This window comes from Eumetopias jubatus, unplaced genomic scaffold (assembly GCF_037043125.1).
Source record: "Eumetopias jubatus isolate StellerSeaLion01/CBP00866 unplaced genomic scaffold, mEumJub1_p1.0 scaffold_9, whole genome shotgun sequence".
Taxonomy (NCBI): domain Eukaryota; kingdom Metazoa; phylum Chordata; class Mammalia; order Carnivora; family Otariidae; genus Eumetopias; species Eumetopias jubatus.
This window is the reverse complement of record NW_028274815.1, coordinates 118134372-118275694: the sequence shown is the minus strand read 5'-3', so window position 1 is coordinate 118275694 and position 141323 is coordinate 118134372. Positions and strand designations below refer to the sequence as shown.

Below are 141323 nucleotides of genomic sequence, written 5' to 3'. Positions count from 1 at the left end.
CAGGAAATCACCACTTTATATGGAAAAAAGAACAAGTGGAAATAGACTAAAATGTTTTTTTTTTAAGATTTTATTTATTTATTTGAGAGAGAGAATGAGAGATAGAGAGCACGAGAGGGAAGAGGGTCAGAGGGAGAAGCAGACTCCCCGCTGAGCAGGGAGCCCGATGTGGGACTCGATCCCGGGACTCCAGGATCATGACCTGAGCCGAAGGCAGTCGCTTAACCAACTGAGCCACCCAGGCGCCCTAGACTAAAATGTTAACAGTGGTTGTCTTTAGATGGAAGGACTGTGAGTAAAATATCTTTTCATTATTCTGTGATTTCACATTTTCTTTTTTTTATAAGAGACTTTTTTTTAAAAAAAGATTTTATTTGTTTGTTTGACAGAGAGAGAGCACAAGCAGGGGGAGCGGCAGGCAGAGGGAGAGGGAGAAGCAGGCTCCCCACCAAGTAGGGCGCCCGATGACCTGAGCGGAAGGTAGACGCCCAACCAACTGAGCCACCCAGGTGCCCCTCATTTCACTTTTTCTAAAGTGAACACGTACTATCTTTATAATAGGAAAAAGGAGCCTCTGAGTGGGGCTCTGAACTCATCATGAAGTCTGCTTGAGATTCCCTTTACCTCTCCCTGCCCTTACTGCTTGTGCACACGCTTTCCCTCTCTCTCTCTCAAAATAAATAAATAAATCTTTAAAAATAAAAATACACAACGAGTATAGATCCCAGTTAGGCCAATATTTTGGGTTAATTGGGTCAAAGTGGTATTGTAAAAGAGAATTGCAAATGCCAGCTGAGATTTGTGATGAAAGATTCAAGCCACCTCATCCCCTTATGAAGTGTACATGGTAGGGGTGCTTGGGTGGCTCAGTTGGTTAAGTGTCTGCCTTCAGCTCAGGTCATGGTCCCAGGGTCCTGGGATCGAGCCCTGTGGCCTCCTTGCTCAGCAGGGAGCCTGCTTCTCCCTCTGCCTGCTGCTCCCCCTGCTTGTGCTCTTGCTCTCTGTCAAGTAAATAAATAAAATCTTTTTTTAAAAAAAGAAATTACGTGGTATAAAAACAAAACAAAAATTCAGCTTTTGGTCATTCAGTAGCTCAATTAAGTTTATAGGTTGCCTGGGAACTGAGAAAAAGAACCATGTTCTTTTGGAGGTTAAATATCACCAGGCTTGTGCTCTATTAAGTGGCACAGATGTGGGCGCCTGGGTGGCTCAGTCGGTTAAGCGGCTGCCTTCGGCTCAGGTCATGATCCCAGGGTCCTGGGATCAAGCCCCACGTCCGGCTCCCTGCTTGGCGGAGAGCCTGCTTCTCCCTCTCCCTCTGCCTGCCACTCTGCCTGCTTGTGCTGTCTATCTGTGGAATAAATAAATAAAATCTTTAAAAAAAAAAAAGTGGCACAGATGTTTGGGGTGCTTGTGATTGGCCTGTGGGGTCCATAGTTTGAGGAATGTTCCTGACTGGTATCCTCTGGGTTCTTAGAAGGAATGCTAAAAGGGCCTTTGTCAGTCTGTTCTAAAGTAGTCACAGTTGGAAGCAGAATTTATTTTGATGTATTGGTCAGTAATAGCTAAAAGGTAGCCTAGACTCCATACCCTCTCCATAGCTAAGTAAATCAAAGCCATGTAATCCTATGTCTGGAGGGAAAAACAGAAAAATAAATTAATATAGTAGACTAATATTTTATGAAGGCTTTTGTGGTTCTCACAAGCAAAAGTAATTGTTCCTTCTTTGAACTATTATGCCCCTTCTTTTTACTTCTCATTTTGTAGTTTTATAGATAGCTGTCATCTCTAGTAAGCTCCTGGAAAGCAGGGACCTTTTTTTATCTTCCATAATGCTTTGCACACTGGGTACTCATTTAGTGGTAATAACTACATCCCCAACTCACTGAATTAGCATTTTTCCAGACTGATGAGTTCATGGCCAAGGCAGAGGGGAGGAAACCTGGGGCTTTAAAGTCTGGATGGGAATCACTTGTCTGCAATATCCGTATTTGCAGCCCCTCCCCATGACTCCCTGTCCAGGGGGATGGAGTAAAGATTTATGACTCATTACCCTGTCTCCTCCTCTCTAACTACTTTCTTCTCCTAGAAGTGTTTTCCTGTCTTCTCTGTCTCTGTGTTAGTTATCTTTTGCTATATAACAAATCACTCCAAAACAGAATAATTGTTACTCTTCATACTTTCCGTGAGTCAGGAATTCAGGTGGTGGCTTGGTAGGGTGGTTCAGGCTTAAGGTCTCCAATGTGGTTGCAGTCAGATATCTCTGGGGCTGCAGTCATCTGAAATCTTGACTGGGGCTGGAAGATCCACGTGCAAGGTAGCTCACTCACATGGCTCGCAGGTTGGTACTGGCAAGATGGTTCCTCTTGGCATGGGCCTCCCCAGAGGACTGTGTGAATGTCCTCACAATACCATAGCTGGCTTCCCCCAGAACTAATGAATGAAGACTATAATGTCTTGAAGCAGAAGCTGTGCCATTTATGATGCAGCCTCAGAAGTCATATATTGCTGCCTCTGCCATATTTTATTGTTACACACCATCCCTGATTTATTTGGATTGGAGACTACATGACTGCAAATATCAGGAGTCAAGGATCATTGGGTTGTTTGGAGGCCATCTTGGAAGCTGGCTCTCATACTCTCCATCCACTGTTGTGATTCCCTGAGTGAAGGCTGATGAGTGTAGCCTTGGTTCATCTGCCCCCTTAATTCTCATTCCTTAGTCAGGGCCTCATCCTAGCATTAGCCTTCAATTTTTATTTCCCTCTTAATCCATCCCCCAAACTGTTGCTTCCTGAAGCATAGCATTGAGCATGTTGTTCTCTTAGTTATACATCTTCAGTAACTAAACTGGACACTCTAGAAGGGCAAAGACTATTATGTTAATTACCTGTTGCTACAAAGAAAAAAAAATACTACCACAAACTTACTGACTTAAAACAACACACAGCACACATTTATTATCTGACAATATCTGGGGGTTGGGAATCTGGCATGGGTTGACCCGGGTGCTCTGCAAGTCTGCAGTGAAGGTGTTGGTCAGGGCTCTTTTCTCATCTGAGGTTTGATTGGGGAATGATCCACTTCCAGGCTCATGTGGTTGTTGGCAGCAATCAGTTTTTACAAGTTAGACTGAGGGTCTTAGTTTCTTAACTCTTTTGGTTGGAAGCTGTCCTCAGTTCCTTGCCATGTGGCCCTCTCCCAACATGCCAGCTTCTTCAAAGCTAGCAAAGGAAAGTGTTTTTCAGCAAGACAGATGTTAAAATATTATATAATATCATGTACAGGTACTCCTGTACATTCCATTACTTGCCATTTTGGTTACAAGCAAGCCAGGGGTCTCGCCCACCCTCAGTGGTGGGGAGGGGGATTATTCAAGGGTGTGAATAGGAGGCAGAGATCATTTTTAAAGTCTGTCTGCTATGACTGTTTAATTTCCTTTGTCTTCAGCATCCTGAGCAGTGCATGGCACGTACTAAGCTCTAGTATTTGAATGAATGGACATAGTGTGACTATTATGTTTTCAACTTCTAGTTTAAGCCTCTTTCTTGGGGCACCTGGGTGGCTCAGTTGGTTGAGCAGCTGCCTTCGGCTCGGGTCATGATCCTGGGGCCCTGGGATCGAGCCCCACATTGGGCTCCCTGCTCAGTGGGGAGCCTGCTTCTCCCTCTCCCTCTGCCTGCCACTCCCCCTGCTGGTGCTCTCTCTCTGTCAGATAAGTAAAATCTTTAAAAAAAAAAAATAAGCCTCTTTCTTTACTTCCTTTTCTTCTGTTTCAGAGTTACTGATTTATTCTCGAGAATCCTCTACTCTCATCAATCCTCATGGATGAACTTCAGGATGTTCAACTCACAGAGATCAAGCCACTTCTAAATGATAAGGTAAAGACTACACTGTTTTCACTAAACTATATATGTCTTTTTTTCTGTGATTAATTCATTTTTATATTTTCTGAGTAGTAACTAATTCAAAACATACTCAGCTTTTCTGTGGAGGAAATACTTTAAAAAATGTTTCTTAACACTCTTTTTTATGTCTTTCCTTCCTTTTTTCTTTCCTCCTCCTTTGTTTCCATGGGCCAGGTTCAGTCAAGTTATTCTTGAGATTTTTACCTGTTTTACTGATAGAGACGTTAAAGGAAAAAATAATATGACAGAGTTAGGCAGAAAGTATGAGAGAAAGGTTTCACTTAGAACCCAAGTGTCTTGACTTTCTATTTCTATAAGGAGAATGAACATCCACGGCTGGTGATGTATATAGGCTGCAACACTTTCCCTAAAGTTTGTCAAGTCTGTGATGTGACCTTTCTGTCAGCTTTGAGGTTTTCATCGGGATGTGTGGATATCGATAATACGCCCCATTTTTATGTTGGTGTTAGAGAACAGTGAACCGCATAGTTCACAGCCACCAGGATTCAGGGAGTAGAGAGTGGTGTGATGGTAGGAGTTACCAAAAAGCTAAGACCTCTCCCCTGTCCCTCCCCATTCAGTAAATGTGCCTGAAATTCCCTCTTTGCTACCCTGTGCTTTTCGTTTATTGTCATTGCCCCTATTAAAATAATCTTGCAGCTTGGTGTGAATGAGCCTGTGGCATTCTTCCCTGAGAAAAGTATTGATAAAAAGTCAGAGTAAAGATGGATGAGGTTGGGATGGGGGTGCTACACCAGAAGATACTGTTGCCCTTATCTTTTTTTGCCCAAAGGCCCATCTATAACTTTTGGGGCTTTTGACTTACTATGTATTTATTAATTTGCTATTGAATCCTGCCAGTCCTGTTTTCATGACCTGAGCCGAAGGCAGTCGCTTAACCAACTGAGCCACACAGGCGCCCTGCCAGTCCTGTTTTCATTCCTGTGACCTCATCTCCCTACCTACATTCCCACCCTTTCCCTTTATCTTGCACTAGTTTTTGCTTTCTCCCTCGTCAAGCTGCACACACTTTTTTAAGCCCCCATTTGGTTTTTCCTGCTGCTTTCCCTCATGTTTTCAGAAAACCTTCTCCTTCTTTATTGTCTTTGGTGCATGTGAAGGGCTGTCCCCAAAATGATGTGCCACAAGGAGGAGGAAGGAAATAAAATCTGCATCTGTACAGCTTATGTATAGCCACAGAAATGAATAGTTACAGGTGGGAGTAGGCAGTTTAGCTTCAGGAAGGTAGTAATCCATCCTAAACCTGGCTGATCATCAGAATCAGCTGGGTAATTATTTAAACATACAGACTATTGGGTCCCACTGTAGACCAACTAAATTGGAATGTGAGGGGCGGGGGCAGGACACATACCTTTCTGTGATCAGTGGTCTTCAACTTTAGCTGCTCTTTGGAATTACTTGGGGAGATTTAAAAATCACCAGCGATTTTTTGGTAGAGATTCTCCACAAAGATTCTGACTAAACTGGTCTGGGGTATGGTTGAGCTTTCTTAAAAAATCCCGAAGTGGAGAACCATGCCTCAAGTGACTGGTTAGTCATTGTTGGAAACCCATGACCTGGTATTTATATTACCTCCTATTTGTGGTAGGTAATATAAATAGGAGGAGGATCCTTCCTAGACCCTGGAAATTCACAGGATGCCCGAGTAGGCCTACACGAAAGAGCTGCAGGAGTTAATTGACCGCAGATCTCATAGAAAAGACAGCCGGAAAAGGAAAGATTGAGTGAATGTGACCATAGAAAAGCAGTGAATTGGGCGCCTGGGTGGCTCAGTTGGTTAAGCGACTGCCTTCGGCTCAGGTCATGTTCCTGGAGTCCCGGGATCGAGTCCTGCATCAGGCTCCCTGCTCAGCGGGGGGTCTGCTTCTCCCTCTGACCTTCCCCCCCCCCTCATGTGCTTTCTCTCTCTCATTCTCTCTCTCAAATAAATAAATAAAATCTTTAAAAAAAAAAAAAAGCAGTGAATTAACTCCTGGGTCCTCCTTTCTGCGGCCATAGTGATGCTTTGTCTGCGTCTGAAGTGTGCCCAAGTGCTGTGGATGGAATTTGTGCACCTCTCCTCTCCCCAAACGCACATGTTGAAGCCCTCACCCTCTATGTGACTATATTGGAGATAGGGCCCTTAGGAGGTGACTAAGGTTAAATTAAGTCTTAGGGTGGAATTGGAGTGTGAATCCAATAGAATTGGTGACCTCGTAAGAGGAAGAGAGCTCTCACCAGAAACCAAACCCTGCTGGAATCTTGATCTTGGACTTCCAGCCTCCAGAACTGTCGGAAAATAAATTTCTCTTGTTTAAGCCCCTCAGGCATCCCAGGCAGTCTAAGACACCACGCAATCAGTGTCTCACTTCCTAACATCTGTTAGCTCCTCTTTGATAGGCCTGTGCTGTTCCTGCCCACTTCCCATGCTCCCTCTCTCTCCCTGAGACATGTTCCTATCCCCTCACTATTCATGAGAGCTCCCCTGCTCCAGCCCAGCTTTGTAGAAGATTGGCAAGAGGCCCTCTTTGGATGGTGGCATTCCCAAACAAAGAGTTCCACCCCCTATAGTCCCCCTGCCACAGTACATGAGTGTTTCTGTCTTTGCCCAGCAAGTGTGTGCTTCTGCATTCATTGTGAAAGGTACGATGGTAATGCCCTTCATCAGTTATTTTATTTGATCCCCCCAGTACCCCGGTGGTAATAGGAGCACAGATCAGTCTGTTCCCATACTGCTGGTGAGAAAACTAAGGATGAGAAAGGTGAAGTAGCTTACTCAGATTGAGTACCAAAGAATGCTTGCTGTGGGGCAGGACGTCTCAGTCTTGGCACTGTTAATGTTTTGGGCCAGATGGTTGTTGTTGGGGGACCGTTGTGCATGTTGTAGGATGTTTAGGAGCATCCTGGGTCTCTATCCACTAGATGCCAGCATCTCCCAGTAGTGACAACCAAAAATGTCTCCAGACATGGTCAAATGCCCCCTGGGGGCAGAGTCTCCCATTTGAGAACCACTACTATAGGGGATAGGCCTCCAGATTTGAATAGTAGAAGTGTTGAGGTTTTTTGTTTGGGAGGAGTTCTTTGGCCTAGCCTACTTTTATTTATATTTATTAAGCACTCTTATGTGCCAGGTGTTACCTTCTCTCTTTTAAATCAAAAGAGTATCCCTTTGAAGTACATAGTATTATTTCTCACTTAGATGATGAAAATCTGACTGAAAAACTGACTTGCCCAGTCAGTATGTGGCAGAGTCAGGGCTGAAACCAGGTCTGTCCTACCCTAATCCCTTAGGCCTTTGCACTATACTGACCCCATCACCTCTGTGGCTTGCCCTGTCTCTTTAAGGAAAAGTCTAGAAACGTGCATCAGTTCACTTCTTTTTGTCCATTCTTATAGATATACTCTTATCCAGAAGGCATCACCATACCCTTCCAGACTTCAGGGAGCTGGAGGAAGTCTAGACCCAACCTGTTATGGAGAGATTTGTCCTGAGATGACTATAAGGAAGCATTCTCAAAATAGCTTTAAGCAAGGCTTATGTTAACTCATCTCTTGTCATTTGTTGGTACTTTTCCCATTTAATTTTAGTGTGCTTGTAATTTTGTCTGTGGCTCAGATTTGTGAAGAAGTGGGTAATCTTGCCGTGCTTCTTTTGGCTCCAGTGATGAAAAGATGCAACTGCCAGCACTTATCTTTGTTTTGGGGGCCAGAAATTGTACAGACATATGAACTGATTTTTTTAAAAATAACATTTAGGTATTTTTAGTGCATTTTCACAAGTATTATATTCTCCTTAAATCTCCCAACCTCCTATGGAATAAGTAGTTAAAGGTTTTAACTACTTAAAATGGAATTATCTTAACTCCATTTTACAGGTACGGCTGAGAGAAGGTTATATGACTTACCCAAAGTTAGTGCCCAGTAAGGTGGTGAAGCCAAGACTAGTACCCACATCTGTTTACTTCCACTCAGATCAGAGGGTTTAGGCCTCTTCCCACCCTCTGCCGCCTCTTGGAGCTGGTTACTCCAGCTTCCTCAACCAGCGGACCTTGTAATAAGCAGGAGAGTTGACCAGTGAGTGCTTCCTTTTCCCTGACCTCAGCTACCTTAAAATATGTGCCAGAAAAGACTAGCAGAAAAATACAAAACATTAACAATAGCAGCTATTTGTCAATAGAGAGATGACGGATGATTATAATTTTCCTTATATTTCTCTACAATGAGCATGTACCTTCCTTTTTGTAATTAGAAAACCAGCAAAAGGAGCTCCTTGGTGGCTCTAGTCAGTTAAGCTTCTGTCTTCGGCTCAGGTCATGATCCCGGTCCTGGGATCAAGCCCCACATACGGCTCCCTCTCCCTGTGGCTCTGCCTGCTTGTGCTCTCTCTCTGTCAAATAAAATCTTTAAAAAAAAAAAAAAAAAAAAAGAGAAAAAAGAAAACCAGAAAGAAAGGATTTGGTATGGTACAAAAATACTGAGCCTAGTGAAAGCCAAAGGGCGGTCTTGAGGAAATAAGTAGAAGGCTCCCATTGGCTTCTACAGAATTGAGGAAATATCAAGGAGGGGAGTAACTGTTTAGTGGGGAGAATAGAAGCAAGTTATTTACTTCTTTCTGGTTGTTAAAATAGAAAGTGAGATAGACCCTACTGCAGTTTTAAGTTTTCCATCTCTACTAGTGACTGGAAATGTAAGCAGAGGAGAGTGGAGGGAGAAGCCATGCATTTTTATAACTTTCAGGACAGCAGAGACAGCCAAAGGGATTAGTGCCAAGGATTTTTTTTTTTTTTAATTTTAAAAAGTTATTGAGGGGTGCCTGGGTGGCTCATTCGTTAAGCGTCTGCCTTTGGCTCAGGTCATGGTCCCAGGGTCCTGGGATCGAGCTCTGCATCAGGCTCCCTGCTCCACAGGAAGCCTGCTTCTCCCTCTCCCACTCCCCCTGCTTGTGTTCCCTCTCTCGCTGTCTCTCTGTCAAATAAATAAAATCTTTAAAAAAAATAAAATAAAAATAAAAAGTTATTGACATTTTCATTAAAGAATATTATTTTTGAAGTGCTGCATCTACTATGCACTGGAGGGTGGGTGTCCCTTAATGTGCTAAGAAGTAATTGTCAGATGTTGTAAGAAATGACCCAGATGGGACTGGAGCAGTAAATGAGTTCCTGAGCAAGTAATGGTGCCACTGTGACAGAACACTGTCAACCAGCTATAAGATCAGCAGGAGATAGTGGAAGAAGCCTTAGCCACAGGATGCCTAAGGAGTTTTTAGTGCAGGGGGTCAAGTGACACATGTTATTAGCCTGATAGTATGTTACTTTAGAGGAGAAGTTATTTTGGAGTTGAAATTGTACCTTTTCAGCAGTCTGCAGATGATTATCTGATTGTCGATAGTTTTATCCAAGTATCTGACCTTTTTACAAATTTCCTTATGAAGTCTTTCTTAATTAGTATTTTTTGAAGGTAATAATATAGATGCTTTAAATATATATATATACATATGCCCACATAAACACTCACATATATATAATTTTTAATTTGGATTATCAGCTTGAACAGATTTCTACTTTTTTTTTAAATATTTTATTTATTTATTTGACAGAGAAAGACACAGTGAGAGAGGGAACACAAGCAGGGGGAGTGGGAGAGGGAGAAGCAGGCTTCCCATTGAGCAGGAAGGCTGATGCAGGGCTGGATCCCAGGACCCTGGGACCATGACCTGAGCCGAAGGCAGACGCTTAACGACTGAGCCACCCAGGCGCCCCTTGAACAGATTTCTACTTAAAAAGTTTATTGATGATTGTAAAACATTGATTTATTAATCTGTGTTAATTGATTATATTAATCTTTATTAACAAAGAAAAACTATTTTCTAGGCTTACCTAATCTTTCTGCTTATACAGTTCATCTTTCCACTTTCTGTTGGTAAAGATTATTGTCTTTTGTTACTAAAAATGTCATATTTTATTCTCTTTGACATTTTTTTTTTCAAATCAGCTTGTTTCTAAAATTTTTACTCTTTTAACAACTCTTTCTCTCCACTTTAGTTCCTAGCATATCAATTGCATGTCGCTTTGGTATTCATTTCTTAACTCAAATTGAGTATCTCTATTTTGAGATGCTTATAACCTTTATAAAATGATGTTTACTGCATTTACTAAGTACCAGGACTGGGAATAGAGTGATAAATCAGACACAGGGCCCCAACCCCACTTCAGGTTCACAGAAGAGGTAGATTTGCCCCAGATCTCTTCCTTTTGGTAGTTGATTCTGAGGTCTTACACATCTTGCCCTTCTTTATATCTGTTGTTTTCTGTCTTTTGAAACTATATATGCCTCTTGACTAGATCTCATGTTGAGAAACTACATTTCTCTTCTCCCTAGCAATTACTTATTTTTTATGTCCCCCCTACCCCCTTCTTTTCATACTTCTCTTCATTCATTGATCTATTCTTAGTTGCTTCTTGCTTATTCTCCAGTCTTGTATTTGAGAGAATGACTTTTTAACTTACCTTCTTGAGCTGCTTCATTTACCTTCTACATTTGGCTCTGAGGCTACACCAGGAAATACTCCCCTTGGCTGGCTTCTACCTTAACTGTAACTTAACAGTAATAATACATCTTTTTTCTTGACTTATTCTTTTTTCTGTCTTTCCCCAAATTACTCTATTATTTTAATTTCTTTCTTGAATCTCTTTCTGCTAATTAAGTCTGCTTAGTGCAAGAATCTCTCTGAACATGGAATTACTGGTATCTTCAAAATGGACAGAAAGAGAAAAGAAAACACCCAGAACTTGAAACTTCTAGAAGTTTTGTTAGAGCGTAACCATGTACCTCAAATATCAAAGATAGATAAGTCCCCAGGGAATTCTTTCTCCTTCTAGGATACACCCAGTAAGTAGTATTGAATTTTTAATGAGTTCAGAGAATATGGCTTCAGTTTACCACAGTTGAGTGGGGACCAGCTAATGATCTCCATTCAGACACTCTGGATGCCAAATATTGTCAGACAGACCTGATCATATCCTTTCTCTAAGATGATCACTCAGGAGACTTGAAGCCATTCTCTAAGACCCAGTCTGGCATGTCTTTAAAACAACAACAGCAAGGGCGCCTGGGTGGCTCAGTTGGTTAAGCATCCAGCTCTTGATCTCAGCTCAGGGCTTGGTGTCAGGGTTGTGAGTTCAAGTCCTGCATTGGGTTCCACGCTGGGTGTGGAACCTACTTAAAAAAAACAAAATTAAAACAACAATAAGTGTTACACTGAGGAATGTATAGAATTGTTGAATTACTACATTGTACACCTGAAGCTAATAAAACACTACATTAATTATACTAGAATTAAAGTAAACAAGTGTTAGATAGTCTTCATCCAGTTATTAGTACCTTTTTTCTGGGAATCTAGCTGTGTATGTATGATAAAGAACATATAGTTGTTTTTTGCTAGAAGCTTAACAAAGCAGAGTGGCTTTAATTTCTGGAGAGAATTGCCTCTTTCTGCTTTTGGTGCTTCAGAGGCTTTGTGCTCATCTCAGCCTTTAGGAACTCACAGAATGCCTCATGACTGTGATCATGTGGTTGTGAGGAAGGGGAACTCATGCATATACTGACAGCCGCTTCTCAAATAGCTCATCAGAATTTGTGTCTCTGTGTTCCATGACCAAGATTTTACTTCAGTCTTAGAGTGATTTTCTCTCATCTTTCTAAATAATCTCTAAAGGAACCTCTGGGAACCCTGTAAAATCAAAGTCCTAATATGATCTGTTTTTACATCATTATACATTATTTCCTCAAAAGATTAAGTGAATCTTTAAATCTTATATTCCAAAATAACAAGTTACATATTTTTGTACCATACCAGATCTTTTTTTTCTAGTTTTCTAGTTACAAAAATGGAAGTACTTGCTCATTGTAGAGAAGTATAAGGAAAATTATAATCATCCATCATCTCTCTATTGAGAAATAGCTGCTATTGTTAATGTTTTGGTATTTTTCTGCTAGTCTTTGTGGTGTATATTCACGTTGTTGAGGTCAAAGTGTAAAGATTATTTGTATCCTAATTTATTTTCACTAAATGACCATATCCTACTGAAACCATCTACCCTAGTCCTTAAGAGGGCCCTTCTTTTTGCTTCTCATAATCTAACTAGAAATTAAACGCAGTGACTTCTCTGAAAGAGTTCTTGGTTATTGTGTGAGACTAGTGGGAGATGTGGAACACGATGATCCTTTTGCCAATGGCAGCATTCTTTGGAGATGTGCTGCATGGTCCCATCTGCATGGTGTCTTGTCTTTCCATGCTATGACTGCATCAGACTTTATTTTGTGAACTTGGTTTCATGCCAGGAATAATACTTCAGACTAACAGTCTCTACGACTCTTTCCTGTTCTCAGTGCCACCTCTTCCCTCTGTGATTGGTAATCTATTGTGGCTTGACTGCCACTTTTAGAGAAACAAGGATGTGCTCATCCATAGCCTTATTCTTTCAGAATCTTTCTGTATCTGCACTGCCCAATAATACAGTAGCTACTAACCACATGTGTCTATTGAGCACTTGAAATGTGAGTAATGTGACTGAGAAACTGGATTTTTTTTTTTTAAGACTTTATTTATTTGCCAGCGAGAGAGAGAGAGAGAACACAAGCATGGGGAGCGACAGGCAGAGGGAGAAGCAGGCTCCCAAGGAGCCTGATGTAGGACTCGATCCCAGGACTCTGAGTTCATGACCTGAGCCGAAGGCAGACACTTAACCATCTGAGCCACCCAGGCGCCCCTGGATTTTTTGTTTTAATAAATTTTAGTTGACACATGTGGCTAAATGGCTACCATAGTGGATAGTGCCACTCTATCATCTCAGCTGGTTCTGCTAGTTACTCTTACGGAGAGGACAGCTTATATCTTTGGGGTGTGTGTGTGTGTGTGTGTGTTTTACACCCTGGGCTGTGTTTTTTTAACCTCTCTGTTTTGTCCTGCCAGGAGTGTAGTGGATGGACACAGAACTGTTTCTTTCTTTCCTTTCTTCTTCTTCTTCTTTTTTTTTTAAGATTTATTTATTTATCCTAGATGCGGGGAGGGGCAGAGGAAAAGGGAGAGCCTTAAGCAGACTCCACCCTGAGCACGGAGCCCAACACAGAGCTTGATATCATAACCCCAAGATCATGACTTGAGGTGAAGCCAAGAGTCGACTGCCCAATCAGTTGCGCCATCCAGGCTCCCGGATACAGAACTGTTTCTAAGAGGATCTTCTTGAAGGGATATGGGACTGCTTCGCACTCCTTTGGGATCAGATATCTAGATCCTGTCTGGAGGGGCAGTTTTTGGGAAGGTGCTTAGTAGCAGTTCTACTGGAAGCCATTCTAGACAGAATAGAATATGTTTGATAATACGGTTTCTAAATAATGAAAAGTTTTTTTCCAGGGGAGGGGCATTTACTTTATGAAAGATCAAGGCAGAATGGTTTTTTTTTGCTCTAAAGCACATTATTCATTATTCTTTTTATATACTCTTAGGTCATATTTTTTGCAACTCTGGCATCTGAAGTGCTACAAAAATGCCTCTGAGTCATTGCATTGATTTTTTTTTTTTTCAGTCAAACATTACTATGATATAATCTCTTTTTAGAAGCTTGGTGAATTCTTCTTGGATCTTTTGACTACGTTCTACTTTTTAAATGACTCAATGACTTGTCCTTTTTCCTATCAGCAATTTCACAGGATGCAACAGATATGCCAGTGCATTAGGAATCTGGTTTTGTCTGTCTTTCCCTCTTTCAGTGACAATACCTTTTTCCCTTGTTCAATTTATGACTCTTCCGGGCACCTGGGTGACTCAGTCGGTTAAACGTCTGCCTTCGGCTCAGGTCATGGTCCCAGGGTCCTGGGATCGAGTCCCGCATCGGGCTCCCTGCTCAGCGGGAAGCCTGCTTCTCCCTTTGCCGGCCACTCCCCCTACCTGTGCTCTCTCTCTCTCTGACAAATAAATTTTAAAAATCTTAAAAAAAAATTTTTTACACGTCTTCCGTTTCTTGTCCATCTATATCTTTGTTCTCCTCTTGATCCTTTAATTCCTGGTTCTGGGCACCCTGGCTCCTGCCCTCCTTTGCTCTTTTGAGGGTTGGCCTTCAACCCTGTTTTTTTCCAGGTACTTCCTAGGTGGGTTGTGAGTGTGCTCTAAGACTCTGATCCATGTTTTACCCTCTTTCTGCAAGTTCTCATTGCTCTCTTTAGGTAGGGAAGCAGGAAGTACAAACTTTACTGGGCAACCGGGCTCCTTTCCTTTATGGTCACACAAACCCCGCCAAAGTGTAATCTCACCTTTTACTAACATATGTTAGGAGCCCACCCTGCCTCTGAAGCCTTTTGATGAGAACCATTTTAGTTTTATGGCAACCAAGAGGCTGCACGTGCACTGCTTGCACTGTGAACTGAATTTGCTGCACATTTGGGGAAGCCACGTGGGGAAACTGACTGTGTTTTCTGCCTTCTGTTGACAGACTGGTACACGAAACTTCCAGGACTTTGACTGTCAGGTAAGGACTGTACAAGCACCAAAGGGGGCCTATGTACAGGATCTCTGCATTGCTTCCCTCCCTGTCCCGATGGCCTGTAAAAGTGGATCTGTCTTCATAGCTAATCATAACACTTCATGTTCTTTTGGTCATTGGATCAAGTTTATTTAAAATGATTTGCTGTCATGTTCAAAAATTGCCTGCCAGGTGCCTGTTCTATGGTTGTAGGTTACTGGGTTGAACTGTCACTTTGTGATTAAGATCTCCTCTCCTCAAATGATATCGGTAACCTCAGTCACAGGTGTTAAATGGAGGGTTGTCACTTTGCGGCAGAGGAGGTGGGGGAGGGGCAGTTTGGAGGGGAGACTTATCAACAAAATCTTTTTCTTACCTTTTTTTTAAGTTTTATTTATTTAGGTAATCTCTACACCCAATGTGGGGCTCAAACTCATGACCCCAAGATCAAGAGTCGCATACTCCTTTGATTGAGCCAGTCAGGTGTCCCAACAAAATCTTTTTCTAAAAGAAAAAGACAAATTAAGCATTATTAATACAAAATGCAGATTTCCTTTGGGTTTACGCTTGGAGATGCAAAATTCAATTTGACTCATTAGTATTTAATTAAATGATATTGTTCTTCCTAGTTGCTTTTGCCTTTATCTCTGTTGCCAATTTGAAAATCAGTAAAATGAACCAGCATCTCTCCATCTACCTACTTTATCTATTGACTGGCCCCGAAAGAAACGGGAGGAAGGAGTGAGTACATGGAAATGAGAACCTTATAAGCCTATGCAGCCTGAATGTCCTACTTTGGGGGTAGATGTCATAGTAGTGGCTATTAGAAGCAACATGAAGTAGAGTACTAGGCAGGGAAGGAAGGTGCTGGAAAACCAACTTCCTTGCTTCCAGGATTCAGCCAACCTGTACACGCATATGCAGGTAGTTATTTTTATTTTATTTTTAAGATTTTATTTATTTATTTATTTGAGAGAAAGCATGAGGAGAGGGAGAGGGAGAGGGAGAAGTAGATTCCCTGAGCAGGGAGCCTGATGAGGGGCTCTGTCCCAGGACCCCGGGATCATGACCCCCCAACCAAAGGCAGAGCTCAACCGACTGAGCCACCCAGACACCCGCAGGCAGATAGTTATTTTTATTTTATTTATTTATTTGACAGAGAGGGAACACAAGCAGGCAGAGCAGCAGGCAGAGGGAGAGGGAGAAACAGGCTCCCTGCTGAGCAGAGAGCCCAACGTGGGACTCGATCCCAGGACCTTGGGATCATGATCTAAGCCAAAAGCAGACGCTTAACTGACTGAGCCACCCAGGCATCCCCAGATAGTTATTTTTAGATAAGCATTTTTATATTAAGTACAGTGGTGTCTCTCTATAGCATTAGCATTGAAAGGAAGAACTAAACCAGTTATATCATCATAATGTATTAGGTACCTGCTACAGATAGTAAGCATACATCATCTCCAGTTCTTGGAGCACTATCATAAGGTGGTTTTTATTTTCCTTGTTTTACAGATGAGGAAATTGAGAATCAGGTTTCATAACTTGCCATTGGGTAGAATTACAGTTGCAAAACCCCACTCTTCCTAGATCCGTAGCCTATTCTTTCCAACCTGGAAATGTCTAGAACTGAGAAGTTTTTAAAGAGTTGTTCTTAAAGCTGAAGTTCTTTAACAGAACAGGTGTAACTTATTTTGTAAGGGGCAGGTTCATAGCATCGTTACAGATTTCTGAATCCCAGTGTCAAACACCTCTTGGTGTGACTATTTGGTACTTTATATATACAAGAGAATCAACCTAGTGATGTTAAAGAATCAACTTGCTGTAGGTCCTTTACTCAAAAAAATAAGTCATTTTTGGATAAGTAGTGGCAGTCAAGTTTGGGTTTACTTGTTTTTAATTTTTTTTTTTAAGATTTTATTTATTTGACAGAGACACAGCGAGAGGGAGAACACAAGCAGGGGAAGTGGGAGAGGGAGAAGCAGGCCTCCCGCGGAGCAGGAGCCCGATGCGGGGCTCGATCCCAGGACCCTGGGATCATGACCTGAGCCGAAGGCAGATGCTTCACAACTGAGCCACCTAGGCGTCCCTGTTTTTAATTTGATCTAACTTCAGTTATGGTTTGGATCTAAGTTGAACCAGTTTAATTTGACTGTTGTTAATATCTGATATAATTTACCTAGAAGGAGGTCATTTGAGAGAGTATGACAGTAAAATTCAAGGTGAAGAATTCCAGAAATAGAATACTGCTACTTAAAAGTATAGAAATGGGGTGCCTCAGTGGTTCATTCGGTTAAGTGTCTGTCTTCAGCTCAGGTCATGATTCCAGGGTCCTGGGATCAAGTCCCACATTACGCTCCCTGCTTGGTGGGGAATCTGGTGGGGAATCTGCTTCTCCCTCTCCCCCTCCCCCCACTCATGCGTGCATGCTGTCTCTCTCTCACAAAAATAAATAAAATCTTTAAAAAAAAAGTATAGAAGCATTGATTTTCACCAAATTGAGTACCTCCACCCCCGCCCAAATTAAATATAAAAAAATTACAAGCTCAGGTGCCTGGGTGGCTCAGTCGATTGGGCATCTGACTTTTGATTTCAGCTGAGGCTGTGATCTCAGGGTCCTTGGATCAAGCCCTACGTCAGCCTCCATGCTCAGTGGGGAGTCTGCTTGGGATTCTCTCTCTCTCCCTTTGCCCCTCCCCCCTGCACCCACTCTGTTTCTCTCCCTCTAAAATAAATAAATAAATCTTTTTAAAAAATATACACACTAAAAAATAGATAAGAAAAAAACAAAAAGTAAATCAAAATTACTTATTTCACTAGTGTTGCTATTTGGTTTATATCCTTTATGATTTTTTACACATAAATATACTTAGATATAAATGAAATTGAGCTTTAGAAATATAATTATGAATCAGTTTTTTTTTATTTTTTTAAAGATTTTATTTATTTATTTGACAGAGAGAGACAAAGCAAGAGAAGGAACACAAGCAGGGGGAATGGGAGAGGGAGAAGCAGGCTTCCTGCTGAGCAGGGAGCCCTATGTGGGGCTCGATCCCAGGACCCCGGGATTACGACCTGAGCCGAAGGCAGACGCTTAACAGCTGAGCCACCCAGGCGCCCCATGAATCAGTTTTTTTAAATTGAGGCTTAAAAATATTCTGGCAGGGGCGCCTGGCTGCCTCAGTCAGAAGAGCGTGTGACTCTTGATCCTCAGGGTCATGAGTTCAAGCTCCATATTGGGTGTAGATTACGTAGATAAATAAATATTTTTTAAAAAACAATCTGACAAAAACTTGGTATTTTTGGTGAAGCCTTAATATAGTAACATGTTCTGGCCTTGTGAAATCTAAGTTTTAGTTCAATCCTGATAAATAGAACAGTGGTGACTGTTTGTCACTGTCTGTCACATGTCTGTCACTGGTTTTAAATGTACAGGCGCTTTGTGCTCTAAAGAAGAAAAAAACATAGGCCCTTCTTTTTCTCTCCTCTCGGCACCTACAAATGCTCTTCTACCACCGTTCTTGTCTGTCTCTTTGTTAAAGGCTTATGTGGTGTTCTGGAGACTGAGACCCCTGGGTCAGGAGTCTAGCAACAGGTTGATAGAAGGCCCAAGAGCTAGGAAGTGTGGTGTGAGAAGTCTAGAGTGGCCTGGTTTGCCTGCAGGCGTCCCAGAAACTATTGGGCATTCTTAGGAGACAAAACAGACCAGATCCAAAGCCAGCATTGTCACTAAATGGAAAAGCATCAGCATTGGTGTTGACCATTAGCATAACTGTGGCACCATATTACCTGAAGCCATTTAATCAGGGCTTCCTTCTGATTTCTGTCTGCCTCAGAAAAATCTTTAAGGCATATTTGATGATGTCCCTGGGAAGTTATCTTAAAGTCGTCAACCAAGCTCACAGCTTCAGTCCAAACCACCTTTCCCTCTGTTTTCTTTACCAGTCAACTACATGCTTTCCGCCCCCCCCCCCCATAATTGAAACTATAATCAGAAGTTTACCATTTCTCAGGGCACTTGCTGGCTCAGTCGGTAGAGCATGTGACTCTTGATCTCAAGGTTTGAGTTCAAGCTCTACGTTGGGCCTAGCGCTTACTTAAAAAAAAAAAAAATGGCTTACCATTTCTCTTGGTTCTTTGATCATCCTAAGTGACTTCATTGATATTTAGCTCCCCTGAGGCAAATGGCAGTTATATTTGGATGTAAGATGATGTGGGAAGGGGTGGTTAGAGGTGACATGCTTAGGATTGATGAGAAGGGAGAAAAGAGCCTGCTGCCAGTTGAAACAGTGGATCAGCAAGTTTATTGTCCATTTATCTACGTCAGTGCTGCTTAATTCTCCTCTCCTTGTGAGACTGTTTAAAGGTTTAGAATTAGAGCTGAGATAGATGCTACAGCAGTATATATGATATATTGCTTTCAAAAATAACACTTATCTTGGGGCACCTGCCTGGCTCAGTCGGGAGAGCATGTGACTCTTGATCTTGGGGTTGTGAGTTCAAGCCCCACCTTGGGTGTAAAGATTACTTAAAAATAAAATCTTAAAAAATAAAAAAAACACTTATATATCATCAGAAACAAATTTAGAAAATTCAGAAAAGTATAAAAATACAGGTTGCCTGTCATCCTACCTAGCGATAACCATATTTTATTATATTTCCAGTTTTTACTTTTATGTTCTGGTTATTGAAAGAGTACATGCTCATAGTTGAATATTTGGAAAACACATTGAATTATAAAGAACTAGGAAAAAAACTCATAATCCTATAATTCAGGGACAACTATATTAATGTTTAGTGTTACGTAGATTTATGTGTGTGTGTATATATATATATATATATAATTTTTATAAAAGTGATTTTTAAGTTTATATGGTTGTCAAGCTGGATATACCCTTGTGTCCCCTTTTCTGACATAATATTAGAACACAATCTCATTTCTATATCATTTTTTTCTATATCATTTTAAAACACTCATAAACAAAATTTCTGATGGATGCCTATTATTTCCTCATTTGGCTATACCATAACTTAACTATTTCATTATTTTTGGAAATTAGATCACTTATAATATGTTCAGTTCACTGAACATTGTCATGCATAAATTTTGTCCACACTTCAGAATATTTCCTTAGGTGGATTCTTGGAATGAGCATATTTAGGGCTCTTGGCATATCTTATCAAATTGTCTTCCACTTCTACCAGAGGGGTACTCAATAAATATTAATGGAGAGTGAAAGCTGCTGTCTGCCAGGATATATCATTCTTGTAGAAGAGGCTAATAATATAGTAAACTCATAAGAATGGAGTTCTTGCAACTAGAATAATCCAGGCATGGCCAAGAGCTGAGTAATTTCATGCTAGCTGTTTAATTGCAGTAGCTGTTTAGAGGACTGATTTATAGGACCCAACTGTGAGGATTGGTATTTAGTACTGCATTTCAAATGTATATATGTGACTCCCTCTTCTAAAGGGGTTTAAACAGCTTTGAACTCTTTCCTTTTGAAAAGTTAAAAGTTCCTTAAGTTTTTATTCCTGGTACCACTACTACAATTTACTGGGCAACATACCTGATGTCATGAAAAGCAAAAGTTACAACAGATAAAAAGACCTCAGGAACGTCCATCTAATTGACACTGCATTGCATTAATCATTAATAACAACTTTAATCTCCTGCAGATCACTTGTTGAATGGGCATTGTTACAAAATAAGAATTACGGGAAATGAGTATCCTGAATGTTCTTTCCACAGAAAAGAGGTGTTTGGAGAGAGCTGGGATTCAGTTGGCTGCTATGTTCTTGTTAGAAAGTTTGACCAGCTCCGTGTTCTTCCCTGGCCTTGAAGGATGTGAATGTGGCCCCACTGCTTCCTTTATGTATATGTTTATATACACTCCTCACCCTCAGGAAAGCTAGAATTATAGCTGGCCTACTCCACTTCTGCCTTGTGCTTTTCCTTTCTGGTGGCCTTTGTTCACATTTCCTCCCCTTGAGATGCCCCACCTTTTTTGGTTTGATTTCATTGTGGGCATGGGCAAGGGGGAGGTGGATTTAAGTAAGTTATAAGGATACAGGTGACTTTATTCTCATTGGGGGGAAAAAGAATCTTACAGGAAAAACAGAGGTCCTTTTTATCAGCACCCCATTCTCATTTCCCTTTCCCCCTGTCACTAGAAGATTTTATTTCCCTGACGAGCTCTGTCATGTCACGGGCACAATGGCTGGCAACTTCCCCAAACCCACATTCTTCAGTTTAGCAGCCTCATTACTTAGGAGAAGATCTTTACCTGTAACTCTAGGGAAAAGTCCAGGGGTGGATTCTTGTTGGCTTAGTATGGGTCATGTGTACATTTTTGGACCACTCACTGTGGCCAGAGGGTAGGGTGTTTGAATTGGCCAGACCTGGACCCCCTCCTACCTGGGCTTTCCTACTTAAGAGAGTTCTGGACTGTTGCAAGTGGGTTAAATAACCATTCACTCTTTTTCTTCTCATTGTTAACTAAGAGTATGTGAGGAAGATATTGGAGTTGGTTTTGAAGGAAGAAAAGATATGTGCTGACACATTGTAAAAGAGGCTTTCAGATTCAGAGCATGATTTGTGAGAAGTCCGAGATTTGTGGGTGTTTGAAAAGTTAACAGTAGAAACAGTCTGCAAGAGCGTTGACTGAACTAGGCTGAAAGGTTAAGAGGTAGGAGGGAGAGAGCTGAACCTGGAGTCAGGTAAAGATGTCATGGAACTTTAAAAAGGAAAAGATGATCTGTTGATAGGCAGAAAGCTGAGTAATCCTGGAGGCAGATTCGTTTACTATGGGAGTAAATGAGATTATGCAAATGAACCTTATACCACTACACGGAGGTAAGGTAGTAGAGGTATTATATCAAAAATTCCTGTATAATAAAAACTGTACCCAAGGCTTACAAGTAGTCTGCTTATTAGTAACAGAATAAAATTTCATGCTAACAAAAATGTTAACATTTTCAAATATGTTGTTAGAGAACTATGTCAGACTGACCAGGGCATGAAGTAATAAAAAATTAACTGAGTTCAGAGAGATAAGACAAGTCAGGTTGTGTAATTCTGGTAACAGCACATTTAGCTGAGGGAAGAGGACTTAGAAAAAAAGATGAAAATTTATTATAAAATAAATAGTCACTCAAACACCCAACTCTTGGTTTTGTCTCAGGTCGTGATCTCAGGGTAGTGAGATCAGGAGAGTCGGGCCGGGCGCTCAGCGCAGAGTCGGCTCAAGATTCTATGTGTGCCTCTCCCTCTGTCCCTCCCCCCCCTTCTCTCAAATAAATAAATCTTTTAAAAAAATAATGGCAATATCCTAAACTCTTAAGTTCTTTTTTTTTTTTAGGTTTTTAACTCCAGTTAACACAGTGTTATATTAGTTTCAGGTGTACAATAAAGTGATTCAGCAATTCCATACATCACTGGGTGCTCATTACAAGTGCATTACCTTTCTGCATTTCTACTTAGCGTTATAGGAGCCTGTGACTTAATCCCCATCACCTTTTTAACCCATCCCCCACACACCCCCACATCCCCATAAACTCTTAAACTCTTTAAAAGGCTTTCTGATTGAAAGTTACATCTTTGATTAAGAGGGAGAGGCAGTCCAGGATGAACAGGGGACCAATATGATTTCAGGTCATTTTATAGCCCGAGGATAAAGAGATCATGTTCAAGAAGTATGTAGCCTTGGAGATGTAAATAATCAGAGTGCTGGGAAAGATCTGTGACTAGAGCCTGTTGTTAGACACTACATGGGATTTTGAGCACAGGCTCTCATTGTGTAGTCACACACTCTAGAATGCTGGGGCGAAGGGTGAAGTAATTGGAAAAACAGCCTGTGAAACAAAATATCATTCACTAAAGCAGAAAGGTGGCAGCAGCATCACCCCTGCAATAGCCTGACCATAGCCAGGGTCTCTGCACACTCATCTCCAGATGGAGAGTTGTTCCAGCTATTCAAACACAGAGTCACAAAGGATATATTTACGAGTCCACGTGGAGGTGAGTGTCTCCTTTCTTTTCATATTTTTTATTCTACTAAGAACATTTACATTCACATACTTTGAAAATGAAGAGAAACTATATGAGACTGACAAACAAGTGTTGCTCCAAATAGGGCAACCAGATTGACAAAGAGGGCCCAGGACTCTTGGCCCATGAATACTTTGGTCGTTATACAATTTGAGGGCTTATAGTGGGAGGTAGGGGCTGAGATCTCCCTAAAAAGGTTGAAATCTTATAGGGATCCAGTTTTAACTATGAATTTCTCCAGATTATGAGATGATGACAGAGTAGTTACTTTGCCTTGTTCCCTCATCTACTTATAGTGTTGGTTTTTTTTAACCCCCATTTGTTATATCGCCCTTCTCCTGAACTTCCCTGACAGCTAACTACCCCCCACCCCATCCACCCCCTCTACATGCTCTCTTCATAAATTACCTGGCCTTGGGAGATCCTGCTAGCCTTAGGGCCAAGCGTTAACTCTATTTCCCCCTCCATCCTCAGTAGCAGAGCTAAGGCCAAGCTGGAGTATTTTAGTAAAATTCTACTGAAGGTTTGTATATGACAGAACGAAGGCTTCGGCAACCTGATTGTGAAGCTGACAAATTGTTGCACATTCTCTTCAACTTGGGTTCTGTTGTAGTGTCACCCATCTGGCAGAAGCCAGCTTCTCCCTCTTTATTCCTTTTCTCTCTCAAGAAGTGAAACATGGAGGAAGGGGGGGGATGGTGATAAAACATGAGAGAGATCAAAGCCTCCTTGAGTTCCCTTTCTGAATCTGTCACCTCCCAAAAGGAAACAAAATCTCAGAGTTAGGGTACATTCCTTCTCCCAAGTTTTTATACTTTAAATCTATGTATGTAAACATACAATCTATATTATATAGTGTTGCTTTTTTAAAAATCTGCATTGGGGCGCCTGGGTGGCTCAGTCATTTAAGCGTCTGCCTTTGGCTCAGGTCATGATCCCAGGGTCCTGGGATTGAGTGCCGCCCCCCCCAAATCAGGCTCTTTGCAGGAAGCCTGCTTCTCCCGCTTTCATTCCCCTTCTTGAGTTCCTTCTCTTGCTGTCTCTCTCTGTCAAATAAATAAATAAAATCTTCAAAAATAAATAAATAAATAATCTGCGTTAAGTGGTATATACATACCTTTCTGTATTTCTACTTAGCATTATGTTTTCAAGATTTTCTATGTATTAATGCTTCTAGTTCATTGATTTTAATCTGTATATCATTATATGAATATGTCATAATTTATCAGTTTTTCAACTGATGAATATTTAGGGTATTTCCAATTTTTTTGACATTATAAATAAGGCTGCAATGTACCCTTTTGTGTATATCTTTTTGTGTGTATGACCATGTTTGAGAATATCTTTAGCTTACACCTAAAAGTAAAACTGCTATAGGGTAGACACCTCTTAACTCTCTTAACTTTACTAGATATTACAGAATTATTCTCCAGAGTAATTGCCCCAGTTTGCATGCCTGCCAACAGTGTATGAGAGTTCTTACTTCTCTGTGTATCGGTCAACACTTGGTGTTATCTGACTTTAAAAGTTTTGCCATTCTGACGTATGTGAAATGGCATCTCATTAAATTTAATTTGCACTTTCCTGACTACTAATAGAGTTAATGTCTTTCTCCTCAATTTTCTATCACAGTTCCCTATTTCTTTCATAGCACTTACCACATGGTATTATTATGGATTGGTTGATTTGTGTGTTCATTGCCTGCCATCCTGTCTAGAACATGATCTCTGTGAGAACAGGGATCACAACTCTCCTGTTCACTGTTTTATCCCCAGACCTCAATCCAGGGTCTGGTAGTAGGGATTCAATAAATAGTTGTTTAATGAAGGAACCTGCTAGTGGGAGGGGCAGGGGTGTTCCTTGGTAAGTCTGCTAGTACTACAAGAGAAATGCTTGTACAGTAACTGGAATTTATTTCTTTATATTCCTCCCATCCAAACACTATACTTTATTTCATAGCCAGTTCAAAGTATCTGGTTCTTTCCTTCATTTCTTATATCCCCTTTCCAAGCCTTTTGTATAGTCTTGAATAGAAGGTAGCAGAAATAGAGAATCATAGAAATAGCCACTGATGGTTTGATTTCATAGAGATTACATGCTCCAGCCTGGGGCCTATGATTTGAAATATACTGATATTGAATTAGCCTATGATTATTTTGTGCCCCACATCAGAGAAGAAACCAAAGTTCTGATGAGGTTCATTATTAGATAGGAAATTAAATTGGAAGCCCTTTGCCTTTGTTGGGATTCTTACTGAAAGAATTAATCTTATCCTAACTACTATCAGACTCTCTGAGATAGGCAGGACTTCATCAGCAGAGATTGACTAGGCTAGGCATGGTAATTTTTTATTTTTGAGAAACATAGACGTCGAAGAAGACTAGAATAAATCTCAGTGACTTTTCTACAGTTCCCTTTTTTCCTACTCAGTCACTCTTAGTGTTGGTACCAGCAGCTCCGATTGCATCTTGTTCCAACTTTATTTAGTTCCTGAGTTCTGTTCTGACTACATCTTAAACTACTCATTGCCTTGATTAGGGTTCTTTGGGGGTGCAGGGAACAAGCCCACCCAAGCTAACTTAAACCAGACACAGTCCAGGAATGTCTCAGAAATTAAAACCACAGACAGCTAGAACCAAGAATTAGAGCAGTGGAAATATCTACTAAAAGCTCCCAAGTGGAGTGCCTGGGTGGCTCAGTTGGTTAAGCATCCAACTCTTGATCTCAACTCAGGTCTTGATCTCAGGGTTGTGAGTTCAAGCTGCTTCCACACCCAATGTGGAGCGTACTTAAAAATTAAAAATAAAAATAAAATAAATAAAAGCTCCCAAGTTTGCTTCTCTTTTCAAGAGAAAACCAAGCCAAGGATAAAATCTTAGTCCCAATTACAAATTCTCAGGGAAGGATGCATGCTCAGCATGGACCAGATACCTGCCTGTCTCCAAAAAGCCATGACCATAAAGTTACTTCTACAAGCATGGCAGCCAAGAGCCACTCCTGTAATGTGTGGATGACACAAGAGGGCAGCTGTCAGAGGGGAAGAGATGTTAGGCAGAGGCACCCATAGATGTCTACTGAATTTATCAGTTGCTGGACATTTAGTTTAGAGGCTCTGAAACCTAGCAACTCCTTCATATCTTCTGCTTCCTTAACTTTTCTTGCCCCAAGTCTTACCTGGCTCCTTACCCAGCTTACTGTTCTCGTTTTCATAGCCACTTGCAAGTGTATTCTTAACAGATACCTGACTGCTCTCACTTAACAGATGAACTTTGCAGATGAGAAGGTACATTTTTTGCCTCGTTTGTTTATCTGGAAGGAATTAGAAAGTGGGAATATTCTGTATACTATAACATCTCTCTGGTATGGCTTACAGTCCACTGATGTGTCCCGTCCCAGCAAGTGGGAAATAGCAGTAATTAGGTATTATGGAACTTAAGCCACCTGGGAAGTCCATTCTGCCTTTGCTGAGACCATACATTCTCTTGTTACAGGAACATGACATAGAAACAACTCACGGTGTGGTCCATGTCACCATCAGAGGCCTACCAAAGGGAAACAGACCAGTTATTCTGACATACCATGACATTGGCCTCAATCGTATGTATTTGATTTTGATTTTATACTTTCCCTTTTTATTTTAATACATGATCTTTGTGTATTTATTTTTAAAAAGAAGAAATCCCAGTATTCTAACAGCACAGGTTTTTTCCTCTCTGTCTTACCCTGACCCACCTCATTGCTACACGTGTTAATGGCAGGATTAAGGTGTCTGGGAACTGTTCAGGAGAATATGTTTGGGGGATACTGGAATTATATCTCATTACATCTCATGTCTTAACTGCTAAAGGATGAACTGGTTAAGAGAGCAGAACTGAGGGGCACCTGGCTGGCTGATCGGCAGAACATGCAACTCTTGATCTTGGGGTCATGAGTTTGAGCCTCACATTAGAGATTACTTAAAAAATAAAGTTTGTCTCTTTAAAAAAAAAAAGAGTAGAACTGAAATCGGTTGTTTATTTTGTTTAAATCTCTGCTTCTTTGGTGTTTTTCATATTTCATATTTCATTTTTTCACATTTCATACTCATTTTTCATATTTCAAGTTAGAAAATCCAGAGTTAACTTTGTTGTGAGCTCTTCAATGAATTAGTAAAAGTATTCTTGCTATGGCCTGTCATCAGTGATTTTAAGTGGACTTTTCTAGATGGTAGTATAAGATTCTGGCCCTAGTCCCAGGCTAAGAGTCTATACTTGTGTTTTGTCCCATGCTTCTCCAGCTTTCAAAGCTGGCCTACATTTGAGGCTACAGTCTAGTGCTGGAGCTTTTGTAGCCTCTTTTGCATGATAAGTGATTTAAGCAGTTACACTAATAGGGTAGAAATTGAAGCAGCAGCCCCTCTCTACACCCCAGCAATTTTGCCAAAAGACAGTCTTCACATGGTGAATCTAAGCAGCCCAGGTTATTTATTCTCGCCAGGTTCTTGGAATATAGTCAGCATCTCTGTGTCAGATGGAGGAATAAGGTACATGAGAAATGATAGCATTAGGAGTGCAAGATTATTTCGTGCAATACCAGAATTGGTTTCCATTTTGTAGACATTGTGTAGAATCGAAAATTCATTGTTGTTTTCAGGTTATTGAGATGTCTGGTATTCAGCCTTTAGGGCAGCTTAAATCACATTGTTCAGACACCTCATTTTAGTGGAACAGTGATTAAAAGGGAGTTAAAAGCTGGGGAAAGGGAGTGAAAGAGGATGAATTAATTGAGTCAAGGAAAACTGGAGAGAAATGGAGAGGACTTTTATGTACAGTCTGTTGAAAATTGGGGAGAGACAGAGAACCTGTGACTTAGGAGTATTTTTACTCTTACAGATAAATCCTGTTTCAATGCATTCTTTAACTTTGAAGATATGCAAGAGATCACTCAGCACTTTGCTGTCTGTCACGTGGATGCCCCAGGCCAGCAGGAAGGTGCACCCTCTTTCCCAACAGGGTAAGGCCACTAGCAAGATCTTCTGGAAGGCATGCATTCAGAAGAGCAAATGATTGAGCTCCAGTGGGAGAAGTAGCATTGATTTTAGCATAGCCTAGGGGTTATACCTATCAACCAACTATCCTCCCTATTTCTCTCCTTGCTCTGAGAGGACTCTCATGTACATGTACAGTCTGTTGAGGAAAACTGCATGTTTTCCTATATCCAGGAATGGTTCTCCATAGACGGGACTCTGTCTCCCTGCAATTGCAAGGCTTAAGTGTCTGAAACACCCACTTCTCACTGTCTTTTATCTGTCTCCTTCATCATCTTTTTAAAATCTGTCATTTCTGTGTCCCTCCCTGAAACTTCCAACTACCTAGGTCCAAACTCCAATCCCTCTGAGCTTCCTGAGAGCACCTCCCCAACCTTACCTCCCAATCTGGTGACAGGAATTTGAATATTTTGTAACCATTTATTCTGAGAAGCTGCCCTGTTAGCTAGAGATGCATTTTGAGTGGACTTGGAGCTCTTGGCCTCATCCTAAACCTGCTTTGCATGGTGGAGCCACAGTCTCCCTCACTCTTCCCTGGACATTGTAAGCACAAGCTGTGGAATGCTGGTTTTTTTCCCCCTTTCCCTTGGCTCCTCTCCAGAGCTGCCTCTGCCAGTGACTGTTGTGAAATAGACCATTGCAGATGAATAAGAGCTAACACTTACATGGGACTTGAATAACATTCCTCACACTGCTTTAAATGCTTCACATTTATTAAGTCATTTAACCCTCACAGACTTATGGGACAGGTTTACTATTAATTCCTATTTTACAAGTGAGGAAACTGAGGCCCAGAGATGATTAAGTCATTTGGCCAAGATGACATAACAAATAAGTAGCAGAGCTGGAATTTTTAACTTAGGCAGTCTGGCTCCAGAAGCCATGTTATTGACTATGTCCAGGCTGTTCTGTCTCTCAGATGCAAATTGGCCAGTGACCAGCATATAGCCACCAAGATTTAGATTCAGTTCCTTTTTTCTGTTTTGTGCACAAATGGCTCAAGAGCACTCCATTGCTTAAAAAATGTTTCAAGCAGAGGCAGGCTGACTCCCCTGTCAGAGTAAATCCTGCCTCATATATAGGAGATTGTCTTAAGATCTCTTTCCGTCTCGTATGTTGACTAACATAACATAATAAAATAAAAGATCTCTTTCCATCTCTGCTTCTGTAATCTCTGTGGATGCTCCCTTCTTTTCTTGGATTCCTAGTCTGAATCAGTTCCTGGGCTTGCTTGACCATCTTAGGATCCAATGGTTCATATCATACACCAGATTCAAAAGCAATAAGGTAACTGTGTTATTTTATGCTTGAGTAAAGCAGATCAGCACTCATGATGAGTAGTCCAGGATCTGTGACTAGGTGGCTAGGCCCAGTAAGGCTTTGTTTATTCTTGCCTTTAGCTGCCTGAATATAAGCCGCAGACTGAGAGCCACTTCTTCAGTTGACTTACTGCTGGAAGTTTACAGAGCCTCAATCCCATTTAAAGTGATTAGTAGGGATTTGGAAATACCCTGGGAAAGAGCCATATTACCTTTTCTTTTCAAATGGCTTCCTCTAGTCCCAGAAACTGCCCTTTAGAATATGGAGACGCGTGGATTCTTCTCCTAGCATGGAAGTCGTAGAGAGTTGCACAGCTTGTCCCAGTCATTTCCACACATTATCTCCTTTCAGCCTTTGGTAAAAGAGAATGCTTTTATCTAAGAATCCCATACTCTTCTAGCTATTCTTGTGACTGGGAAATGTGGGTGCTTTCTAAGTCAGGAGATATCCTTCTGAATTTCAGGTACCAGTACCCCACAATGGATGAGTTGGCTGAAATGCTGCCTCCTGTTCTTACCCACTTAAGGTAGGTTCATTCTTTTATTGACTTTCTACCATTTGTTTGATCTAGGGACTATGCTGGTGAGCAAACGGAATAGTCACTGTGGAATAGTCACTATCCTCGTGGAGCTTACATCTTGGAGGAATAATTAACAACAAATAAGAAAACAATCACAACTAAAGTGCTATAAGAGAAGTCAGTGAGGGTGATGTTAGAGAAGGGTCAGGTTCACAGAGATAAGGCTAGCTGGGCAGTGCCTCTCTAAGAAGTTGTCATCTAGGCTGAGACCTAGACAGAGAGCTAGGGCAAGATGGTTCCAGACAAAAGGAATAATATTTCCAGAAGTCCTAGACCAAATGAGCAAGTAGGAGGAAGGCACAGAGTGAAATTTGAGAAACAGGCAAGGACCAGATTACATAGTCTCACAGATCAGGTAAGAATTTAAGATTTTATTCAAAAGATATAGATATATAGAAGGGTTTTAAGCAGGGAATTGATATCCAGTTTCGTCTTTTATTTATTTATTTATTTGCTTATTTATTTATTTTAGTTTCAGGTGTAGAATTTAAAAATGGGTTGGATAAGAATGTGCATTAATTTTACTTTTTTTTTTAATTTAGTCTTTTAAAATTATCACTCTGAGTATAAAAGTTGCCTTTCAGTAAAGCCTGTTTACTTTTTTAGTTTATTTTTTATTTTTTTAAAGATCTGTTTATTTATTTTGGGGGGAGCAGAGGGAGAGGGAGAGAGAATCCACAAGCAGACTCCCTGGCAGAGCATGGAGCCAGAAGCAGGACTCGATCCCAAGACCCTGAGATTACTACCTGAGCCTGAACCGAGAGTCAGACACTTAACTGACTGTGCCACCCAGGCGCCCTAAACTTTACATTCTTAAAAAGGATCACTCTAGCTATGGAGAGAATGGGTTGGAGAGGAGTATAAGAGAAAAAGCAGGGAGACCTTTAAACTATTACAGCGGTCAGGCAAGAGGTAATGCTAGCCTGGGAACTGGATGCCTTCAGGAGAATGCAATGAAGTAGATGGAGATAGGAAGGAAATATTTTGGAGGTAGACTCTATAGGACTTGCTGTTGGGTTGGACATGGAGGTGTTAGGAGAGGGAACTGTTAGAATGACTCCCAGGTTTTAGTCCTATTTCATTTAATCCTTAAAATCAACTTCAAAGTAGGGGCCCCTGTGTGGCTCAGTCAGTTAAACATCTGCCTTTGGCTCAGGTCATGATCTCAGGGTCCTGGGGTCGAGCCCCAAGTTGGGCTGCCTGCTCAGCGGGGAGCCTGTTTCTCCCTCTCCTCCCCACACATGCTCTCTGTCGCTATCTCTGACTCTCTCCCTCAAATAAATAAAATAAAAATCTTAAAAAAAAAATCAACTTAGAAGTAAGGAGTTGTATCCTTTTGTAGATCGGGAACTGAGGTTCAAAATTAGAGAAACTTGACCAAGTTCCAGAATCCAGTAAGCATCAGAGCCAGATTTGGGAACCCAGTTGTATTTTTTCCATAATGCTATGTCACCTCCAAATGAGTTAACCTTACCTGTTTTGTTTATATCCCCTTTCATAGTCTGAAAAGCATCATTGGGATTGGAGTTGGAGCTGGAGCTTACATCCTCAGCAGATTTGCAGTAAGTACATAGAAGATTAGTCTCAATACCCTTGAGGCACTGCCTAGGTCACAGCTCTACTTCTCTGTTAGTTACAGGGTACCACTATGTGTCTTATTTTAAGTTTTTCTAGAAGTTCTGTGAACAGCAGATAGAGGTTTATATGTAAAGCCCAGTTTTGTATTTATAGTACCTGAAAAATCACAAATGAGGGCAGTACATCAATAAAAGGTAATTCTTAGAGAGGACTTATGGAATTTTGTGCAGCCATTAAAATTTTGTAGGAAGAGCTTATAATGATATGTGATTCACGTATACTATAATGTTAAACAAAAAAGTTAGAATACAGATCCACATAGTTTGTCATAGGCATAGGAAAGGACTGGAAGGAAATATACCAAAATATTAGCAGGGATTGATGTTGTGTGGTTAGTTAATATGAGGTTTTATTTCCTAATTTTTATAATTTCTATTTATCAGATTTTCTATAGTGAGTATAGTTAATCAGAGGGAAGGAAAGTAAACTAGAGAGTTTTGAGTGTACATAGAAATGTTTGTATTGATTTCTATTTAGAAATTAAGAAATTTTTTCAGATGCCTCCTGAGTGATAGACAGTTTTCTGGGGTGGGGTGGTATCACCCATTCAGTGGTTTCTGAAAAAAAATATTAAGAAGCTCCTTTTGGGGACAAGGGCATAGGAGTGTGAAATTCACTAGTCTAAGCCTCAGCAGCCCCTTATGCCACGTACTTACAAGGGTACTTTCCCAGCAGGAAAGACCCACCATGAGCTAAACTGCAGAGAAGCCAGGTTCCTTCCTCTGCTGCAGAAATAAATACCGTCTCCTCCCAGATCCTTGCAAGGCAAGATCATTTGATAGCACTTTAAGGAACTGGTTTTCCAGTTGCTAAGTCAGTCTTAAAGAGCAATTTTTCCAAATATTCTTCCTAGCACCTCTCTGAAGTGTTACTTTCAAATCTGAGGTATTAATCTGAGTGATTAACCATGCTCCAGTTTTTTTAAAAGAATGCTGGGAGTGGAACTTTAAAACGTTGTCTTTGTCTCCTATTTCAGCTCAATCATCCAGAGCTCGTGGAAGGCCTTGTGCTCATTAATGTTGACCCTTGTGCTAAAGGCTGGATTGACTGGGCAGCTTCCAAAGTAAGCACCAAATGTTATTCATTGGCTCATCTTGGTCCCTTCTCAAAATGTCCTACTTTTATTTTTATTTTTGCATTGAAGTATATCCAGTTAAAGGCAAAAACTTCTAAGTATACAGCTTGATGAATGTAATTACGTATGTAATTGCCACTCAGTCAATATATAGAATATTTCCACCTCCGAGGATTCCCTTGGGCCTTTTCTTTAATTAATACTTCCTCTCCTTCCCAGATAGAACTGTTACTCTGATGTCTGTCACCATAGATAGGTTTTCTGTATTCTTAAACTTCATATAATTAGAACGATAGAATATATATTCTTTTGTATCTGGCTTCTTTCATCCATTGTTGTCAGTGATCCACCTTCATGTTAGGTGTAGTGGTAGTTCTTTTTATTTTTTTATTGTTATTTATTTATTTGGGGGGGCAGAGGGAGAAGGGGAGAGAGAATCTTAGACTCCACGCGCAGGACAGAGCCCAATGTGGGGCTCGATCTCACAACCCTAAGATCATGACTTGAGCCAAAATTAAGAGTCGGACGCTCAACTGACTAAGCCACCCGGGTGCTCCTCAGCATGTTTTTAATTCTATGGTGTGAATAGACAAAATGAGTTGTTTTGTTATTTGCTTGTTATGAATAAAGTTCCTGTGCACATTCTTTTACACGTCTCTCAGTAGACCTACACATTTGTTTCTCTTCGCTCTGTACCTAGAAGTGGAATTGCTGGGTCATAGGGCAGTTGTATGTTTCACTTTGGTAGCTACAGACAATGTTCCAAAGTGTTGGGCCAGCTTACACACCAGCGATGTGTGGAAGTCCCAGCTGTTCCACATCCTCACCAACATTTGATAGTCATTTTAATTTTTGTAAAACAGGAGCAGTTTTATTTGTAATAATTTGTTTATTTCTATATGGTACCCATCACCAAAATAGCTTTAGTTATTAAAAAACAATTTTTGGGGGTGCCCGGGTGGCTTAGTCGGTTGAGCGTCCAACTCTTGATCTCATCTTAGGTCTTGGTCTCGCATTGCCCATCTCAGTAGCTCAGCATGGAGCCTACTTTAAAAAAAAAAAAAGGTAAAAGGAAAAAACCCCTAATTTTTAATTATACCATCTTTTTTATTTTAAACGATACTTATCGGTAAATAATGCTTGGTTTTAATTTGTATTTCCGTAAGGGCCCATGATGTCTGAGCACCTTTTTTGAAACTTACTGGCCATTTCAGTATCCAGGTCCTTTGCCTTTTTTTCCTTAATTGGATTGCCAGTCTTCTTCTTACTGATCTGTAAACCTTCTTTACATATTTTGCATATAAATCCTTCGGTGAGTACATGTAAATATCTTCTGGCAATCTGTGGTTTGCATTTTCACCTTTTTTTTTTAAGATTTTATATATTCATTTGACAGAGAAAGTACAAGCAGGGGGAGCAGCAAGCAGTGGGAGAGGGAGAAGCAGGCTCCCCGCTGAGCAGGGAGCCTGATGGGGGGCGCCATCCCAGGACCCTGGGATCATGACCTGAGCTGAAGGCAGACGCTTAATCAACGGAGCCACCCAGGCACCCCACATTTTCACTCTTTTAATCAATGAAATGAATGAATGAATCACTCTCTTCACTGTACCCCAAATAACTTGTTTGTGCTACTGCACCAAAAGATGGGTAGAATTGAAGATGTTTGCTATCTGAAAAATGAAGATACTTGCTATCTACATAGAATTTACTATTTAGATAGAATGTTATCTACAGTCTGTTCAAGGAGATAGGAAACTACAGGAGTATATTCTAACTGATGGAGGATCGTAGAGCCCAACGGTCAAGAAAGAATTCTTGAGATGTTTACTGTACAAAAAGGTGTATTTATTATAGCAAGGGGACAGGACCCATGGGCAGAAAGATACACTGGGACTTTGAGGAGCTATTGATGATATACTTTTAAGTTTGGGGACTGAGGAGGGTAGAGATAACCTAAGTCTCTAAAAGGAGTTGTTAAAAAAGAGTATAGGATCCTGGAGGTCTGGCTATTGTCAAGATAAGGTGGTTTTTAGGCTCTAGCAAAACATTAAGGCAGCCATGAGTTCCTTGAGGAATGTCACACATATCCCACCTCTGGAGAGTGTTAGCTTGTGCTTTGCCCTCAGTTTACCTTTTGCTCCCTCATCGTAATGACTTTACAAATATAAACAATCCCAGCAACAACCAGAGTGAAAAGAGGGAATAAGGGTAAAAGCATAGTATTATATAACTTTTGCATTGAACTGACCTGTGCTAAATAAGTCATTCACTGTTTTTAGATTGGAAAAGGAATTACTTTTGAAACCTTTTTCTGTGTTAACATACTAATGTTATTTGTATGTTATTTTAATCTGAAACTGTGAGGTTGAGATTAAAGCAGTGATGTTATAAAGTTTTTCAGAGAATAACCCAAGCTTTCATTACCTGCTAAAAGATGCCTAATGTAGTAATCTCATTTTTAAACAAATACCTACTTCTAAGTATTTTTAAGTTGCCATAAGTGTTTATTCTAATACACCACTGGATATAGTCTCCAAAATACCACTACCCAGCTTGTCATATGTATCAAGAATCTTTAGTGATATTCAGCCATGAGATTCAGTAATTCAATATTTAGGAACTTACCTGAAGGATAAATAGTGATACTTACAAAGACTTAAATAGAAGGATAATAATTTTAAGAATCTAATACCTGTCTAGTATTTGCTGATGTGATTTTTTGGGGGGGTCCAAGAGTGAATGGTCAAGAAAGAATTCTTGAGGGCGCCTGAGTGGCTCAGTTGGTTAAGCGACTGCCTTTGGCTCAGGTCATGATCCTGGAGTCCCGGGATCAAGTCCCACATCGGGCTCCCTGCTCAGCAGGGAGTCTGCTTCTCCCTCCGACCCTCCTACCTCTCATGCTCTCTGTCTCTCATTCTTTCTCTCTCGAATAAATAAATAAAATCTTAAAAAAAAAAAAAATTCTTGAAACAAAAGTTTTTGGTGCAAAAAGGTCATTTTATTAAAGCACAACGACAGGACCCAGGGGCACAGATAGCTGTATTAGGATTACGAGGAGCCATTGATTATATACGTTCAAGTTGGGAGGGGTGGAAGGAAGTTTCCAAAAGGATTTTCATTTGTTAAAGAAGACTTAAAGCATCCTCGAGGCCAAGCTAAGGTGATTTTTTCCTCTAGCAAAGTATTAACATTAAAATTGGGAGTTCCTGGAGGAATGTCACCCTCTACCTGTCCCAAATATCTGTCAGTGGGCTAGAGTTTTATCTACCTTTCCTTTTGCCTTTGTCCTCCACATCATTTGCTATGTACCAGGCACTGTTTCTAAATGTTTTATGTATGTTCAAACTTTTCATTCTCAGGACAACCTAGTGAAATTATTACTATTACTATTAGTAATATTACTATATACTATTACTATTAGTAATTACTAATTAGTAGTAATAATAATAGTATATAGTAATATTACTATTATCCCACAGAGAAATTAAATCATTTGCTTAAGGTCACACAGCTAGGAAGTCAAAGAGCCAAAATACTCACTAAAGCCTTGTTTTTAGGGCTAAAAGATGGAAACAGTGTAGGTGCCAATACTACAGAGCAACAAAATTTGATACAACCATAGAGTGGAATACCCTGCAACCAAAAATTTGTTATTTGGTTATTTAAAGAAATGAGAAAATTCTCATGTTTAAAAAATAGAAAAAACTATATATGTCCCAATTTTGTTAAATAGATATGCATAAGAAAAGAGGGAAAATAATTTGGGCAGGCTCAGTCTGATGCAGAAAATGTTGGGGTTCGGATCCAACAAGCCAAGAAATAACTCTTGGCGATGTCTTCAGTGAAAAAAGGTGGTTTTATTGAAGCACAGGACAGGATCTGTGGCCAAAAAGAGCTGCCCTGGGGTTGGGATGGGTGACTGATTATATACTTTCAAGTTGGGAGAGGGTTAGGGATAGTTGTAAATCTCTAAGGAATTTTAGGAGCAAGGTTTCCAGGACCTTGAGGGGGCTAGCGATTGTTAGGAAAAGGTCGTTACCATCTAGTAGTAAAACCCTGGTCATGAAACCCTTCAGTTGTAGATCAGTGAGCCATAAGCTTGGAGGATGATTGCTAATGTGTATCTTGGGGGGTAGAGATAAAGGGAGTTTCCAAAGGAATTTTTTTTGGGGGGGAGGTGGGGAGGGGCAGAAGGAGAGGGCGGGAAAGAATCCCAAGCCAGCCCCACACCCAGCACAGGGGGGCTTGATCTCACAAACCTGAGATCATGACCTGAGCCAAAATCAAGAATCAGACACTTAACCTACTGAGCCACATCAGGCGTTCCTCCAAAGGAATTTTTATATGTTAAAGAAAACTTAGAGGATCTTTGGATGCCAGGATAATGGTAAGCTAAGATTGCCTTTTGCCCTTAGCAGAGTATCAACATGGAGGCAGCTGAGCTCCCAGAGGAAGGTCACTCTATTTTGAGGACTTGTCAATGGGCTATGGCCAGTAAGGAAATTTAATTTTTTCATTTGCCTTTGTTTCCCACATAAAATAAAACATCCAACTCTTCACTTCAGGGTTATGAGTTGAAGTCCCACATTGGGTGTAGAGATTACATAAAAAAAATAAAATCAGGGAGCCTGGGTGGCTCAGTTGGTTAAGTGACTGCCTTCGGCTCAGGTCATGATCCTGGAGACCCAGGATCCTGGCTCAGCGGGGAGTCTGCTTCTCCCTCTGACCCTCCCCCCTCTCATGCTCTCTCTCAAATAAATAAATAAAATCTTTAAAAAAACTTAAAAAAAATCAATAAAAATGCTGGTCTTACCCACTATATTTAAAAAAAAGGAAAAAGGGAAAAGAATTTGTTACTAGTAGGTATATCTTTGGCCGGTAGCATTACAGATTATTTTTATTTTCTTTTTCATATTCTATGTTTTCCTAATTTTCTCTGATAAGCATGAATTGCTTTTAAATTACTTTAAAATATTAAAATATTCCACCCACTAGAATTTTCAGAAACAAACGAACAAAGGCAGGAAAAAAAGAGACAAACCAAAAAACAGACTGTTAACTGGAGAACAGATGGTCACCAGAGGGGAGGTGGGTGGGGGGAGGGGTGAAACAGGTGAAGAGGGTTAAGAGTACACTTCCTTTGATGAGCACTTGTAATATATGTAATTGTTGAACCACTATATTATACACCTGAAACTAAGATAACATACTGTATGTTAAGTACACTAAAATTAAAAAAAATAAAACTCCACCTACCAGTAGACTAGATTCTAAAAAATTTATACATTTCTCCCCACATTAAGTTCTAGAGAAATATGCATACTCTAGCTTTGGGTGAAATATATTAATGATGCTATTGCCAGATACTGTGGAAGTTCTTTCTTATAATTGGACTTATTTAAAATTTGTTCTAATGTGGTTGTGTTAAAATTTACCTGAACATTCAGTAATGTATAATAAATTATGTGTAGGGGCTCCTGGGTGGCTCAGTCAGTTGAGCGTCTGCCTTCAGCTCAGGTCATGATCTCAGGGTCCTGGGATCGAGCCCCACATCAGGCTCCCTGCTCTGCGGGGAGTCTGCTTCTCCATCTCCCTCTGTAGTTCCCCCTGCTTGTGCCCTCTCACATTCTGTCAGATAAATAAAATCTTTAAAAAAATATGTGTAATAACCTAATAAAATTGTTATGAAACTTGAGAATGACCTTATGAGTATTAAACATGAATTGTTATTAATTCTAATTATCTTTAATTTATGATGGTTTGATCATTGGTAACCCCTCTGAAGATTTCTGGGCTTCTTTCTTCCTTAATCTTTCTGGGACCATGTGATCCCGCTCTGCCCATATCCATGTCTGTCTCCTCATCTCCTCCTCTCCATCTGCACTCCCAGTTCAGCACTTCACCTCTCATCCAAGCCAGCAGTAGGAATTAAGCATAAAACCAAGGAAGAAGGCTACAGGGAATCAGCAACATAATTTGAGTTGGAAATTTTTCTGAAAATAGACTAGCAGTCTGCAGATTTGCACAGATTGCTGCATTTATTAGACTGTGATATGCATCATTTTGAAATGGAAAAAATTATGAGAAAAATGTTCAAAACGCAAGAACATTGGGTAAACATAGCAGTTTCCTCCCACTCCCTGAAACGAAGATAGCAAAAACTGGAGGAAAGAAAAAAATCATTTTGTCTCTTGGATGGCTTGGGAGTAGTCTTAAGTCAATCCTTACTAGCCATGAATCCAGTGTAAATGCAGAAATATAGGCAGGAACGAAGTAGCTAATAGCCAAGAGTTCTAGGTCTTGAGTTTTCAAAGAAGGAATGACCATTTCTTCTAGCCACCTTTTTTTTTTTAAGGGGTGCCTGGGTGGCTCAGTCAGTTAAGTGTCTGCCTTCGGCTCAGGTCGTGATCCCAGGGTCCTGGGATTGGCTGCATTTGGCTCCTTGCTTGGTGGGGAGCCTGCTTCTCCCTCTCCTTTTCCCTCTGCCTGCCGCTCCACCCGCTTGTGCTCTCTCTGTCAGATAAGTAAAATCTTTTTTTAAAAAAGATTTTTTTTAAAATTTATTTGCGAGAGAGAGAGAGAACATGGTGGGGGGAGGGGCTGAGGGGGAGATCATGACCTGAGCCAAAGGCAGACACTTAACCAACTGAGCCACCGAGGCGCCCCTCCAGCCACCTATTTCAAAGCAGGTGATACTATTTCCCTGGAAGGGAGACTGTTGTTTTCTGACTTGTTTCTTGTTCTCAGGTATCTTGAAACCACCATCTCATGAAAATGTGTGACACTGAGTTGTGCTTTTGTTTGTTGAGGGATAACATATGTACAATAAAGTGCACTAATCATAAGTGGACAACTTGGTAAATATGTATGCTTAACTCCCTTGACACAAAGCTTTTATCTTTTCAGCTCTCAGGCTTGACAACCAATATTGTGGACATTATTTTGGCTCATCACTTCGGTCAGGTAAGTGCCTGTTCCAACCAGAACAGCTGTTTGTTGGCTTGCAGTAAAACCTTATTTACCTCAGGAAAGAGAGGGTACCTTAGAATTCACCTGATCCTCGTGGGTGCCACTTCCAGTGCAGAGTGTGATGCATGTGGCCCAGCGAAGGCCAATCTTAGGGGAGAGGCATTAACTCATTGCCACATGGCTCTTGGCATTTGAAGAGATGAGGGAAGACAGAATCCCCTCCCCCACCACCTGTTTCCTGTCAGCAGCTTGCCGTCTGTTAATGTTTGACAACATCACGTGCCTCACCAAACATTTTCGGAGCCATAATGAAGTCTGGGAAAGGCTTCACAGAAATAGAAATTTCAGAGAAAAAAGAAGCCAAAAGAAACAAAATATCAATGCTTAAAGAACCTTAGAGGTTATTTTGTTCATTCCCATGTTTTACTGGTAAGGAAACTGAAGTCTATAGAGGAAATGACAGGTACAGATAATTGCTGGGTGGGAGAGGAAACCCCAGTCCTCTTTTCAGAGGGAAGAGTGAGTTGGATAGTAAGATTCTGAATGAGCTGATAAGTATCATTTTTTGTAAGAGTTGGGGAAGGATTGCTGTCGATTCTTCTTTAAATGTTTGGTAGAATACACAGTGACACCATCTGGGCCAAAGCTTTTCTTTGTGGATTTTTTTTATGTTACTAATTTAATGTCTTTACTTATTAAAGATCTATTCAAATTTTTCTATTTCTTGAGATGCTTTAGGTGGTTTGTATCTTTCTAGAAATTTGTCCATTTCATCTCAGTTACCCAGTTTGTTGGCATAAATTATTCATAATACTCCTTTATAATTCTTTATATTTTTGTAAAATTGAAAATAATGTCTTCTCTTTCCTCCGTTTTTAGTAATATGAATCTTACCTCTTTTTCTTTGGAAGTCTAGCTAACCAATTGTTGGTTTTATTAGGGCTTTTTTCCTGTTCTTTTTAAATCCTCTATTTTAGGGGTGCCTGGGTGGCTCAGTCATTAAGTGTCCGCCTTCAGCTCAGGTCATGATCTCAGGGTCCTGGGATTGAGCCCTGTGTCAGGCTCCCTGCTCCGCGGGAAGCCTGGCTTCTCCCTCTCGCACTTCCTCTGCTTGTGTTCCCTTTCTCACTGTCTCTCTCTGTCAAATAAATAAATAAAAATCTTAAAAAATAAAATAAATTCTCTATTTCATTTATTTCCACTCTAATTGTTATTATTCCCCTCCTTCTGCTTGCTTTAAGTTTCGTCTTGTTTTTCTAGTTTCTTTCTTTTATTTAAGCAGGCTCCACCACGCCCAGCACAGAGCCCAAAGTAGGGCTCTAACTCATGACCCTGATACGAAGACGTGAGCCGAGATCAAGAGTCAGGTGCTGGGGCGCCTGGGTGGCTCAGATGGTTGGGCGTCTGCCTTCGGCTCAGGTCATGGTCCTGGGGTCCCGGGATCAAGCCCCACATGGGGCTCCTGGCTCAGCGGGGAGTCTGCTTCTCCCTCTCCCTCTCCCCCTGCTCATTCTCTCTCTGTCTCTGTGTCTCAAATGAATAAATAAAATCTTAAAAAAAAAAAGAGGTGCTCAAACAACTGAGCCACCCAGGTACCCCTTCTTTTTCTGGTTTCTTAAGGTGGAAGGTTAGATGTGAATTTGAGATCTTCTTTTTTTCATATAGGCATTTATAGCTATAAATTTCCCTCTCAATACCACATTAGCTGCAGCGCATAAGTTCTGACAGTTTCATTTATCTCAAAAGTATTTTCTAATTTCCTTGTGATTCCTTAACCCATTAGTTACTTAGGAGTATTTTATTCAGTTTCCCAGATTTCCTTCTGTTATTGATTTCTAATTTCATTCCATTTTGATCAGAGGATATACTTAACATTTCATTCCTTTTTGAATGTATTAAGATTTACTTTATGTCCTAGCATATGGTGCTAACGTGGCCTCTCTGTTCTATGTACGCATGAGAAGGATGTGTATTCATTCTACAGCCATTAGGTGGAGTATCCTGTGGATGTCTTGTCAGGTCTTGTGGTTTACAGTGTTCAGTTCTTATCTTTCCTTGTGATCTTCTTCCTCATTATTCATACATAAATGAAAGTGAGGTATTAAAGTTACCAACTATCATTGTTGCATTTTCTAATTTCTCCTTTCAATTATTTGTTTTTGCTTTGTGTATTATGATTGTCTTCCTGATGTTACATTTTTACTTAACAGAACTTGAAACTAACCTTTTTTTCTTAGCCCCATCTTTACCCTCTGCTTGCAGAGAGAACTGGTGCCTAAAAATCTCGAGCCTTTCCAGGCTACCTGGTACATGTTCACGGATTTCTTTCACCCTCTCCACTGCCAGCCTAGCATAGCAGCCTTACTGAATCTGCTAAGTGAATGATTATAGTCTTTCTTCTGCTTTCCCACTTTCAAAATGTTATTGCTGGTTGTTACTTTTCCTGTTGCCTTTGTCCTTATGAATTTATGACTTAAAAGAAAAATTTTTGCTGTTATTTTTATGATTTTTCTGGAAGGAGTTAAAGTTGTGTTTTAATCCATCATTTTTAATTGAAAGTCTCAAAGACTGTTATCTTTTCACGTGTGCTGGGAAGAGTGGGTACTCTCCTAAAGACATAGCATGCTTGGTTTTGACTGTAGACTTTAAAAACTAGTTCACAAAATTTATAGAATTCCATGCTAAATGCTGTGGAAGAGACAAAAATATATAAGATACAGCCCTATTCTCTGGGAGTTCACTCTGTAGGGAGATATGCTATACAGAAATAACTATTGTAGCACAAGTAAAAAGGGATAAGTAATAAGAACTGCCTTTCATTGAACACCTACAAATTTCAGACAGAGGTTTTATGTATATTAATCTAATAATCTCATAATAGGAATTGTATTATTCCCACTTTACAGATGAAGAATGAATTTGTTTCCAGCTAATAACATATCGAGGGAAGAGATTTGAAGCCACATTTGTGCCTAAATCTGAAGCTTTCCTCTTTCTACCATGGCAGGGTGCCTTAGGGCAGACACCATGAGGGGCCTAGAGGAATTCAAAGGCCGGAGAGATTTACTTCTGGTTTGGGGATCAGGGAAGGGCTTCAGTGTAGAGGAGGTATCCCAGCTGGGCCTTGAAGGAGAAATAAAATTGGACATTTTACATTTGGGGAGGAATGAGGAGTAGTTTGCTCAAAAACAAAGAAAGCCTTGCTTTCCATTTTGTTGTCAACTTAGAACTACTCTTAAAAAATAAAGCTTTGGGGCTCCTGGCTGACTCAGTCGAACTATACAACTCTTGATCTCAGGGTCGTGAGTTTGAGCCCCACATTGGATATAGAGATCACTTAAATAAATAAACTTTTAGAAAAATAAAATTTAAGCAAGCAAATGTGTATATTGCTTCTAATATTTTGAAATGGAAACAAATAAGGTTCTGAAATATGAATCATCTTCACCAATAAGAAAAAACCATAGCGATATCCTCTTTTTTATCAAATTTGCAAAAATTAAAAAGAATGGCCATTTGTATTAATAAGTTTGTGGAGAAACAAGTAGTATAAAAAAGAAGGCAGCTCCATATTTCCTGATAAGGAATGATCTCTAATACTTTTAAGGGGAGAAGCAAAGTGTAGAACAGTATGTCTAGCAGACCACAATTTGTGTTTGTTTTTTATTTTTTATTTTTTTTAAAGATTTATTTATTTATTTGAGAGAGAGAGAGAATGAGAGAGAGAGAGAGAGAGTACATGAGAGGGGGGAGGGTCAGAGGGAGAAGCAGGCTCCTTTGCTGAGCAGGGAGCCTGATGTGGGACTCGATCCCGGGACTCCAGGATCATGACCTGAGCCAAAGGCAGTCGCTTAATCAACTGAGCCACCCAGGCGCCCCTGTGTTTGTTTTTTAAAGATTTTATTTTTTTATTTGACAGAGCACAAGTATGCAGAGGGGCAGGCAGAGGGAGAGGGAGAAGCAGGTTCTCCACGGAGCAGGGAGCCCAATGCGGGGCTCGATCCCAGGACTCTGGGATCATGACCTGAGCCAAAAGCAGACGCTTAACTGACTGAGCCACCCAGGCACCCCAACAATTTGTGTTTTTTATTTTTTCTAAGATTTTATTTGAGATAGAGAGCCTGAGCAGGGGGGCAGAGGGAGAGGGAGAAGCAGACTCCCCACTTAGCAGGGAGCCCGATGTGGGGCTCGATCCCAGGACCCTGGGTTCATGACCTGAACTGAAAGGCAGATGCTTAACCTACTGAGCCACCCAGGCGCCCCAATTTGTGTTTAAAAAAAAAGGTGGGGCATGGGAAGGCAATTTATACATAACAGCTTTACCTAAGAAGTTCCATTAGCACTTAAGCCAGTTTTACCCCTTTTGTACCATTATCATTTCTTCCCTCCTTTGTCTCAGACTTTGCTGCTCAGGTTCCTCTCCAGACTTTGATGGGAGAGCTGGCTACATATTTCATCTCTGATTACTGTCTGCTTCGTTTGTTTACGTCTTTTTTTTAATAAAGGTTTTTTTATTTATTTTTTTGACAGAGACACAGCTAGAGAAGGAACACAAGCAGGGGAGTGGGAGAGGGAGAAGCAGGCTCCCTGTGGAGCAGGGAGCCCGATATAGGGCTCAATCCCAGCACCCTGGGATCACCACCTGAGCTGAAGGCAGATGCTTAACGACTGAGACACCCAGGCACCCCTGTTGTTTACTTTTCTTATTATAATTTCTTTCGCATTTACCATATTTCCTCAGAGTGATTGTAGTGTCCTTAGTTTCAGGTAGACTGTGATCCAATTGGTCAGTTTCCAACTGTATTCTTGGCTCACTTTACTTACATGGTAGTAAGAATGCAAACAGATATTCTCCTTATCTATTTTTCTCTATGAGGTTTGATGGTAACCTTTACACACTGCCTTGGATTAACTGGCTCTCTTACTATCCCTGATCCATTTCTTTCCTCCAAAGCAAACATTTTCCCTTCTGCTTAAAACTGCTTGCTGGGTGTGTGTGCGCTTGTGTACATGTGTACACGTATGTACATACATGTTTATGTACACAAGAACCTGGCAACTGTTCTGATGACCTGAGAAGGCCAGCAAGAGAGGGACCATTGGACAATGGGTGGTGGGGGAGGAAGACTCAACTTCACTGTATAAACCGTTTGTTTCTCTCGTATTTTATGCCTTTAATAGTAATAGCAGTAAGATTAAATAAATGATAAATTGACTTAATAAAATATAATGGAATGTAATCTATAATTTATAGCTATTATTAAGTGATAATATATAAATAAGTGATATACTGATTATATTATATCAGTACAGATAATTTAATTATATAGATTTATGGCTATTAAGAAAAATTTTTTTTTGAAAAAAAATTTTTTGCCTTTTTTTGAAATTTTAGAATTTTTAAAGTAGTCTCTATACCCAGCGTGGGGATTGAACTCACAACCCTGAGATCAAGAGTTGTTCACTGTACCTACTGAACCAGACTGGTGCCCCGCCTTCCATTTATTTTCCACTTTACAGTTCATATAACTTTTCTTATCTAATCTTTAAGACAGCCTTGTCGGGGGCACTTGGCTGGTTCAGTCTGTAGAGCATGCGACTCTTGATCTCAGGGTTGTGAATTCAAGCTCCACATTCGGCATAGACCCTACTTTAAAAATAAATAAATAAAACAGCCTTGTCAGGTATCTGGTTATTATCTTCATGTTTTATGAGTAATGGCAGAACATGCAAGAAACAGAGAAACTAGGGTTCTGAATAGTTAGGTGACCTGAGTTCTACAGCTAGTGCTTGAATCCACAAGTCCAGTGCAGTTTCTGGGTGCTACCACGTAAGAAGGAAGTTCAGAGAAATCTCCAAGTTTTTACATTTGGCCTGGAGTTGGTGACCAGCCTTTGCCATAATAGATTCTTTGCGCCCTCATCCGACACAGAACTTGGCACTGAACCAGTCTACTGCAGATAAAGACTTTACCCATTCAGCCTACCAGTACAAGGGTGGGCCCCAGGCTCCGCCCCATTTCCCATCTTGAGCAGAGAGATTTAGCTTTGGGCATTGAGAATGCAAACCAAACAACATAGACTTGTACTGTAGCTCAGATGTTTACCTTGTGTCTCTTTTCAATTGTTCTAGGAAGAGTTGCAGGCCAACTTGGACCTGATTCAAACCTACAGGCTGCATATTGCCCAAGATATCAATCAAGAAAACCTACAGCTCTTCCTGGGTTCTTATAACGGGTACAGTTGTTTCCTATTCCTTCACCTAAATGTAAACTAGGTCCAAAAAGATAACGGACATTTGAGGGAAGAGGGGCAGGGAAAATAAACTACTTCTTTCAGTGCTGTGTCATGAGATTGCTTTCATGCTGTTCACCACAGTAAAGGAAGAAGGGCTGTCAGACAGATAGGAAGACAGGTTTCAGGGAAAATGAATGGGGGCACCTGCCTGGCTCAATTGGTAGAGTGTGCGACTTGATTTTGGGGTCATGAGTTCAAGTTCCATGTTGGGTGTAGAGATTACTTAAAAAAAAAAAATGAACTGAACGCTGTTTGGGGCACATTCAAATACCATTTGTAGTTTTTCTTTTTTTTTTTTTAAAGATTTTATTTATTTGAGAGAGAGAGAGAATGAGAGATAGAAAGCACGAGACGGAAGAGGGTCAGAGGGAGAAGCAGACTCCCTGCTGAGCAGGAAGCCCGATGTGGGACTCGATCCCGGGACTCCAGGATCATGACCTGAGCCGAAGGCAGTCGCTTCACCAACTGAGCCACCCAGGCGCCCGAAATACCATTTGTAGTTTTAAGATGTTTTGAGATTAAAAAAATACCTACGTTACGTAGACACACACAACATCCATGTAATGTGAGGCAGGACAGAAAAATACATGGAGAAGAGGCAAAGAAAAGAAGTCTTAGGCCTCGATTCAGTCTCTCTTCACTGACATCTTGTCATCAGGCAGAAGTAACACATGGACACTAGTAAATTCTCTTTTATTTGTGTACATTCCAAAACCTGTCATGTCTCCCTCAGTCACTGAGAGAGTTGGATTCTTATCTTGGGACCAGTTTTTCCAAGGTTAAACATATTCACTCCTTCTAGCTTTCTGAGTACATGGGAAAAGATTGAAAAAATGGATCAGCTATAACTTACGTAAACTCACCCAGAGAGTTTGAACCTGGTCTCTCCAACTCCTTTCTCTGTATAACAGAGCCTGCTTATTTTCAGTTGAAATCAGAAAGGTTTATTAAGTCCTGCACTAAACTATGTTAGTTATAAGTTTTCCCCCAAAAAAGTTCCCCTTCTCTTAAGGAATTTATTCCTATAAACTAGTTGGAAAATTAAACACAACTTGAGGATTTCAGTAGCATTGCTGTTGAGTTTTGAAGTTGCTTCTAAACTTCTGGCATCCCATTGTGCCCCTCAAGGTTGAGCCAGAAACCTTGTTCCTGCTCTGTACCACTCAGGATGCTACTAAAATGGCTTCTCATGAATGAAGTGCACAAGGCCCCTTCCCTCATCAGGTGTGAAGGAAAGATAGTTTCAAATTCCTTGATACATTTTGGTCTTCATAACCAGGAAATCATCTGAGTTGCCATGATTTTACCTGAAAGGGGTATTGATTGCTTCCTTTGTTTTTCTAGACGCAGAGACCTAGAGATTGAAAGACCCTTGCTGGGCCAAAACGATAACAAATCGAAGACATTAAAGTAAGTCCCTCAGTTTCCCTAGTAAGTTACTAAATATCTTTGCCTTTCATAAATTAATGCAGTATTCAGGGGAATATAGGTGCTGTTTGCAGAATGTCACCTCTTAATTTTGCCTTTCCCCAGGTGTTCTACTCTATTGGTGGTAGGGGACAGTTCACCTGCAGTTGAGGCTGTGGTAAGTATGTCCTGATGTTGTGAAGATAAATGAGATTAAATGCAATAAAATGTATACAGCACGGGGCGCCTGGGTGACTCAGTCATTGAGCATTTGCCTTCGGCTCAGGTCATGATCTCAGGGTCCTGGGATGGAGCCCTGCATCGGACTCCCTGCTCAGCAGGAAGCCTGCTTCTCCCTCTCCCACTCCCCCTGCTTGTGTTCCCTCTCTCGCTGTGTCTCTCTGTCAAATAAATAAAATCTTTAAAAAAAGAAAAAAGAAAAAAATGTATACAGCACACTGCTGGCACACTAGGAACAGTTGGTAAATAGTCGTCTTTGTTATTTCTGATTACACCTATCAGGGTTTGCTCCTTATTACCCAGTTTGGAAAATGAATTCCTCATCAACCACTAGATTTTATCAGAAGGGATCAGTATTACCTTTGATTGCTTTATATGGTGCAGTTCACTTTGTGGCAAGTAGTATAACTAAACACCATTTGCTTATTGTCACATTTCTGACAGCTCTTCAGCCTTCTGCAGCCACCATACATCTGGAACTGTATCAGGCTGGAAGGCTGCTGAGAGCCTATATGCTTTTCTCTGCCTCTTCCTCAAGTATATAATACACTGGTAAAAATAATCATGCTCATTGTAGAAAATATGAAAAAATTAAAAAATAGAAGGACAAGGAAACATTACAATCCCATTACCCAAAGGTAAATAAACTATTATCTTTTCCTCTAACATACCCCGGGTGATACTAAACATAAAAGATTTGGAGACCTGATTACTGATAGCATTTTTTTTTTTAAAGATTTTATTTATTTATTTGACAAAGAGACACACAGCAAGAGAGAACACAAGCAGGGGGAGTGGGGGAGGGAGAAGCAGGCTTCCCGCAGAGCAGGGAGCCCGATGCGGCGCCTGATCCCAGGACCCTGGGATCATGACCTAAGCCGAAGGCAGACGCTTAATGACTGAGCCACCCAGGCGCCCTGACTGATAGCATTTTTGATAGCCTTTTTCCATATTATGAAGTCAGTACATCTGTATACTATTTAGTCTTGTAAATGTGCCTTTGTTTAACCTCATTCTCCAGTTGATGATACCAGATTCTGCACCATTGATAATGTAGCTGTTGAACATCCGTATTGAATTTTTTGTCATTTCCCTGGGATAGATTTCTAGAAGTGGAATTAATGTGTCAAAAATCATAAACCTTTGCAAAATTTTTTATAACATTTGCCAGATTCCTTTCCAGAAAGGACATAGTAGTGTGTTGGCACCAGCAGTGTATGAGAGTGCCTGTTTCACAGCATCTTGTCCAGCATTGGATTTTTAAATTTTATTAATAATTTAATAGATTAAAAATGGTGTGCCACTGTTTTAATGTGCATTTTTTTTATTACAAATGAAGTTGACAGTTTTTCACTTATCTGTTAGGGTTTACTTGTCTTTCCCACAGTATATGTAATATAAGAGGTATCTGTGTGAGATTACCTGGTTTTCTTTGGCAGCCTTCGCTTCTGCTCTGTTTAGAGAAAAACATTAGGGAGTAAGGCTTTTTTCAGAAAGGGATTCTAGTAGTTAATCAGGGGTGTAGACATAGGTGAGAAAGTTAATGGGGCAGGGTAAGTGTAAGGTGAGGTAGATGTGATGATATATTTGTACCTCCCTGTATCATCCTGTAAGACATTCTGTGTCTGTTATAAAATACATGGCATGGCTTTAGCACAGAGGTAAATGACCCTTGAGTCCAAAAAAAAAAAAAAAAAATTCCCCAAAGGTGATAAAGTTATAGTGATGATCCCAATTCATCATGAAGGAGATTTATAGAGGTCAGTCTTTTCTGGCTAAAAAGGTGGAGATACATGCTACAAAAATACTTATCAAAAACATTTCTTCAGGGGTGCCTGACTGGCTCAGTTGGTGGAACATGTGACCCTTCATCTTGGGGTCATGAGTTTGAGCCCCACACTGGGTGTAGATACTACTTAAAAAATTTTTTTCTATAAACATGTGACCTAAAATAAGAAAACAGTGTTATTTTTAGAAAATACCCTTCATCAGAATTTTCTGATAAACTGAGTTATTTTTTTAACCTTGCATGGACTTAAAGCAACATTTCCAATTATTTTTCATGACTAGATAGATTGGCCAAGGTCTTGTTTTCTGATTTCCTCATCTTAAGCATTTATAGGTAAGAACCTCAGGAGCTCTGTTGTATCACAAAGTAGATGCTTTTCCAGACAGATTCTAGCTTGTGAGAGCTAGCATTTTATCCCACATATTGGTAGGGATTAGAGGACTATCCATGCCTGGAAGAGCAGGAAGGAGCTCCTTAAGTTTTGGTCGTTTTTGCTATTCTTGCTCACTTATTCAGCCTCATTTTTTGAGCTTTTCCCTGTTTGCTCGATGCTATGGGGAATACAAAAATGAATAAGATGGAGTCTCTGCATTTGGTGAGCTAGGGAGAGAGTAGACATGTCAAAAAAACCACCATTGCATTTGGCTTACCAGATATGGAGACTTCGTACAGTTACAGAAGTTACACAGTGGTAAACCAAGGAAAGCATGATTTATTAAATTAAATCCAGATGTGGGGAGTTCATTTTTCCAGAAAATATTTATTTCATATCTACTATGTTCTAAGCACTGTGCTTGGTAGTTCGGGATCCAGTTTTTAAATTCTACAGTTTAGAGTTAATGATATTCTGTAGTACACTGGTGCATTTGCTTATCACTGCCTGCATTGTCATTTGTGTAGAGCAAAAACTGGTTTGGTGATCCTGGTTTTTAGATCATCCCCTGGTTATAGAAGAGTTTTGTATACCTGCCCATCAGCAGTCCCCAGAGTTCAGCTGGATTACTGGTTCTTGCCTAGGTAATTTTAATAACTCCCTAACTGGCTCATTGCCTCTGTAGTCTGTCATACAGGCCACTGCTGGTTACTTTACTAAAACAAATCCTTTTACCTCAGAAACCTTCCGTGGCTCCTTGCCTTCCATGGTCAACTCCAGTCTGCCTCCCAGACTTGCCTTGTAGTGCATCTTCACAGCACACCTCTGTAACCCCACACGTGCCCTGTACATCCACTTCACATCTCCTGGTTCTTTGCTTATGCTTTCCCCCCTGACTCTGGAAGCCTTCAAACACCCACCCCTTCTTTTTACTGTGTCTCTTGAAATTCTACTCGTCCTTCTATACTCAGCTCAGTTGTGAAATTTTGAAGTGATGTCGTTCAGCCTTGTACTGTATGTTTTCACCCTAGTGGATTCCAGACTCTTAGCAGTGTTTTGTATGTATATGCTTGGCAAGCATGTGTAAAAGGAGAGATTTTGTTGATTAAATTAGCCATAAAACATTGCTGAACCTAGAGGTTAAAGCTTTTCTTTGAGGTCTCTGCCTTCATGGGTATAAGAGTGTAGGATACCAAACATGTAAACACAAAGGTTGTAATTCTTAATTATGATAACTGCTGTGAGAGAGAAAATCATAGAGTAGTCAGTATTTAGTTGGAATAGTGAAAGACCTTGAGTCAGAAAAGAGGGTGTGCAGAATGGCAAACCCAAGGTACAGGGAAGGTATAAGGGGGGTGGGGATTGGGCTTGGTCAGGGCCATTTGTGCTGGGAAGCCATCAGGACCTCAGTAGGTGAGGGCTATGATCCAGTTCACATTTTAAAATAGATAATTAGCCCCCAAGTTCTCCTAGCCAGTAGGAGAAATTAGATTCAACATATAGTTCTTTAAATACTTGCAACAGATTCAGAAAATGAAATTAGCCAGACTTTTCGATTTACTCAGAAATAATCAGATACCAAGTACATCACATATCTCTTACTTTGTATTTTGATAATTTCTTTGACTGATTCAGCCATGTCCAAACCGAGCTGTTGATCTTGGAAGATCATTCTCATGTCAAGCTATTTCTTATTTTTCTAGCGGTTCATAAAATTGTTTTATCTTTTTTTCTTTTTTTAAGGTTGAATGCAACTCTCGCCTGAACCCTATAAATACAACTTTGCTAAAGGTAAGGTGCTTTCTTTCCTCATTGCCAGTAGATTTATGAGTAAATTATACATGGCTCAAAATACTCTATTTCTGGAATAGTTGCCCAAAAAGAAGGAAAGCTTCTCTCTCTCTCTCTGATTCTTTTTTTTTATTTATTTATTTTTCCTGAATATATTCTCAATGTAGAATATTGGAAAATAGAGAAAAGTAAAGGATAGAAATCAATAAAAATTACTCATAATCCTACCACCCAAAATTCCCCTCTGCTAAAAATACTGATGTCTTAGGGTGCCTGGGTGGCTCAGTCAGTTAAGCATCCAACTCTTGATTTTTGCTCAGGTCACAATCTCAGGGTCATGAACTCAAGCCTCACCTTGGGATCTGTGCTGGGTGTGGAGCCTGCTTAAGATTCTCTCTATCCCTCTGCCCCTCTCCCCGCCCAACCCCTGTGCTCGCTCTCCAAAAGAAAAAAAAATTGGGGTCTTTTTCCTGTACGCTTTTTTTTTTTTTTTAAAGATTTTATTTATTTATTTGACAGAGAGAGACACAGTGAGAGAGGGAACACAAGCAGGGGGAGTGGGAGAGGGAGAAGCAGACTCCCCGCCGAGCAGGGAGCCCGATGTGGGGCTCAATCCTAGGACCCTGGGATCATGACCTGAGCCGAAAGCAGATGCTCAATGACTGAGCCACCCAGGCGCCCCTCCTGTACACTTTTATATCATTAAGGTCAGGATATTTACAGCCCTGTGTCTGGGTTTTGTTTTTTGTTTTTTTTAAGACTTAATTATTTATTTGTCAGAGAGAGAGAACAGGCAGAGGAAGAAGCAGGCTCCCCTCTGAGCAGGGACCCCATGCGGGACATGGGATCCCAGGACACTGGGATCATGACCTGAGCCAAAGGCAGACGTTTAACTGACTGAGCCACCCAGGTGTCCCTCCTCAACTTTTTGATATCAGTATCTAAGCATGTCATTAAAAAGTTCATAAGCATTATTTAATTTTGTGAGAATTAGGATGAATGGAAATTATTTACATGCTATGTCCCATTGTATTGTGTAGGAAGCTTCTGGTAACATTCTGATATGAGGGTGGGTGCATTTTCTTTCTCTTAGGGCAAATAGAGAACAACTCTTCTACTGAATTTCTAGTTAGTGTCAGATTTCTCTCCCTTTTCATTGTACCCCAGGCAAGAGTGTCAACCTTGTTTTTTTCTACAGCCTGTAGTAAAATGTTCAGGGGCCTGACATCCTGATTTGAATATGGATTACTGTATTTAAGTGCTGATCTTACATTGCTTACTGCTACTTTCTCAGCCTGAAAGACCTCTGCTTTCTTCCCTTTCTCTTTGAAGTGGCTTGAAAGGGAAGTGCTGTCACCAGAAGCAGGCCATCGTTCCTGGAAATAGAACATGAGGTTAATGCTCTGAGGTGACAGAATGCAGAATGTGGTGAGGTCCAGGTGGTTGATGAACTGGTCCAAAATAGGGATGTTATTTTAAAAGTATATGGTTTCAAGTAGTTTTTCAGTACAGGTTTGAATCAGTATTTTGAAAGCACAAAACTGAACTCTGTAGTAGCTATAGATGTAGTTTTTTCTGGGCAAAAATGCCCACTGCAGCAGCATAATTGAACTGGCTCTCCAGCTACCTGATAGGCATCAAGCTTGGAAATAGTCTCTTCTAATATTCTCTCTCTGCATGTGCTAATTGTTTTATGTCAGATTTTGACTCCTAAACTTCATGAAAATACAGCCTCTGCCAGTTAGGTGTATATTTAATCAGGGTAAATGTTTGTCCCTGATATTATTTGTAGAATTTTAAGGGATTGTCCCATTAACCTCAAATTCCTGCGCCTTCTGTGACATTCCCATCTGCTAAATAACAGTCCCCACCTCAAAGAAAGTGTTCATGCTAGTGAATAGAAACGATGGTTTATTTTTTTGAGAGAGAGAGTGTGAGCAGGGGAGGGGCAGAGGGCAAGGGAGAGGGAGAATCTTAAGCAGACTCCACACTCTGGGCAGGGCTCAATCTCACAACCCTGAGATTATAACTTGAGCTGAAACCAAAAGTTGGATGTTCAACTGACTGAGCCACCAGGTGCCCCTATCGCTCTCCTTTTTTTTTTTTAAGTTCCAGTCAGCCTGAATAGGATATACTGTGTACAGAATAAGTAATAGCTGGAAGGAAGAGGGTGGGTCCATGGTTGGTCATGCCTTAGAAAGTGTTTTCTGCAGATTGGCAGAATCTGCTTCACCTAGGAGCTTGTTAGAAATGCAAGTGCCTGGGGCGCCTAGGTGGCACAGTCAGTTAAGTGTCCTACTCTGGCTCACATCATGATCTTGGGGTCATGGGATCTAGCCCCCTCATCAGGCTCTGAACTCAGCACGGAGTCTGCTTGCAACTCTCTCTGCCTCTCCCTCTCTAAAATAAATAAAGCTTTAGGGTGCCTGGGTGGCTCAGTTGGTTGGGTGTCTGCCTTTGGCTTGGGTCGTGGTCCCAGGGCCCTGCGATCGAGCCCTGCGTCGGGCTCCCTGCCCTGCAGCGGGGGGGGAGCCTGTTTCTCCCTCTCCCTCTGCCTGCCACTCCCCCTGCTTGTGCTCTCTTTCTCTCTCTCTCCGTCACATAAGTGGAACTTTAAAAAATAAATAAATCTTTTTAAAAAAGGGAAAAAAAGCAAGTTCTTGGGGTACCTGGGTGGCTCAGTCAGTTAAGCATCCAACTCTTGATTTCGGCTCAGGTCATGATCTCAGGGTCATGAGATATGGAGCCCTGCCCTAGGTGTAGAGTCTGCTTAAGATTCTCTCTCTCCCTCTTCCCCTACCGCCCGCCGCCCCACACACACGCTCTCTCTTTTTTTTTTTTTTTTTAAGATCTTATTTATTTATTTGACAGAGAGAGACACAGTGAGAGAGTGAACACAAGCAGGGTGAGTGAGAGAGGGAGAAGCAGGCTTCCCACTGAGCAGGGAGCCCGATGTGGGGCTCAATCCCAGGACCCCGGGATCATGACCTGAGCCGAAGGCAGACGCTTAATGACTGAGCCACCCAGGCGCCCCCATGCTCTCTCTTTAAAAAAAAGAAAAGGAAAGAAATCAAGTTTTCGAGCTCCACCCCCAGGCCTATTAAATCAGTATCTCTAGAGCAGAAACCCAAGAATCTGAGTTTTAATGAGTCTTCTAGGTAATTCCAATGTGTGCTAACAAAACCCTACTCTAGAAATCCTTGCACAAGTGAGAATAACCAGGGGTGCCTGGGTGGCTCAGTCGTTAAGCACCTGCCTTCGGCTCAGGTCATGATCCCAGGGTCCTGAGATCAAGACTTGCATTGGACTCATTGCTCGGCAGGAAGCCTGCTTCTCCCTCTCCCACTCCCCCTGCTTATGTTCCCTCTCTTGCTCTCTCTCTATATATATCAAATAAATAAATAAAATCTTAAAAGAAAACAAAACAAGTGAGAATAACCAGCTGTAAATATTTATGAAGTGAGAGACAGCCTCACCAAGTCCAGCTTTGAGAGGAAAGTGGCTGACCAAGTGAGTTCACCAAATTCAACATCACCATCTCATTGGAGAAATCCCCTTAGTTGTAGAATGAAAATAATATTGGGCTGAGAGGGAATTTAGGAAGCATGGTACCCTGAGAAGTTAGGTTCATGCTGTTTGAGGACTCTGAAAGTAACATTCTTCAGGTGGAGGCAGAACCATAGTTGAAGACAGTGGTTAATTTCACTGTCACCCCTAAAGGGTGACAGAATTTCCCTAAAGGGAAATTCTCAACCTGGGCCTGAATTCTCAACCTAAAGGCCAGGCTCTACATCTTACTGATGAATAAGTATTAAATAATCTTTTCAGATTTATATCCAAGGTTATTTCTAGGATGTAAGTCTTCATATAAGAGTGCATTGAGGACAGTCACCTGGGTGGGTGGCTCAGTCGGTTGAGCGTCTGCCTTCTGCTCAGGTCGTGATCTCAGGATCCTGGGATCGAGTCCTGCATGGGGCTCCCTGCTCAGCAGGGAGTCTGCTTCTCTCTCTCTGCCCCTCCCCAGTGCTCGAGCTCTCTCGCTCTCTCTCTCTCAAATAAATAAATAAATAAAAATCTTAAAAAAAAAACAACAACAACCCAAAACCCAAACTGTTAAAAAAAAAAGAGTGCATTGAGGAAACCTACACTTGGTTGCAGTTAAACATTAAGTTAAGGAACCTAAAATTCAATCCTGTCCTGTTTGAAAGACCTTAGGGATTTTCAGAGCATGTCCCCTAAGTATAAGTACCAGCTGACTTACGTATTTTTCCTCTTTTAGATGGCAGACTGTGGTGGACTGCCCCAAGTAGTACAGGTAAGGAGGGGCTTTGTTGTTGTTGTTCTTGCCTTTTTCTAAAGCACTCATTTGATTCTGCCTCTCTGTGTGTGCAAAGATTAATACCTTCTTATTTTGTCTCCCAGCCTGGAAAGCTCACCGAGGCCTTCAAATACTTTTTGCAGGGAATGGGCTACAGTGAGTAGCATAAAACTTCCTTTCTAGCAAAAATTTAATGATAATGGGGTCATTTTGACGTCTGGGGAGCACACATTTCTCAGGGCATAATGCCTGTGCTAGCCAGCCTGCAGTCAAGTAGAAACCAGAATGTTCATGGAGCATTCATCTGTGCGTATACAATAAGGTGAGCTGACACTTACTAAGCACTTACCTTGTGCTGGGCATTCAGTGTTTATAACCTTAAGAGGTAAGTTCTGTTTTAGTCCTATTTTATAGAAGAAGAAACTGAGGTTCAAAGAGGCTAAACACATTTCCCAGGGTAACAGTTCACCTGCAGAACCCTAGCAGTCTGACTCCAGAGCCCATGTTTTCAATCACTGAGGCTTAGGCTTTCCTAAGCTTGTGAATCTGAAATTAATGATTTGCATTTGAACTCAGCTGGTAATGACTCCTGGCCTAGAGAAACAAAGTGGAGACTTCAGAAGAAAACGGTAGTGTCCTCAGTTACATTCGCCCCACCACAGGAAATGAACTTGTACAGTAGTTTAGAGTGAGTCCAAGGATGTGTCCATATCGTGTGCCACTGTCCTGGTCTCTTGTATTGTGAGACCCCTGAGCTTTCTCATTTGTCACAGACTATCCACACTTGCTCCTTTCTTGGAATTTTTAAGGAGAAAAACTCTTCAACCCAGGTACAGAGCTGTTTACCCAGGAGAGTGATTTTTTTTCCCTGTCTTTGGTTTAAGTGTGGAAAATGGCCATTGAACAGCTGCCTGGGCAGCAGCTGACCCCTGGGTATAGCCCTGTGCCTGGCAGGCAGACTGTGTATGTTTCGTCTAGAGTGGCTGTGTCATCCCCGTCTGTGAGCCACTACCAACCGAGCCCACACCCACATCTCTCTGGCTCACTGGGAGGAGAAGTCCCTCTCCTAGCCAGTTCTCATCCCTTTCCTAGGAAATAGCTCATCTTCCAGCGCATTTCTGATCCAAAACAGATGGCTGTTTATAGTGGAGGGGAAAACAGTTGCCCTCGACTAGTTGAGAGAAGTAACATCTGAGATGCTTAATAAAACATGAGTCAGCCTCAACTCTTCTCTGAGACCTTAAAATAAAACTTCATCCCCAGCTTAGAATATTCTGTCAGTGTTACTAGGCAGCCAAGGTTGCCACTTGGCACTCTTGGGTCACTAACGTGCCTTTTCCTGTGTCCATCCTGCTTCCAGTCCCGTATGTGCAGCTCAGTCACCTGAGCACCGAGTCAGGTACCTTCCTCCATGCTGGCCCCGCCCCTGCCTCCCAGTCACGCTCTCCTGGCTGCATTGGCTGCCTGCAGCATGTCCGCGGTTTTCCTGTGCAGTGAGAGCCCGATAGAACGGGGCTCGTTGTGCCCTAAGAGGGTTAGCCTACAGGTCCAGCCCTGATTCCCCAGAAGAAAGGAGCGGGTTGTAATAATCAGGCTTCCTCTTACCCAAATCCAGGGTCACAGCAGTAGCTGAAACTGTAGGCACAACCCCTCTTCCACCACCACCTACTCATCTTTGCATGAACCCCAGACACAGGAATTGAAGGGCAGCTTTGATTCTAAATAGGAGTGCCAGAGCCTGTGTCTGGAAAACTCTATGCAATATATAGTCTGAAAAGCCCCTTGCAGGTGATGGCATCTTTTGACCCCAGCATTGAACTGACAGCTGGGGGAGTGGCTGGTGCCTCAGGAAGATAGGTAGGGAGGTTATGCCGGGTAAGGCCGTGTCCCAGCCGAGCTGGAAAGACCTTAGGATCAAAGCAGCAGTAGAACAGTGGTCAGTGAAACACCCACTCCCAGAGCCCTTCCCTTGCAGGCATCCTTTACCTTGCAGCCTGCATAGAGGTCAGTGCCAGGCCCACCTGCCCTCTCCTACGCCCACACCTTCGTACATGTCTCCTCCCCAGGTAGCAAGGGTAGCCTGTGGACACGGATGGTAGTCTTGTTGTATCGGGCTTGCACTGTGTTTGTGAAACACCTTCATACTTGTGTGGTTTGTCTTTCTTTTGGTTTAGTCTTGCATGCACTGCAGGGTTTGGTTACCTATTTGGGTTCCCAAAGCCTCTTTCCTAATCACTGTATGAATGGCGTGGGCATAGCTAAGAGGCTATACTCTGGACTTAGGTTTCCCCATGTTCTTCTGTGGACTAGAATCAGCCAAGATTCCAACCAGATTCACCTAAGCAAATAATGCAAAATGGAGATGGCTGTGTCTTGTCCTGGGTCTCACCTTAAATGTGTTGGGAAAGCTAAACAAAGCCTTTGGTGAAGTTTCTGGATTAGCTAAGCTTAGCCAGGGTACTATCTTCTAGTCCCCTTGGTTCTTTCTTACAGTACCATCTGCCAGCATGACCCGGCTCGCCCGATCACGAACCCACTCAACCTCGAGTAGCATCGGCTCTGGAGAAAGTGCCTTCAGCCGATCTGTCACCAGCAATCAGTCAGATGGAACTCAAGAATCCTCTGAATCCCCTGATGTTGTGGACAGACACCAGACCATGGAGGTGTCCTGCTAAGCAGATACTCCTCCCCTGGACCATGCAAGTCCACCCTCCTTCAAACAACCACTCCATAATGTAACATTTCATCCAGCAAACTGGCATCTGTCTTTAACTCCTGCATGGCCACTGACACTCTCTGGTATCTTGGATTTATCATTCTCTCTGCCTGCCCGCCCTCCTTTTTGTATGTACCAAGAATCACTTCCTTGCCATTACTGTAACATTCCAGCATCTTTAGCTGATCAAATTTCCATATCTTCTCTTGCCAGCTTTTCCTCGTGCTTTCCCAACTACGTATCTGACAAGATTCTTTGATCCTGATGTATGTATGTGAGCACGCGTGTCTATGTTTGTGTGTGCATAGTTCTGTGATTTTAGATATGCTTTCTTGTAGAGCTTCTGCACAAAAAACAAAGGGGACCTTTTTTTCATTTTCAACGGTGTTTTTAAGGGAAATAAACAGAACAGGTTTCTAGGTTGGGTAGGCCACTGCATTCTGTTGGTTCCGAGTTGGTCAACGCGATTTGCAAAATGACTTCAGCAGCTCTGTGGAATGTGGAACCGATTGTGCTTACTGTTGACTGTGACCAATAGAAGGGAGCCTGTTACACAGAGAGGCAGGCAGCGTGGCCAGCCACCTCCTTCTGTCCAAATGCATTCACGTATGTTATTCTGTAACTAAAAGGGAGGGATATATTCTTTTAGAAGCCCATGAATGATGAGGTTCTGGTGCAACATGGAGTTTTTCCTGAGAAGTGAGTGTGGCATCATTACTGCACTCTCTTAGCACCAGAAGGTGGAAAGCAACATGCCAGGCCTCTGCTCTGCCAGAGCAGAGCTGCTGTCTCCGCAATGTCTGATACCACTTACCAGATATCCACAAGAAGTGCCTCCTGGGTCTGGGATGAAGAGTGTTTCTCCACCCCTCACTGCTCTGAAAAAGGAGAGGTATGGCCTGAAAATTATGTAGATGGTGAGGAATCAGCTGGGCGAAAAGGCACAGACCTCAGCGGACTATCATGCGTCACAGGCGCAGCCTTGACTTCAGCTGACTTAGTGGAAGCGAAGTGAAATTGGTACAGAACCCATTTCTCAGAAAGATTCTTGACAGATAACTCTCAAAGAAGAGAGGGAAGGGGCCAGTCTCTAAGGGCAGCCTGCGCAGGTACAGTTGTGCCTAGTGGACTGCTGTGTGAGGGCCACAGCCAGCCACAGTACTGCTGGGAGGAGGCCGAAACCACCTGCCACAGAGCAAGGGCCCTGCTCTTGTGGGCATCAGATGTAAGCTCAGGGTTACACAGTTCTGAGTCTTAGGAGGGGGCTTTTCAGACATAGTGTTCGCTTTCTGCTAAGATAGGGAATGCGTCACTCTGCCAGAGTACAACTTTTTACAGATTATTAAATAAAGCTGTATATGTCTCATTGTTACCCGATTGCTGGTGTTATTTCTCTCAATCCACGCACTGGGGCTCGGGGTGGAACCAAGTCACTATATATGGGCTTTGTGCTGGGCATTTTCACATACTTGATCATTATTTCACCCAAGAAGAAATTAAGACTCGATAAATAATTTGCCCAAGGTCATACCAGTAAACCCATCCAGGATTGAACTCCAAGCCCATCTGACACACCTCTGTTCCTGTCAAACCAAAAATTGTGAGAAGCGTGATCATGCGGTTTATGGAGGAGGGGAGCTAAGGTCTCAGAAAGGCGTTCCACATTTCACCCCTGCCATCTATGTGGGGTTGCTGAGTCCCACCCCAATTTAGTAATCTGCAACCACTTGCCTGGGTTCCTCAAAAAGGCCAGACTGTATTTCTCCAGAAATGGCTGTCTTTGTACCCACCAGTGATATCAGGTGGCCACCACCTTGGATCAGTCTTAAATGACCTAGGGGCTGCTGCTACCTATATAGTACATCAAGGTTGCTGTGTCTGTGGGAGATACTTGTAAAATGACATAGAACCTGCTCGTTCTGGGAGAGGAGACGAAGCAAATACACGTGGACAGATACAGGTCACCAATCTGAGTTCCTGACAATACAGGATAACAGTTTTTGGGCTGGAGGTGGTCTCATGGTCACAGTTGCTTTTAAAACCCATATCACTCCAGCCTTCATAAATTTACCTGACAGGTCACCTGCTTTCCCACCTTAGCTCTGTGCTGGGAGTCAGGCCCCAACTGACTACACTTGACTGATCCATACTGTACTTTTTCCTCTCTTCATTTTCATTTCCTTGCTCCCTGTTCAGTCCAAAACACTCGGGTGCCAGCCTTGTGAGAGTCAAGGAAGTGGCCAGGTAGACTATACAAGATGATTGTGTAAAGCTCTTCCATGTAACTCATCTTACCCAGTTCTCACGGCACCCCTGCAAAGTGGTCAGGTCTGTTGTACAGACAAGAAATGGCTGAGGAGAGTTGAGTATTTTGGTCAAGGTCACCTAGCCTGAAAAATTTCCCAGTTCTTCCAAATCGATGCATTTTCATATTCAGCCTTTATTGAGCATCTGCTGTAGGCTGGGGCCCTTTGCACCTTCCTATATGTTTCCTAATAATGGTCCGGTGAGGTACATGCTAGTCCCATTTTATGGATGAGAAACCGGCCTAGAGGTAACTACAGATGGTCACACAACTAATAAGCAGCAAATCTGGGAGTTTAATTCTCAGTGGCTTCTTGGACCTCACCTTGAGGCCAGTCTGAAAGTCCTTCCTGTCTGATAAAAGACATCAGAATGGTATGCAGACAGGAGCAGGAGGGTGGGCCTGTGCTCAGTCCCCTCCCTGCCATGGGTCACATCCTTGAGTGGCCATCACCCATTCTAACATCCTTACACAGGATGTGTCTCCATTCTGGCTTCTTCAGCTCTTCACACCAAGTACCCGTGGAGTTAAGTCTCAAACCAGCCTTCCCTGGGAGAAAGGGAGAACCTGAGCTGGAGTGTGCCCTAGCTGGCAGGGTCCCAGTAAAGGCTTCATAGTCTGAGCTGGAGTCAGGAGCTATTTCGGGGCCATTTTGTGTTTAAAAGCATATCTAGGGGGGGAGGGGAGGCTCAGTCTGTTAAGTATCTGCTTTGCTCTCAGGTCATGATCCCACAGTCCTGGAATCAGCCCTGAGTCAGGCTCCCTGCTCAGCAGGGGAGTCTGCTTCTCCCTCTCCCTCTGCCCCTCCCCCTGCTTGTGCTCGCTCGCTCCCTCATTCACTCTTTCAAATAAAATCTTTTTTTTTTAAGATTTTATTTTTTTATTTTTATTTTTTTTAAGGTTTTATTTATTAGAGAGAGAGAGAGAGCACAAGTAGGCAGGCAGGCAGGCAGAGGGAGAAGCAGGCTCCCCGCTGAGCAGGGAGCCCGATGTGGGGCTCGATCCCAGGACCCTGGGATCATGACCTGAGCCGAAGGCAGACGCTTAACCGACTGAGCCACCCAGGCGCCCCCTTTTTTTAAGATTTTATTTATTTAGTTGACAGAGACAGCGAGAGTGGGAACACAAGCAAGGGGAGTGGGAGAGGGAGAACAGGCTTCCCGTGGAGCAGGGAGCCTGATGCAGAACTCGATCCCAGGACCCGGGGATCATGACCTGAGTCGAAGGCAGACACTTAAAAGACTGAGCCACCCAGGCGCCCCTCAAATAAAATCTTTAAGAAAAAAAAAATCATGTCTCCAGGAATACTAACCCCTAATGGAAAGGCAGCAGTAGGTTATTTAGATATTAATGAACTGGGGACTTTATTTCAATTTTAATGACTGAAGGTAACACACCAAAGGCAATTCTGTCAGAAATTTCTTTATCCTAGCTGAGTGACACTCAGATTTGGGCTGTGCATCAGAACACCTGGAAGGTGGAGGGCTTGTGGAAAGCAATTGCTGGCCCCACCTAATGGAGTTTCTGATCTAGTAGATCTGAGATGGGGCCCGAGAATTTGCATGTCTAACAAATTCACAGAGGATGCTGAGAATGCTGGCCTAGGACCACACTTGGAGAACCACTATCCAGGTCTTGTTACTCAGAGTGTGGCTCATGGACCAGCAATATGGGTATTGCCTGGGAGTTGTTAGCAATGCAGTCTTCAATCTCACCCCAGGCCCACTGAACTAGAATCTGTGATTTAACAAGATCCCCAAGGGATACCTATCCACATTAAAGGGTAGGACACATCCCTCCAAGGCAGTGCCTCCCCCAAAGCCAGTTGAGGGCGTCTCTTGGAGTATATACAATTCAGATTCCTAGGCTATCTGGTGACTTGGATTCAGAAGATGGAGGAGGAGCCCAGGAATCTGATACCGACAAGAACTTCAGATGATTATAATGGTCAGCTAAGAATGGGAAACTCATTTACCTCAGTTCTGTGTTCCTCAGGCAAGACCAAGGCACAAAATCAGAGAAAAACCTCTCCCTCTGGGATCATGACAAGGCAGCTGCTTGAAACAGGAACTCGGGGAAGGTGGCTCCTTGATGGTCTGTGATGCCGTCAGAGGAAATGGGTGGTTGTGAGAACCACAGAGGCTGCAGATGTTAGCTGGGAGCCCCAAGGACCCTATGACAAAGCTCAAAGAGCCCTGGGCCTTCTTCCCTGGACTGGCTGTGCTTGGGAGGGCTGTCCGGGGGGGGGGTCCCTAAGAAGCACCAGTCCCCTGTCCCATCCCAGGTCTACACACTGCTGACCACAGCAGATGCAGAGCCACACAAAGGGATACCAAGAACATCTCCCTGAAGAGTCTCCCAGGCTGAGAGGATTCTGGGTGTCCTAGGACGAAGGACTTCGGCAGATGTTCCGAAGGGCCTTCCAAAGCCCTAACCTCTCCAGCCAAAGCATGCATCTAAGCTGAGCCCCCGCCCCAAGCTTTGATGACAGGAAACCAAGTAAGTACATTTGCTTTTGTTTTCTGATGGCCCCGGGACTGTGAGGAAGGATGGTCCCCTCAGAGGGTGGGAGTGGGCTTACAGTGGGGGGACAAGTTCCAGGAAAATAAGTTGTTCTGTTGACAATGTAAGGGGGTAGTTTTGAGGGTCCCCGAAGGAACCCAGGCTCCCCCATTCCGCCTTTGCCCCCCCACCCCAAGAACTACATTATGCCTGCCAGCTTGTCTTCATGCCTGTTCTGGTCCCATCTCGGTCACCAGCATGCTTGTGGGACTTTGGGGCCCCCTCTGGGCTCCAGCCTTCCAACATCAGTGAAGGAGAGGAGTCTGAATTATAATCTCTGAAGGCATTTTCGGCTTAGAGTCTACAGTTCTTCTCAGAAGGGTGATGTTTCTCAGTTGAGAGAGAGGTCTCCCTTTAGCTCAACCCAAATTCATCGCTCTTACTTTCACCTCTAAAAAATAGCTTCAGAAGCACAAAAACACAAAAGACGTGGATTTGTAGACCCAGCTCTGCACTAACCAGCTGCGTGAGAGTGAGCACGAGGTTGCCCTCTCTGAGCCCTGATCATTGTATGTGAATGGGTTTCAAAGCTGCCAGGCTCTCACAGGATACAGTGAAAAGATCAAAAAACAGCAGGCAGTGTGCTGGTCTCAGCGGCCTTTACTCTTTCCTTCTACCCACTAGCCTGGGCCCCCAAGAAAGTGCCTGGCACACAGTAAATTGTTCAAATACGTGTGCAATTAATAATTAGATTCTTTCTAAAGTTTTGACCAACACAACCTCCCAGGCCTGCATGCCCCGTGGTCTTCATTTCACCCCAGGAAGCTGCCTGGCCCTGACCAGGACAGGTGAAGGGAGCTGGCAGAGGTCAGGGAAGGGGGATGCTTCCAGCCTGAGTGTGGCTCTCCTACCTCTCTTGGGTCCATCTCCCAGCTCCACCTGCTATAGGAAGAAGTCTTTGGGTTTAGTGCAGTTGGTGATTGTGGTGACTTTGTCTTGCTGAAGGAGGGGAAGGAAACTAACCTTTACTGAGCACCCACTCTATGTCAGCTCCCCGAATTTTCCCCACAGCCCAGTGGAGTTGGTACTATCCCCAATTCAAAGACGAGACAGAGGCTATGTGCTTTGTGTGAGGAGGTCACACAGCTGGAGGCTGGTTGGTCTGAATGAATCACTCATGCTACCCAGGAGAGATCTCTCCCTGATGTTTTCTGGACTCATGTCTGCACAGTTAAGCATAGAGCTTGTATCTGATACCCCAGGGGAAAGGAAAGGCTGGGGAGCAGCAGGGATGTTGAAAACCTAATGTGAAGGGGAGCCCTAGCAGTGAGGGCATTAGAGATCTCCTAAGGAAGCAGCAATACTGTCTTGGCCTGCCAAGGCTTCAGGATCCTAAAGTCTGAGCAGGAAGTGGCTGCCAGGAGCCATTTCCTAAAGATGGGCCCGTTTTGTATTAAGGAGCTCCATCCCTATGAGTACAGAACTCTCCATGATAATGACAGAAACCCATCCTTACCCATGCATGGTGAAGGGTTCAAAGGCAAGGCCAGAGCCTGCTATGTCCCTGTGCCATTCTGTGAGCTCCTCCAGGGAACCAAGCTGGTATAATTATTCCTCGTCTCCATGAAAAGGATGAAACCATCTGAAAGAATGAAACCACCTCCCTGAAACACTTTAATAAAATGTTTGAAAAAATTATCATTACTCTGGAAATTAAAATTATTTTAAGGATAAGACACCTGTCCAAAGAGCTAATAATCACTTTGTCCATTCAGTTAATGTGTGTTGAGTGCCTTTTATGGGCCAGGTGCCTCATGAATTGTTGAGGAAACAGGCAAACAAAAATAGGTCTTTGTCCTCATTGAGCTATGGAATAATGGCAAATTAAACAAGTAAACACTCTAATAAATGAATAATTAAAACTTGGGAAGGCGGGCATGCTGGCTCAGTCAGTAGAGCATGTGACTCTGGATCTCAGGGTTGTGAGTTCGAGCCCTATGTTGGGTGTAGAGATTACAAAATAAAATCTTAAAAAAAAAAAAAAGCAACCACAACCTTGGGAAGGCATGCAACAGAGAGCTGAGAAAAAGAAAAAAGGGCAAGTCTCCCAGGAGTGGCCTCTAGTGAAGCGACATTCAGAGCACAATAAAGAAAAAATGTGCCCTGACCAAGCTTCTCACGTGCCTTATCTTTTGGACCCAAATGTTGGGTATTGGTATCCCCATTTTTCAGATGAGGAAATGGAGGCAAAGAGCAGGGAAGTGGCTCGACAGCCAATCCCTCCAAAGCCTTGCAAGTCATCACTGTGGTGTACAGTCTCCCAGTCATCTTACTTTGCCCTGTGACACCGATAACAGTGTGCTCAGTGTCACCTTAGCTTGTAAGGACACCAGCTCCCAAGCCTCCTTAGATCCCCCTTGCCCACCTCTAACCCTAGTCATGGACCCTCTCATTGTCCCCTGCCAGTGTGATCCCAGGTCAGGAAATGGTTCTGAGTAGATTATAGGAATGATGGCTGGGGGATTCAGAGAAATCTTCCCAGGGAAGGGTGGGATCCAGACAGGCCCCCAGGGGAAAGGGCAGTCCAGCCAGTGGAAGGGGCCCCACACAGGTAAAGGCCCAGAAACAAAGAACAGAGCATGGCTGCAGCGTGGAAAAGTAGACCCACCAGCGGAAACAGGGTCCAGCTTCAGAGAAGAGAGCCTCCAGAGTCTGGTGGAGGGGCTGGAGCCTAGTCCTGCTGGGAAGGGGATCATTCCCTCTTGTCAGCAGGGCTGAGCTGGGGAGGGAGAGGGTGTCTGGGGACCAGAGCCTCTGTGTCCATTGCAGCATCTCTTTCAGATTTCTCTTGGCCATGTACTTCTGAGTGTTCTGCTGAGGAACGATGGGAGGTCAGCCCAGCAGAGGGAAAACCCAGCCAAGCTCAAGCTCGAGCCCCTCTGTCCAAGAACCGGGCCCTGTGCCCATGCAAGCAGGTAGGCTTCCCAGACACAGTAAGGCTTCACGGCCCCAGACATTGCTGCCTCTGTGAGCCTTCCTGACCAGCCACTCCAGCACAGCTTCAAGTTTCAATGAGCGCCTGCTATATTCCAGGCCCTTCCCCGTGAACCATACAGGCAGGGTCCCTCCTCTGGAGGAGCTTACATTTCAGCAGTCAGAACACTGATAAGCTAGAAAATGTGGGAGAGTGACAGGTGCTGACCAGGAGGGCTTCCCTCCTCCTCAGTTTATTAGGAAATTGAGCTGGCAACTCTTAAGACCAACCCCAGTTCGGTAGCTCTCCAAAGCTGTGCTGTCCGTTATAATAGCCTCTAGCCATCTGTGGCCATTTAAATTCAAAGTAAAATTCATTAAAATGAAATTAAGTTAAATTTGTAGCTCCTCAGTCACACCAGCCGCATTTTGAGTGCTCAGTAGCCATATGTGGCTAGTAGCTACCTATTGGACAGCACAGTTATAGAACATTTCCTTCATCATAGAAAGTTCTACTGGATAGTGTGGCTCCAAAGTATGTCTTCTTATCCTGTGAAATACTGGAAGCCAAATTAGAACTATGGCAGTTGGAAAAAATTGGGACCTATAATGCCTATGCTGAGCCTACAACTGTGATTTTCAAGATAGTCCTAACTAAAAAATGCCAGTTTTTAAGACAATGAGAAAATCAAAATATCCTAGAAATTCTATTATTTTGATATCGAAACTATAGGCCCAGTTTGTTTGTTGTTCCCCCAAACGACCCACAAATCCTTTCTCAAATCATATCCTGATTTGGGGTTTTGATGATGTATTCATCAGGGTTCTCTGGAGAAACAGAACCAATAGGGTATGTGTACATGGGTGTGTGTGTGTGTGTGTAGACACAGAATTTATTTTAAGAAATTGGTTCATGCAACTGTGGGGGTTGGCAAGGCTAAAATCTGCTGGGCAGGCTGGCAGGCCAGAGGCCCAAGGAAGAGTTAATGCTGCAGAATTCCAGAGTCAAGTCTGGAAATCCCTCTTCCTTGCAGGACCTCAGTCTTTTTCTCTTAAGATCTTCCACTGACTGGATGAGGCCCACCCACATTATGGAGGGTAATTAGCTTTATTCAAAGTCTACTGACTTAAATTGTTATCTCATCTTAAAAAACATCTTCACAGCAACATCTAGACTTCTAGACTGGTGTTTGACCCAGTATCTGGGTCCTGTGGGCTAGCCATGTTGACACACAAAATTAACCATCACAGATAACAAATCACTCTAAACCAAGCAGCACTTTTAGGAGGAAGGACATGGACACACACTTAAACAGAACCAGGAGACTGTAGAGCCAAATATCTGGATGTCTGTGTTTGGGCAGAAGCTCTCCCCAGTCTGGAAACTCCCCTGCAATGGCTGGGGCCTCCTCGCCTACCTCGGCCCTGCCCCTAATACATTCCTCTCTCTAATGCCAGCCTCCCACAGGCATTAACACCCTGGGCACTGTCATTCTCTTGGTGGGGAAGCAGCTGCCTCCTTTTAGTCACTCAGTCTGCCGGGAGCCGGGGGCCCACCAGGCCCTGCAGGAAGAGACCTGGAAACCACACAGACCTCCCCCTTATTTCCTCTGAATCTAGTCACAGGCTGCGGCCCCAAGACTGCTCTGAGTCATGGCCAGAGTGCTCTGGGGGCTCTCCCTGCCTGTGAGACCTGAGGGGAACTGCGTTTCCCTCTCTGACAGGGTCTGCAGGGGGAAGGAAGGGCCTGTCTCTTGGTATGTCAACCCCTGAGCCCAGCAGGAACACAGATTTGGGGCAGCCCCTTCCATGAGTCATTTTTCTATCAGCCTTGCATCCATCCAAAATCTACTAAGGCTCTACCCCATACCAGGCCTTGTGCCAGGACCAGGGGGACATAGCAATGGACAAGATAGGCACAGTCCTTGCCTTCAGGGACAGTCAAGCCCCAGATACAGGCTCTGTTACAATTGTGTTCAATTTTGGTGACAGTGCATTTTAAGGGACTCTGATTAAGAGTGTATGCTGAGGGACTCATCAGGAAGGCTTCACCAAGGAAGGGACGTTTTATCTAGGGCGTGAAATGTGCAGGCGAGTCGGCCAGGCAGATGGGTCAATCAGGGACAGCATATGCAGCCCAGTGGCAACCAGGGGCACAATGCCAGGGCTTCCAGGAAGGGAAGGGGTGGTTCCAGGAGGGGAAGGGGTCCTTCCAGGCCACTTGGTTTCACCCTTGTTGGAGGACGCTTTCCACAAGACTTGCTTGCATTGTTTATTCAGGCATCAGGCATTTCCCGGCACTGTGGGATGGCCAGGCCCTGTGCTGCTGACGGCTCTGAGGAGCTCCAGTCCAGGGTCACCATGTAGATCTGCACATGTGTCTGGGAGGACACATAGGAACCAGTCCCTTTCCAGGATCACAGCCTCATTCTTCCCATGTCCACCTGGAATATAGGCCCTTATACCACACAGTGTCCAGCTCCGGGTCTGCCCCATCGATGCCCCATCCCCTTGGGCCTTGTCTGTCCATCTGCTCTCTCTCCCCTATCTCTGGGAACATCTGTCTAGAGGGTATCACAGAACCCTCTGAGGCCTTGGCTCCTGCAGGAGCATCTATGAGACATAAACTTTTCATGCTGACCTTGACTGCTTTCCATAGCTTGATGCACTGATGTGCTGACAAGTGTGTCTCTTTTCCCTGTGTTTCAGAGACCCCTACTGAAAAGGGATGAAGAGGAAGGAGAGGGAGGGGCACTGGGATGTGGGTGAAGTGGATCTCAGCAGCCTACGGAGGGCAGGTTTTTTAGGATGAGAAGGCCCAGACAGGTATCAGGAGGTCTAGCTAGGCTAGGTGGGCTGATCCCTGAGGTAGATGAGGGCATGAGCATCCTGTGCTGAGGGAGCTGCTTGCCACCTACCATCCAACCTCAAATTGTCCTCATGGCCGCCATGTCCTTGGGACCAATCCTGGTGTGATGGTGTGGGGGAGAGGGGAAGCTTGGCATCCTCTGGCTCCGTGACTCCCTCTCTGAATGTCAGCATCCCAGGACCTGGGGCTTTTTGGAGAGGTGCTACTGCTGTCTAGCCAAGTCCCCCCCAACCTGGGCCCATGAGTAGCCACAATGGTCACCCACCCCAACAGTGCCCCATGGGCAGAGGGATAGGGAATGGCATAGGAGCCACTCCTGGCACAGTGCCCTGTCTCACCTCAGTTGCCTCGCTGTGTGATGGGGCTGACCAGAGAGGACTACCTCAGGGGCTTGTGAGGGCCGGAGTGACACACCCAGTCAGGCCCTGACACTCAGCAGTTGCTCAGTAAAGGATGGCAGGCATGTGGCCAGGACAGGACACTTGACTGGGCCACATGTACCTGTTGGGTGTCTGCTCTGAGCCAGGCCTGGCACAGTGGGCCCCTGGGACCCCACCTTTTCTTGGGGCAGCACGGACCTATACCTGTCGTTCTGGACAAAAGCCACGAGAGAGCCATGCTACCCACATGCATGGCACTCTAGAGTTACAAAGCCTGTCCACATCTGTGATGTCACTGGCCCTTCCCAGCCCTCTTCTTCCCATGCGTACCCCGGACCTCAGCCCTAAAGGTTAGTCCATTCGGTACCCACATCATTAGAACTTCCAGAAACTGCCTTCTAGAAACTGAGCTCCGAGATCTGTGCTGATACCTGCTTAGAGCTATAGTTTTTAAGTTTGCTGAGCAGCAGAATCCTTTTATCAAGATCTTGAACATCTCCATATAAAAAGCGATTGTAGCCAGGAGCCCCACTCCTTTTTTTTTTTAAGATTTTATTTATTTATTTGAGAGAGAGAATGAGATAGAGAGACCATGAGGGGGGGAGGGTCAGAGGGAGAAGCAGACTCCCCGCCGAGCAGGGAGCCCGATGTGGGACTCGATCCCAGGACTCCAGGATCATGACCTGAGCCGAAGGCAGTCACTTAACCAACTGAGCCACCCAGGCGCCCCAAGCCCCACTCCTCTTGCCACACCAACCCTTTCCCTGAATGACCCCAAAAGATGTCTGGGCATCTGTAGGGCTCTGCAGAGGCCACTGGAAAAGCTTCAGATTCCAGAGTAGCCCTCCTGGAATCCCAGCAGACATGCTCCCCAGGGTGTTCATGGAGGGGTTGATGGTAGAAAGCCCAGACTCCACTAGACTTCACATGTGGAGAGAAGACTAGCCAAGAGGGTGACCATCTCTGTCCCTCCCTCCAGAGAGAAGCAGGGCCACAGCCGTGGCCCTGGGCAGTTTCCCGGTCGGCGAGCACACAGAGCTGTCACTGAGACTGGGGGATCCGTTGACCATCATCTCTGAGTAAGTCCTGTCCTAATGGGGGGGAAGGGTGGGGAATTCTGCTTCCTCCCCCTGGCACCTGAAGATGCACTCATGAGAGAAGGGGCCCCTCCCTCCGGGAGTAAAGAGCATAGCCTTTGGCGCTGAGCTCACACATGGCCCTAATCGTGGGATTTAGGAAGCCTGACACAGCTGTAGGGAGAAGGCTTGGATAGGCAGAGCCTTGCAGGGGGCCCTGAATCGTGCCGTTTCCCGCCCAGGAGGTAGCAGCACTGGCCGGTGCAGGCGGAAGGAGCCAGCCTGCCAGGTCCTTAGGAATCCTAAATGAGCAGTTCCCCTCTCCTTTCTCTCCCCAGAGATGGAGACTGGTGGACGGTGATGTCAGAAGTTTCAGGCACAGAATACAGCATCCCCAGCAGTCATGTGGCCAAAATCTCCCACAGGTGAGTTCACACCCCAGGCCCTGCCTTAGGGTAACTTCCTGCTTTCTCTTCCCATGAGCGTGGTTCTTTATGGCCAGTCCTGTGCTGAGCAAAACGGGACAGGGGAGAATCAGGCCTGGGCCCTGCCCTCAGGAAGAGTGAACAGCTAGCCTGAGCTCTCAGGTCGGCCTGCGAAACTCAGGAGCCCAGAAGAGGGGGCTCAGGAAGGCCCCACAGAGATGTCCTCTGGGCTTTGGAGGGTGTCCGGGAGTCAGTGGAGGAGAATGCTGAAAGGGAGCAGCTGCATACGTGTCCTAAATGTCCTGAGGCAAGAAAATGGAGGGGTGGCGCCCCATATCTTGGCAAGTCTGCCCTTCTAAGAGGGGCCTCACAGTGGGCAGGACACGGGGGATGCCATCGCTAGCCATGAATGAGTGACAAAAGAAACCAACTCCAGAGCAAATTCTATGTCATGAGAGAGAAAGGAAGGGAACTGCCTTTCGGTGGGATTAAACCGCATAACACAGAGTCAGGAGGTACGCTGTGTGTGCTCTGCTGGCCGCTCTTCTGTTCTGAGAGAAAGTACGACTCTGGCACTGGGTGGCCTTCCTTCTCTGAGGTGCGCGGGATGTCTGGCTCTGGTGAAAGTAGTGCAGGGCTCCCAAGACGTGCGGACACCTCGCAGAATCAGCTTGCATAGAGGTTGTTGGCACCCATGTGTTGCCGGCTGGCCTGGCCCTGCTGGCCAGAGGTTTTGCATCCCCAGTGTGGCACTGAAGTTTCAGCCAAGGAGACACTGGCCACCTCTAAGAGTCCCCTTCCCTTGCCACTCCGTCTGCTTCCTCCATGTTTGTAAGTCATATGAATGACTTGTTTTATTTACTATAAAACTAGGCTAAGTTTGCTGCTGGCACCAAGCGGGTCACAGCTTCTCTGATTTATCTCCTTGAAATGGACTCAACCCTGACTCTGGATTTGACTGTGGAATTTCACACAATGACAGGGAGGCAGCCATTTCCATCAAGTTGGCTTCTGTAGGTTTTCCTGGGGACCATAAGACATGACTCCGGGGACATTAGAAGGCTGATGGACTAGTAAGCCAAAAAATTCCTGCAAAACCACCCTGAACTTTCCATTGCAGTTAAGTCCTTCATGGACATATAGGTGAAGGATTAAATGAAAGGAGAAAGGAAAATAGGGGGCCAGGGTAATAAAAAATCCAGCAGTGAGAGGCCCCAAGGAATAGGTCATGAAGATCTGTGCTTTGGGAGGCACATACGGTGATCGATATCTTGCATGATTATTTCCAAGATTTTAGAATGTCTTGAACATTCTAGTTCCAACATTTCTACCCACAAATAAGCTCCAATGGGAGTTAGATTTCATTGCTAATGAATACATGTTCACCCGCATGCCTTTTGGCTGCAAAGTTAAACTTTAAAATGTTCAAAGAAAATATTTACTACAATTAAACACACACACACATAGGCAATTCTCGGAAAGGTGAGTGGCTAGCATAGGGGTGCTAGAGGAGCTGGGCAGTGATAGGAGTCTGTGATCACCCCACCTTCCCCCAGCCTCCTGGCCACACTTGGGAATGAGGTCTCCAGGCACGAAAGGCTGGGGCTGACCACATGAGGTTGTCCTCTGCGGCCTCTGGAACCAGGACCGAGACAAAGCTGGGGGGCCCTTAAAGACCAAGGTACAGCTGGAACTCTGAGGCCCAGAGAGGGAGGAGGGGTTTGAGTAGAGTCTTGGCTCACCCATGCCCAGGTTGACCTCTCTCTGTCCCTCCCACAGGTGGCTGTATGAGGGCCTGAGCCGGGAGAAAGCTGAAGAACTGCTGTTGCTGCCTGGAAACTCTGGAGGGGCCTTCCTCATCCGGGAGAGCCAGACCAGGAAAGGTGGGTAAGCTGAGCCCTGGCTTGTCCCTCAAATGCCAAGAGGTGACTTGGGGGTATAGGTAGGAGGTCAAAAGTGAAGGGCTGGAGTGCCTGGCCTTGGAGTCAGACAGTTTGGCTGATTGACCACCATGTTGCTGCCATGAAAGCCCATTTCTAAAAGTGGGTGTGAATGGCCCACAGTGGGGATCCAGGCTCAGCCTACACTTTGGCCACTGGGTCTTGTAATAGGGTATAGTCACAGGATTTCCCTGCCCTGACCAGCAATGATTCCTCCCTCCCCAAAACACAACACAGTCCTGATCTCTTGGTAAAAAGTTGTCAAGTTCACGAGGTCTCTGTGTTCTGGGCCACCAGCCAGTCAAAACCAGAAAACTCATTAGAAGTCAGCCTTGATCTTCTTTCTACTGTACAGATGAGGAAGATGGAGAAACAAAGGCTGAAGAGGGGTGGGGACATGTCACATTGCACATTCCTATGGGCCTTCTCCCACCTCAGGTATAAAACAAAGCTGATAGAATCTGTCTCTGATGCCCCTGCCTCCCTCTGAGTTGCTGCCCTGAGACCCTCACAGTGGGGGCAGAGAAGGACGTTGAAAGAGTGGCGACACTGATGTTTATGGTAGGCCCTTTAAGTGTCTTCAAACAACCCTGTTTGAAGTTTGAAGGATTGTAGTTCCACTGTCCCCATTTTACAGATGAGGAAACTGAGGCTTAGGGAGGAGAAACGATTTGCCTGGGTAGACATAGCTATGAAGCTGGGATTCAAACCCAGCCGAGGTCCTCCTCACTTCAGACACCCAAGAAAGGCCCATGTGTCACAATGGTGGAATTGCAAACTCAGTGGTAGACTAGGGTGGAGAGACTCAGGAATGAGGACAGGCCTCCTGTGCTTGCCCTAATTTAACCAACCATAGTGGGTTGTCAGGGTCCTTTGCTCTCAGTCTCCCTCCCAGGGCCCCCTGCAGCACATCTTTGCCTCTCCTCCCCTTCCTTCAGAAACTCGTTGGGTTGACCTCTCCCCAGCCCCTCCTGCTACTTTCCGGACAGCATTACCATCCCCCGTTACACCCAGAGGCTGGCTGGGGCTTGAGGCTGGCCTGAGTATAGGCTGCAAACAGGAAACCACAGCACTGGAGCTGATTGGGGCAGGAGTGCTGCAAACCAGGCCCTAGTGAGCTTGAGAAGCCACAGTAAGTGCTCTGTGCTCAGCTGCCCCCCTCCCCACCCCTTCTCTGGCCTGTTTTAGCCACACTGCATAGTGACCAGCACTTACTGCTCCTTCCTAAGAAGGCACATATACTTGAGGAACTGGCTGGGAAATATAGGAAAAAGCAGATAATGATCTTTAAAGATCCATAAACAGGGGAACCTGGGTGGCTCAGTTGGTTAAGCGTCTGTCTTCCGCTTAGGTCATGATCCCAGAGTCCCGGGATCAAGCCCGGCATTGGGCTCCCTGCTCAGCAGTGAGTCTGTTTCTCCCTCTCCCTCTGCCCCCTTGCCTGCTTGTGCTCATGTGCATTCCCAATCTCTCAAATAAGTAAAATCTTTAAAAAAATATTAAAGGGGCTCCTGGGTGGCTCAGTCGTTAAACGTCTGCCTTCGGCTCAGGTCATGATCCCAGGGTCCTGGGATCGAGCCCCGCATCGGGCTCCCTGCTCCACGGGAAGCCTGCTTCTCCTTCTCCCCCTGCTTGTGTTCCCTCTCTGTGTCTCTCTCTGTCAAATAAATAAATAAAATCTTTAAAAATATAGGGGCGCCTGGGTGGCTCAGTCGTTAAGCGTCTGCCTTCAGCTCAGGTCATGATCCCAGGGTCCTGGGATGGAGCCCTGCATCGGGCTCCCTGCTCATCCAGGAGCCTGCTTCTCCCTCTCCCACTCCCCCTACTTGTGTTCCCTCTCTCGCTGTGTCTCTTTCTGTCAAATAAATAAATAAAATCTTTAAAAAAAATCTTTAAAAATATATATTAAAGATCCATAAACATACACATGATTTCTGGGATTAAGGTGAGATATGACTCTGAGCTTCACCATAGCCAACCCCAAAAGGGGGTAGATCAGAATGCAGCTCTCATCACAAAAGGAAGAGATTTGGGGCACCTGGGTGGCTCAGTCGTTAAGCGTCTGCCTTCGGCTCAGGTCATGATCCCAGGGTCCTGGGATCGAGCCCCGCATCGGGCTCCTTGCTCCGTGGGAAGTCTGCGTCTCCCTCCCCGACTCCCCCTGCTTGTGTTCCCTCTCTCACTGTCTCTCTCTCTCTGTCAAATAAATAAATAAAAATCTTCAAAAACAAAAAGGAAGAGATTTGTCAGTTCTGCAGGAAAGGCAGAAGTTTCCCCAGTATTAATTTCTAATCTTTCATCTGAGTCTTTTCTTTAGGACAGTATTTGTCAAGCTGCAGGTTAAAACCCATTTGTGTTCCAAGAAATCAGTTTAGTTCAGTGGTTATAGAGCAGTGGCTCTCAAATCTGGGTGGCCATCATAATCACCTAGAGGGCTTAAAATAAAGAACTGGCCACACACCCATATTTCTTATTTGGTGGGTCTTGGGCAGGGCCTGAGAATTTACATTTCCAACAAGCTCACAGGTGATGCTAGGGACTACACTTTAAGAACCACTGATCTTGGGGTACCTGGCTGTCAAGGTTTTGGTTCAGGTCATGATCTCAGGGTCGTGAGATTGACCCTGTGTCCAGCTCTGTGTTCAGTGCAGAGTCTGCTTGAGTCTCTCTCTCCCTCTGCCCCTCCCCCTGCTCTCTTTCTCTCAAATAAATAAATAATAATAATAGTAATAATTAAAGAAAAAGAACCACTGATCTAGGGGGCGCCTGGCTGGCTCAGTTGGTAGAGCATGTGACTCCTGATCTCAGGGTCGTGAGTTTGAGCCCCACATTGGGCAGAGATTACCTGGGTGGCTCAGTTGGTTAAGCGACTGCCTTCGGCTCAGGTCATGATCCTGGCGTCCCAGGATCAAGTCCCACATTGGGCTCCCTGCTCGGCAGGGAGTCTGCTTCTCCCTCCGACACTCTTCCCTCTCGTGCTATCTCTCATTCTCTCTCACTCGAATAAATAAATAAAATCTTTGGGGTGCCTGGGTGGCTCAGTCGTTAAGCGTCTGCCTTTGGCTCAGGTCATGATCCTGGGGTCCTGGGATCGAGCCCCATGTCCGGCTCCCTGCTCCATGGGAAGCCTGCTTCTCCCTCTCCCACTCCCCCTGCTCGTGTTCCCTCTCTCACTGTGTCTCTCTCTGTCAAATAAATAAATAAAATCTTTAAAAAAAAATCTTTAAAAAAATATTTTTAAAAATGCTGATCTAGACCTTGGCTTCAAGTTGGACTCATCTGAGGAGCTTTATAAATTACTGATGCCTGTACCCAACTCCCAGGGTTTTTGGGGCTTGAACCTACAAACCTCATGGGGCTCCAACCCACAACCCTGAGATCAAGACCTGAGCCGAGACCAAGAGTCAGATGCTTAACCGGCTGAGCCACCCAGGTGCCCCTGAGTTTCTGATTTAATTGGTCAGGGGTGTGGCTTTGGCCCTAGAAGATATAAAAGCCCCCTTGGTGATTCTGATATGCAGTGAAGGTTGAGACCCCTTCATTTAGTGGATCTGCACCAGGGAATGTTTGAAGTGCAGATCACATCAAGGTGCATCACTGGGGTTGGGAAAAATATTGTTTCATCCTATTTTTGTTTTAGGTAATTTTTTAAAAATTATATTTATTTTAACAATGAGTTTTGTTTTTTAAGATCTTGTGTATTTTAGAGAAAGAGCAAGAGCATGAGCAGGGGGAGGTGCAGAAGGGGAGGAAAAGAATCTCAAGCAGAGCCCGACAAGTGGCTCGATCTCACAACCCTGGAGAGGGGGAGAGAGAGAGAGAATCCTCAGACTGCCCCCTGAGCACAGAGCCCAACACAGGTCTTGATCCAGGACCCCGAGATCGTGACCTGAGCCAAAATCAAGAGTTGGCTGCTTAACTGACTGAATTACCCAGGTGCCCCTGATTTAGGTGATTTTAAGTGTGTCCTAGGTAACAGTGTAAAATTTCATACTGTGGTTTGCAGCCAAAAAATGTTTGGTGGCACCTGAGTGGCTTAGTTGGTTAAACAACTGACTCTTGATCCCAGCTCAGGTCTTGATCTCAGGGTCATGAGTTCAAGCCTCATGTTGGGCTCCACTCTGGGTGTGGAATCTACATAAAAAAAAAAAAAAAATTGGCACTGCAGCTCTATGGGGCCTGAGTAACATCATAGAACACTAGTTCTCGGACTTTAGTGTACAAGAATTGTCAGAGAAAAACTCTTGGGCCTCTTCCAAATCTATTTACTGGGCTCCGGGTCAGAAATCTGCTTCCTTCACAAGGTCTCTGGATGCTTCTTATGTTCTTTTAAGTTTGAAAACACAGTTCCATTCTAGGGGAACCAGAATTAAGTAGTAAGAGATAATGTTTTTCCAGTTGCACAATGCATCAACTTTTCTTTGCATCAAGGTCCAAATATACCTCTGGGAAGGGAATTCTGCAAGGGAATTTGAGTCTGTGTGTGGACCGAGGAGGAAGGCCTGGGGCCTGTGAGCTCACAAGAACAGTACTCAGAGTCACCTGGGGAGGGGAAGACCTCTCCATCTTCCCTAGGGTCCCTCTGGCATACCTATTTATGTCCTAAGCCTGGGGGAAGTCATGGCAGAGCCTGAGTCAGGCCCCAAACCTTGGTCTGTGAAGGGGCACTGATGACTTTGTGGAGGTCCCAGGACTGCTCTAAAGGTGAGCACCAGGGCCACCTCCCTGCTGTCCTACTGTGTCTCTGTTCTTTGGTGGGCGCTTTAAGGAAGATGACGATCAAGCCATGCTTCCTACCACGGAGGGATTCACTTCTGTCCATTCTGTCAGCTGGGAAGCATTTGTTGAGCATTTCTTCTGAGTCAGGCCTGCTAAGTCATTGTTCTTGTCCTCAGGCTGCAGATAGTGGAAGGTCCAAGGTGCAGCATTCCCGAGGCAATCAGCTTCTCAGAGGCCTTAGCAGAGGAAGGTCAGGAGGGTCCTGCTAGTCCCACCTCCCACCCACAGCTTCCAATCTGATCCCTCATACCACTGTGGACCCCACCCCACCTCCTGGTATCATCATCAGAACACCAGGGAAAACATGGTGCCTGACCCCAGAGGTTCCTGCAGGCCAAGATGTGACGTTGGCTATGGAGCTAGAGCTTCCTGGAATCCAGGACATTGTACCTTCCACGCCTTTTTCCCAGTGGGTCTCCCTCCAGCCCCTGCACCCAGCCACAGCTCCTACTATTCCTTCCCACAGCCTCTCTTCTGGCCCACTGCCCAGAAGAACATTTATGAATAAAACCACCTTGCTCTTTCCACTGCTGCATTCTTGCACACATTCCTCCCTCAGCCTTGGAAAGCCCTATCCTCCATTTTCTACTCGGTGAACTCATACTCACCCTTCATGACCCATTTCAATGTTATTTCCCCAGGCTATTTGCCACCATTTGCTCTTAGACCACTTCTGTAGCTACTGTAAATTTAGTTCTTAAAAGAAAAAAAAAAAAACTAGGGTATGTGGTCTAAGAGCACAAGAACTAGTATTTGAAATGGGAACCATAAAGGAAAATTCCAGCTGTGGGAAGTGCTGGCAGGACAGCACTTCCTTCCCAGAGTACGAAGATCTGTTTACCATGTGGGGCCTTGTGCAGGGCATGTAGTCAGTGCTCAAGGGATGTATACTGAGTAAATGAATGAGTGAATGAGTGCATGAATGGACACTGAGGGGAAGGGAAAGGATGAAGAGCTGGGGTAGACTTTCCCCCAATACCACGTGTTCACAGACAGTGGAAGGCATGCAAATAGTGGCAAAACACTCCTCCAAATTGCCTGTAATCATGGCTCCATCCAGCATTTATCCCAAAGATTCATTCATTCATTCATTCATTCAACAAATGGATATTGTGTGGTGACTCTGTGCCAACTATTGTTCTAAGCAGTGGGGATTCAACGATATAAAAAGCAAAATCCCTGCCCACAAACCAGTTGGCAAAATGGACAATGAACACATAAATACTGAAGTGTCTGATCTTGGTAAGTGCCACCTAGAAACAAGAAAGCAGCATAAGAGGAACAGGGTCATGGGACGTGTGCAGGTATACAGAGGCCCTGTGGTAGATGCATCCTCAGCAGGGGCAGGTGTGCTGGGAGTCAGCAATGCAAGGTCATTGGGAGCCAGGTCATGCAGGGTGTTTCCAGGGTGGGGACTTAGGTTCTCACTCTGTGGTGGGAGTGATATAAACCCATCCCTCCTGCAAAGAGAGGATTTGGGGGTGGGGTGATGAAGAAGCGGGAAGCCACCTGGGAGGTTGTTGCAGGCTCTGCCCAGGTGAGAAGTGGTTGGATTCTGGGTATGTTCTGAATGTAGCCAGTAGGGTTTGCTGTCAGGCTGTATGTGAGGTAGGAGAGGAGGGAAGCAGTGAGCCTGACGCCAGGGTTCGAGTTCAGTGACAGATGCATAGTGCTGCAGGTTTCTGAAGTGGGCAGATGGAGGAAGGATACATCAGAACCATCCTTCAGCAGGCTCATGGTTGGTTATATGTGTTTTGGGCTGAGGGACAGGCAATGGCAGAGCAGGACTCTTGGTGCCACAGAAGCACTGCTGCCTGGGCAAGCTTAGGGCTGGGGCTTCTCCGCAGCAGGGAAGGTGTTCTGGAAGGAAGTTGTCTGAGCAGAACTGAGTTGTAAAGGGAAGACTGGTGGTTACTCAGGTGGAAGGGTGTTCCCTACAAAAGGAACAGTGTGAGCAAAGGAGCATAGGCCTGATACAGGTTATTGGGTGCTTGCTACATGCCAGACACCGCTAAATGCTTTCCCTGCTTCACCACTTGAAACCTTGTGCTGATCTGATGAGACTGGGAGAATTGTTATACCCCTTTACAGATGAGGAAACAGATTTGCGAGGTCAAATAATGTGCCTGGAGACACAGCTAGTGAGCATGGGGCAACAGGGGTGTTCTAGCATGTGGCTGTGTGTGGGCTCTGACCCCAGGAAGTCTGAGTTAAAGTGTAGATGTCCTGCAACTGGGAGAGAGCAGTAGGTATTTGGGACTGGCTGGAACATGCAGTGAGAAGGAACGTGGGATACCAGCCCAAGGCCAGTCACAGATGGCATTGGTAGGTGACCTGTCTCCAGTGGGGTTGTCAACCCCACATGGAGTTGATGAGCTTATTATCCCTGAGTCTACCAGCTAGATACTCAGTGTAGCCACCCTCCCCAGTTTTAGTAACTGTGGTGACAGTGAGCAGCATGAGGTGGCTGGAGAACCATGCAGAGGATATAGGGACTTGGTTACTTAGTTCAGCTGGGTTGGTTGGCCTTCAGGGCTTATTTCAGGAATTCACCCCTTTTCTTGCCTTATTGTACTGCCTAGGACCTCTAGTACAATGAATAAAGTGGTGAGAATGTTCTTGCTTTGTTCCCAATGTTAGGAAGAAAAATTCAGTCTTTATTAAGTATGGTATTACCTATAGATGTTTCACAGATACTCTATATCAGGTTGAAAGTAGTCTTCTGTGGTAGGCAGAATAATAGCCCCTGCAAAGATGTCCAGGTCCTAATCTCTGGAACTTGTGAATATTATTACCTTACATTGCAAAAGGGAGTTTGTAGATTTGACTAAGTTGAGGATTTTGAGATGGGGAGATTGTCATGGATTATTCAGATGAGCCCAATGAAATTACAAGGGTCTTTATAAGACAGAGGCAGCAGGGTCAGAGTTTGAAAGAGATTGGAAATGCATGTTATGCTGCTGGCTTTAAAGATGGAGAAAGAGGGCGCCTGGGTGGCTCAGTTGGTTAAGCGACTGCCTTCAGCTCAGGTCATGATCCTGGAGTCCCTGGATCGAGTCTGGGAGTCTGCTTCTCCCTCTGACCCTCCCCCCTCTCATGTGCTCTCTCTTTCTCAAATAAATAAAATCTTTAAAAAAAAAAAAAAAAGATGGAGAAAGAGCCATGAGCTAGGGGATGCAGGTGGCTTCTAGGAACTGGAAAAGCAAAAAATAGATTATTCTCTAGAGCTTGCAGAAGAAACAAATCCTGCTGACACCTTGATTTTAGTTCAGTGAAACCCATTTCAGATTAAGCCACTGAATTTGTGGTAATTTGTTATAGCAGCAATAGGAAATTATTACTTTCTGTTTGTAGTTTTGTGGTGGTGGTTTTTTTATCAGGGTAAGTACTGAATTTTGTCAAATGATTTTTCTACATTTCTTCAGGTGATCATGTTTTTTCTCCTTTATTCTATTTATATAAGAATTATATTGATGTTCCATTTTTTTTAAAGATTTTATTTATTTGACAGAGAGAGTGAGAGAGCATAAACAGGAAGAGCAGCAGAGGGAGAGGGAGAAGCAGGCTCCCCGCTAAGCAGGGAGCCCAACGCAGGGCTCCTGAGCCGAAGGCAGACTCTCCCCTCCCGCTCCCCAAAATAATCTTAAAAAAAAAAAAAGGGTGTCTGGCTGGCTCAGTTGGTAGAGCATGTGACTATCTCAGACTACTCAGTTCAAGCCCCACGTTGGGCACAGAAATTACTTAAAAATATGACAAACCTCAAACTAAACCGATTAAGGGGAAAAAAAGGCAATAAATTACCAATATCAGGGTGTAGAGCTTCCTTAAGAAAAACAGGGCGCCTGGGTGGCTCAGTTGGCTAAGCGTCTGCCTTCGGCTCAGGTCATGATCCCAGGGTCCTGGATTTGAGCCCCATGTTAGGCTCCCTGCTCCTCAGGGAGCCTGCTTCTCCCTCTCCCTTCCTGCTTGTGCACTCTCTCTCAAAAAAAAAAAAAAAAAAAAAGGTTAAAAATATTTGCTAATGGGCACCTGGGTGGCTCAGTCGGTTGAGTCTGGCTTTGGCTCGGGTCGTGGTCCCGGGGTCCTGGGATCAAGTCCCAAGTTGGGCTCCCTGCTAGGAGGGGAGCCTGCTTCTCCTTCTGCCCCTCCTGCCTGCTCATGCTCTCTCTCTCCCTCTCTCTCAAATAAATAAAAATCTTTAAAAATATTTGCTAATTTTTCTTGTGATTTCTTCTTTGACTTCTGGGTTATTCCCAAGTATTTGGGGATTTTCCAGATATTTTGTTAATTTATAATTTTATTCTGTTGTGGTCAAAGAACATAACTATTTTTTTTAAGATTTTATTTTTTTGAGAGAAAGAGAGATTGAGGGAGAGAAGGAGCAGGGGCAGAGGGAGAGAAAGAAACAGACTCCCTGCCGAGCAGGGAGCCCAGTGTGGGGCTTGATCCCGTAACTCCATGATCATGACCTGAGCCGAAGACACTCAACTGAGCCACCCAGGCGCTCCAGTAACTATTTTTAAGATTTATTTGAGAGAGCGAGAGAGAGAGGCAGCGCACAGCGAGGGGCAGAGGGAGAGGTACTAATTTATCTTTCCACCAGCACATCCTTGCTGACATCTACTGACATGTTTTCACATTCTAACACTTCTGCCCACTTGAGTCTATAATAGCCACACTTAACATTCGTGTAAACTGTGCCCACCCCTGTGCTGCGCACGGTGTGAATGATCTCATTTCATCCTCCCAAGAGCCCTGTCAGTTAAGAATGTGTGGTCATTTATGGCCAAGAGAGCAAGTCTTCTTCCCTCTCCTGTCCACTTGCCTTCGGTCCGGGCCCAGTAGCCATCTCAGCTTTCTTCTCCCAGCTTGGGTTGGGATGGGTCCCAGGAGGGCCTCAGTCCTGCCCCAAACGCTTTCCTCCTCAGGTTGTTACTCCCTGTCAGTCCGCCTTAGCCGCCCTGCATCGTGGGACCGGATCAGACACTACAGGATCCAGTGCCTTGATAACGGCTGGCTGTATATCTCACCACGCCTCACCTTCCCTTCACTCCAGGCCCTAGTGGATCACTATTCTGGTACGGCCTTTCCATGAGACTGGGATGTGGGGTCTGGGGGGCAGACAGTTGTGCCCTTAGACACTTTACCTGCTGGAGAATATCCAGACAGGCAGAGGAGGGATCTCTCCATCTCCATGCCAGTCCCTGTGCTAAGAACATAGGCCGGGAGCTGTCTTCATCTCATGCCCTGACAGAGCCACATAGATCTCCCATGTGGTTCTGAGTCCAAGACCTCAATGGCAGGCACAGTTCTCTCCACAGGAACTAGGCCCAGAGCTGTTGCTGTTGTGCAATTCAGTTGACTCAGCATTTCCTGGTGCCTGTCCTGTTATAGGGACTGGAGCACGCAGCCAGGAGGGCAGTGTCAAAGGGGCAGAAAGGAAAGACCACTCCTGGGAAACTGATCAGGTGTTTCCTAGAGGGTGGGTCCATGCAGTAGATACTGACAGAACATGTAGAGATGAAGTATTTTCTAGCTTTCTTCTTCCTAAAGCACTTTCCTAACCAGAAACTGGCACTCAAAGAGGTCCATCAAACTACCCAAAACCTGACAGCAAATTAAATTTTCAAAACCTAGCCTAGAATGCTCTGATTGCATCTCAGCCCCTAGATCAACAGCTTGAGGCTTGTGCCCTGTCACTTTTTTTAAAATGTAATCTCTACACCCAAAGTGGAGCCTGAACTCACAACCCTGAGATCATGAGTCTCTACCGACTGAGCCAGCCAGGTGCCCCCATCATTCTTTTTGACCATGCCTCCACCTGGCAAATGGGGAAGACTGTCAGGGTGAAGGTGGGGGTTGTTAGAGGGGAAAGTAGGGCTGGAGTCAGCCATGTCAAGGATCTAGGTCTCTTTCTCAGAGTTGGCAGATGACATCTGCTGCCTCCTCAAGGAACCCTGTGCCCTGCGCAAGGCTGGCCCACTCCCTGGCGAGTCCATACCCCTACCTGTGACTGTGCAGAGGGCACCACTCAACTGGAAAGAGCTGGACAGGTAAGGGGACCCCTGAAACATGAAGGGAGAACAAAGGAGAAAGAAGGACCCACCCCTGGGAACCCACAACCCCAAATGAGCCTGTCACCTTTGGGGACACTGGCGAGCCAGTGAGTACTAACTGACCTCGTAGAGACCCAGCCAGGCTCAGCAGGACTGTAGGGGGACTGGCAGGAAGGAGAAAGACGGAGTGAATAGAGGGCATGCCCAGATGGCCAAGATGGCCAGGATGGAAGGTCAGACAAGATGGGGTAGAACAGAAAGCACCAGTCCTGAATGGAAAAGTCAAGCTGGGGTTTTATCTGACAGAGAACGGGGAGCCAGTGGGAGTTTTCAGGTGGTGTGAACTTGAACTGTGGTGAGAGCAGGGAGGAAGATGAGGCTCCGTGACCCAACTCTCTTCCCCTCTCCACAGCTCCCTCCTGTTCTCTGAAGCACCTGCCTTAGGGGAGTCCCCTCTCCTCAGCGAGGGGCTCCGGGAGGCCATCAGCTCCTACATCAGCCTGACTGATGACAGCTCCCTGGATGATGCCATGGCCCAAAGCAGAGGCCAAAAGGGAATACAACGCTGCAGCACCTAGACCCCCAGCTCAGCTCAGCCTGAGCACTCCAGAGGCAAATTCAGGGTCCCACTTGTATCCTTTGCTCCTTCCTGTCTCAGCCCTAAGAAGTCACTTAACCCTCTCCCAATGCCATGAACCCACCTGCAACCTCTAGTTCAAGTACAGACCAGCTGAGAACAGGGACAGGGCTGTAAAGAGACTAGGCCTCTGGGGTTTGACACAATTTGACCTGAGTTTGGGATTTCCAGAACCATCTTCCTCCCCTGCCCATTGTGTCCCCTTCTACACCCCCACAGTTCCACCCACAAGGTAGAAACAACCACTAGCATCAAGAAGAAAAAAAAAAAAAACATTTAAAGAGAATCTACAAGTCTCACTCAGAATACCATACTTCAGAAGGTAGGACTGTGGCCTAGAAGGGACAGGAAAGCAAAGGGGTGGATGTCTTCCCACAGCAACAGAACCGGAATGTCCAGCCTCCACCTGGCCCCCCAGAGCAAGGGGACCTCTGACAGTCAATGTTCTCAAACAGCCCCATCAAACCTCTTCTCTGGACAGTCCTAGCTCCAAGATCTCTATTTCATTTTGTAGCTTATCATTTGAACCTGCCTAAGCTTTCCTGGCTACAGTGGCCTTGCCATCTTGTGGCCAAACACAAAATGGCACCTTCTAGGTCTAGCACACATGTCTCTCAGCACCTGGCAGGGGCATCAGAAGTCAGTAAGCCTCTCTCCACAAAGCCAAGGCCACAGCCTACACCAACTCCAGCCCCTGATTTCCCTGCTGCCCATTAAGGAAGAGAGGCCTCGCTGGAGCTACTAAAGGAGCAGGGACAGGAGAGGAGGATGAGGGTGGAGGGCAGGGTTCTGAGGCTAGAGGTGATGTGGGAAAGGCTTTAACAGGTATCATCAACAGGTTCTCAATTAAAGATTTGATTTATTCAAGTACCTGAAAACATTCTACAATGAAAACTTATTAGATGCTGCTTGTACTGTGCTATGGACCACGCACATACTGCCACTCTGTTTTCAGAAGACTTGAAATGCCACTGATAGTTTAAAAACTGTACACCTGAGGGAGAAGTGAGGAAGACAATTTAATGTTTCATCCGGATCCAGAGGTGCATCAAATTAAATGACAGCTCCGATCAGCAAACAGGTGTTTCATGATGATATCCAAGAAGAAATGGTTGGTGATGGACAATTCAGAAATGCTTCCCCAAAAGGCGGATGGTTCTTTAAAAAGTTTCAGATCACAACCCTTGCAGAAAACACTGATGCCCAACACAATGATTCTTGGTCCAGAAAACATGGGTCTTCCAGGTTCCACGTGGCTGGGGTGTCCCTACAATCATGTTTCTGTGCTGTAACTATGAGGGTCCTCTGGACCGGACAGAGAGTAGGTGGGGTCTGTACACCATCAGTCATAGTGGATGGCAGTGTAAAAAATGATCCAAATGACCTAGAGAGGAGAAAAGCAATGGTCATAGGTCACCTGGGTCAACACAGGCACCTATTCCACAAAACAAAAATGTCAAAGAATGTGTGCACAGTGGGCTTCCCAGGGGTTATTCAATGCAATCAGCCGGGAGGCCTAAATAATTTCACTGAAATCAAGTTGTCTCTGACAGAGCACAGGATCACCCACCAGTGCTACCAAAGAGACCATGGACAAGCTTCCCTCTCTCAACCAAATAGCAACTGGAGCACCAGGGAGTGGAGTTATAGATGTGGAAATGATACAGGTAAAGGGTTAGGATTAGCAACAAATGTGAAAAACAAACCACCACCATACCCTGTCAGCTTCTTATCAAATAAAGCAGAGGTTCTCAAAACTGGTTATTCACTGCAATCTCCTGGGACCGTTAATACATATGTATGCCCAGGCACCCCTGCCCAGAGATTTTGATTTTACTGATTTGGGCCAGAGTCTATAATTTTTTAAAAATTAATCTCAAGATATGATTCATATTTCATATGTTCATATGGACTGTCCTTACCAGGACGTTGCACATAAAGTTCACCTTCTGAAGTATATAGTAGAAAATATATATATATATATATATATATATATACACAATACAGAGGTTTTTAGTATATTCACAGAGTTGTGCAAAAATCACGCTGATTCTGGAACGTTTTCATCATCCTCAGTTTCTTCCCATTTCCCTGTCCACCCCCCCCACCCCAGTCACTGGCAACCACTAATCTACTTTTTTATCTGTGTGGATTTGCCTATTCTGGACATTTACATAAATGGAATCACATAACATGTTTTGTGTCTGGCTTCTTTCACTCAGCATAACATTTTCAAAATTCATCAAAGTTGTAGCCCGTACCAGTACTTTATTCCTTTTTATGGTCGAATACCATATGGATATACAACATTTTATTTATATACTGACAAGGTGACGGTTGTTTGCACTTTTTCAGCTATTATGAATGCCATAAACATATTTTTAAATGTTTCCTAGTTTCTACTACACAACCACATTTGAGAATCAGATGTAGAAGCTGATGACAGGCCCTGGGTGTGTACACCAACAGGGAGACGACAGTGTACCACACCACATCTTTTGGGACAACTGGATTGATGGAGGAAATGCCCTCCAATCCCTGGAACCTTTTGAAAAATGGTACACCCCAATCACAAAGCATAACCCAATCAGTGTGCTCCCCTTGAGAAACAACAGGATTTACTATATAACAGCTATACATACCATGAACAAGGCAAAAGATGTCATAAACCCTTCTTTTGTGAGCTCCCATGTGCCACCATATTCTTCCTCATCTATCTGTAGGTAGTTGCTGAAGTAGAGATACAGGACTCCTGCATTGATCAGGCAGAATCTGGAGGGAGGACAAGCACCGAACACAAACTATGAGCTCAGAAGACTTAGAACTCCACTACCACAGTCCAGCCTTACCAAGACGTTGCACAGTTAAGTATTTGTATTATGGGGGCAAGTGAAAAATAATACATGGACCTAGACCCTCAATGGAACTGCCCAGTGGTTGAGCTAGAGACATAAAGAGCAACTTTTATTTAGATGCCCAGCAAAAATTTTTTAAACAAATTTAAAAGCACATAAAAGTTCTCCAAGCTCTCTCAAAATAAGAGAGAATGGTAGCCAAACCATCCCAAACCAGGACTAGTACCTGACATGGGCCTCCAAGTAGCTCCAGTTGGGGTGGGGTGGCCACGGGACAAATACATGTCAGGCTGCTGCTTCACGGCCTAGTGGAACAAGCAAGCATACTAAAGCAGCTCCTGCATTCAATCCCAATGGGAGACAATTTCCAGATATCCACTGTCAGCTACTGCACTTGATGCAGAGGTGAACACTGACAATTGCTGCTCTACCTCAGCTATCTATTAGGAGGCCAAAAACAGCCGTGAGCATGGAACTGAAACCACAGGTTTGTGAGCACCTCCAGGGAGGTCTTTGATCCCCCATATTGTATTTAACTAATGAAGCATTTAGAATGCAATGAGGTGTAATGTTATCACCCTGATCTACTTATCTCTTGGTATAGTCATCATGTAGGAATTTTTATAGAGTGATCAACACTTTATTATCTTCCAAGTTACAGAATCTAATCTAATGGGGGACTGTATGTTTTAAGCCACACTGCTCCTGAAGGCTGGGCTGGGGAAAATGCAAAGAACTAGTTCCTCCTAATGGATGAAGTGTGGGCTGGTGTGGGGCAGGGCAGTACAATGATGTTGAGGAGTGTTCATCAGTATAAGGGGTAGGGGGCAGACCCTGGGGCTGTTGGAGCATGAGACAGAGTATACATACATCAGAAGTCTAGTTTTTTTGTTTTTGTTTTAAAGATTTTATTTTTAAGTAATCTCTATACCCAACCAGGGGCTCGAACCCATAACCCTGAGACCAAGAGTCGCATGCTCTACTGGCTGAGCCAGCCAGGCATCCCAGAAGTCTAGTTTGTGAGGAGAGTATAGGCTTTCTCATGAGTAGGGGGAACAGGGGCTGGGAGACTGGTTTAGACTTGTACCATGTTTTATGACATGAGCAGAAATAAAGCTTGAGGACAGGGACTGGGAAAATGGCTGAATAGGGAGGTAAGAGACTCAAAGGCTTCAAGCCTAAGGGTCTGGGAGTATAATGGTTCCAGTAACAGGCAGGGAGTCAGAAAAGCAGGTTTTTCTTGGATTTCACACAAAATACAGTCCCTGGCTTGGTCATGTTGTGGCCACATCCTTATCTTCTGCCAGAAATCTTGGGACCTAGCCAATCTGGCTGCCTCTCTCTGTCAAGAGTTTCATTTTTGTTTTGTTTTTGAAAGACTGATTTATGTATTTTATTTTTTTTAAAGATTATTTATTTATTTATTTGAGAGAGAGAATGAGATAGAGAGAGCATGAGATGGGGGAGGGTCCAAGGGAGAAGCAGACTCACTGCTGAGCAGGGAGCCCGATGCGGGACTCAAGCCCGGGACTCCAGGATCATGACCTGAGCCGAAGGCAGTCACTTAACCGACTGAGCCACCCAGGCACCCTGATTTATGTATTTTAGAGAGAGCACGCATGCGTGAGTAGGGGGAAGGGCAGAAGAGGGAGAGAGAATCCTCAAGCAGACTGCCTGCTGAGCACAGAGGCCAATGCAGGGCTTAATCCGAGGACCCTGATATCATGACTTGAGCTGAAATCCAGAGCTGGGCGCTCAACCAACTGAGCCACCCAGGTGCCCATGGAGCTTCATTCTGGACAGGCTGTTAGTGGTTCCAGACAGAGATTACTAGCAGGACTCAGAAATGTTACTCTGGGACCCTAATAAGCTAGGGCTGGAGAATAGCTGAGACTCATTTTGAGTCTCTGCCGATAAAAGTGGTTGCTTAGTGATATGATATAGGGAAATACAAGGAAAAGAGGAAATAAGGGATGAGAGAGAGAAAAGAGCTAACTGGGCCCCTGCCTTCCAAGGGTCACACACTAAGTAGCAAGTGAAGTCACAGAAACAAAGGCCTTCAAACGTCTGGTGGTCAAGGGGGAGGGCTCAGGAAAGGACTGGAGGAGCTCAAACTGAGTTTTAAAGATGGGCATACATGGGCGCCTGGGTGGCTCAGATGGTTAAGCACCTGCCTTTGGCTCAGGTCATGATCCCGGGGTCCTAGGATCGAGTCCCACATCAGGCTCCTTGCTCAGCCGGGAATCTGCTTCTCCCTCTCCCTCTGCCTCTCCCCCTCCCCCTGCTTGTTCTCTGTCTCTCTCGCCAATGAATAAAATCGTTAAAAAAAAAAAAAAAGGGCATACATCCAGGGATGCCTGGGTGGCTCAGTCATTAAGCATCTGCCTTCGGCTCAGGTCATGATCCCAGGGTCCTGGGATCGAGCCCCGCACAGGGCTCCGTGCGCCACAGGAAGCCTGTCCCTCCCTCGCCGTCTATCAAATAAATAAATAAAATCTTAAAAAAAAAAAGATGGGCATAAATCCTGTATTGTAAATGGGGGAGAGAATTACACAGATGTATAGACAAAGAAATGAACGTGGATTGGGGGTGGGGGAAAAACCTTACAAAGACTCTCCAATGCACTTTTAAAACTCTATCCTAAAAATTCAGAATTTTAACAAAATAACGAACCTCTAACAAATACTCTGATTTCAGAGCTGGGAGGCTACATGACAACAGTAAGGTATGACCCTGCTTTCAAGGATCAGTGGGAATTCATTTCAGGTTTTAAAAAATTTTAACAAGCATTCACTGAACACCTATTAATCATTATGCCAGGCTCTATGAGAGACAGAGAGGCAAGAATAGATGACACAAAACCTCTGCAGAGCAGAACCACCACTCAGTTCTCAGGCAAATTATAAATAATGAGAATGGAGAAAATGGTTTTATCTTAATATGCCCTCACTGTCACCACACCAGAAATGAAGAGAAGCCAAGGTGGAGCCCAGACAGAGGGTAGTTAAGGCAGAAAGTGGAGAGAAGAGGGTCACCAGAATGGAGCACCAGAGCAGTCCTGCCCTAAGCCCAGGCAACTGGGTCAGACAGATGGAAGAGAGGGAGTGTGTGTGGAAAAATCAATGTCCTTGGGCCCTTTCCAAGAGCAAGGGAAAAGGTGCCAACCAAAGGAGGGAAGAGATTTGTTTGGAGTGAGAGAAACTGGCTCTGGCAGGACAGCAGGGGACCGAACCCCAGGAAACAGGCAGTCCTGAGAACGCAGCACTATGGGTGAGCCACTCCAAGGTGAATTCACTCCCAAATACCTCCTTTCCTGTTTTTCCAATAGCGATTTTTAGCACTCTTTGTAAAGCTAATCATATGACTGCAGTGAACCATTTATGGAGTGCAATATGACATACTAAGCACTACATTTAGGAATTTACTTGCATTATTTAGTTCACACATCCATCTTATGAGGAGGGCACTTTTAGTGCCCCCTTTTAATGATGAGAGAATGGAAGCTTAGAGAGATGAGCCCAAAATTATGTAGCTTGAAAGTGGCAGAGCTGGAACTTGAATCCAGAGCTTTTTACAGTTAAAAGAAAAAAAGAAAAAAGAGATCTCTAAGCAGCTTAACTCATCTGCCACAGTGGGAAGGATACTAAATTAACTCTGGTCTTTGTTATATTATTCCTAGATTGGGTGATTTCAGAGAAATCTCTTAGGAATCAGCAAGATGAGATGGGGGCAAGGGGTCTGAATCAGTGTTCTTCTCTCCTAGAAAAGTGGCCTTGGGAAGATGAGAGACTCCCTCTTGTCTTTAGACTGCCTTCCCCCTTTCTCTGACCTTTCCTCGTTTGCCTTTTCTTTCACAGAAAGCTCAAATGGGATGACCAACATTCCAGAAGAGTATGTATACACTTCCTCCAACTGGGGAAGACCTTATGAACCCAGGTCCTGTGTCTCCTCACCATCACTCAGAACTCATTACATGTGCACTCCCATCAAGGTTAGGCAGAGCATAACATAAACTCTTACTCCTTTCCTTGGACAAATGTTTTGCTCAGTATCATAAATCAAAAACCTTTTTAGTTAGAAGAGGAGACTGTATATTCCTTTTGGGTTATCTTCTGAGAAAATAAGGAACTCAAATGAATTTGAAATCTGTTTCACCCTTTTCACCCTAGAGTGACGAAATAAGAGATGTGTTCACCCCTAAAACAACCAATGTGATGTTCCATGGTTAAGGATCACAGTTCCTGTGTGGGGGAAAAAAAAAAGCGCACAAGCTTGCCTGTCCATTTCCCACTGTAGCTTACCCACAATTCCTATCGAGACAACTCCTACACATCCTTTTTTTTTTTTAAGATTTTATTTATTTATTTGACACAGAGAGAGAGAGCAAGCGCGAGCAGGAATACAAGCAGAGTGGGAGAGGGAGAAGCAGGCCTCCCGCTGAGCAGGGAGCCCGATGCTGGGTTCCATCCCAGGACCCTGGGATCATGACCTGAGCCGAAGGCAGATGCTTAACAACTGAGCCACCCAAGCGCCCCTCCTACACATCCTTTTAATTCAGTCTGGTAGGCATGTGGACTCGTCACTTTCAGTTGCTTGTTAACAAGCTGAGCCAAGACCAGGGGTAGGTGTCAATTGTGCTGCCACTGGCCATGGAAACACAGTAAAAAGTGAAGGGCCTAACCTTCTACTTTCTCACTGCTTTTAAAAAGTAGGGATATGGGGGCGCCTGGGTGGCTCAGTCGTTAAGCGTCTGCCTCCTGGGATCAAGCCCCGCATCGGGCTCCCTGCTCAGCGGGAAGCCTGCTTCTCCCTCTCCCACTCCCCCTGCTTGTGTTCCCTCTCTCACTGTGTCTCTCTCTGTCAAATTAAAAAAAAAAAAATCTTTAAAAAGGGATCTGAAATAACTTCTGTCAAAGCCAAGATTCAAGACATCTAGCACAGTGTCAGTCATAAGGGAGTGGTCATCAAGTACAGAAGTTCCTCTACTTTCCAAATTTCCACTGGTACAAAGGTCATGCCAGAACTAGATGCCTGCCACCAACAGGCAATGCAGTAGCCTCTTGCATGAGATCCCTCTGGACCCATAAATGAATAGACTGGCCCAGTCCAGTATCTGGAAACATAACATATCTAAGCTAAGATGCTCCCAGGCCTGCTGAACTGAGGAGTGCTGCACCAGACCCAGGAGTGCCATCATGGGGCTACTTTTTTGCCTTTTTAATTTCTCTCACACAACACACACAGTCATCTTTAAAAAATAAACAAAACAAAACAAAACAAACTATATATATATATAAATAGAGATATATACTATACATATATATACTTATTATATCTCTATATATATATCCTCCAACTGAGCAATGGCCTTTTCCATAAAAAAAAACAAAACCTCCATTTGAAATGACATCATGAAAATGGAACATACCCAAGACTTACCCTGCTATTCCCAAGAAACCCCGCAATGGTAAGACTCCCCAGATGACACCTAGGACCACAGCAATGATCTGTCGGAACCAGTAGATCACATCTAAAAATTCATCCTGTAGAAAGAAAGAGAATGCATGCATTATCTGCGGTGGGTGCCACATGCGAGCCTCTGTAATAGGTGAGGAATAAAAAAGCTTTCTGCCATAAACACATCTTCCAGAGAAATTTCTCCAAGAGCAATAGTATGTAGTTTTCTTATCTCCACGTTTTATACTAAAACGTGGTTTAAAAACAAAAATGATATACTTAGTTCTCTTAAGTGATGACTTCTGGGCCTGTGTGCTAAGTAAAAATTTTAGAAAAATTTACTTTTTTTAGAAGCTTCAAAAATGAAATGGCCTGTGATGAAATGCCTGTGATAGTAACTGTGCTACTGGCCACAGAACACTCTTGTCTGACCCTCAGAGGAGAGATCTAGACAGACTATCCATAGGCAGAAGGGCTATTAACCGACTCAGCACCATCTTCCTGCACACTGAATTTGGACTAAGTCACAAAGAAGAAAGGAATTAGAAACAAAAGTGCTGAAGGCTGGTCCCAGCATATCTGATTTTCATACAAGGACATTAAAGACTCAGGTTTCTGACCTGCCCCAGATTGCAGAAACCAGTCCTTGTACAAGAATGAAAGAAAGAAATGACACAGCAGATCAGAAAGGTTTTACAAGAACTGGGCAGGGCTGGGGGCAGGACAAGGGCACCTTCAGGAAGTACCTCCCATTCCCCACCCCCCACCCCCTCGCCTTAAAGGAACTCCAGGAAGGAGAACCCACTTAATCGGTCCAGAAAAACAAGGGAAAAACTGCAAATAATAACATTCTTTTCAGGCCAACTGGAATCAAGCTGTCTGTGTTGGTCCCTTCCAGATCATGAAGCAGAGTTGGGGAGTGCCTACACCCAGATCTTCTGAAATTGTGTGACCAGTGAAATCATCTTGAAGCCCCAACCGTTTCTCACAAACAGTTGGTGGCTTCCCCCTCTCTCCCTCCCTCTCTCACACACCTCTGAGGTGGTCTCAGTCTCCCCTCTCGCAATTATTAAGGCATTTGGTATTTCTCATTCAATAAAAAAGCAATGGCAGCTCACCGTTAGTGAGCCTCATCACGTGCTCAACGCTTTCCTGCACCACGGTACCCCCACTTCAGAGCTGTTCTGAGAATTCAGTGAGATAATACGTGGAGAGAGCACCCGGCAGTCTTCAGTGGAAGACTGTTACCGTTACTGTTCGTGCTAACGACGGTATTAAGTAGTTAATTCGGAAAAGACAAGTCACTTACTGAAAATCCTACTGGCAGTAAAAGGCGGAGGTCGAATTCAGCTCACTCTCGCCGTTCAGGCACACGCCCTGCCCGCGAGTGCCAACTCCCGTGCCCCCTTCTCGCTGCTTCCCGCGTGACCCAGGCGGCTTCACGCTTAGGCCACTCCGCGGTGAGCTCCGAGCCCGGCTATCAGGCCCGCCGGGCCCGCCAAGTTCGCCCCGACACCTTTGTGCCACCCGCACCCCTCCCACACCTCCCCAATCCAAACACTCGGCCGCGCCCAGGCCGGGCAGGGGCAGGCTCGAGCCTGTCCATTCGTCCCCGGGTCCCAGCCGGCTCCTCGAACCTGCGCCCTCGCCAGGTCCCACCGCACCTTGTCCTCCCAGGCCGCGTCGCTCCGCAGCACCTTGCTCCAGACAGAGACTTTAAGGGCCCCGTTGGCCAGCTGCGGCTGAGGCGGCTCCTCCTTTCGCCGCCCGCCGCTCATCCTCCCGTCGCGCCGCCCGGGCCGGGCCTGGGGCGCGCGGGCCAGGCCAAAGGGTGTCGGGCTCTGGAGTCGCGCGTCACGGCGCGCCGGGCGGCGGCGGCGGCGACAGCGACAGAATCAGTGGTCAGGTTCGGTAGCGCGCTGCTGCTGCCTTCACTCGGCCAAAACGCCGGCTCGGCTCGCTCGCTAGCTCAGCCGAGACCTGGCGCTGCGGAGGGAGGAGCAACGCAGCGCAGCGCAGCGCGTCCTCCCGCCGACGAACCCACGCAGCCAATCGACAGCCGTGCAGCCATCCGAGGGAAAGCGCAGTCGTCCCCTCGGCGCAAGCGCTCTACGCGTGACGGAAGTGACGGCAAGTTTCCGCCAGGCGCACGGTAGGGTGAGTGGGAAGGGACAATCTAGGTGGGGATGGTGACGCGAGCGCGAGGAGGCGCTGTGGGGACTGGAGAACGGCGTCAGAGAGCCGAGGTTAGACTTGAGCGTCGCTCAGCCCTCCACGGTTCGTCCGCTAGAGCCGTGGGGTAGAACGGGGCCCTGTTTTTCCGCGTCCTTCGAAGCCCAAAACTGGCTCCCCGGAAGTCCCCAGCGGCTCCCTCAGGATTTAGCGCTTGCTCATTTTCTCCCCTAACCCCTGCAAGTTCCGTAGGACCCTGTTGAGGATGTAAACTGTTTTCTGTATCAATTTAGTGTCTCATCTTGGCCCAGTATACTCTTTTGGCAAATATGAGACCTGAGATCCAAAGAGGGGAAAAGATTTTCTAAGGCTATATGGCAAGTTGGAACCGGTTGAGAACTCCTGAGGCAGGGGTTGGGGTGGGGGGAGTGCAGAAAGTACTTTATTAGCTATCAGAATATCTGAGTATTCATCTACTGTGTCCTCACTGTGTGCTAGGACAGTGGTTCACAACGTCTGTGTCTGGACCACCAGCAGCCACATCACCTAGGAACTTGATTAGAGATGCAGATTCTCGGACCCCATCCCAGAACTGCCAAATCAGAAATTGTGGGAGTGTGGCCCATAATCAGCATTTTAGTAAGCCCTCCAGGTGGTGCCTTGTGCATTGTACTGTGAAATAAGCTGAGACCAAGACCCTTCTGTGTGGTGGGTTTATAGAGGCTAACTTGTCTGGAATCATTCAGCTAGTACCTGGGTCTGTCTGACTCCAAAATCTTTACTCTTAACCTTAAGTCGTTAGTCTTTTTTTTTTTTTTTTGAGATTTTATTTATTTATTTGAAAGAGAGAGTGAGTGAGAGAGAGTGTGAGCAGGGGGAGGGGGAGAAGCAGACTCTTGCTGATCAGGGAGCCTGATGCAGGGCTCCATCCCAGGACCCCAGGATCATGACCTGAGCCAAAGGCAGTTGGCCAACCAACTGAGCCACCAGGTGCCCCTAAGCTTTTAGTCTTAAAGAATATTAGTGAGGACAGAATATCAATGAAGTCAGAACATCCTTTGTATACCTGTCAACATTGACCTGTATTTCTCCCCCTAGGCAAGCAACAATCTCCTAGGGAGCTTTTTCAGAATTCCATAGCTGGTGTTTTCAACCACAGCTCAATTCCAAGATCCTCTTTCAATAGGTTGAGTGAAGCTGGACCCCAAAAGATGACATACACAGCAACAGACATTACTATGTCTGGACCTGGTGGGAGGGACATATACCTAACATGGGTCCATGTCTTTTAGTCCTCCAACTTTCACATGGATCTTGTTCTTTTTCAGCCCTGCCTTTTTTAAAAAATTTTTTATTGTTATGTTAATCACCATATATTACATCATTAGTTTTTGATGTAGTGTTCCACGATTCATTGTTTGTTCATAACACCTAGTGCTCCATGCAGAATGTGCCCTCTTCAATACCCATCACCAGGCTAACCCATCCCCCTCCCCTCCTCCCCTCTAGAACCCTCAGTTTGTTTTTCAGAGTCCATCATCTGTCATGGTTCGTCTCTCCCTCTGACTTACTCCCCTTCATTCTTCCTCTCCTGCTATCTTTTCTTTTTCTTTTTTCTTAACATATGTTGCGTTGTTTCAGAAGTACAGATCTGTGATTCAACAGTCTTGCACAATTCACAGCGCTCACCATAGCACATACCCTCCCCAATGTCTATCACCCAGCCACCCCATCCCTCCCACCCCCAACCACTCCAGTAACACTCAGTTTGTTTCCTGAGATTAAGAATTCCTCATATCAGTGAGGTCATATGATACATGTCTTTCTCTGATTGACTTATTTCACTAAGCATAACACCCTCCAGTTCCATCCACGTCGTTGCAAATGGCAAGATCTCATTCCTTTTGATGGCTGCATAATATTCCATTGTGTATATATACCACATCTTCTTTAACCATTCATCTGTCGATGGACATCTTGGCTCTTTCCACAGTTTGGCTATTGTGGACATTTCAGCCCTGCCTTTTTTCTGAACCTTGTTCCCTCCCATAGGCAAAACTGTGGTTAAAGCCTAACCAGCTGACTCCAGTTTGGAAGTGTACCATTGGTATAAAACCTCTTTTACGTTTGGGGCCTCTGGGTGGCTCAGATGGTTGGGTGTCTGCCTTCGGCTCAGGTCATGATCTCAGGGTCCTAGGATTGAGCCCCGCATCGGGCTCCCGGCTCAGTGGGGAGCCTGCTTCTTCCTCTCCCTCTGCCTGCCGCTCCCCCTGCTTGTGCCCTCTCTCTGTCAAATAAATAAATCTTAAAAAACAAAACAAAACACGTCTTTTACAGATTCCCTGGGGGCATGCAGTGCTGGAGACAAACTATCATTCATTCTGTCATAGATTGTTGGAAGAATACCTCATCCAAGGTCCAAGACAGAAAAGGTAAGTTTTCAGTCTACTGGGCCTGGTAGCAAAGGATTGTGATGGGGAGTTTGATCTGGAGGGTTAGGAAAGATGGAGCTCTGAAGGAAGAGTAGGAGTTAAGGGGACGAGGGAAAGAAAGAGAGCATTCCAGGAGTTGAAACCCTGTCAGCCACTGGTAGGGAATAAAGCCACAAGTTGGGAAGGAGTGGGAGGGGCATGCTGAAGAATTTGTTTTTGTTTTTTCCGGTTTTATTGAAATATAATTGACATACATCACTGTAAAGTTTAAGGCCTACCTCTTGATGGTTTGATTTACATATATTGTGAAATGATCACAACAATAGATACAGCTAATTCTGTCTTCTCATGTAGATGCAATGAAAAGAAGAAAAAAATTTTCTTTGTGATGAGAACGCTTAGGATTTATTCTTTTAGCAATTTTCCAATGTGTCAGTACAGCATTGTTAGCTATTGTCCTCATGTCTACCTTACATCCTTACTATTTATTCATCTCAACTGGAAGTTTGTATCTTTTAACGACTACCTTCCTCCGTCTCCCCCTCCCCCATCACCTACCTCTGGTAACCACAAGTCTGATCTCTTTTTCTGAGTCTGTTTTTTAAGATTACACACGTAAGTGAGATCATAAAGTATTTGTCTTTCTCCAACTGACTTATTTTACTCAGCATAAACCTCCAAGGTCCATACATGTTGTCACAAATGGTAGGATTTCCTCATTTTTTGTGGCTGAGTAATATTCCATGGTGTATATACCACAACTTCTTTATCCATTCATTCATTGGTGGACATTTAGGTTGTTTCCATGCCTTGGTTCTTGTAAATAATGCTGCTATGAACATGGGGTACAGATATCTTTTCAAGTTAGTGTTTTCATTTCCTTATTTCTTAGTGTTATATATTCCTAAAAGTGGAATTGCTGGTTCATAGAGTATTTCTATTTTTAATTTTTTGAGGATCCTCCATATTGTTTTCCATAGTGGCAGCACCAATTTATATTCCCACCAACAGTGCACAAGGATTCCCTTTTCTCTACATCCATAGATGTGAGACCAGACCCCCCTTGTCTTTTTGATGATGGCCATGAAGAAATTATTTTTGTCCGAAGGGTGGAGGAAGCCACAGAAGGGATTTGAGCAGGGGTACTTCACTTTAAAGGTTTGCATCTTAGCAAGGTCATTCTGGCTGCGATCAGAGTGGGAGACTAGTTTAAAGACTGTTAAAGTCACTCGGGAGATATGGGGGGGGGCACTGACGATGGAGACAATTGGAATAAAACAGTAAATTCTTTATTTTTTTTTAAAAAGGCTTTATTAATTTGACAGAGAGGACAAGTAGAGTGGCAGGTAGAAAGAGAGAGAGAAGCAGGCTCCCTGCTGAGCATCAGGGCAGGGTCCTGGGATCATGATGTGAGCCGAAGGCAGACGCCTAACCAACTGAGCCATCCAGGTGCCCCTAAATTATTTTTTAAACTTAATTTTTTTTTTACTTGCTGTAAAGTATACATAACAAAATTTACATTTTTTTAAAAGATTTTTTATTTATTTATTTGACAAAGAGACATACAGCGAGAGGGGGAACACAAGCAGGGGGAGTGGGAGAGGGAGAAGCAGGCTTCCCCCCGAGCAGGGAGCCCAATGTGGGGCTTGATCCCAGGAGCCTGGGATCATGACCTGAGCCGAAGGCAGACGCTTAACGACTGAGCCACCCAGGCGCCCCACAAAATTTACATTTTTAAGTGTACAGTTTGGTGGCACAGGGAAGTACATTTACTTTGTTGTGTAGATGCCATCACCATCCATTTTCAGAACGCTTTCATCTTGCAAAACTGGAAGTTTTGTGCCCTCAAAGTAGTAACTCCTCAATCTCTCTCTCTCTCTTTTTTTTTTTTTAAGATTTTATTTATTTATTTGACAGAGAGAGACACAGTGAGAGAGGGAACACAAGCAGGGGGAGTGGGAGAGGGAGAAGCAGGCTTCCTGGGGAGCAGGGAGCCCGATGTGGGGCTCGATCCCAGGACCCTGGGATCATGATCTGACCGAAGGCAGATGCTTAACGACTGAGCCACCCAGGCGTCCCTCCTCAATCTCTCTTTATCCCAGTCCCCAACAACTAGCATTGTACTTTCTGTCCCTAAATTTGACTAAGTGCCTCATAAGAGTGGAATCACACCGTGTTAGTCCTTTTCTGATTGGCTTATTTCAGTTAGCATACTGTTTTCAGGATTCATCCATGGTATAGCCAGTGTCAGAATTTCCTTCCTTTTCTTTTTTTTTTTAATTAAAAAAAATTTTTTTAAAGATTATTTATTTATTTATTTATTTGACAGAGAATGAGACAGCGAGAGAGGGAACACAAGCAGGGGGAGTGGGAGAGGGAGAAGCAGGCTTCCCGCTGAGCAGGGAGCCCGATGCAGGGCTAGATCCCAGGACCCTGGGATCATGACGTGAGCTGAAGGCAGATGCTCAACCGACCGAGCCACCCAGGCCACCTGAATTTCCTTCCTTTTTAAGGCAGGATAACTTTGTTAAATGTTCTTTAGGTGTTTATTATATATACTGTTAACCTTAAAAATAAAACTCACTTTTTTTACCAGCAAAAATTAGTTTATTTGGGAATAGCAGAGTATTGCTATTTGGGACATGCAAACTATAGCAAAATGATAGGCAAATCCAAAGAACAAAGGAGAGAAATTTGCTTTTATAGAGGAAGGAGATTGGGAGGGGCTTTTATAAACAAAAAGTACATGTTGGATTAAACTAGGAGTTTGAAGTATAGTGGCTTTTCATTGGCTGTAACAGTTGTAATGGTCTTTCATTGACTGGGCTGTTGCTGGGCGAGGAGAAGATCTTTCTTCCTCCTGCTGGGGTAGTAAAAAATAGGCTTCTTCCTGTTGGGAGTTAAAGGTATGTCTGTTGGGGTCTTTCTGTTTATTTATTTATTTTTTTTAAAGATTTTTATTTAATTATTTGAGAGAGCGAGAGCACATGAGAGGGGGTAGGGTCGGAGGGAGAAGCAGACTCCCTGCTGAGTGGGGAGCCCGATGCGGGACTCGATCCCGGGACTCCAGGATCGTGACCTGAGCTGAAAGCAGTTACTTAACCAACTGAGCCACCCAGGCGCCCTGGGGTCTTTCTGTTTAATTGATGAGGACTGATAGTGCGTGAGAGCTCCTTCTGCTGGCCTCCCAACTCTTTTATTATTTAATTTTTTTTTTTTTTAAGATTTTATTTATTTGTTTGAGAGAGAGAGAGAATGAGAGATAGAAAGCACGAGAGGGAAGAGGGTCAGAGGGAGAAGCAGACTCCCCGCTAAGCAGGAAGCCTGATGTGGGACTCGATCCCGGGACTCCAGGATCATGACCTGAGCCGAAGGCAGTCGCTTAACCAACTGAGCCACCCAGGTGCCCTATTTAATTTTTTTTTTTTAAAGACTTTTTAGAATTTATTTTTTAAAAGAATTTATTTATAAGAGAGAGAGCACAATGGGGCGCCTGGGTGGCTCAGTTGTTAAGCGTCTGCCTTCGGCTCAGGTCATGGTCCCAGGGTCCTGGAATGGAACCCTGCATCAGGCTCCCTGCTCCGCGGGAAGCCTGCTTCTTCTGCCTCTCCCATTCCCCCTGCTTGTGTTCCCTCTCTTGCTGTGTCTTCCTCTTTCAAATAAATAAATAAAATCCTTAAAAAAAAAGAGAGAGAGAGCACAAGTAGGCAGAGTGGCAGGCAGAGGGAGAGAGAGAAGCAGGCTCTCTGTTGAGCAGAGAGCCCAATGCGGGGCTTGATCCCAGGACTCTGGGATCATGACCTGAGCTGAAGGCAGACACTTAACCGACTAAGCCACCCCAGGTGCCCCATAAAATTTATTTTTTTATTTTTTAAGTAATTGCTACACCCAGTGTGGTGCTTGAACTCACAACCCTGAGATCAAGAGTTGCATGTTCCATCTATTGAGGCAGTCAGGCGCCCACATTTCCATTTTTTTTTTTTTAAGATTCATTTGTTTATTTGCGAGAGAGAGTGTGTGTGCACATGAGGGGGGAGGAGCAGAGGGATAGAGAGAGGAAGAGAATCTCAAGCTGACTCTCCGCTGAGCTCGGAGCCCAGCATGGGGTTCTATCCCAAGACCCTGAGATCATGACCTGAGCTGAAATCAAGAGTCGACCACTTTACTGACTGAGCCACCCAGGTTCCCCCCATCTCCATCTTAAATGAGGTTCCCTTTATTCAGTTTCATAATATATACCTTATTTTGTTATTTTTTCGTCTACTGGGGTACACTTAGGCTGCTTCCACCTCTTTGCTGTTGTGAATAATACTATTATGAATATGGGTATACAAATATCTTTTTATATTCCTGCTTTCCATTCTGTGGAGTATATACCCAGAGTGGAATTGCTGGATCATGTGATAATTCCTCTTTTTAATTTTTTGAGGAACAACCATACTGTTTTCTACAGTAGCTGCACCATTTTGCATTTCTACCAACAGTATGCAAGAGTTCCAATTTGTCCACATTCTCATCAACACTTGTTTTCTGTTTTTTTTTTTTAAGATTTTATTTATTTATTTGAGATAGAAAAAGCACACATGAGTTGGTGGGGAGGGGCAGAGGGAGAGGGAGAAGCAGACTCCCCGATGAGCAGGGAGTTGGACACGGGCTTGGACATGGGGCTCGATCCCAAGACCCTGAGATCATGACTTAAACCGAAGGCAGATGCTTAAGCTACTGAGCCACCCTGGTGCCCCTTGATAATAGCCAACCTAATGGGTGTGAAGTGGTATCTCATTATGATTTTTATTTGCATTTTCCTAATGATTAGTGATGTTGAGCATCTTTTCATGTGCTTGTTGGTCATTTGTATGTCTTCGGAGAAATGTCTATTCCAGACCCTTGCCCATTTTTTGAGTCCTGTCATTTGTTTTTTGTTGTTGTTGTTGAGTTTTAGGAGTTCTGTATATATTCGGGATATTAATCCTTTATCATTTATGTAATTTGCAAATATTTTCTCCTATTCTGTGGGTTACCTTTTTACAATGTGTTTGTGGTTTTTTTTAAGATTTTATTTATTTATTTGACAGAGAGATAGTGAGAGCAGGAACACAAGCAGGGGGAGTGGGAGAGGGAGAAGTAGGCTTCTCACCAAGCAGGGAGCCCGATGTGGGGCTCGATCCCAGGACCCTGGGACCATGACCTGAGCTGAAGGCAGATGCCTAACGACTGAGCCACCCAGGCGCCCCCCCTTTTTTACTCTGTTGATAGTAGTATCCTTTGATATACAACAGTTTTTAATTTGGGGGGCACCTGGCTGACTCAGTTGGTAGAGTATGTGACTCTTGATCTCAGGGTTGTGAGTTCATGCCCCTTTATTAAGTAGAGATTACTTAAAAAATTTTTTTAAGTTTTTAATTTTCATGAAGTATAGTTTGTCTAATTTTTTGTTGTTGTTACTTGTGCTTTTGGTATCATATCCAGTAAATCACCGCCAGGGCACCTAGCGAGCTCAGTTGGAAGAGCACGTGACTCTTTAAAAAAAAAGATTTATTTATTTTAGAGGAGAGGGGAGGGGCAGAGGGAGAGAGTCTTAAGCAGACTCTGCACTGAGCGAGAGCCCAACATGGGGCTTGATCTCACAACCCTGAGATCAGGACCTGAGCCAAAACCAAGAGTCAGACACTCAACTGACTTTGCTACCTAGGTGCCCCAGAGCATGTGACTCTTGATCTCAGGGTCATGATTTCAAGCCCCTTGTTGGGTGTAGAGATTACTTTAAAACAAAACAACCAAAACAACAACAACAACAACAAAACCTTAAAAAAATTGCTAAATCAATGTCAACAAGCTTCTCCCCTGATTTCTTCTAAGAGGTTTTTTAGTTTAGCACTTATATTTAGGTGTTTCATCCATTTTGATTTAATTTTTCTTGTTGTTTAATGTAAACTCTGTAAACTTCTGACCCTAAGATCAAGAGTCACATGCTCCAGGGCACCTGGGTGACTCAGTCGTTGGGCCTCTGCCTTCGGCTCAGGTCGTGATCCCAGGGTCCTGGGATCGAGCCCTGCATTGGACTCCCTGCTCTGCGGGAAGACTGCTTCTCCCTCTCCTACTCCCCCTGCTTGTGTTCCCTCTCTCGCTGTGTCTCTCTCTGTCAAATAAATAAAATCTTAAAAAAAAAAAAGTCACATGCTCCACCAACTGAGCCAGACAGGTGCCCCATTGAGTTACTTTTTTTATGTGGTATTAGGTAAGGGTCCAACTTCATTCTTTTACATGTGGATACCAGTTTTCTCAACACCATTTATTAAAAAGACTGCCCTTCCTGCATCAAATGGCCTTAGCACCTTTGTTGAAGATCATTTGACCACATATGTGAGGGTATATTGCAAGCCTGTCAAATCCTATTCCTTTGGTCTATTTATTTTTGTCATTGTGCCAATACCACACTTTTTGATTATTTTAGCTTTGTAAGTTTTTTAAAAATTTTTTTATTGTTATGTTAATCACCATACATTACATCATTAGTTTTGGATGTAGTGTTCCATGATTCATTGTTTGTGCATAACACCCAGTGCTCTACGCAGAACGTGCCCTCTTTAATACCCATCACCAGGCTAACCCATCCCCCCACCCCCCTCCCCTCTAGAACCCTCAGTTTGTTTTTCAGAGTCCATTGTCTCTCATGGTTGGTCTGCTTTGTAGTAAGTTTTGAAATCAGGAGGTGTGAGTCTTCTAACTTTGTTCTTTTTCAAGATTGTTTTGGTTATTGGGGGTTCCTTAAGATTCCATATACATTTTAGAACGAGTTCCATTTCTGCAAAAAAAAAAAAGTCATTGGAAGGGCATCTGGCTGGTTCATTTGGTAGAACATGCATGCAACTCTTGATCTTGGGGTAGTGAGTTCAAGCCCCTAGTTGGGCGTGGAAGCCTATTAAAAAAAAAAAAACAACAGTGGGGTTTTGATAGAGATTGCAGTGAAAATCTGTAGGTAAGTCCTCCAATCCATGAACACAAGATATTTTTCCATTTATTTTTATCTTTCTTAATTTCATTCAGCAATGTTTTCTAGTTTTCGGTACATAAGTCTCACTTCTTTGGTTAATTCTTAACTATTTTATTCTTTTTGATGCTATTATAATTTGAAAAATTTTTTTTAAATTTCCTTTTTGGATTGTTCATTGTTCGTGTGTAGAAACACAACTGATTTTTGTGTGATTTTGTATCCTGCAACTTTGCTGAATCCATTTATTCTTTTCTTTTTCCTTTTGGTGGAGTCTTTAGGATTTTACATATGTGATCATATCATCTGTAAACAGATTTTATTTTTTGCAAGAAGAGTTTTATATGTAGTATTATATTGTGAAGCTCTTAACTCTGAGATTCATTAAGTTTGTGATTACGTGGGGGGGGTGTCACAGAAAGTTATATTTAGAGGGGTCCTTAGATTCAGTCCAGCTCAGTGTCACACAGCAAGTTAGAGGTTCAGTAGGCATCGGAAACCTGATCTGTGTTCCTCCTCTTAGTTTTCTAGGAGCAGACAAAGCCAAGCTGGGAGTTAGCATGGAGAACCCTTGCCTGGAGGGTATTTATGGGGCTGAGACTTAATCCCTTTGTGCTTTCACCCAAGGCTTTCCTTATCTTAGGAAGTGGGGAGTCTGGCTGAATCCCAGTGCATCCATCTGGTTAAAATAAACATCCTGGGTGGTCTAAGATGGAGAAGAACTTGATGAAGAGTCAGATTTGGAAGTGGGAGAGAGATTTGGAAGTAGGACAGATTTTGCCTTTTTGAGGTTGGGACCTTTTAAGCACCAGTTAAACACACCATCTCAGCCTTGGGACTGAGTATGTCCTCTCCGCTGAAGGCGTCTGTGCCACTGCCAGCTGCTTGTAGGAGGGCTTGGAGAGGAAAGTGTCCTCGAGGGGTAAGATTGGGGGCCCTGGACAGACACAGAGGGAGTCACAAATCAGAGTCCCATGGGGAAAAAAACCACAAGCTGTGGAAAGAGCACCCGTTGTGAAGTAGAGGTCTGAGTTTGTATCCAGGCCCTCTTTTTGCCTAAGATAAATGTTTTACTAGTACTTACTGGGTTCTTACTGGGTGCCAACTTTGCTAACTGTTTTACATGTTTTCCTCTAAAAGTTGGCTGGGCTCTTAACCACTATACTGAACTCCTCTCTTTTATTTTAAAATTTTCTATAGTAAATGTGGATTATTTGTGTAATTAAAATGACCATCTCAGGAAGGTTACACTTGACCTTCAGGCCACAATAGACTCCTGGGAGCTGGGTGGAAGTCAAATGGTTTGGCAGGGGGAGGGGTAAACTACTTGGTGGTACCCTTCTTCCTCTTACCTTAAAACTTTGAAAGATGAGGTGCTGTCTTAACCTAGCAGCTTCCTTGGGATAAGTCAGTGTCCTGATCATAAATGATCAGGTCCCTGGAGCAATAGCATGAGAATCTCCTGTGGCATAAGTGAAGAGTGTAGATTTCTGGACTCCCTGGGGGTGAGGTCTGGGAATTTGCATTTTTGTAAGCTCTCCTGATGACTTTGATACATATTAAGGCTTGAGAACTACTCTGGGTAATTCCTTTCAGTTCTGCCACTTAACAGCTGTGTGGTATGGGGCAAGTTATTTTCACAGTTCTGTTTTACTCCCAGCCCTGTGCTGGGAGGCCAGATAATAGCAATATAAAACAACAGTAACGTGGAGTGTCCTATTTCATCCTCCTAAGAGGTGAATATTACTATGCCCATTTTATTGATGAGGAGACTAAAGTTTGGAGTGGTAAGTTGACTTGCCTATGATCATGACACCTAATTAGATGACAGAGCCAGAATCTAAATGCAGGCTTAGATTATAAAGAAGTGCTTTGGAAACCAGTAACATTGAGAGCATTGATAATTATTTCCACATTCCCCCGAGTTCCCTTCTCTACAGTTACAGTGGCTAACATACCAATGTTATAGCACACCAAGGCAGGCAAAGGCCCTCCCCTCTGGGAGTTTTTCCCATTAGCAGTTTCTAAACTAGAATGTAGTTTTTTTCTTTTTTTTTATTGTTTTTTTTTTTAGTAATCTTTACCCCCAACATGGGGCTAGAGCTCATGACCCTGAGATCAAGAGTTGTATGCTCCACTGACTGAGCCAGCCGGGCGCCCCTAGAGTGTACTTTTTAAATCCGGAGTCAAGTCCAACCCTAGAGGGTTTTTTTTTTTTTAAGATTTTACTTTTTAAAGTCATCTCTACACCCCACATGGGGCTCAAACTCATGACCCCAAGATCAAGAGTCACATGCTCTACTAACTGAACCAGCCAATGCATTTAAAGTCATCTCTACACCCCACATGGGGCTCAAACTCACGACCCCAAGATCAAGAGTCACATGCTCTACTAACTGAGCCAGCCAATGCATTTATTTATTTTTATTACTTATTTAAGCCAATGCATTTAAATGCTGTTTCCTAAACGGGACTGTTAGAGGAAAGGTAGCTGTCCTTAGATGATATTTCTAACTTCTGAGGAGAGGGACTCTAGCCACATTATCCCTATCAACTTTCATTATCTAAAGTGCTTGCTTACTCTGGGGTTCATCAATTTGAAGCTTGATGCAGAAAATGCTTTTGGTTTCAGTTCTTTGAAAAGTATTTATAGGAAGCCATCTCTTCTAAGGCAGTCAAACCATCCAAATCACTTCCCCTTTTAGGGTAATATTAATACTCATTTTCCAGGTGAAAATGAGTATTGAACTTATTTTGAAGACCCCTTCCAGCATGTTGCTATTCTGCCGAGCCCTAGGGCCAAGTGTCCAGTTTGAGGGCTACTGATGGAGGGAAGTGGAAACCAGGACCTTGGATGAGTGGCTAAACTCTCTCAAACTGGAGCTCTTTAATCTGGGGAATGTGAATGGGGAGGCACTGATTCCCAATTTTTTTTTAAAGATTTTATTTATTTGAGAGAGAATGAGAGACAGCATGAGAGGGAAGAGGGTCAGAGGGAGAAGCAGACTCCCTGTTGAGCAGGGAGCCTGATGCGGGACTCAATCCCGGGACTCCAGGATCATGACCTGAACCAAAGGCAGTTGCTTAACCAACTGAGCCACCCAGGCGCCCGACTCCCAATTTCTACACGAGAGTGACTTGTGGGAGATTGGATATCCTCCATCTAGGTCTACTGGAATCAGGAAGAAGCTGATTTGGTTCAGTAGAAGAAATTTCTAGTGTTTAGCCCAAACCATTAACTGTTTGCCAGTTAATGCCAGTAGGCAGTGAACTGCCCATCACTAGTTCAAATAAGTCCAGGCAGATGTTAGGGTGACCTTCAAGCAAGATAGACTTCAATTCATATCCTAGCTCCATTTAATACTGGCTGTACAGTGCAGGCCAATGAATTTAACAAACGCTCAGTTTCTTCACCTATGAGAAGGGCATCTCACTTCTTTTGTGTGTATACAAAATTTAATAATGAACACTGCACAGGTCCAGGCACATAGCAAGGCCGTTTGCTGCTGCAGGCCTTGACTTTGTACTGTTTGGGCTGCAATGAAATGTATAGTCATTTCATTAAGAAGTAAAGAAGTAAATGAAACTCACAGCTATCTTAAGCAAAAAAGGGAAATTTACTAGCTTACATAATAGGGAAGTCTAGAGGTGGTACCAGTTTCAGACATGACTGAAGCATCCATTTCATCTCTTCTGCTTTCTGTGCTGGCTTCATACTGCAGTCCAACCCCTCACTGGTTGAGGGGGAGGATAAAGTTGCTAGCTCCCTAAGTTTCCTCACCACTCAGCAACCCCAAAGCTTGACTGTTTATCCCAGGGAAGACTGGTGCAGCATGGGAGGCATATGCCCCCTGCCCACTGTGATGAAAGGGATATGGGCCAGGGTTGAGGACAATGAATAAGGATGCAGGGCGCCCAACCCTGACAGGTGGCTGCTAGAGGGGGGAAACGATAAAGCCCTGTAAGAACTCAGCAACTGCCCCACCTCCAGATGGGGCCCAGGGTCACTGTGGGTCAATCTGTTTCTGCTTTAAAAAACAAAACAAAAACCAAAAACAACTTTATTTGACGAAAGACAAAAACAAAAGTTATTTACAGTAGTTTTTTTGCTCAAATAATTCAATGGGATAACTGTGCTTCTCCTCCAGGTTTATCTCACAACCAAACCAAGCGGAGGCTGCACCACCCCCAGCCTCCCCATCTTGCACAAGGGGGGGAATGCCAACCAAAATTCAGCAGCATGGCTCCTCACCCCTCACCACCTCTACTGCTCAGTGCACTGTGGGAAGGAAAAGTCCCACCCCAGCCCAATACACTTCCAGGGTCTCTTGCTATAAGCATCTTCCAACAGTATACCAGACCTGGGCTCACAGACATGGGTGGGGTGGAACAGGCTGGGCAAACAGCAACTTCAACTAATCTTGAAGCTGCTATGTTCTTTCTTCCCCAGCTGGGCCTCAGGAGGGTGAGGATCCCTGATCCCCCTGGGACATGCAAGGATGGGGCGGGGTGGCAAAAGAGAGAGCGTAGGAAACTTGCCCACTCACAGAGAGCAAAGCTCCCACTCCTTAAAAAGCTAATCCCCATTCCCACAGCAGTGGGTAGGCCAAGCCACTGAGAAGTCAGGTAGCCTCCCTGAAGTCTTCAGGGATCATCCCAGAAAGGACAGAACACACGTTACTGCCTTTCTCCCGGCCAGGCCCACCCATGTCAGTCAACCCCCAGGAATCTCCCCCTGTGCCAGGAATCTCCCCCTTGTGCCTGACTTTGCAACTTCAGGAAACTACAGGCAGGGGGCTCCTGACCTGTCTTTTGGCCCAGTAACAATGCTTTCAGAACAAAAATATTTTGGCTAATAGTAACCTAGGATTAGTGTTTCTTAGGATATATAAAGATGGGGTGTATTGCTGTCGAATGCTGTTAGCAATAAGACAGCAAAATAAAAAATGGGGAGGAGGGAGAAGAGTAAGACCAACTGTGATCTATTTCACCGTGAAGTTCAGGGCAGAGGCCTCTGCAACTCCAATTTAGAGAAAGGTGCAACACAAAGACACAGCGGACAGGCTTCCTAACCGATTTCCAGCCCCAGCCTCCGTAGAAGGCAGCTCCTCAGCAGCTGGGGGCATGTTCCCTGCTCCTTCCAGGAATAGGTTCTTGCCACCATCGTGGGAAAAACTGCCCATCTGAGTCAGCTACAAGGGCTTCCTGACCAGTAGGTGGCTCACTTCTCTCCAAGTAGGAGCTACTGGGCAGCTTTTGACATTCTGGCCCCACTAATCCAAGTTCTTAAAGGAATTCAAAACTCAGGCTGCAGGGCCAAGCTTTCAAGGATAAAGAGAGGAAAACATTAAAGAGAGGGGAGAAAAAAAAAAAACAAAAAACCCACTGCCTTGGTCTAACTTACTTCCCCCGTCCCCCAAAACATAGTAAAAACAAAAATTAAAAAAAAACAAAACAAAAAAACTGAACAAACCAAACCAAAAACCACCTCTCTGGTTTTATCCTTCTCTGCTCTGCGCTTAGAAGGTTTGGTCAGATTCTGTGTTGGACCCTCTCTATTCTTAAGAAGGCTTTGTTCCCTTCTGTGCCTGATGCAGAAAAGCCAAAGCTCAAAAAGTTTTTTGTTTTTTTTTTTTTGTAAATCAAACCAACAATAAAACAACCATTTGGAATTTTGCAGAGATTTAGCTGGTCCCCAAAATAAAAATACTCCTTCCTTGTAAAACACTCACCAGTTGCAGTGGTGCAGAATTCCCAGTTCATCAGATTCCCTCACGCAACACACACTCACTCCCCACACCTAACTACTCCCATTAATGCAAACCCCAGCAAAAAGGGAAAAATAAACAGTTTAGTGAAAACCTAAACATTCAACTGGAGTCAGTTCTGTTACATCTGCTGGGTTCCTCTTGTCTTTTGTTCACACTTACGAACTTGGACTGTCCACACTTGGCTTAACGAAGAGGCCCAGCTGTGGGGCATAGGTTTGAATGTGGCAGGTTTCCTGTGCCCAGCCTAGGAAAGCAGGCTGGAACAAAGGTGTCCTGGGAATCCTCTGGAGAAGCAGCAGCAGCACCATGCCTATCTCCGATCTCAATCTCATCACTGAGGAGGCCTGGAGAAACGGCAGTTAGCAGAGAGGTCCCCGTCACAGTGCAGTGACACCAGCTGGCATCTTCCTGCTGAAGACCTCTGGACAGAGGAGATGACCCCGATGTTTGGCAGTGATCCAAAGAAAGCCCTCTGTATGAAAGGGAACCAAAATGGAGACCCTGGACAGCTGGCTCGAACCTCGAGCACCCTTCTTGGCAGATGCCTACTTGGGGTTTTCGGAGACTAAGGGGATAGGAGTGTGCAGTAAGGGGGGCGATGGGTCCTGCTGCTTCTGAAGCTCCATCTCAGCAGCCCTCTGTAGCGCCACCTCCACCAGCAGCTGGAAGCTACTGAAGTCTTCCTTGTCCTGCTCTGGGGGTGTGGGCGGTGGCGTGTTGAAGAGTCCACCTGTGGGGCTTCCAGCTTCAGCTCTGGTCAGGAGGGTGAGTGTGTTGCCAGGGGTCACCAAGGGCTTCGGAGGCTCCGGCTCCCCTTGTGGGAAGGGGGCCGCTGGCTTTTCCCCCTGGCCTGAGTGGAGTGGCATGGAGCACACGGACAAGGAGAGCACACTGGTGGGGGCTGGTACGGACACAGCCAGCACCGAGGGGCTGCTGCCTCGGGGGAGGGCCACATCTGAGGCCTTACCCCCGCGGCGGGAGATGGTGAACTGATTGGGGTCTTTGCCATCCTTCCGAAGCATGTCTGGGAGAAGGCGCCGCCGGGCGTTGATGAACCAGTTACATATCTGGAATGCATAGAAGAGACCGTGATCAGTTCACTCAGTCAAAACCAGCTATGAAGCACCTATGTTGCTGGCCCCAGAAACACAGCAGCAAACAACACAGACATGATCCCAGCCTTCAGACAAGTTCATGTTGGGAAGAGAGATTTAAATCCTACATATGAGTATAAAATTACAACCAGTGGTAGGGACAATAGTGGGAAGACCCAATCTAGTCTTTGTGGACTCAGGGTAGAACTGACAGCAGGCAGGGCTGATCCCACTAGGCCAGAACACCATGGCAAACCACTAATGGGCCTAAACAGTGGCTTGTTGGACCTTCATACCTTGCACACTGTAGGTCCGTCTCCTGGCCCTATTTCTTCTCCCTGTTTACCAACAGATACTTACACAGCATGCACCAGCTGCTGAAGACGGCAAAGACAGCAGCCCTCTCCCCCTCACCTCCTATGTGTTGGGATATTGGGAGCTGTGTGGGCTTCAGTAATGCCTAATGTTCCTCTACTGTTTGCTGAATGGATCAAGGCCCAGCTCTCCTTAGGGTTCCTGTACCAGTTTCTACCCCTGCTTATCATCTCTCTTGGCCCATTCCCAGGGCAAGCCCTTGGGTATCATCTTTCTATGGAGTCTGTATCTAGCCAAAGGGACAGCTACCTATGGCGGGAGCTGGTGCCTGGAGTTTCTTGGCTCCTTGCTCAGCAGGCTGTGAAAACTCCTGTTCAGGGCAGAGCCTGAGCCTTCTTGTGGCTTCTCTTCCTCTCCATTCCAGAGGTTCTCGTTTATTCCTCTTCATCTCTAGGGTCTTTCCAGTACAACCACACACACACACCAGCAGGCATCAGCAGACATTGGCTAAGCTGAACACTGGCTAAGGTTGCAGGGGAGCCCCAGAGAGAGGTAGGGCTGAACAGCTGAGTGAGGCAAAGGAAAGGGACTCAGCACTTCTGATACTAAGTACTATGCCAGCCACCTCACTCGCATTTTGTTTCATCTGTATACAAGCCTGAAAGGTTGTGAGCAGTGTCCCCAAAGTACTAAGGAGGGAACTGAACTCTTAAAGGATGCAAGAATGTGCCCAAAGTCACACAGGCTCCGAGTGTAGAGCTGGGATCCAAACCCAGGTCTCCTGGCTTGAGGGCCCCTATTGCTGTTCTTACTGTGCTTTGCTCTGTCTTAGCAAACACGTGGAACTGACAACCGAATAATCATGACCATAATCCTAAAAGTGAATACTTGTTGAACACAAAGCATACCAGGTGCTGTTCTGAACATTTCCCATCTAATTACTTATTTAATCTTCAACAACTTGAGACAGGTACTGTGATGATCACTTTATTTGAACCGGTGACGAAACAGAGGCCCTGATCAGAGAGCTCAGTAACTTGCTCAAGGTCACCAGTTCAAAGGCTGGGCTCTGTTCCAGAAAACCCCCCACTGCCAGGTGAAAAGACTGAAGCCTTTTCTGGTTGTTCGGATGCTTCCACTCCTGCATCCTGCAGCTGCCTCACCAGCTACCTGTGCTACCAGAGAACACTGTGCCTGCTCACCTTAGCCCTGTGTGCAGGGCAAACTGTCAGGTCACAGTGACCTGGTTCAAGTGAAGTAGGGATGAGGATTTCTGTTGAGAAAGCAGGCTTGGGGAGGGGAGCCTAGGCGTTTATTAGCAGCTGTGTGGGCACCTAGCCCCTAGCTGCGCCTCCCATTTTGGCTTAGAATTCTGGGAAGAGAAGAGCAGAAAAACACCCTCCCCACACACAGAATATATATTCTCCCACATGCTCACCCTGGTCCACAGAAAATCTGGCAGCCTACTGTCTGTTTTGTCTTCTCGTCTGCTAGAAATGCACAGCTGAGGGGGGCCGGGCAAGGGCGGGAGGCCTGCGTGTGCCACTAGGGCCAGCTGTGGTATCAGGCAGTCAGGAATTTCTGTAGCCCCTTCAGCTGCCCGCCCCATGTCCGAGTCAGGAAAAGGGCATGTGATCTGCCCCCACTCAAGGTCCTTGGGGAGGTGGTGGGGAGAATGCCAAGGTGAATTCTGTGATTGATATGGCACAACACAGGCTGGGTGCCTGAAAGCCTGTCTCTACCACAAAATGGCCCTATGTGAGAGGCTGCTGTCCGGCCAGTACTTTTTATCAGTGGCTGAGATGAAGAATGTGGGAGGAATTGCTGTGGCAAACGGGCGTGGGAGGGGCACCAGGAAGCTGATGAAGGCCAGGAGGATCAGAGGAGGGCCTTTGAAGAAGGCTGACCCACACGTGCTTTAATTTTGTCTTTCAGCTGTGAAAGACAGAAGCAAAAGAAGGGAGCGAAGTGAAGGCACGGAAAGACCTTTCTCAAACATCACTGGACCTCCACTTGTGTTGTGACCACCCATACCCAGGTGCTCTCAAAAGCAGCTGGCTGTATTAGAATCACCTTGACGGTGACTTAAAAAAATAGTTATCTCTTGGGGGTGCTTGGCTGGCTCAGTCAGTGGAGCGTGCAACTCTTGATCTCAGGGTTGTGGGTTCGAGCCCGGTGTTGGGTGTGATTGCGTACAAATAAAAAATCTTTAAAAAAACCCCAAAAAACTCTCTCATCTGCTCTACAGATCCAGTGGGAGTGGGGTGGGGTGGAGTCAGAAATGCGTGTTTTTAAACAAGCTCACAAATTCTGCTGCCCAGACTTAGGAACCAATGGTTTAACCCGCTCACCCCCATCCCCGTCCCACTTTGGGAAAGTCTTCTCTCAGGTAACTGCATTTGAATGGAGTCCTAAAGGAGTTGAAGGAATGGGGAGCTCAAATGACACCACATCGGTAATTAACTACGTTGAATTCTTAGTCCATTAAATATTGTCTTCCCTCCCTACAGGACGCTACCCAGAAGGCAGGGATAGTGCCTGTTCTACCGCTGTGTTTCCAGCACATAGCACCGGGCCTGGCACAGCGCACACCCCCAATCAGTATGAGAGTGAAAGAATGGGGCCCGAACCCTCCCTGCCACGCTTACCTTCCCTCCCCAACAGGCAGCCAGCCCTTTAGAACAGTTAAAAACCACAGCAATAAAGTGGGCTCAAAGGGTGTCACAGGGACCTGTGAAAACCCTTCACAAATGACTTTTGGTCTTACCCTCCTGACTGCCTAGCCCCAGGCGAGTACCAGCAAACCAGTTAGTTAAATGACTCATTGACTTGCTAATGAGATTGCTCTTGGGCCAGTTAAAGGAGACAAGCAAAGGAGCTGTCCCCAGGGAGAGAGAAAACAAGCTTGGCAAAACGCTGATGCGTGATGAAGCCAGGTGATTGGTTCCAGGGGTGCATTATAACATTTTCTTTTGTGGATATTTGCAAAAGTTCTTAATAAACAGTGAAATTTTAAAAATTACAGGAAAGAGAGATGCCTCCAGGGACTTAGGCCAATTCTTCCAGACTGAGGAGCTACTACATTTCTTTAGAGGTCCTGCCTGTTGACATTTCCCACACTTCCTCATTTTCTATCAATTCAGCAATTACTTACTGAGCACCTACCAGATACCAGGCATTGAGCTAAACACTTGGCATATAGTGATAAGTAAGCCTCGGCTTCTGGAGTTCAGTGTGTTCTAAAAAGCAGCTACAGTCCATTGTCCAAATGCTGACCCAGTCCTGGTACTGTGGGAGCACACAGTTCCTCTGAGGGTGGAGGGTCTCCCTGGTCAGGAGTGGGAATGAAGTGGTCTGGGGTACTGATTAGTGTGGCATGAGTATGGGGGAGGGGGCAGGGATGAGGCCCACTCTGCAGATAGGGACAGGTGATATTGTCATTAGGTTGGCAGGAGTCATTGAAGGGTTTTTAATAGTGGAGTAACAAGTGGTAAGACAATGATAGGTTGGATCAGGGTAGGGAAAGCCACATTCCAGAAATATTTAAGGGGTGAATGCATAGGAATTGGTGACTGATCAAAGGAGCTGAGAAAGGGCAATCAAGGGCCACCCCTTAGAAAGGGAAGGAGCCAGCTTGGAGAAGTTATCCATTACCAATTGAGAAATCTGAGGTGCCTGTGAGACCTCCAAGCAGAGGTAGATGGTTGGAGGCCATGTGGGATTCATGGTATAGTTTCCACCCAGGGCCACATGGTCCCCACTGCTCATTAACTCTCAGCATGACTCTAGAGCACGGCGGCCAACACCAGAACCCTTCCCATCAGGGCACACCAGGATCCAGCTGGCCCTTCCTCAGAAGTCTCCAGCAACAAATCCTTGCTCCAGACCAACATTTCTCTAAGTGGAATCAGGGATATATCATCCTAGGGGTCCACTAGTTCTCAGAAGAATGTTTTAGCTTTATGTTTCCATTCTGATCTTGAGTAGGAGCACAGTGGCCTCTGGCAATCCAGACTTGCTCAACTCCAGAGTCAGTGCCTTTGTCATACTACACACCACAGCCCAGTCAGCAAAGCATCATCCCCATCCACCATTTTATATTAATGCAGCTAGATGGAATGTCATTGATTTTACATTTACTTTGGAAAACTGGTTATTTTACAATTTATAAGAGCAAAAGCAAGTTTTTTTTTTTTTTTTTTTTTAAAGATTTTATTTATTTGACAGAGAGAGACAGCGAGAGCAGGAACACAAGCAGGGGGAGTGGAAGAGGGAGAAGCAGGCTTCCCGCTGAGCAGGGAGCCCGATGTGGGACTCGATCCCAGGACCCTGGGATCATGACCTGAGCCGAAGGCAGATGCTTAACGACTGAGCCACCCAGGCGCCCAGCAAATTGTTTTTTTTTAACCCAGTTTTATGTTTATATGTGCTTAAGTGACGTGATGATAAAAATATTTCAAGTCAACATGTTGGAGAGGAGGCGGGCCCATGAAAAATAAGAGAAATTAGGGCGCCTGGGTGACTCGGTTAAGCGACTGCCTTCGGCTCAGGTCATGATCCTGGAGTCCCGGGATCGGGTCCCACATCGGGCTCCCTGCTCAGCGGGGGGTCTGCTTCTCCCTCTGACCCTCTTCCCTCTCGTGCTGTCTCTCATTCTCTCTCTCAAATAAATAAATAAAAAATCTTTAAATTGGCACATCACTCAGTTCTAAGAAACAGTTCCCTGACAAAAAGCAATTTCAGTACAGTGTGGCAGCACAGGAAGGAGGTGCACCAGGAACACAGAGTAGTGGCCTCAAACCTAGTCCAAGAATGCTCTCATGGAGTGAGAATGCTTACATGGAGTGAGCCAGGTTCAGAAAAGTCAGGGAGAAGCCCAGGGAGAAGGTCCGAAGGTTCACAAGCCTCGGGGACAGGAAGAACTGAGAGATGAGGCTGGTAAGCTCCTAAGTTGGGACCCTATGCAGAGGACAGTGGGGTCCATGGAGTGTGTAACACCACCAGATTTGTACTTTTGTGTTCAAGAGAATGGACTGAGGGAGCAGAGTTAGATGGGATGCTGTCCAATTCATGAACTGCTTAATAAAGCCCATTAAAAAAAAAAAGAGCGAGAGGATAGAATGGACTTGAGGGAAAAAGGCAGGAGGCAGAAGACCAGCAAAGAGGCCATCTAGGTGATCCTGGTTCTCAGGCTTAAGCCTTTGGCTTGTGTTGTTCTGCATCCTATGAGTTCAAGTCCACCTCTTTTGGGAGGCCTGTTGAGGCTCCAGGCTGGCTTAGAAACCCTGCCTGCATCTCTGCTGCCTTCTGTCCCAGCAAGTGATTACTTTTTACAAACACTAAAGGCTAGGTCTTCCCCACTTTCCCATCCTGGACTAGACACCTTGAAGGTAGGAATGTGTCTGGTTCTTCTCTGGGACCTCAACTCTAGCTGGGAGCACTTGGTAACACTGTGAGATGCTAGACACTGCTAGACACCCGGGGTCCGTCCAAGACCTATGCTCTAGGAGAGATGAGGATGACAAGAGCAGAAACACCCACTCTGTGCTCACCTCGCCGTGAGCCTTGAATCTTTCTTCTCCATCCCTCCTCCTTACATGCTATGAAAGTACCACATTCATCTCCTTTTTTCAGACGAGGAAACACGAGGCTCAGGGAGAGGCAGTGGACCTGGCCAATGTCCAGGCTTCTTCTTGTGGAGAAGATGGGATCAGAGTCAGGTTCTGTAACTCTAGAGCCTTTCTCGCAGACAAGACTCCCATTAACCACTGCCCAGCAAGTATAAAGTCAGGTGACAGGAGTTCTGAGGGCTGAATACTCAGCGTGAGGCATTGTGGAAGAGGGATGGGAGCTGGGGAGACAAGGGAGGTTCCGAGTGGGGTAAGGGAAGGAGGGAGAGTTAGCACCACAGACTGAAATAAGGAATCTATTAAAGGCTAGGAAAAGACAGAGCTGGAACCAGTGGCAGAGGGACTTCAGGTAGAGGCTTAGCTGGGTCATGAAGGGAGCACTGGGGGCTTGTGGGGCAGGGAATAGGCCTTTGCTAGGCTGGGGGCCTGCTCTGTCTCCCAGGTAGATGAGAGCCAAATTGGAGGCAAGTCATTGGTAGTCCAGGGTGTCCTGCCTAGCACCAGGACTACCTAGCAAACAGAACAAAAACACCTATAGGTCAGCAGCTGGGGCAGTTCAAAGGAGATAATACCTTGTGCTCTGACAAAAAGTGGACAAGAGATCTTCAGGTATGCTCATGTGCATGGTTTACAAAGCACTTTCTTTTTAAAAAATATTTATTTTTAGAGAAGAGTGCGGGGGTGGAGGTGTGGCCATGGGACAGAGGAGGGAGAGGGACAAGCAGATTCCATGCTGAGTGTGGAGCCTGATGTGGGGCTCGATCCCAGGATCCTGAGATCATGACCTGAGCGTAAATCAAGAGTCAGACGCTCAACCAACTGAGCCACCCAGGTACCCCATCTTTTCTTTTTCTTAAGATTTTATTTTTAAGTAATCTCTACACCCAATATAGGATGTGAATTCACAACCCCAAGATCAAGAGTCACATGCTCCACTGACTGAGCCAGCCAGGTGCCCCCAAAACACTTTCACATCCAGTTCAGAATCTGCTCCTTAACAATTCAGTCAGGCAGGGGAGGATTCGAACCCCCCACTTTACAGGTGGAGAAATCAAGGTGTAGTCCATTGCTCCTATGTGGCAGAACTGGGTTTTGAACCCAGAACCTCTGAATTCTGCCCTTTCCTTGGCCATGATCCCAACTCATTTTTCTAACTACACTGCAGACCACCAGCTGCCCTTCTGCAACCAAGTCACTCTCCAGACATTGCTGTGAGGCTGGGGGCTGAATTCCAAACACTCAATGCCCTCTTGCCTTCCCGTGGCCTCCATTGTTAACGACAACAAGACATGAACTACCTCTTCAGAAGTCTCCCCAATCTAGCTGCAGTGACCTCACATCGTTGTCTTCCCTTGAGGCAGGGAGAGTGGCTGTTCTCAAGTGGCCACAGAGTGTATCAGTGACAGGGCTCAGACAGGCATAGAAGCCAGGCCCCCTGCTACTGGCTCCTTACCTGCAGCACTGACAGGTTGGTCTGCCCGGAAAGGCTCAGCTTTTCCTGTTCCGAGGGGTACGCGTTGTAGCGGTGCAAGTACAGCCAGTCCCGGAGGATCTTCACCGATTCTTTGGGCAGGTTGCCTCGGCGCTTCCTCTTGCCTGCGAGGGAGAGGAGGCCTTCATCCTCACCCAGGTCACTGTCTGACATGGTGTCTAGGGGCTAGGCTGGACCTTGGGCAAGCCTGGAACAAGTGACAAAGGGGATGGGGACATTATTACTATGCACTGCCTCTCACCCTTTCCTTGTCTCCAAACACACCATTATTAGAGCCTGGGACACCAAAATGGAGGGATAGCAAATCAAAGTCTCAGGCTATATCTTAGCCTGGGCAACCTAGAAGGGAAGAGTTTGAGATGCCTTTATTTTATGCGGTCGGCCAGTAGAAGACTACTGACATAAATGGCAGCTCATTAATAAGCAGTACCAGGCTAGAGAGAATCATAGCTACCACTGGGGTCTGTTTTCCATGCTCTGTACCAAGCACTTCACGCTTCCTATCTCATTTGATCCTCACAAAGTCCTTGTAAGACAGATACTGTTACCATCATTTTATAGATGAGAAAATCAGGGCCCAGAGAGAAAGCCACCTAATTTAGACAGTTACCATGTGACCCAGTAATTTCACTCCTAGACATCTACCAAAGAGAAATGAAAACCTGTGTTCACAAACAACCTTGAACACAAATGTTTATAGCGACATTATTCGTAACAGCCAAAAGGTGGAAACAACCCAAGCGTCTATCAGTGGAGGAATGGATAAAACAAAACGTAGTCCATCCATATGGTGGAATATTATTTGGCCATAAAAAGGAGCTAAGTCCTGATCCATGCTACACTGTGGATGAACCTTGAAAATATGCTAAGTAAAAGAAGGTCACAAAAAACACATTTGATTCCGTTTTAATGAAATATTTAGATTGGGCTGAGGGCGGAATAGAAGGATGACAGCTAAAGGGTATGGAGTTTCTTTCTGAGGTGATAAAAATGTTCTAAAATTGACTGCAGTGGTGATTACATAGTTGTGAAAATACTAAAACCACTCATTTGTTTGCTTTAAATGGGTAAGTTGTATGATATGTGAGCTACATCTCAATAAAGCTGTTAGGAAAAAAAAATTCACCTCCAGAATAGGGTACGGAAACAAGGTTTGGACCAAGGTTTGCCACCGCCAACAACCAACTTCCCCCAGCCCCACCAGACTCTATTGCATCTTGCCTCCCAGGTCTGGGAAGTCTATTAATCACCATGGTCCTCCAGCAATCTGTGTAACATTTACTGTGCCTACTGTGCCCTGCAAGAGAGTGTTGAGTCATCCCTATTGGTTGTCTCAGACATTCTCTTTTGTCATCTAGCCCCTGGCCTGGTCCATGAACCAATTCCTCAAAAATCCAGATAAATGAGCAAGGCTGGGCTCTGGTTCTCTCATCTTGGCTGTGTGACTTTGGCAAGTGTGCGCCTTCCTTTCTGGGCTTGAGCCCCCTCTTCACCTGTCAAACGAAGGAAGGGGTTTCCCTAGACAACCCAACTCAGTTGCTCATCCCCCTGACAAACTTCTGGTTCACACATGCAAAAGAGATTTACATTTTAAAACCAAAAGTTCCAGGGCAAGCTAATGCCAGAATCTCAAGGCTCCTCCCTCCTCAGCCTTTTAACAGCTACCCAGCAGGCTGGGCCAAGAGACTCTGGCATCTCCCAGGTTTTGTTTCCTCGACTTGGGCCTGAGCCCAGATATCTGGGCTGGCTGGGCCAGGCTTTCGAGGGAAGGGTCTCACCCTCCCAGCCAGGCCACCTGGAGGTGAGACAGGCCTTGGTTAGAGGTGCCACTCCTCAGAGAACACCAACAGCAGGCTGCTTTCTGAGGTCAGGTTTCTGGGGCTTAGCTGGCCAGGGCAGTTGGGATCTGGGCTCAGGGATGCAGTCCTGGCAGGCTATGAGAAGTTTACTCAGGGTTATCTGTAAAAACTCCACCCTGGCTGCCAGCCAAGTCCCAGGCTGCAGGGTTCCTGAGGTGGCCCATGGAGATGACCCCTCAGCCTCCACAGACCTCTCTCCTCCATGATGTCCTGCACTCCAGCCAGCTTACAACGGGGAAGGTTTTCCACATACACACCCCACACTCACACCCAGACACAGACTGACAGACACACACATGCCCTCACCACCACGCAACTCTGTAACAGTGCTCAGATAACAGGCACCAACCCATCGCTTAGCTCCTGGAACCACCATGGTTTTCACCGACAAACACAGCACACGCACAGCTTACAGATCCCACGTCTAGCACGAACAACTGGTACCCACAAAACCAGCCCAATTCCTGGATATACGCCTACCCACAAACTCCAACCGGCCCGCCCACCCGCGATCTCAGACTGAGGAAACTCCAAACGTCATCACACCAGCGATCAATTCTTATCCCAACTGGCCTGTGGCAGCACCCTCACGACACGACACCCGGTGCACCCTGCTACACACTCCACGACGCCGACGTGCAGCCACTCCCGCACGAACTTTCTGACAACTCCCCCAACTCCTCCCGATACTCCCCCGGGCCGCGCACTCACGGTGCATTCCCAGCAGTTCACACAAAGCGCGCAGCCTCCCCCGCGGCCCAGACCTAGTCGGAGCACATGGCTCCCGGGGCGGCGGGGAATCGGCCTGCGCTCGGGGCGCCCGCACCCCTCAGCCCCCTACCCCGCGCCAGACTCGGCGCCCCAGCTCCCCCGCCAGCCTGCAGTGCGGGTGGGGCGGGGGCTCTGGAAGAAAGAAAACTCACGTGTCTGTCCCGGGGCAGGAAAAAGTTTGGTTCCCACCCCCTTCCCCCGCCGCTTGGCGCTGGCTGACTCTTCGGGGCGCGGGGCTGGCCGAGCCTGCGCGCTCGGCTTTGTGCTCCGAACTCGGCCCGGAGGGGGAGGGGAGGGGGCTGGGCTCCCACCTCCGCACCGCCCCCCCCCACCAAGCCCTGCGCCCAGACTCCATGTTGGCCGCCCCCTACCCCGGAGACTGCGCGCTTCCCCCGCGGGAGGCTCGGCTCATGCTCGGCCTGCCTGAGGGTCCCGGCGCGCACAAACTTTCTTCGGGTCGCCGGCCCCACGCGCCCCGCTTCCTTGGCCAGCCTGGGAGTGACAGATGCCTCCGAGACAGACTTTCCTTTGTTCCAAAGGAAAGGGGAACTCGCGCGGGCTCCCCAGCCCCCCAGCCCCGGGCCCTTCCCGCTGCCCCCACCCGCAGCTGTCACCCTCGGCGGCCCCCTCCTCGGCTCGGCCGCGGCGGGGGGGGCGGGGGGGCAAGGCTGCTGGCGGTTAGCAACGTGCACTTTTTTAAACCAAACAAACCCGCCCCCCGCGCGCTCACCCTGGCCCGGGGCAGGGGCGGCCCTCTCACGGGCTAGGATCGTAGGGAGATGGGACCCCCAGAAGGGCCCCGAGAGAGCTTTCAACTGGGGGGGGGCGGTGGGACATTTCCCCCACCGGCCCCCGCCCGCCCCCAGGAGTCGTGGCTCACAAACACCAGAGCTCACACACCCACAATCGCACGCGCCAGGACGACGCCCCCTCCCCCGCCCGGCCCAGAAAAAGAAACTTTCCAAGTTGTCCGCGCGGCCCCCGCCCGCCTCTGTCCCACTCCTGAGCCCCGCACTGACTTTTCCGAGCGGATTTTCCGTCCACGCGGCCCCTGGCTCGGTCCCGGGCGTCCCGGCAGGGGGCGGGGGGCGCCGGGGGAGCGCGGCGCGTACCTGCCGGGCCTGACACTCGGCCTGACAGCTCGCGGCTGGAAAGCACCTCGCGGCCTGACGTCAGATCCCCTCTCCTCCCCCCCGCGCTTTCCTCGCCCTCCCCCACCCGCCCGGAGGGAGAAAACAAACTTTGTGCGGAGCGCGGCGAGCTACGCCCACCCCCCGCGGGGCGGGCCGACGGCGGCCAGGGGCTTCGTCCCGCCCACCGCGCCCGGAGGGGGCGGGGCCGGGAGGGCACCTTCTTCCTGCGCCCACCCCCACCCTCAGGAATGCCACATGGCCTCGGAAGAGGAGTGGTGGGGAACCCAGACACGGGAGAGTCGGCTTGGGGGCAGGAAGTGGCCTGTTCCTCCTCTCGGAGAGCGTTTCCGGAGCGCCTACTGTGTGCTCCACGCCGGGAGTGGGGGCCGTTACCGAGGGGAGAAATAATGCAGACTAACGTTTGTGAGACCGCTCCCTCCACCAGGTCTCCCGCCGGCGGTGTGATGGTTCCCATTGCACCAAGAGGAAACTGAGGCCCAGTTAGCCCGGGGATTTACCCCAGCTGGTGAGGACCGGGTTCTGAATGCGACGCCTCTTCTGCCCTCAACGGCCACTAGAGTCGGGTAGAAGGCTGCTTCGGACACAACCCCAAAGCACGCAGCTCCTGGGTCTAGAACACAAGTGGCGGCCAGAGGTAAAAACAGGGCTTGAGGAATGTTTATCCCACAGCGACGCGGAGCGGGGCCCTTGGTGTGTACCATCCCATCCAGTCCTTGGGTTATGGGCTTGGTGCTGTTACATATCCGCTCCTGGTTTACCCACGAGCCGCAGAGGCTCTAGACTTGCTTCTTGTCTCCCAGCCAACCAGTGTCGTTCAGCCCAGGTGGGTCCGCCAGTGGAGCCCAGCCCTCACCGCACTGAGGCCGACCACCTGACTAGAAACGTCCAGAGCCTGTCTCTGGAGGTTCACTACACTCAACTCCAGGAGGTTTCCTTCGGTCTTCGCCAGTCGTGCCAGCACTCTCGTCCCTGCCCTGTGCTCTGTGCCACAATGTGAAGTACCTGGTGACCAGCCCCCCTCGGCTTCCCCACCAGACTTTGTGTTCCCCAGAGCGCAGCAGCACACAGCCGAAAACCGGCCGAGGCCTTTTCTGGGCCTCTGGTGCCTCATCTGGGCCCAGCTATCTAGGACCCTTGAGCAGCCTTGAAAAGGCTTTTGGTCCTAATTGCGCTTCAGCAGTGGAGAAATCTGAAAATAAAAATCGAGTTTTTTTCCAAACAGGCCTTAAGCCAATCAGAATGCTGATTAAATGATCGTGAGAGTGCACCTGGGCTCCCGATTGAAGCCAGACTTCACTGCAACTGCTTAGAACCTAGTTGGCCACACTATCCTCCTCACAGCAGCACCCAAAATGTCAGTGCCACTGCCCAACGCCCACCATTTCACAGATGCAGAGACTGAAGCCCAGTGTGGAGGCCCCAAATGATCTCTTGGGGAAGTGGTGCTCTGTCTTAGAGAAGGGAGGCTTGGGGAGTCTTAGGGTAAAGGTAAAACTCCTGGGTCCTGGTCACTAGGCTCAAAGATATGTGTGGGGCAGGGACCTTCAGGAAGGGGGGAGTCTGGAAGGGGAAACGGGTGCATCCAGGTGAGTCTGGAGATATGACTCTGTCTGCAACACTTAGTGCCAGGCATTGTGGTCCAGTGCATGAGAGCCAGACTCTGCCATTTGGGGGAAGCCACTGGGGACCTAGGCTACATCCCAGAGACCTCCCTGCAAATTGTGCCGCCCCCGCACCAGCGCTTCCGGGGTTTGTGCTAGGAGAGGTGCTCCAGGGCAAATAGAAGTCACCAGCTCCCTCCTCTCACCGCTGGGCCACCTGGGAGCTGGATAACAAAGCAGCTTCAGAAGCCCCTCCCCAGACTTCCTGGAGGGGGAGGGGAAGGGCTGGGATGTAAAAGGAGGCTTGGGAGTGTGTCAGGATTGCACATTGTAAACAGATTCCCCAGGTAAAGCCTAAATACCAGTGGACTATGAGAATTGCCATGTAAAGTTTTTCTTTTTTCTTTTTTTTTTTTAAAGATTTATTTATTTGAGAGAGAGAATGAGATAGAACATGAGAGGGTGGAGGGTCAGAGGGAGAAGGAGACTTCCTGCTGAACAGGGAGCCCGATGCGGGACTCGATCCGGGACTCCAGGATCATGACCTGAGCCGAAGGCAGTCGCTCAACCAACTGAGCCACTCAGGCACCTGCCATGTAGTTTTTCAACTAGTTAAGTATCAGAATTTAAAATGCATGCATCCTCTCAGCCAGTAAGTCCACTTCCAGGAATCTACCATGAGAAATAAACGCAGAACAATGATAAATGCTTATACAAGATTGTTCTTTGCAGCATTGTTCATTCTGGTGGAAGATTGCAGACAACTACATACCCCTGACCAGGCACCGACTTCTTACAGCACCTCTGGGACCTCCGTACAGCAGGATGTTGTAATGGGGTAAGTCTGTGCACACCAACCTAGGGGATGGCCAAGCTATCTGTGTTGTGACAATTTGCAGTGTCCCAGCACAAGGGGTTTTGGATATTCTTGGTACCTTTATGGGAAAGCCTTTAATAACTGGGAAGATATTCTTATGTCATTTTTCTCTTCAGGTATGCTACTCCCTTCTCCGCTTTTCACATATGAAAAAACTGGGTTCCTGAGAGAAGGGACTTGCCTGATAATGAAGCTGGGGTCCTGACTCCTGTGACAGATCTGGGGTGGGGTCTGGATGGGAAGGACAGGTAGGTGTGACGTCAGCCCCTAGACTCACCTGGTTGCCTTCAGTGGGCCATTTTAGGAAAAGCCTCAGGAACTCAAGGCCCCTCAGGCCAGAAAAGGGACTGGATAGGTTGCATAAGGCAGCTCCTGCTTACCCAAATTAGAGGCTGCCGCCGATGGGGCTCCCTGTTCATTGTGCCTGTTTCTGGTGAACTTGATTATCACATAGGTTCAAATGAATGTCATGTAGGTCCACTTTCATTAAAAGAAAAAAAAAAGCCATTGCCCTTTTTACCTGGGGTTGATGAGTGGGGTAAGGGATCAATATTCACCTGGAGCCAAGAGGAGCCAAGGCTAGATATGGTAGCATAAAGGAAGTGGGGTTCTGTGGGGTGGAGGGGAAGAGTCCAGAAAAGGACAGGGTCAGTGAGTAATTCAGGAAACGGCAGAATCAGTCAGCTGGTAGGGCCTTGAAGGCTGGGGTACAAAGTTTGGATTTGGTGTTGTGGGCTGTAGGGAGCCTTGCGGATTTCTGAGACCTGCTGAGGAGAGAGAGATAGGAAGTGGTTGGCGGTAGGATGATCAGGTGAGGCAGCTCTGGGTAATTGAGGCCAAAATGATGGAGACCTGTCTCTGAGGTCTAGGATCTTTGTGGCTCTCTTCTGGGAGGTTCAGCATTCTCATCTAATGTGGATTTCAGCTTATCAACATCTTCCTTTTTAAAAGATTTGTCATATTCTGTTGATCATTCACAATTTGCTTAGCTTTCTCCAAATTTGAGGTATTCACTCATCTAATTTTTGAGTGCTTAGTGTTTGACAGGCTGTGTGCTTGAAGCTGGGGAACCCACTGCCTGGGTTGTCAGGAATGGTTTGGGCAACAGTGCCCGCTGGTGAAAGGGGTATGGGGTTTGGGATTTGGAGCCAGGTGACGTAGGCAAATCATCCAAACCCTTTGAGCCTTCCTTTTCTCATCTGTGGAAACATCTGGATTTGGTGAGGGTCAAAGAAAATAACGGCTGTGAAAACCCTTTGTGAATTATGTTCAGTGATATCTAGAAGAGCAGATACTGTTATCAGAGTGTCTTATAGCTCTGTGTGTCATTTGACAGTATGAGTTCCAGTTTCTTCTTCATCTGAGAAATGAGAGGGTTGGACATGTTAATCCTAAAGGTCTTTTCCTTCTTTGGCATTCTACCATCTAGGCTTAAATGATTTTTTTTTTAAGATTTTATTTATTTATTTGATGGAGAGAAAGAGCACAAGCGGTGGCGGGGGGCGGCGGACAGCAGAGGCTCTCTGCTGAGCAGGGAGCCTGATGCGGAGATTTTGATTTTTGATTTTGAAAACTATATATATATATGTATATGTAAATGCTTGTTTGCCCACAGCTTTTTAAATTTTTATCTTTGCTGGTTTAAGTGCTATGGAGTATTATCTGAAAGTTGTATATGTCTGCATGACTTTCCTAACAGGCCAGGCTAATCTTTGTTCTAGCTAATCTTCGTTATCCTGTGCAAACAGTTTGCATCAAAGGGTACTTCAGAGGGGTCCAAGTCATAGCATTATAACTCAGGGGTGTTGGTGTGGCTGGGATGTGGCAGTGACCTGCATGTGGGGATACCACAGTCTCTTCTCTTAATGCCCTCTGGCTTCTAGACAAAGATAAGAGTGTTGTGCTTTTAATTTGGGGATTAAGAAAATCACTTTTGATTTTCTGGTAGTTTGCTCCTCTACCTGTGAGCCACTGGGTATGGCACCTCCAATCATGGCTACAGAAGTCAGCCAGGCAGAGTTGGCTGTTGTGGGGCCTGAGAGACTTAATGACTATTTTTCTTCATTTCTTTTATTAGGGTCCGTGTGATAGGATAGATGAGGATCAGATCCATTTGGCATAGTTTCATTTTTTTATATGTGGGTATTTTCTTCTGGAATATTATTTTTTTCTTCTTTTTTTTGAGGTTTTTCTTTTTTCTTTTTTTTATTATGTTATGTTAATCACCATACATTACATCATTAGTTTTTGATGTAGTGTTCCATGATTCATTGTTTGTACATAACACCCAGTGCTCCATGCAGAACATGCCCTCTTTAATACCCATGACCAGGCTAACCCATCCCCCTACCCCCCTCCCCTCTGGAACCCTCAGTTTCTCAGAGTCCATAGTCTCTCATGGTTCGTCTCCCCATCCGATTTCCCCCCCTTCATTTTTCCCTTCCTGCTATCTTCTCTTTCTTTTTTTTATTTTTTATTTTATTTTTTATTTTTTTTAAGATTTTATTTATTTGAGAGAAAGAGAAAGAGCGAGTGAGCACAAGCGGGGTGAGGGGCAGAGGGAGAAGCAGACTCCATGCTGAGCAGGGAGCCTGACACGGGACTCAGTCCCAGGACCCTGGGATCATGACCTGAGCTGAATGCAGCTGCTTAACCGACTGAGCCACCCAGGCGCCTTTTTTTTTTTTTTTAACATATAATGTATTATTTGTTTCAGAGGTACAGGTCTGTGATTCAACAGTCTTACACAATTGACAGCACTTACCATAGCACATACCCTCCCCAATGTCTATCACCTAGCCACCCTTATTTTTTCTTTTTAAAGATTATTTATTTGAGAGAGAGAGAGAGCATGAGCGCGGCGGAGACGGGGAGCAGAGGGAGAGAGAATCTCGAGCAGACTCCCCACTGAGTGTAGAGCCTGCTGAGGGGCTCAATGAAGGGTTCAGTCTCACCATCCGGAGATCATGACCTGAGCTGAAACTAAGAGTTGGATGCTTAACTGACTGAGCCACCCAGGTGACCCTGGAGTATGTTTTTTAATTCCAAAAGCAATATGCTGTGTTAATTAGGGCAAGTTAATCAATGCAGGAGGCCTTTAGAGACAAAGTGAATAACTCCCCCCTCATTCCCACCTTCTAGCATTAGCAGTGCTAACCTGCATGTATCCTTTTTCTGCTTTCTCCACGTGCAAATACATACACACATCCTGAGAGGTCTTTTCTCTCTTCCAGGCTCTTATTTACATTCCTCACCCCTTCCCATTTCAACAGGGCTGCAATTAGCATTTTCTACATAAATATCTTTGCAATTTTGAGAATTTCCTGAAATAGATTCTCTTAAGTGGAATTACTGGGCCAAATAGTAAGAATGGATATTTTTAGGGCATAAACCTGGTGCACTCTCCATAGCAGTGTTTGCCACAGGAGGTAGGAGGTGCTAGCAGTTTTGTGTGAATCTTCTTTGATGGCTGAAGAATAGCCTTTGGTTCTTTTAATCTGCATTTTTTTATTATTAGTGAGATTGAATATCTTAATATATCGTAACTGTTGGGCATTTGTCACTTGTGAATTATCTGCACATCTTTTGGAGTCTTGAGTTTCTTTCCGACTTGCAAGCTCTTTTCAGTAGGAAGGATGCTTAACCCTTGTTTATTTTATTTGCTACAGGTAGGTTTTTTTCCCCCCAAGATTATTGTTTGCCTTACATTTTTTTCTTTTCTATTTTTTTTAAAAGATTTTATTTATTTATTTGACAGAGAGAGACACAGTGAGAGAGGGAACACAAGCAGGGGGAGTGGGAGAGGGAGAAGCAGGCTTCTGGCAGAGCAGGGAGCCTGATGCAGGGCTGGATCTCAGGACCCTGGGATCATGACCTGAGCCGAAGGCAGACGCTTAATGACTGAGCCACCCAGGCGCCCCTGCCTTACATGTTTTCTAAGCTGGGTTGTTTTTGTTCTGTTTATTATTATTTTTGTTCATTTATTTTTATTTCTTAAATTTTATTTAAGTTCAATTAATTAACATGTAGTGTATTATTAGTTTCAGAGGTAGAGTTCAGTGATCCATCAGTTGCGTGTAATACCCAGTGCTCATTACATGAAGTGCCCTCCTTAATGTCCATCACTCCCTATCCTCCCAAACTCCCCTCCCCATAGCAATCCTCAGTTTGTTTCCTGAGATTAAGAGTCTCTTATGTTTGTCTCCCTCTCTGGTTTTGTCTTGTTTCATTTTTTTCCTCTCTTCCTCTATGATCCTCTGCCTTGTTTCTTAAATTCTACATATGAGTGAGATCATATGATAATTGTCTTTCTCTGATTGACTTATTTCGCTTAGCATAATACCCTCAAGTTCCATCCACATTGTTGTAAATGGCAGGATTTCTTTTTTTTTTTTGATGGCTGAGTAATATTCCATTGTGCGTGTGTGTGTGTGTGTGTGTGTGTGTGTGTGTGTGTGTGTACACACCAATCTTCTTTATCCATTCATCTGTCGATGGACATCTGGGCTCTTTTCTATAGTTTGGCTATTGTGGACATTGCTGATATAAACATTGGGGTGGAGGTGCCCCTTCGGATCACTACATTTGTATCTTTGGGGTAAATACCTAGTAGTGCAGTTGCTGGGTCTTATGGTAGCTCTATTTTTAACTTTCTGAGGAACCTCATACTGTTTTCCAGAGTGGCTGTGCCAGCTTGCATCCCCACCAGCAGTTTAAGAGGGTTCCGCTTTCTCCACATCCTCACCAACATTTGTTTTCTGACTTACTAATTTTAGCCATTCTGATTGGTGTGAGGTGGTATCTCATTGTGGTTTTGATTTGTATTTCCCTGAAGCCGACTGTTGTTGAGCTTTTTTCTTTTTTTAAAGTAAACTCTTTGCCCCATATGAGGCTCAAACTCACAACCCCGAGATTAAGAGTCACACACTCTTACAACAGAGCCAGCTAGGCTCCCTTTTTGTTTGTTTATGTTTAAACTTTTCACTTGGTCAAATGTCAGTCTTTGTGGTATTGCCCATTGCTTTTGGGCTAGGAAAGAATACAAGCAATCAAAGGATATTCACCTACATTTTTTTATTTTGTTCCTTCAAGGCCTAATTTTTAACATTTAACCCTTTACTGCATCTGGACTTGATTTTGGTTTACAGTGTGAGGCTAAGAATCCCAATAACTTTTTTTTCTGAATGATGTACCATTTCTTATCATTTTTCCCATCTTCTTGGATGTGTGATGTCACCTTTTCCAAGGCAGTGAGTTCTTACACTGTGTTTCATGGTATGTCTCAAGGAGGGAGTATCTTGAGATTACTATTTTGGAGGATGAAAAGACAGATTTCGGCCAGGGAAGGAAAGCCTTTGAACTTCTGTGATGGAGACAGATTCTCCTCCGTGAGGCTAATGGCTTTTTGCTTTAAGGACCCTCACTCTTGTCTCTTCCAAAGCCCTGGAAGTGGTCATATGTTTCTTTTTTTTTTTCTTAAAGATTTTATTTATTTCAGAGAGAGAGAATGAGAGAGTATGAGAGGGAAGAGGGTCAGAGGGAGAAGCCGACTCCCTGCTGAGCAGGGAGCCCGAGGTGGGACTCGATCCTGGGACTCCAGGATCATGACCTGAGCCGAAGGCAGCCGCTTAATCAACTGAGCCACCCAGGCGCCCGTGGTCATACGTTTCTATAAAATGTACAAAATTAAGAAGCCACTGGGTGGCTCAGTTGGTTAAGTGTCTGCCTTTGGCTCAGGTCATGATCCTAGGGTCCCGGGATGGAGCCCCACGTCGGACTCTCTGCTCAGCTGGGAGTCTGTTCCTCCCCCCAAGCCCCTCACCCTGCCCCAGTCTTGCTGTCTCTCTCACTCTCCCTCAAATAAGTAAATAAAATCTTAAAAAAAAAAAAAGAAAGAAATTTTCATTGTAATATGACTTCCCTCCTCACTGTTCTCCTGTGAAGTGACCTCATGTTTGTCCTGGACATTTCGTGGATCTGGCTAATGGTTGGGTTAGAATACACTCAGTTTGGTTTTATCTGTTTATGTGGTTTGCAGTCGCTTCCACTAGTGGTTCAAGTATGTCTTGGTTTAAGAAAAGCTGCAGGAACAGGGGTAGTATCGCCATGGACAGGTGTCCTGTAGCGTCTGCGCCAAAAGTGGGTAAGGAAGATAAACAAGGTTTGAAACATTTGGAGTCAGAAGCTGATCTATGGAAAATTCTCTCAATCATAAAGACTGTAAAAATAGAAGCAGAAGACTCAGTTCTTGCTAACACTTATTAAAAGTGGAAGTTTTCTTCTGCCAAGAATGTACTCCATAATGCAGTGTGTACTGTTATAAATGTACATGTTAGAAGTAAGACTGAGTCATCCTTATTTTCGCTCTATAAAAGGATATTACTAGGGGCACCTGGGTGGCTCAGTCGTTAAGCGTCTGCCTTTGGTTCAGGTCATGATCCTAGGGTCCTGGGATCAAGCCCCACATCAGGCTCCCTGATCAGCGGGAGGCCTGCTTCTCCCTCTCCCACTCCCCCTGCTTGTGTGCCCTCTCTCACTGTCTCTCTGTCAAATAAAGTCTTAAAAAAAAAAGAACATTACAAAACCCTTCTCATATGAAGAACCATCAGAGTATATGGCCCCAGAAGTAGGAAAAAAGACTTACAGAGGTGTTTCAGGCAGTTAAAAAGAAAATATTATTTTTCTGGATTTTGTGATATTCGTGATATTTGGGGGTTTTTTTTGTTTAAAGATTTTTTTTTTAAGATTTTATTTATTTATTTGACAGTGACACAGCGAGAGAGGGAACACAAGTAGGGGGAGTGGGGGAGGGAGAAGCAGGCTTCCCGCCGAGCAGGGAGTCCAATGTGGGGCTCCATCCCAGGACCATGGGACCATGACCTGAGCCGAAGGCAGATGCTTAACTGACTGAACCACCCAGGTGCCCCATGATATTTGTTTTTAAAAAGGTTGTAGTTTGCTATAATTTTTCTCATTTTTGAAGAAATATTCACATTTTTTCCAATTTTGTATATTTTATATTCTTAGGGAAGCCCCCCCCCCATTATATGTTTTAGGTCACACAAAACATGGATCTGCCTTCAACCCTTAGGATGAATATTTTGGCAGAGTTAAAGCCTGATCCCTTCAGAAGATCTGGGTATAATTTGTCCCCTCTGGCCTTTTGGAAAATGAAATTTCTTGCACTTTACCCTAATTTTGACACTGAAATAAAACTTTTAAAAGAGGCCCTTAAGTGAATGTCACTTCACGCACTCTGTTCTTCACCTTGCCTTTTTCACTAGAGACCTTTCTCTTTGCACTTGAAGAGCTTCCTGGTTCTTTTCGGGAATTACCTCTTATCCTCTTTTATGGATAGATCACATTTTGTTTATCCATTCATCCATCAGTAGATGCTTGGGTTCTTTCCACCTTTTGGCTGTTGTGAATACTGCCGCTGTGAACATGGTGTACAAATATCCGTTCGAGTCCCTGTTTTCAATTATTTTGGGTATATACCCAGAAGTTTCGTCATATTTTGAAGGCATTACTCTGCTGTCTCTCAGCTTTCAGTATTGCAGTTGGGAAGTCCCGAGTCATTCTGAATACTGATGCTGTGTACCTGACCTACTTTTTCTTCTCTAGAAAGTTCTAGAATCTCCTCTTCCTTAGTGGACTGGAGTTTCTTGATGAAATGTCCTCACAGGGGTCCATTTTTCCCATTTTGCTGGGAGTTGAGTGGGGTATGAACGCCCTGGGGCAGGTCTCCCCATTTAGTACTGTGAGTGCTCTGCCTCTCTGGCAGTGTTCCAAGAGCTGAGTGGAGCAAGAGGGCCGAGGTTCTGGACATCCTCAATGGTTAATACGTGGACATTTGTATAATCCCTCTGTTGCTGGTACCTTCTCTGTCTCCTGTGCTCCGTGTCCACCTGTCCAGGGACCTTCTTCTACTCCCTCCTAAAAATACGTTTCTGATCTGCCAGGGTCTGCCCCCCATGAGGAGAGAGGGTGGGTAGTGTAAGGAGGGGATCTAGGAATCTACTCGTTGGAGTTTTTAAGCTGCTTTTTAAACCCTTGTTCTTACCAATCTTCCTACCACTAATTTCTGAGCCTTTTAAGGAATTTTTAGTGTAAATCAGGCTAAACTGTCACCTTTTCATATTGCCTGCTTGGTGTTGCTGTATGATAGTACTTGTCCATTTACTTTCCAGCCTCAAAAATTTCATTGTGGTCCCCTCTTCTGTTCTGCTTTTTCTTGTGGGTTTTTGCATTTTGAAAGTGGAGTTTTAAGAAGGAGTCAAGTTACATACTTGTGATAAATCCACCTGCTTCAACTTAAATTTTTTTTCCCCACATGGCTCCCCAGTGGTTCCAACGCCCTGTGTCAACTAGTCTGCCTTTCTCCCTTTGGTTTGAGGTGTCACCTTTATCCCTGTACCATATATGAAGTCCCATTTGTCTGTGTGTCCTATTAGTGCATTTTCTGTTCCACTTCAACAGATATTTCCTGAGCACATGCTGTGCCAGGCTCTGATCTAGGAACGGGGCGGCAGGGGGATGCGGGATATCAGGCAAAGCCCTCACCTCATGGAGATTACATTCTAATGAAGGGAAGCAGGCAGTTAGCAGGTAATGTCAGAGATACTCAGAAGAAAAAGAAACCAGAGAACTGCATAGGGAGTGAGAGGTTGAGCTACTGTGGATAAGTTGGTTAAAGGAACGCCATCTCAGGAGGTGACACTGACTAGAATCTTTAATGAATTGGAAACTCCAGCCACACGTGGATCTTTAGAAGGCTGTTGCTGGCAGAGGACATACCAAGGGCAGAGACCCTGAGACAAATGAGCTTTGGGGAAAAACAAGAGCAGTGTGGATTGTCAAATTGTCTGTTTTTCCCTTTATTTCTGTCAGTTTTTGCCTCATATATTTTGGTGCTGTTGTCAGGTACAGATATGTTTAAAATGTTTCTTTCTGATGGATTGACCCTTTTGTCACTATAGAGTGTTTCTCTTTATCTCTAGTATTTTAAACCCACACAGTCTGACTCCTAAATCCATGTACTTAATCTCACACCAACTGCCCTGCCTCTCCAGGTGTGTCCTCAGGTGTTCTTCCAGCTCCTATATTCTTAGCAGTTCCAGACTCACTCAGGTGTTATTTGTCAGCCAGATCTTCCTATCCTGGGTCTTGATAAGACCAACTGGAATTCTGTTCTCTACTCCAGGGAAGTCCTTCCCAAGGTGCCTGCAGATTGCTGGACGTTCTCATTTGCCACCATCTTGGGCCCTGGAGCCTGCTTGCCTACAAGCATGCCCTGGTTCTGTAGAGTCTCCTCATGTCAGTCACTTTCCCCATCACCTCTCTCAGGGTCTCTCCCCTCAGCCTTCCCACGCCTCAGCAAGCCTTGCTAACACATGTGGAGTAAGCCATTTACAGTCAGAGGGTGAGAGGGAAGGTGTACTTTACAGAAACACAGAGGACTCTGATTTCCACGTTCCCCGTCCATGGGCATCCTCTGGTGGCCCGGCTACTGAAGGGTTTGTCATGGCCCAGCAGTACCCAGCCTTCCCTCACCTGCTCCGGGCTCTGGTCTCCCCTTCCCTCCATTTCGAGACCCTTCTTCCTTCTCCTCTCACCCGTTTCTTCTCTGAAGCAAAACCAGATCTCTTCCTCTGCCATCTGTAGAGCCATTTAATGGCTGCTTTTGTTTGTTTCTTTGGCTTCTCAAAGGTTGGGCACTATCTACTTTGGTCCAGCCCCTCAAGGGATTTCCCTAAACCCAGATTAACTGGAGAGTTGTGTGGGGCCAGCAGTCGAGTCAGAGAATGTCCCACCTGGCTCCGCGAGCTGGGTTTATTGTCCTGACTTCCAGCTGCGGTTGGCTAATATGTTGGCATTTCCTGGACGTTTTACTTATTTGTGGGAGCAGAATATTTGAAGCCAGGACTTTCTAGAAGAGTCTCAGAGATCTGTGATGGCTGAATAAATCATCACACTGAGGCCCAAGGAGAGTCTACCAAGTGGTGGAACTAGTCTTCAAGCCCTGGCCTAGGATGTACCCTGGCCCTGGTGGACCCTTGCTTGGGTGTGGCTTGGGTCATTGCCTTCCCCTCCCTGAGCCCAGCTTCCCATATGGGAAATGGGACTAACAGCACTATCTCCTTACAAGCCTGTCGTGAGAGATAAATGGTAAAATGCTTATACCATGCTGTGCCTAACGCTTGGGAAACAGTAAGGGCAAGTTGCACCAAAAAAATTTTTACTAGTTACATTTTATGACTTCCTACGGTTTTCTGATCTGTGTTTCACAAATCGATGTGTGTGTGTGTGTGTGTGTTTCATGTGGGAAAGACAGGCTTCTGCAATCAAATCAATACCAAGAGAATACTTAATTTTTGCATGGAATAGCAGGAGGCACTGCAGAGAAACCTGTCATTTTTTGGTAGAGAACGAAGTATATGTCCACACACAAACCGGTGCATGAATGTCCATAACCACCTTATGCATGGTAGCCCCAAAATGTAAGCTGCCCAGATAGGCATCAGCTGGTGAAAGGAAAAGAAACGGTGTTATATTCGTGTGATGGAATACTTAACTACGCGCCTATGAAAGAGAACTACAGATACATGCAGCAACGTGAATGAGTCTCACAAATATGCCAAGTGAGAGAAGCTAGACACAAAAGCGTGACTATTGTATGGCCTCTTCACATAAAACTCTAGAAAAGAGAAAGGAATCTATGAAAAGTAGATCAGGTGGGGAGGTGGGCTGGACCGAAAAGGGGAATGAGCACACGTTTGCCAACATTAATTTCATTTTTCACTTAAAGTGGGTGAATTTTATTAAACAAAGACAATGAGATGTAAACATGCAACGAGTGGTTAAATTTTCTCATACATTAAATTTAAGTTGACCAACAGCTTACATAGGCAGTTAAACTCTGCTCTTTGTTCACTAGGTTGTAAATTTACTTTCTCATCTTCCCAGATGGAGGCATTTTACAGCTCAGCATCTGGATAAACAAAATCCTTTAAGACCCAAGTACCTTGTGCCTAACAGTTTCCCCTTTAACTGAAATGAATTCCTTTCTTAAGGGCAGGCGGATTTATGTCTGACTTTATATTTCTCTCTCTCAAGGGCAAGGAGTGTTTCTAATCTGTTTCTGTGGGTCTCTATCCTTAGAGCAGGGGGAGCTGCTGGAGGGTTTTGGCCAGGGCAGTGATAGGGTCAGACATACTTGGGAAGAGCAACCCGAAAGCACCCCGTGGAGGATGGATGAGAGGCAGGTCGGGGACAATCAGGAAGGCTGGTGAAGAGGCTGGGGCAGGGCAGCTCGTGGAGCAGTATGCTTAAAAGGTGTGCATTTTTCTCTATATAAATTATACTTTTTTCTCTATATAAATGATACTTCAATTTTAAAAAATGAGAACAAAAGACTATCACAGGAGTCCACATGATGTGCAGAGGCCTGAGAAAGGGGTTCCAGTCCAGGCTGGGAGCAGTAGATGGTGTAGGGACTTGAGTGGGGTTCTGGGCGTAGAACTGACAGGGTTTGAGGAGAGGCTGGGAAATCCAGGAGGCCTGGGGCAAGGATGGGGGGCAGGACAGGGAGGAAATTGGGCCCTTGAGCCCTGAAGATGAGCCCTTTGGAGTGGTCGGGGGCCCTGGCTGAGTAAATAAACTTAGCCTGCAGCTCTGGGATTCTGCTAGGAGGGGGAGCCAAGAAAAGGCCTTGACCCTGTCCTCAAGTGTCATGGCTGATGGGGGAAGCAGACAGCCTTCTTGGGCCCGTTGAGGAAGGCGTGGAGGGACCTTGCGGGGAGCAAGTAGCCATCTGTTCATGGCCCCTCCTTCAGACTGTGCTTACCGGTTTTTCTCCCAGGCCCATCTGAGGGTGGGGCGTTAGGAACCAAGTGACAAGGTTCTGACCCACCTGGTGGGACTTGTGGCTCTGAAGTTCCCGAGCAGGGTGACCCTGGGCAGTTTGCTTAATCATTTGCTCCTCAATTTCCTCACTTGTAAAATGGGGGTAATATCCTCTTCGCCCCTTTGCCCCCTTCCTAAAAAATGCACCTTGCGTTTTCCCCTCCGGCAGGGTAATGTGCCCGTGCTGTGCCTGGGAGTGCCATGCTGCGAAGTGCGGCTCTCAGGCACCTCACTCTGAAGGATCCCTTCCTTTGAGCTCCTAAGGGCTCAGTGGGCGTGGGGCCACCGGTCCCTTGTGCAGCTTAGTAAGGGAGGCCCTTGGCGGGTTTACAGGCCGCTGGTGTCCCAGAAAGCAGACTGGGCTAGGAATTGAACGCTGTCCCCAGTTCTCTGGGTGACCTTGGGCGACCCCTAGTGGGATGGGTGGCAACACGCAACATCCCCACAAGGGTGGGTTTTGCCGCTTTGTACCAGATTTTGCTGATATATTTACCTCTGCCAAGGGTACCAGGTAGCAATTCCTTCATTATATTTTTGCACTGTGGCTTGCTTTTATTCCCTTGCACGCAGTGCTCATATTCTCTTTTACACCATTGTACGTATGGAATGGGGTTTCACTTACCAGCCAATCCAATATATTTTGTTATTTCCAGTGTATCACTATTGATGGCATTTTTTCTTAGCTTTTGGGACTTCTGTCCGCTCCAGAGCTTGTGAATTCCTACTAGAGTCCTCTGAACTGTATTTATATTACCAAAGTGTTGTTTCCTATAAAACCACTTTCAGGGCACATTCAGTATGTCTATTTTAAAATTCATTTTATGTAATAACTTAAAAAAGAAAGCACTTTCTATGTACCAGGCACTGTCCTATGTACTTTTTAATCTTGTTTAATCCCCGTAACAACTCTTTGAGGTGCAAGTTATCTCTGTATTTTTTTTAAGGTTTTATTTATTTATTAGAAAGACAGAGTGTGAGTGAGCACGAACCCAAGCAGGGGGAGGGGCAAAGGGAGAGGGAGAAGCAGACTCCCCACTGAGCAGGGAGCCCGATGTGGGGCTGGATCCCAGGACCCTGGGATCATGACCTGAGCCGAAGGCAGACGCTTAACTGACTGAGCCACCCAGGCGCCCCAGAGAGTTATCTTCATGTTATGGCTGAGAAACTGAGCCCTCAGAGAGGTTCAATAACATGGACAAGTTCATACAGCTAATAAATGGCAGAACCAGGACTGCAACCTAATTTTCTTCTCCTAACTACTCCATTGTGTTCCCTCTGGTCTCAAAATTATTTTCCCAGAGCCTTTCGATGTAAAGTTGGGATGCCTCATATGTACTTGTGTATCTTATAAGCCAAGAAACAGGCTTCGTTCAGCTATTAGTACTATATCTTAACCTCAGCTGTGAGCCCCAATTCCTTTTTAGGGTGACCTCAGGCCCCAGAGCCTCATCTGTAAAATTGGGGGGACATGTGAAGATTTATATGAATCGATTTGTTTATTTAAAAAAGATTTATTTTAGGGCCCCTGGGTGGCTCAGTTGGTTAAGCAACTGCCTTTGGCTCAGGTCATGATCCTGGAGTCCCGGGATCGAGTCCCGCATCGGGCTCCCTGCTCAGCGGGGAGTCCGCTTCTCCCTCTGACTCTCTTCCCTCTCGTGCTGTCTCTCATTCTCTCTCTCTCAAATAAATAAATAAAATCTTTAAAAATAAATAAATAAAAAGATTTATTTGAGAGAGAGAGAGCTTATGCGTGCAAGTGAGGGGGAGGGGCAGAGGGAGAGGGAAAGGGGAGAAGCAGACTCCCTGCTGAGGGCAGAGCCTGTCAATGAGGGGCTTGATCTCACCATCCTGAGATCATGACCTGAGCTGAAGTTGAGTCAGCTTCTCTACCGACTGAGCCATCCAGGTGCCCCCAGGGCCTTCTGTATGTGCCGAAATAAATCTGAGGAAAGAAATGTTTATAAATCAAACATTAAAACAATTCATAAAGGGTGCCTGAGTGGCTCAGTTGCTTAAACATCCGACTCTTGATTTCGGCTCAGGCCATGATCTCAGGGTCATGAGATCGAGCCCCGTGTCAGGCTCTGCACTGGGTGGGGACTCTGCTTGGGATTCTCTCCCTTCTTCTCCCACTGCTCCCCCCGCCCCCTGGCTCTTTCTCTCTCTCTCAAAAATAAACAATAAAAATAAAATAATAAAGAAGGTCCTGGCATGTCCCCCCCACCCCCAGGATTTTATACATAGTGGGCCTTCTGCAAGAATTCTGGGGATGAAGACAAGACCAAGCTCCAGGGAAGGTCTACTTTACCCCTTCTGGGAAGTTAATTTCTAGCCAGGGGAGAGGTGCTGGTAATTTCTACAAGTTTATAGAGTTAGGTCCCACGTTAGGTGATTATGTAAAGTAACTGCCAACTTCACAATGACCGATGAAGCTGCTTCTACTGTTTTCCATTATTTGGCAGATGTGGTGGAAATGGAGACCAGTGGTCTGCCCGAGTGACTCAGTGGATGTGTGTGGGTGTGGGGCAGGGGTGTGGTGGGGGGAAAGGTCGTCCAGGTGATGTCCTTTTTGGTTGCCACTGTGGTCACTGCCTCGGGCTACTGCTGCCCGCCGCGAGTGGCAGCTCTGCAGCAAGGTGCCCAAGAGCCAGCCAGAGGCTCTCAAGGGCTCCATGGGCCTGGGCTACTGGTGCCTGGACGTGGGATCCTAACATCTTAGAATTGAAGGGACCTCGGAGGTCCTCAGGAGGCCGCTGGCATCAGGACAGCAGACTAGGCTGGACGTTCTGAGTGTTTTGTCGGAATTGGCTAGGTGACCTTGTGCTTGCCACTGCCCCTGGCTGGGCCACGGTTGGGATACCGAAGGCCCTGTTAGCTGTCGTGTTCCCTGGTACAAGTCTGGCCTTTCTGTTTAATGTGTGAGGACACTGAGGTCCAAAGAGGGACTGGGATTTTCCCGTATAATTTTACAGCCCAAAGAATTCTTAAAAAGATCCCTTCTTTTGGTCAGTGACATGGGAAGTGCAGGGGCCCTGGAATCAGATTGCCTGGCATATAGTAATTGCTCATTAAATGTGGGCTGTTATTTTATTGAGCAGCATCCTATAGTGATTGAGTGTAAGTCTTTCTCTTACTAGTTGTGTGACCTTGCCCTGAGTAGGTCATTTAACCTTTTCCTGCTTCAGTTTCCTTAGGTGTGAATTGGGTTAATAATAACTCGGCGGGGGGGGAATAAGATTCAATTATCCATGTATAATATAGAGCTAGGCACATAGTCTGTAGTAAGTGCCCAGTAAACACAAAAGTCTGTCCCTGCTGGAAACCCTCCGGTGGTTCCCATGGCACTTTAGAGTCCTGTCCAAACTCCCCAGGGTCCTAGAGGGCTCTAAAGGCATCACTTTGCCTTTGCCTCACTCTCATCTCCCACCAGACTCAGCCCCACCACTCTGCTTCGTGCCAAGTTCATGTCCACAGAGTGCTTTTTGTTTTTTAACCCTTGTTATTTCCCCTGATTTTAGCTTAAATGTCACCTCAGGAAGGCTGGCCCTGACCTCTCAGGACTGGTCTCCCGGCCTTCCTGCCCCGTGTTGTTCAGTTTGCTACATCACACTTAACCGGGTTTGTAACGATGGGTTTTGTCCTTGTTGTCTCTCCCTTCCTTGCTCCATGGTGAACTGGTTTCTTCACTGTGGACCCCCCTAACGCCCCCTGTAATAGGCTTGGGATAGATGCTTGTTGGTACTGGGCACCCAGTCTCCTGTCGAGTCTCGTCACCTACATCCACATGGCTCTCTCTCAGGCCAATCTGATCAAGCTCTGTCCCGCTTCAGACCCTCAAAGACTCCCTGGTGCTCGGGGGCAGGGGGGGCAGCCGTGAAGAGAGAAAACCAGACGCAGTCACCTGGCATCGAAGGCCCATCAGATCTGGCCCCTCTGATCTTTCTCCCCACTTCGCCCCACACTCCAGCATGGAGACTCTAGGCAAAGTCCCGGCCCCTGTTTGGCTTTCTTTTCTCATCAGTTTTAGGGTGACCAAGGGTGCTTCTGAACGTCAGGTAAACCTCAGCCATTTATTGTCTACCCCCTGAGGGCAAGCCTATCCCAATGGAAATTGATCTGTCAGGGGAGGAGCCCGTTAATTTCAGGGACTCTTCTGTAAGTGTCCCGCAGTTTCTCTTTTCCCAACCCCGTGGCCCCCACCTCCTCCTTTTCCTCCCCTGTCCCCATCATGACCCATAGCCATCTTGACGCACTAGCACCCGTGTGTTTCTTCTAGTCCTCCCTCCTGTGCCCCCGCCCCCACTCTACAGATCCTCTCTAAAATGTTTTCTCTGGGTCCTTGAATAATATATGGAGAATCCTCTGCTGGTTTTAAAATCCCATGCACGTTTTAATATTACATTTAAGGGGGCGCCTGGCTGGCTTGATCGGTGGAGCACGTGACTCTTGATCTCGGGGTTGTGAGTTCAAACCCCACGTTGGGTGTAGAGATTACTTAAAAAAATAACATCTTAAAAAATAGTACATTTTTACAGCTCTCATTCTGTCTCCCCCCCATTATTTTTAATATCTATCCATGTTGCGTGAACGTTCAGTTCATTGCATCACAGAGCTGCCCAGTACTCCACAGCATGCATCCATCACATTTCACTTTTTCATTCTCCTCATCACAGACACGTAGGTTCCCTCCAACGCACTGCTCTCATCAAGGCTGCTTCAGGGAACATCTTGTCCTGCTCCTTCTGGGCCTCAGCACAGATTTCTCAGTACAATTGCTGAGCCTTAAAGGGTTTCCTTGTTCCCAGGTACCATCGGGTGCCCGCCCTCATGCATGAGTGCCCCAGTCTGTATCCTGCCACCTGTAGGAGGAGCCCCCTTTCTCTCCATGTTTGCCAGGGTTCAGTATTCTTTCTCTCTCTCTCTCTCTCATGTTTGGCAATCTGATGAATATAATGTGGCCTGTTTCTGATTTGCTTTCTTAACACCAGTGAGGTCG

General features: G+C 45.1%; 4 protein-coding genes, 2 long non-coding RNA genes and 1 other non-coding gene across 10 annotated transcripts in view; 5 read left to right on the top strand and 2 right to left on the bottom strand.

Annotated features, from left to right (window-relative positions):
* NDRG3 (NDRG family member 3) overlaps positions 1–59382 on the top strand; it is a 73335-nt gene extending 13953 nt beyond the window's left edge. The window contains exons 2-16 of the mRNA XM_028118749.1: positions 3780–3881; positions 14396–14431; positions 25964–26069; positions 27344–27464; positions 29282–29344; positions 30900–30960; positions 32013–32099; positions 39018–39074; positions 45213–45316; positions 46721–46786; positions 46910–46961; positions 50929–50976; positions 55256–55291; positions 55399–55450; positions 57788–59382. Of these exons, the coding sequence (XP_027974550.1) occupies positions 3825–3881; positions 14396–14431; positions 25964–26069; positions 27344–27464; positions 29282–29344; positions 30900–30960; positions 32013–32099; positions 39018–39074; positions 45213–45316; positions 46721–46786; positions 46910–46961; positions 50929–50976; positions 55256–55291; positions 55399–55450; positions 57788–57969 (1128 nt within the window). The 5' untranslated portion in view covers positions 3780–3824 and the 3' untranslated portion in view covers positions 57970–59382. The remainder of the gene's footprint in view (positions 1–3779; positions 3882–14395; positions 14432–25963; positions 26070–27343; positions 27465–29281; positions 29345–30899; positions 30961–32012; positions 32100–39017; positions 39075–45212; positions 45317–46720; positions 46787–46909; positions 46962–50928; positions 50977–55255; positions 55292–55398; positions 55451–57787) is intronic.
* A 3070-nt stretch (positions 59383–62452) lies between these two features.
* On the top strand, positions 62453–86144 carry SLA2 (Src like adaptor 2). Of its 3 annotated transcripts, none has more exons than XM_028118925.2 (8): positions 62454–62814; positions 65659–65792; positions 70019–70118; positions 70454–70540; positions 72320–72423; positions 82188–82337; positions 83180–83312; positions 83728–86144. In XM_028118925.2, exons 2-8 carry the CDS (start codon positions 65702–65704, stop codon positions 83891–83893), a joined length of 831 nt encoding a protein of 276 aa, XP_027974726.1. In that variant the 5' UTR covers positions 62454–62814; positions 65659–65701; the 3' UTR covers positions 83894–86144. The 3 variants fall into 3 exon arrangements, with proteins under 3 accessions (XP_027974728.1, XP_027974726.1, XP_027974727.1); XM_028118926.2 differs by having other exon boundaries at positions 65647–65792; XM_028118927.2 differs by lacking the exon at positions 82188–82337 and having other exon boundaries at positions 62453–62814.
* TRNAR-CCU (transfer RNA arginine (anticodon CCU)) lies at positions 75245–75317 on the top strand. Its single transcript has one exon. It is a non-coding gene; the product is annotated as a tRNA-Arg (tRNA).
* RAB5IF (RAB5 interacting factor) lies at positions 85198–94292 on the bottom strand. Its single transcript, XM_028118931.2, has 4 exons — positions 93929–94292; positions 92247–92350; positions 86595–86724; positions 85198–85336 (listed from the first exon to the last, which is right to left on the bottom strand). The coding sequence occupies exons 1-4, from the start codon at positions 94040–94042 to the stop codon at positions 85295–85297; spliced, it is 390 nt and encodes a 129-aa protein (XP_027974732.1). The 5' UTR covers positions 94043–94292; the 3' UTR covers positions 85198–85294.
* Positions 94293–94428: 136 nt separating this feature from the next.
* Positions 94429–113227, top strand: LOC114220822 (uncharacterized). Its single transcript, XR_003611628.2, has 3 exons — positions 94429–94510; positions 96774–96868; positions 112975–113227. It is a non-coding gene; the product is annotated as an uncharacterized LOC114220822 (long non-coding RNA).
* On the bottom strand, positions 107905–121969 carry TGIF2 (TGFB induced factor homeobox 2). Of its 2 annotated transcripts, none has more exons than XM_028118930.2 (3): positions 121904–121969; positions 118123–118348; positions 107905–110697 (listed from the first exon to the last, which is right to left on the bottom strand). In XM_028118930.2, exons 2-3 carry the CDS (start codon positions 118312–118314, stop codon positions 110176–110178), a joined length of 714 nt encoding a protein of 237 aa, XP_027974731.1. In that variant the 5' UTR covers positions 118315–118348; positions 121904–121969; the 3' UTR covers positions 107905–110175. The 2 variants fall into 2 exon arrangements, with proteins under 2 accessions (XP_027974731.1, XP_027974730.1); XM_028118929.2 differs by having other exon boundaries at positions 121811–121962.
* A 126-nt stretch (positions 121970–122095) lies between these two features.
* On the top strand, positions 122096–125185 carry LOC114220831 (uncharacterized). The gene is made up of 3 exons (XR_003611630.2): positions 122096–122579; positions 124279–124384; positions 124540–125185. It is a non-coding gene; the product is annotated as an uncharacterized LOC114220831 (long non-coding RNA).
* Positions 125186–141323: the final 16138 nt, after the last annotated feature.

What these genes read in the sequence shown, in the direction of transcription:
- SLA2 (XM_028118925.2), top strand. Translation starts at nt 65,702, where the DNA reads ATGGGAGGTCAGCCCAGCAGAGGGAAAACCCAGCCAAGCTCAAGCTCG. An exon ending in CCGTTGACCATCATCTCTGA is followed by an intron (nt 70,119 to 70,453) that starts GTAAGTCCTGTC and finishes TTCTCTCCCCAG; the next exon opens with AGATGGAGACTGGTGGACGG. An exon ending in AACTGGAAAGAGCTGGACAG is followed by an intron (nt 83,313 to 83,727) that starts GTAAGGGGACCC and finishes CCCTCTCCACAG; the next exon opens with CTCCCTCCTGTTCTCTGAAG.
- RAB5IF (XM_028118931.2), bottom strand. Translation starts at nt 94,042, where the DNA reads ATGAGCGGCGGGCGGCGAAAGGAGGAGCCGCCTCAGCCGCAGCTGGCC. An exon ending in ACGCGGCCTGGGAGGACAAG is followed by an intron (nt 92,351 to 93,928) that starts GTGCGGTGGGAC and finishes TTCTTTCTACAG; the next exon opens with GATGAATTTTTAGATGTGAT. An exon ending in CATCTTTTGCCTTGTTCATG is followed by an intron (nt 85,337 to 86,594) that starts GTATGTATAGCT and finishes TCTCCTCTCTAG; the next exon opens with GTCATTTGGATCATTTTTTA.
- TGIF2 (XM_028118930.2), bottom strand. Translation starts at nt 118,314, where the DNA reads ATGTCAGACAGTGACCTGGGTGAGGATGAAGGCCTCCTCTCCCTCGCA. An exon ending in CCAACCTGTCAGTGCTGCAG is followed by an intron (nt 110,698 to 118,122) that starts GTAAGGAGCCAG and finishes TATGCATTCCAG; the next exon opens with ATATGTAACTGGTTCATCAA.